Source organism: Falco punctatus, assembly GCF_963210335.1.
Source record: "Falco punctatus genome assembly, chromosome: 1".
In the NCBI taxonomy this organism is placed as follows: Eukaryota; Metazoa; Chordata; class Aves; order Falconiformes; family Falconidae; genus Falco; species Falco punctatus.
The window spans coordinates 79262612-79406790 of record NC_137580.1 but is presented as its reverse complement, the minus strand read 5'-3'; positions in this window follow the sequence as shown (position 1 = coordinate 79406790).

Below are 144179 nucleotides of genomic sequence, written 5' to 3'. Positions count from 1 at the left end.
CCAAGTTGTTAGTTGTTTTCTAATTAAAATAAATATGTCAACACTTACTAATACCTTCAGTGACCTACAGTTTTTCACAGTGTACTCACTTCATTCAGCATGGATTAATTTTTGTAGTGTAAATGGTGGGGTGCGGGTTGGTAGGGTATCTCAGCATTGGTTCTCCCTGTTTGAAGGGGATCCTCTTCAGACATGGGAAACTAAACATATATGAATCTCTACCATTCTCATTCTACCCAACTTCTTATTTTCTACTGCTGATACATAAAGCAGTGCTGTTCTGAAGGAAAAGCAGACTCTTTTTCTGAATCTCATTGCCCTTCTAGCTGCTCACCTGGAACATTTACTTGCATTTTCTGCTATGAGTTTAGAGTAAGAGTTTTTACTCTCCCCAAACTCATCTCATTAGTTGTTATTAGGGCATAGGAAAAGGCTAATAATTGTATTGTTTCTTATTTTCAGATTTTTTTCCTAAATCCTATATATCTCAAGAATAAATCCAGAGATAGAGTGAAGTGTAACGCTGTTCTTAAAAGTCCTTGTTTTGAGAATTCCTTCCCCAGTTTTTCCCTTTCGAGAACTGTAAGGCAAATGAGGAGATAATTTATATATGCTTTATATTCTTCCCAGATGCTTCTATGCAAGAATTTAATGTTAATTATCAAATATAATGGATTTTGAAATGTTTGATCTAAATGAAGATATACAATAAAATTAACTCATTAAAATGTAAATGCCTATCGGAAACCAAGAAAACAGCAATGAAGAGAAGGAAAGTACACAAAGAATCTAAGACTAATATGCATCAACAGAAGATAATGTCACTATGTGAAAAAGAAATAGGCTGATGTATTTATAGAAGTTATAATCTTTAAAGTCAAATATGTGGAAGAAAGAGGAGGTTTGTAAGTTTTTTTATGTCTATGTATAGCAAGAAAAGAATTAAGTTAATGAGAAAGTGAAGAAAAAAGCCTAAATGTGAGAGAGAACACAAAAGTCAAACTGAGTTTGCAGAACACTATGGCTACTACAAAAGAAAGTTGCAAATCTTTTCTGAGGTGCTTATATCAGAATCCCAGCTAATAAAATAAGAAGGGGTTGGTATTTCTCCATGTTAGTCTAATTCCACTGAATTTAAAGAATCACACTGAGTTCAGTGCACTACATTAGGGGGAAGACATAGATAAGTTGGAAAGTTTTCAGTAAAAAGCAGCAAAACTGAGTGGGCGGCTAAAGTGTGAAGTAAAAACAAAGAAAAAAGAAAAGAAAAAGCCCGAAACAGCATTCCTTAGTGAAGCATAGTGAGGACAGGATAGAAACTCTGGGAGGAGGGGAACATATATGCTTGTAAGAATGTAACCAGGAAGACCAAAACGGCACCAATGGTGGTTGTGGGCCAAAAATGAAAAGTACTTGACAGTGAAAGTCGGTGCTTCTCATGTCATGGCACACCTACCGCATCTGCTTGGATGTGGCAGAAACGAGTCCCAGGTCCCAGCTTCTGCCACTGTCTAACCAGAGCTGAGGCAGGAGCCAGTGCTGACCTCCACCACGTGCCAAGGCTGTGGCTGGGAGCTAATTCACAACTTTTCCAGACTCCCTCAGAGCCGGCAGCCGGGCTCTCAGCTCCCATGATGTGCATGTGCGGGTGGAGGCAGGCGGCACCCCTGTGGCACACATGCCCGATGCCACCCCCCTGCCTTCTTCCAGTGCAGGATCCCCAGGCAGAAAACCTGCAAGAATTCTTGCAAGAGCAAGAATTTCAGTAGAGAAAGACATGGGGCAGCAATTCCAATTGGCAGATGTTTATGACTTATGGCAGTATTGGATCTTGCCTCTAGAATGTACAGTAGAGGAGGGAAAAATAGGCACCATTTTTCTTCCTGCACAAGAGTATGGTCAGGCACAGAGTCAGGAGGGACTAGAGACGCTGCTGCAGCTGTGGGCACCATTTCTGCAACTGGTACGGTTGTGTGAGCAAACAGTAAACCCTAAAATCTCATAAACCAGATCAAAATCTGTCACTGAGACAATGAATGAACTACATATATATTTCATCTCTAACTGCCACGATCATATAATAACACAGGATTTTACACATCGGTATTTGCTATTATGTCATGTTTCAGGATTGCTTCAAGGTAGGTAGTAAGACGAGAGCTGGTTGTGATCAGAGACATCCCATAGACGTACAGACCATAGAGTTGGATGTGTTTTGAGCCTTAGGGAAAACAGCAGCACAAGTTATAAAAGCAGTGATTAGGATGAGGAAGATAGGAACACCAGAGTTAGGTGAACTGCAGATATGTGACCAGTCTTCAAACAGCAACATTCCAGCCTGAGCTGAAATAATCATGTGAAATTTTAGCATTGTGTTTTCTCATACTGAAAAGGTGATGCCTTGTGTAAGCAGCTGTGGATGTCTGAAAACCCTGCTAAGCCACAAGAAATAATCTGATCAGTTGACTCAGAAACAACAGTGCTATTATTCACCGACTGGGCTTACTTGTGACACTGCAAAGGTCTAAATTTTTACAGGTTTATGGGCCTGAAAATAAGACTGTCTTACAAGGTGCCACAGCCCTAGAAATGACAAATAATGGGTCGGAGTCTGGTGATAAAATGGAATGGGAGGATTTGGTGATCCAATTCCCTTAGGATTTTGCTTCCTGCACGCTTCTGTCTGGCTTGTGTGCACCTCAGCAGGGAGCCCTAAATCCAGCTGTTTGTGTGTGTATAGCAGCATAACCCTTGCTCCAGTGGCTTTTGGTAGCTCCTCCCTGGCTGCCACACACCACACATGTGCAGGAGGGACACCAGCTGTGAAGTCAAGCTGGCAGAGAGCAAAGACGAAGGGCTGGGACTTCGCGTCACTCCCAGTTCTCACACCAGTGAAGTGTGGTAGACACCAATGGCTCAAGTTTTCAATGCTCTTTTGTAGGGTGGGGTCTTTGGGAAACTGTTGACTGGATGCTGCCTCTCACTCGAGAAGCCCGTAAATCACTGGTAGAAGGGTATTACCAAGATTATTTTAGATATAACTGGTTTCTATACTTCTTCCCTAAGTATCAAGAACAGGCAAGTTGTGGGATGACATTAGGTGGATATATTTTGTGGGCCAGTAAGGCAGTTTCTAGAGAATATATTTTAAAGAACTTTGAAATTATAGTAACTCCCTTTAATTTCATTTGAAAAATGTAGCTGTCTTCTAAGGAAGTTTTAAAGGGATTATCATTTTAGGACTGAGTTTGGCAAATATGCTGTATTTCTGTATACCACCTTAGAGAGCTGTGTTTCATATTTTGCATGTGTGGTCTATGGCTAATGGATATTCTTCCACTTTTTCCAATATGGATTACTGACCTTATATTGGATGAACAGGCTTAAAAGAAACAGGAAAAATTTACTTTATTTCTATAAGTTCATGCTTTAATTTGTTGAACGCATCTCTTAGATCGAAAAAATACCATTGTAGCAACTTCAGATTTATCTAATGAAAGATTTTTTTTGTGATTCATTAAAAGGTCCTCTGAGAAGGTAGAAGATAAACTACTCCTGGCAGTAAAAATGGCCAAAAGAATACTCCTTTGCACAATTCATATAGAAGTATAAATTTCAACTTGTAGATGTAGGTGGTTGCTGATGATACCTGCCTGTCTGCTGATAATTTGTTTTATAACCATGCGATGCAAATGAGAGTTTTTCCCAGAGTCTACTGGGAACTAAAGAACAGAAAATAATGATGTGTCTGTTGTGTACGCCAAAGCAAGCTACAGGAATACTAGTAGCTCCAGGAGGAGGTGAAAGGGGCAGAAGTGACACAAGAGCTAAGTGGTGCCATTGTTATAATTTGCTTCTGATTAAAGAGCTACTTGTCATGACTGATCATTTACTAGAAGTTAAAACAAGTGGCCATCAGAGAATGCTTCACTAGAACTACAGTGGTGAGGATTTGAAGACAAATGTTCATTTTACCTATCCTACTACAGCTGCTGGAAAATTAGTCAGTGCTAATAAAGAAAAAGTCTCTTGGGATAACAGGAAGCTGCAGTTAGAAATGTGTTTTTTGTTTATTCTTTACAGAGGAAAGATATTTCAATGTTTTTTCTGTCACTACAGTTTTTAGAGATATTTGGATTTTAAGTCCCTAGGTTCTGAATAGCACATACCTAAAATAACTCCTACTCATTAAGAGAAAAAAGTACCATGTAAAACAGACCTGGAATCAATTTGCTCATGGTTTATTTTATTACGTGCACAAGTACCTCAGTTTAGTTCAGCCTTCTTGCTAGGTAGGCTCTCATAACATTCTGCGATGGTTCTTCAAGCAGTTTAAAGTCCATTGCCTTGGAAATGCAATGGCTGGTGGAAATGTATTGCAAAAAGTCATTTAAAGCAACAGCAACAAACTTAAAAAGGCAACAAATATTACTTTTCAACACTAAATGCAGGTTAAGAAAAACAAATTAAAATAGAATTTATGTAATGAAATAAATTCTTGCTGTAAGACTAGATGTTTGGGGAGTATCTTGCATGATTATTTTTGATCATGATTGTAAACACAAACTTTTTTTAAAAAAGGAGGAGCCTAAAATAAACTTTAAAAAAAATAGAGGGGCCTAAATTATTCTCCTAAATTCTTCTCAGACACCCAATTATATGGCTTTTCTCTCCTTTTCTCTAAGCACTCTATAGCTCCCACTAACCCTTCTTTCATTTTTTTCCCTTGATCTTAAAAGTTTCTATATATTTCAGTGTTTCAAAAATCTGACCTCTTAAGTTAGAACACTAAATAAATATATGTTACGAGTTCAGCCATAAATTGACGTTCAAAACTAACAAAAGAGCGAAGCAGGCTCAGCTTCATACCCACACGCAGAAGAAAATATTATATACTAATTATTACAGAGAAGCATTTGAGACTATATTAAGAGGGATTTATAATTTTTTGAGAGCAAGTGTTCAAATACTGGTAACACTATACAACAATGAAGACACAGGATTTCTTGATAAATTTTGGAAATGTGCAGGAATCTCAAGGATTCTTCATAACTTCAGAACAGTTTCAAAAATCCCGACATCAAGTGATCTTTTCCACAACTAAAATGTCTTCTGCTCAAACTGTGGACTGGGTGGTTGCATAGAAAACACAAAAGCGTTGTTAGTTGCTACAATTAAATAGCTGGAGTATTACAATAGAAGCATTTGTGTTCAGCAGTGTTTTTTCAAAGCCGTTAGCTAAGAGCTTGCTGTAGTCTTCTGGCATAGAGTAACATGGGACCCTATTAGGTCAGTATGTCTATTTCCCTTCTAATTCTGGATTCTTTCATGGAAAATACTAGTGTTTGCTGAAGTCATCAGCTGACTACAAAGAAGAATTCCCTTTTCTAAATACTTTTGGACAAAGAATACTCTTTTCAAGTAAACCAAGTGTTACCATAAGCTATGAAAGATGTTGAAATTTAACTGCATTGAACTATGAAATTGCATTTGATTGAGAAAGGTTATAAAGTGAGAAGAACTGAAGGATCTGGTGTGGGACTGGATGGTAGATGCTGGAGATGGGGCTCTGCCTGCCAGACAGCCCTGCCTACAGTGGAACAGTCCGAGCAGAGAAGTCCCAGGAGAAAGTGAGAAGAACCACGTGTTAGCACCAAGTCTATACCCTCCTGTAAAGAAAGACTGGAGGCATAGGGGAAAGTAGAGCTAACCAGGGTTATCCAGAATATTAGGGAATTTAGTATCCCTTGCCTGTTTTGTGAGAGGGTGTTTCTCCCCCATTCGGTTCTAAGCAAAGTAGCTACTTCCCTGGCTCTGCTTCTATGAATAGCAAGTTATTTTTGTTACCCTGAGCTGGCCTTTTACAAAAGTGGAAATAGCTTTTAATGTTAGTAAATATTTTTAGAGCAGGGCAAGTGAGGATCCAGTGACTTTATATGCGCTTACTCTTGCCGTATGCTTCCTATTTTTCTTATTTATAAAAACAGCTTAACCATTTTTGTTATCATCTTGATGTAACCTCCAGGCAATCTGCAGGAAGAAAGGCAAAATGATGCCATTTTTGAGGAATAACAAAGAGGTGCCAATTTCAAGCTGAGAACAACCTTTTGTCTTGTAGGTTTTGATCAGAGGACAAAGGATTTAGTGTATGAGATATAAATTTATGATGCTTTCAGAGGGAGATTGGGTGTCACGTTTCATTGGCCTTTATCAGACTAAAATCACAAGAAAAATATGTATATAAGTATCGCACTGGTTGCAGTATGTGAAAAGAGTGATCTGTGCACAAAGCACACTTTGGAGTATCACTTCTAACTATGAGAGAATGAAGATGGAGTAGGGAGGAGTAGGAATTTGCCGAATAGCTGTTAAACCTGTGCTGAATTCAGTAAGGTGCTGTCAGAGTTACATCTGTTTGAGCAAGCCTGGAAGCTAGCATGAACTCCCTGTTCTCATCCTTCTCTCTTTCCATCTTTCAAAGTACAGTACCCAGCTGCAGATAACTGGCTAAATAAACCCTTTTTTTTTCCATTTTAGGTCCTTGTTTGTGCACTTCATTTGCTACATGCGCTACATTGCTTGATTTACTATACCATAACGATTTTAAGATCGCTTTCACTAGACATGGGGGATCTAGACTTCTGTGACAACTAGAACACATACCAGGGTAGGGTTACTTTCATTTTGCTTGGGTTTCCATAAATAAAGATAGATCAAGTCAGGAAAGAAACAGTGAAATCATGACACTGAATTCTTCTCCCTGGCTCATATAAATTATAAATATTTTTGTTGAATTAATTGTAGCTATGTCATTTCATAATGGATCAGTAGGAGTCGATAGTTTGACATAGCATTTGTCAGCAGATATGTGCACTCATGAGGGCTAAAAACTGTCTTTCACAAAGGTAAAGGTAAGGAGTGGACCCTTCTCCCTGATGGTCACAGAAAGGTGTACCACAGAAGGTAGCTAGAACAGACAATTCCAACATAGACTAAATAAATAAACACTTGAAATATGTTGTGCAATTTAATATTAATGTCATTTTCAGACCTGTTGGGTGAAAATGAAAGTTTTCAAGCTTCTATCAAATGTTCACCTTCACAACACAGATCAAAGACAAGCATTATTAATCCACTCTGATCTCACTTCTATGTTTTTCCTGTGAATGTGCCCATCAGATTGTTTCACTGATTTTGATTTTTTTATTAGTTTAATATTTGTTTGAATATGTTCTAAGTTCTCTGAACTATTTTTGTTGCACTCACAAGAAACCTTCAGAACTTCTGTCAAGGCAAGGCAGGGAGAAATGTGTTTCTGCTTTACTTTTTGTTGCCTCCATTTGATTATCAAGGATGCTGCGCCTAGAAAGTAAATGGTATAAGGTAGTATAATAACATGGAAAAATAAAAAGTGGTGGCCAATATTCATGTTCACTGTTAGAATTAGTATAAAATTATTTGGCTGTATACTGAAAAAAACTCTGCCTACTACCTTAACCATACCATTATAGTCCACAGTGCCTCTGTCTTAAAACTGTTTGGATCAGCCACTGCCGTGAAAATTTGAAAAATTACATGCACAGGGAACACTGCCTTTAATTGTCAGTTTATCCTATGGAAAAAGCCTGGAGGTCTCATATACGTTTTTGCTTTCCCAACTTGCCCAAGCAAACCTTGCACAAACTGTGTGGCCCTGAGTTCATTTTACCATCCCTAAAAATGGAGATAACACATCAGTAAGTCAGGTTTCACTCTGGAATTTATGAAAAAGAATAACTCCATGTTCTTCCCTCAAAGTGAACAATAATTTGGGGTCTTGTACCTTCTGGGGGTTATGCCTGTGACTTGTCTCCTGTTGCTTTCTGTCACTACTTCCCCAAACCCTTGCTAATGTAACTTCATAGATCTGCCTATGGATCTCCTGTTCTTGTCACCATGAAACCCGCTGAGCATGGGAGATTCTTTTCTAATTGTCTCTAGATCCATGTCCAATTGCAGGGACTCTGTGACAGCTGGAAGGATTCCTGCCTGTGTAAAATGCCCTGGGGTTCAGGTCTCATGTGGTGCAGGACTCTGGTCTATCAGTCACGTTTTGCCATCCTTACCACAAGTTTAAAGCTTTCGTGACTTCACCTTTGAGATGTACTTATGTTTCAACATTTGTTAAAAACTAGCATCCATTTTTTGCTCTTTCTATGTCTACCTTCAAACAGCTGATTTCAAGAAAACCACAGAAAAATATATACAGTATTTGGAAAGAACTGCTAGCTATGCATGTTGCTAGATATGTTAGCTGAGGTCAGATCTGGGATAAATACTCCATAGAAGGAGGCAAATCAGCTATGCAAGTATGTTAAATAATTCTGAAAAGATGGCATCATATAAAATATGTGCTTTTCTGACCCTGCCACCCTTATTGCAAGTAACGTTTTGGGCCTGAAAAGACATTGCAGCCAATGCTGATTAAACTTGCTAGAGGGCTGCCTTAGGCCATCTCAGTCCTTTCTGATGTGTAAATGCACAGAGCTTTTTATTACTTACACTGACACAGATTATTTGTAAGACTTCTGCATGTACAAACCTACAGTTACAAACCTATCTAAAGGGTTGAGTTAAGCATATGAAATGCAAGGCTCTTCATCTGAGCAAACATAACAGAGAAATCAGAAATGTTTAATTAGTTCCCTGATCTGAGATTTTTGAAGTTCCAGTTACTGAGTAAGTTCAGCTTTGAGTGATGTTCCCCAAGTGTATCATTTACACCAGTGATGGTCTTCTGAAGATGTCCGTTTGGAAGCCTTTTAGATATTTGGCTAGTTTAGCAACCATTTGGTAAATGTCAAAGGTGAAGGCTGCAGGTGGGTTAGCAGGGCAGAGGCCTGGCTAGGCAGAACAGAAAACGGTGTACAACTTGTAACTTCACCCTCAAGTCCCCCCTCCAAACAGACTTTTTTTTTTTTTGAAACATCTCCATCAAATCCAGTAGTTCCTTTGCTGTTCTTGTGTTCTACCAAACCGTATAATGGTTTGTGGTGTTGACAACTCCAGTCAAAACTGCATTTAAAAGAAAAATATGAGCAACTCTTTATACAGAGGCCACATTCTCTATGCAAAAGTATGGAGCATTAAAGAAAGTTCAGGCTACAAATATGTCTCACAAGTCCAACTTTTCCTGTGTGTGGCTGGACACATCTGTTATGAATAAGAAGTTTCATAAATCATTGAAGATGGAAAAAAAAGGGCATTCTCAGATATCTCAAAAAATGCATATAATCTCTTTTCATTCAGTGAAAGATGACAATTTTCAAAATTCAGGGTCGCTACCTCTGCATTGATCCATACAAAGTCTACAGTGATGCCTTGTGTTTGTGGCTTTCATGTCTGTGTTTAACTCCTGGCACTTTTAAGGAGCTCAGTTACTTGATAGAAAAAATTTAAACAAGCGGGAGTGATAGGAATGAGACAGAATACTACAGAATTGACACAGAGGAGTCTTTCTGATGTTGGTAATGTGCTGTCATCTGCTTCTACCTTTTATTTTTACATATGTGGAAACACTTTACATAAGTGGAAAACAAATTTACCAACAACATGAGATATATACCTGAGTTTATAGAAATGATGCAGATTGAAAATGTGGTTTTTACAGTGGATACCTTGTGTGCTACTTCGAGAAGAGTTTTTATGACCATTTTGATGTGAAATACGTCAAGGTAGCTATGCAAAAACTCCCTATTTATTCCAGTTTGCAGGGTACTTATGGGACCTTTTTATCTTAACACAGTTCTTGTGGCTATCCTTCCCAGGAGCTAGCTGTGCATACTGAAGAGAAACAGAAACTGCTCAGCCAGGCAGAGATTTTTAAGGGTAAACACTAGCTCTTCCTGAAATCCAATTCTGTCTTACTATAGTGTATAAGCAGTTTTGCAAACAATATGGGTGACATAGGAAATTTTGCTGTAGCAGCACATTGTCACACTGAGTAGCAGCTATTTCTAAGGCACCAAGACCACTGTTTTTACATTAATATATTACATATTAAATCAAGCAGAAAGGAATTAAATCAGTTCTCTGCAACGCATCCTAGGTGCAAACATGAGTTGTTCCATGAAGATGTGCTTGAAAGCCTGTCGAGGCTGATTGAAAAAGTTGGGCATTCAACAAGCTTTGATGAAGGCCGCTGAGGGTACACAAAATCTTCCCTTCTTGCTTTTGCTTTGAGCCATTCTGGAGAATGTATCCTGGCCTGTGAAAAAAGTCTGGCCCTTCTGCAGGGCATCAGGTGGTATATCTGGTCAGACTACTGGAGCACTACAGGTGCTCCACAAGTGGTGTCCCTAAACAGCATTGCTAATGTTCTCAAATCACTTTGTGACTCCAAGCTCTGCCTAAAAATGAGCATTTTTTTCTCTCTGCTTCTTTCATCAATCCATTTTATAAGCATTGAGGAATCAACCACCTCTTTCTAAAATAACTGTATTTCATTCACTGATCCCATAATTGAGCAGAAGGGTAAAGTAATGCAATTTTTGCTTACAACATGACCTGCTGTAGAATTCACAAACAACAACTCTACCTTGCCACAGTCCATTTATGCTGAGATACTGCTGACTTACTGAGATAGTACTAAAATAAAAATCCTGGATATGACTCCTTGCTTGAAACTGGCTTCTAAAAACACATTGACGTCTCTTCTTTGATCTATAGCTCTCTTAAGCAAATGACAGACAAAGAAGAAAACTTTTGGAAAAGTTGATTTTCACAAATCGTGGCTTAATAGAGATGTTGGTGTGTTTTACTGTAACAATTCTGGGAGTATGGTCTACAAAGTAGGCTTCAAAAGTTGCTAGCAATCCCATTTCTTTCAGGGATGGAAAGTTCAAAGTAGAGCTATTACTGGATGCATTCATCCAGGCTCAGCAGTTCACATGCTGAGCAGAACTCCAGCCAATTGATGAACCCCCATTCCCTGTTCCCTGTGCTGCTCGTGGAGAGGAGGTACAAAAATTGGGAGTGAGGTTAAGCCTGGGAAAAAAGCGAGGGATTGGAGGAAGGTACTTTTAAGTTTTGGTTTTATTTCTCATTATCCTACTCCGATTTCAATAGTAATAAGTTAATTTCCCCAAGTCAAGTCTGCTTTGCCCATGGCAGTATTTGCTGAGTGATCTCCCTGTCCTTTCCTTGACCCATGAGTTTTGCATTATATTTTCTCTCCCCTTTCCAGTTGAGAAGGGGAGTGAGAGAGCAGCTTTGCTGGGCACGAGACATCCAGCTAAGGTCATCCCACCACAGCAGACACAGAGCACACGGAAGGACCGAGCAAGGTACTGGTTTTCCCAGGCACACATCTAAGTGAGTGAATCTGAGCTATTTACTGCAGGCTGTTTTATTTCCCTAAACTATCTTCTTGTTCCAACACTAGTCCTACGTACTTGACCTCTGTAGTGTCCTTGGCTGTTGAAACTTCAGAAGCAAGTAATACTTTGCTTCATCAGATGATTCAAAAATGCTATTAGTCATCACTGAAATTCTTCTTGAGTATCTTCCATTTACATATGAAGTAGGCAGTGAACTTTCTCTTAGTATTTAGTATATTTTGGTATCAAAAGGGGGGGGTCTAAAATTGTATATTGATCCTGAACTAAATATTTTTAGAAGACTTAGTGTCTCAGGATAAGCTCTACTTGGACTGTGAACATGTCATCAACTAGTCCAAGTGCAACCTTTGACTGGAGGACAGGGGTATGTTCCAGAAAAAGAGCAAACTCACTTTTCACGAATGAATAAAAATTGCTACTGATATTTCTTTGATTTATGTGGAAGTTCTGTACTTGCTGACAGTAAACTGTTAACACAAAACACCATACAAAAGGTGTAGATATTGGGAAATATAACTACTTCAAAATTAAAACTTTTTTGGGGCATTCTTTTTAGAGAAATGTGAAAATAGAGACAATGACAAGATAGCCTCTGAAGAAGTAATCAAAGCACACTAGTGTTATCTACAGGTAATTTATCTTGATATGACAATAAAGTACATGTTTTTATTCCCAAGATTCCATAAATGACTTGATACAACTTGGATGAGATTGAGATTTATGTAATGCCAATAATATACCTGCTTATCTCTTAGCTGAAGAAACAAAAATTGGCAGATAAAGATGTTTTGCTCTGTGGCCACTGGTGTCTTTAATCAAAGATTTATCAAAATGTTTCTCAGCTTCCTGACTGCACAACAGAGAAAGGAATTGTCTATTATTCTGAAGTCATCAGTGAAGGTACAGTAGGAACATTTGATAAATGTAGGGAGAGTACTATATCACATTGTTTGAACTCTCAAATGTTAGTGCTTGGATACCATTCTGTTTACAAATAAATGGAAAATGAGAGTGATTACCTGTCCATACTAATGATATGTTCCATTTTGAATTGCCCATGTCGAATAATACAGCAAAAAATATTATAGGCTATGAATATATTTCTCCAATTCAAAGTGTATCAGAATGAAGGGTCTATAATTATACTGATTTTTAATAAAGATGCTGAGTATTTACAGATTTATTTACATTACAGCTTCTTAAAATAGGAATAATTCCAGTGAAAACAGTTAATGCTTAGAGAGAACCAACCTATTTTTAACATTTTGATGATAGAAACAATGGTTTCTGGATCTTGAACATAAGAATACTCAGATGACTTTTAACTTCAATGAAAGAGAAGTCATAAGATTTCCATTATTAGGGTGAAAGAGCAATTAATCTTACATTTATGTTCTGAAATGTTTGTAAAATAGTTAAGAAGGAAGCTTTATCATATATCTTCATAAGAAGCTCATGAGGTTAGATGCTTCAGAAATATGTCAGGGAAACCAGTAGAAATTAGGCAAGTGGCCAATGTCAGGTCTGTGTTTAGTTAGGACTTTGATCAAAGTGTTCTAGACCGGTAGAGCCGCTTGGAAAATTATCAGGAGGATAATGTTATGAAACCTGTAACTCGCTGCATCTTGCAAGGATTTTTCTGAGACCTAACCAATCAGCCAGTAAATGAATTGGGACTGTTACGGTACAGAAACTACTGCCCTAATTATGAGCACTGCTGTTACATTTCCTTCTCGTGTGTGGCTGGCAAGACGCAGTGGAGGTGGGAAGCACGCTCCCATACCAACATCCACGTGAAATTCAGGGCCCAGTACACGTGCACACACACCCCACTGAAACCCTGGCTTTTCTATTTCATTACTACTCTTCCGTTATCACTGTTCCTTTAATAGACAATGGAAAAGTACTCTGAAAGCAGTTCAGGCTATGGAAATAGACCCTTGTGAAAGAAAAGGTAGAAAGGCAATATGAAATTGTACTCATTTCATGCATTCCTTTGTCCCCTTCACTGCCACCCCCAGAACAGAGTTGCTTAAGATTTTACCTGTTTCAGGAAGAAGGAAAAAAAAAAAAAAAAAAAAAAAAGGTCTTTTGCTATAGAATTCTTGTTATTTTAAACGCTCGTGACAGGATTATTTAGAATAATATAAGGTTTTTTTCCCCTTTGGCTAGCACATAAGGTCTTCAAGAAATTTTCTTCACGCAGCATTGGCAGGCTCAGCAGGAGACCGAGTTGCTGAGCAACCATCTTCCTTATTAGATGTAATTCATGTTTTAACGAATAGAAAGAACTCCTCATGGATTGACCAGAGAAGAAAAAGCAAAAGGGCAGGAACTACTAAATACTGAATTGAGCATCTATATTATTAACCACTTTTGACAGATAAGTAATGAAAATTCATAAGCACAAATAACCCTTTCTTATGAATTGTATCTTAGAAGCTCACCTGCCTTTGGGAAGCATTGTGTTGTTCCATCAGTGTGCTTATGAAGCTTTCATAATACATAATACTGCTTTGTCAGGTCAGAACACTGCCTGAGAAACAAATGATAATGGGCTAAATTATGTGGGAGTTTAAATCTGTTGAATTTGCATACAAGTTGTTAGTAAATGTGGGGTAATACTCATACTTATTAATTGTATTAGAATTGCCTTTAGAGGCCTCCTCAAAGCCTGCTCAGGCACCTGTGGGGAGAGGAATGGGGAAACTGTGATGCTGTGAGCACTGCTGTGGATCTACCCGAGGTATCTGCAGGGGCAGGATGAGCATCTGCCTAGGTCAGTTAGTTGTTGCAGCCCGCGGACTGCCCTACTCTCCTGAAGCTATGGGAAGTCACAAGGCGAAAGAATCCTGGATTTTGGAGCGTTTGCATTTTGATGGATAAGCTTCTTGTTCAAGGACTCCACAGAATTAATGACTTTGCGAAAAGGGAAAAACTGTCTGACTAGAGTCCTGCTCTGGGAAAAACTATACCAAGAATGAAATGCTAAAAATAAATGGATCAAGAAAGCATTTTTTTGTATTCAGCATATGTGCCTTGTTGAGCTGAATCCATGATCCCGCTTCCCAGAGACACATAAATTTAGATGGCCATCAACAGCTTGCTATTTTTCTGTCAGCCAGTTCCCAGGGTGTGGCACACCCTCGATATAGGGCATAGCTTATTTTTTTATACATATATAGAAGGCATAGCTTATTTTTATATATATATTTTCACATATAAAATGTAGCTTTTGGATCTCATCTCCGTGGGCTGATGTAGCTCCTTTAGGTGTGCATAGTGAAGAAGAGATTTAGTTTTGCAAGACCCCAAGACCATCTATGTTTAGTTGCTGAATGACGGCTGCTGTCAGACAACTTACTCCTTGACTGTGAGTGGTGGCTGGGAAGATGAATCTGGACATAATAATTTACTTGTGGATATGTAGAATGACCTTCTAAAAAACATATCCTGGTGTGGTGGTGAAAATGCAAACCTTCATGGTACTCAGTAGTGGCCACAATGACAAGTGTCACAATCCCTCACATACTGTAGACAATTTATAAACTGAACGTGGTAATTCTTAGCTTGGTTTAGCGGCTTGATAAATGCTTCTTTTCTTTACTCTCCAGAAGTGTGGAAAATTGTTACACAGAAATTGTTAATAGTCACTGAACAACTATCAGAAGAGATGTTCTGGATCTGTAATAAGGTTGTTATTCTATTCAGATTAATTTAATTTGTATTTCTGTTGATAATTCACCAATTTACATTAACTTCTTTTCCTCTGAGAGCAAGGGAGTTTTCAATCAGTTGCAATTTTTTTCCTAATTGCTTCTCACTAGCACAGATAAGAACTCCAGGTGGGGTTTTGTTTGTTTGTTGTTCATTAAACTAAGCACAAACTATTTTGGACAAAAAAGTGTACACCTTGAAATTTGTGGTTGCTATTGAGTGTATAAATTACCAGCTTAAAAGGCTTATCTCTGTTACAAAAACTTAGTATGCAGGACTGTTCCATGAGCTCTCTTACATAGGCTTTTTTTACTTGAAACAGAAGCTGAAGGAGACTCATGAATCATAATTTTTTTTCTCTGAAAAATGGATTAACTTCTTTGATCATTTTGATATCCATATTTATCAGCTGAATTTCACTATGAGAAGCCAGGCTTTAGTGCTAACATGATTATTGCTAAAAAGGATGAAAAATAGTTTTCTTATGACTGTTGCAAGATATTTTTAGTAATTGTCACTTGGATAACTTGTGCAAAGTCATAACTGCTTTACATATTATCACTGAGGACTTAATCTTGAAACTACTGTATGAAATTAGAGCAGTGTGAATTGAATTACATTTTGTATTAGCCAAGCTACTAAGCAGGAATGGGAATCAGCTTGTCATATATAAAAAAAAAAAAGAAATTGTGGGTAAAACCACTTATCCAACAAACAGTGATTACTAAGAAAGCAAGGACCTGGCTCCTGTGGTGACAATTACAAGGCCATTACTTTCATGGAATTGAAGTCTGTGGGCTGAACAGAAGAAAAATGCTGAACTTCTCTAATTAAAAATATTGTGTCCTTAGCATATACAAAAATACCATGATACTGAAGAGAATCTTAAGCTTAAGGAAAGGAAACATGTTCATCAACCACATCCCTCCTAAGGAAGCTCTGCTATAATTGCAGTTCACTAGAGTTAAGCCCAAAATAGTACTAACAATTGAAGTGTCCCACCAGCGTCACCTTTTTCCCTTGAGCATGCAAAGGCTCTGAATGCCACATAAAGCAGGGCACTGAAAATGTAAACTTTAACCATGGGATTTTTTGAGCTTTCATCTATTCTTGTTTTGCTCTTGGCAAAACTTTAAAGAACTGGCTAGCTTGTATCTACATTTAAATGTGGGTTAATAGGAAAAATGTGCAGGGACGCTGATAGCATAATTATGAAATAAATTAAAAGTGCATCTTATCATTAAAATACTCTGCATATTTCGGAATGGAGAAGGTACAGGGACTTCCTGCTGGTGCTTTAATCTTTTCTAATCGCCAGCATGAAGTCCTGTTTGAAAAGGGTCGAATACTTGCTAAAGCTTTGTACTTGTACATGCACATCTGTATCATCATGCACTGCATTATTGATTGACCATACAGATAAGAAAGTTCAGCTTTAATGGAATGTGTGATGTGAACTTTAGGAATTTAATGGTTAAAAGCACTTCACAGATTAACCTTTCTTGGGGCAGCAAAGATCCAGCTGGCCTCAGAGTTCTCCAGCGTATTGCTGGAAACTTCTTCATTGGATGCATTCTTATAGCTGCCCTGGGAGCAAACTGTAGTGTACAATTCACCAAACTATCCTCTTCATTCTCTGAATAAATATTATTTTGCTATGAATGATTGGTACCAATGAATGACCCTGAAGTATCAAAGGCGCTTGCAAACATAATTTCTTCCTGATGTAGGCTTTAAAGTCTTAGAAAACAGTGATGATGCTGCAGGTGTCAGGAGCAACTGAGTGTTATGGAAGTTACGTATGAGTCAATACAGGTTTTCATTTATCCCTCGACCTTATCTCAAATGTATTTCATGGTCAGCAAAATGGCAGAGAGGATACTTCAGTTAGGCATGTCCCATTTACATGGAAATTTGTTCCTCTCCAAAAAACCAAATAGCAGTAGGCTGAAGAAAGCACAAGAACCAGGTCATTGTTGAGTAGTAATTTGAATTAAGTTAGAAAAAAGAATTTTTAACATCTAAGCTTAAACTGATGTTTTCTGATGCTTGCTGAAAATTAGAAAAAACTATAAAGGAGCTTGCATTGCCCAAGGAAACAATAGATTGTTAAAATGCTCATGTGTATTTAAACCATGTTTATACTAGATAGTACCGAGGAATAAACCAAAGGTCTCCAAGCAGAAATGACACTTTTAATAATAAAAGTAATTTCCTAAGAAAGGTACATTGAAGAACATTAATAACTTAAAAACCACTTCTAATTACAAAAGCACCTCACTAATAAGACAGTTACCTTGAAAGTCAGAAAAGGAAGATGAGCATCAGCTATTAACTTTCTCAAGTGTATAAAACATATAAAAGTATATCTCAAGTATGTAAAAGCTGGTGTAAAAGCAGGGAGAGCTAAAGGAGAAATGTCTTTAAAATTATTGCTAAAGAATAGTATTTTCATAAAAAATTATAGCAAATAGCCTTTGTTTTAAATTTTGAATATATTCCCTGTTCACACTGAACAATTTAACTCTAAGCAGCATGGGAATCACCTACAGAATTGCTTGCTTAAAAATGTTCTTACCAATATTAAAATATTTCAATAGGAACAAATTTTGCATTTATTAACTATGTCAGAATTATGTAAGTTTCAGCTTTTCGTTAAGTTAATAGAGCAGAAAAACACGTAATCCATATGCCTCAGCTTGTGTTCTTTTTTATTGTTGAGTAAGAGCAGACAGTAGCTTTTAAGTAGTAGAAAATAAATATATAACTGGGCAATGCATTTCTGAGCTGTTTCAGGCCTTCTTGCACATTTCCATGACACAATGCCTGAAAGTACAATGGCATAATGCCCACTGGAGAAAAGACTGGAATGCTATTTGTTCCCAAAACTGCATTTCCTTGTAAGGGAACAAGCTTAACTTCGCTAACAGTTTCCAACCTTTCATTACATTTTCAGATGCAACTAAGGTTGTCTTTTTTATTATTATTTTTTCTTAAGATCGGAGGAATAGGGAAGGAGAAGTAAACATCTCCCCGCAGTTGGTGGCACTGAACAAAAAGAAGATTCTCCTTTTCACAGATCCGAAGAAGTTCATTCTTAATGGTTAACAAACAAGCCATGTCAAGAGTTATTTCTTAATTCATATAAATAGTTACATATTTAAACCTAACAATGACCTCAATGCCTCCTAATGAAATGCTTCCTAAAGCTGCATTGGTACAGTGCAACACAGAGCTGCAGTGACAAGAGAAAGCATACAGGCTGCTCGTGGCTTCTGCTCTGTGTTTACAGGATAATAAAAAGCATACTTATTTGCGTGGTCTGACAAAATATTTTTAACTTTGCTGCAGTTGACTAGTACTGCTTCCAGAACAGCAGCAACTCCAGAAATGGCCTTGTAGGAAAGAGCTGAAAAGTTGTATGCTACATTGATTGATACTGCCTCTGAATTTAGAGTGAAAGTAACCATTCGAGCATTTGTTAAATGCTTGACGTTACGCTCCTTGTAGGAGCTATTCCCAAGGCCCAGGATAAAGCTATAACATAACATGAAGCACCATCTAGTTTCTTTGGAGGTTAGCATTTTTAGTAATTTTACTTGAATAATTTAGCTAGACTTCTTTTAAAACACCTTGCCACTTTCCATACATTACTTGTCTTTTTATGGCAAAGGGACAGTTTTGAAGATGAGTAAGATTCCAATGAGGAGGAAAGAAAAATGATGGAAACTGCTTCATGCTTTTAGAGCAACAGCAGGTCAAAAAACTGGAAGCATGGTATGATTAACCCAAAAGGTAGCTGTGCTAAGGAGCAGACTAAAAACCCATGAAAAAACCAATCTGTAACTGGAAGGCTGAAACATAAATCTGGGAAATAAAACTGAAAGGAGAAAAGGCTCTGACCATGAATTGGGCTGAACAATGAAAGGGTGAAATCTCAGCTGTCAGACACATGGATAATATTCCTGTGGAGCAGGAAAGCAAACCATTGGGGTCAGCCCTAACCTCCTGCCTCAAGCGTTACTCTTGCTGTATCACCTCCTTTGTAGGCTTGCACTTTCTTCAGACTTTGTAAGTTAGCTCAAGAGCCTCAGTTTTTGCTTTGAGAGGACACTCAGCATATGACTCGAATAAAATAAGCATCACCCAGACACACAAGCCTGGAAAAAACTGATACTTCCTTGGATTTACCAGTCATCATTGTTGAAAGCTGAGCCTGAGCCCTTTCCTGTGTACACCTTGGGTAGCAGAGCGATGCAGTAGGCTGCAGGCCATCTGTGTTCCATGTTTAAAGTGAGTATGTACAGATTTAAAAGCTTCCTGTGGAGCTGAGGCATTTGCATGAGTGTTCAGTGCTGCTTTAATATCTGCCCATACACTAATGCCCAAAATCCATCCTCATGGAGCAAGCAAGTAAAAAATTTTCAGACACCTCAAGATCTGCAGATGCTCGGTCCTACACTTTGCACGTCCTTAGTTTACAGCTGCATGTATACAAAAATAGCCCTTGAAAAGTTTGACTAATGAATCAATCAGTGAAAGAACACTTTACAAAGGGGCATACAAAACCTATGTTATACATTTTTTCCTAATAAAGGAAAACCAAATCTTTAGGAAACATCTGGCTTCCCAGAATCTGTAGGAAGTCTATGGTTAACTCCCTGTACAGCGCTTAAGAAGTATTTCTTAACTTGAATAGGAGTGTTTTAACAAAGCATTAGGCATCATCTTGTTCAGGGAAATTGCAGTGACAGGTAAAACACTCATGAAAAATTGACACGTTTATTTAGTGTGCCTAAAGCTGCCGCCCATAGCAGAGAAAATAGAGCGCTAAGGAAGTGTGATGGTACTAAGCAGTGTGAGCTGGTACTGCGTACAGCACTGCTGAAGTACAACAGGGCAAGCAGCCCAGGTTATCACATCTATTCACAGCAAGTCCTTTGTAAAGACAACATTTGAACTCAGTCCTACTCAATTCGATATAACTAATACAATATTAAGTATAGTTATGTGGGGGGGAGAAGGGGCGGGATGCTGAAAAAGGAACAATTTCTGATTTTCATCCAGAAAGCAGCACCAGCAAAGCTCCGACTTTAAATTGTATTTCAGAAGCTTGAGAAAACACTGGCTTTTTGGCAAGACAGTCTTAACAGCTGCACCATGGAAAGAGTCCCAAAAGGCATTTCACAGCTGGAAGGCTCCCTAAATCTAGTAGTTTCGGGCCGGCCTGCAGACAGCACTCAGTTCTAAGTCGTTTGCTGCCATCTAGTGTCTTTGTTTCTGTTTCCAGCCCTTTAAAAAGGCCATTTTAGTTGACAAATTGCTTCAGAAGATAAAAGTGGGTATCAGTACACTATTTTGCAGCTGACACTGCAGAGGAGGACAAACTAAATTATGCTTTACATAAATTCAGGGGCTTGCTTGGTGTAGGATCATGATGGAAGGTCCTTTGAAAGCGGTAACTGCAAGGCTCTGCTAATGAATCTTAGTTTATTTCAGCTCAGTAACAAGAAATACCATTTCATGTAAACTGGAAAAGGATATTAGAACTTATGGTTCATTTTTATTTTTTAATATGGTTATTGGAAAAATTTCCTACATGATATGACATTTTTGAGCACCCCAAGATTTGAGGCCGTGCAAATAAACACCTAAAAATACTCCCTTACCAGCTACATTGAAATTAGGCTGTTTTGTCACAGAATATTAAGTTTCAACTTTACCTACTATGATTTTTATTTTGATCATAAAACTTGAGGTACACTGGCATTCAGCCTATAGAGAATACATCACCTAAAGAACATTAATAATCTGACAATTATCCAATAGCAGTACCTTCCTATGTTTTCTGACTATAAGCAGATAGGTTCATTGCTATTAATGGCACATATATTCCTTAGTTTGTCCTCCATTTGCACCATTAAAGAACACATCCCTTTAAAACAATTAATCACCTCCATAAATATTTTCATTTATACTGATGTTGGGGAAATGTAACATTTTATTAAGAGCTAATAAACCATTGTCAAAATATTTATCAGCTTCAGAGTCAAGGATACATCTATACATGGAATGTCATACGGGAGTCTTGTCAGCCAGGGGAAATCGGAAGCATTAAATCTAGATGTAAGCATGTAGCTTTTGTAGCACTCAAGTCAAATGAGGGGAATAGTGATTCTGAACTCAAATGGGTTGCGTGTTCACATGAGTTCTGCTGACTTGGGGACTACTGTTTGCAAAGCCAATGTAACTCGCTACATCCTTTATCTAGTACAGGCACATTCAGCTTCCAGGGCAAAAGGTGTGCTGTCAAATCTTCCCTTTCCGATCACTTTTCCTGATTTCCCTCTGCCGAAGGTTTCCATTTATCCTCACACACTTCTGAATCTCTTCCTTCTATCCCTTGCTGTTCATGTTTCCCATTGTTCATTCTCATCTCGTTTATCACTGTGACTGAAGCAAGAATTTCTAACCAATTGCAGTGTGAGGGAGCACAGAGCCTTCCTCTTCCAACACTGCTGCCCAGCACCATGCTGGACCTGAGAAATGAACTAAGTGGAGTAAACTGTGGGGAAAATTTGGCCTCACCTGCCCTTCTGGACTGCAGGGTGCTGTTTCTGACTGCTGGCTGAACACCAAGGAGCTTCGAGGGGATGGAAGACGCCTGGCAGTTTTCCTTGTGCAGTCAGTTCGGTATCTGACAGCTAACAGGTCTTTTCTGAACAGATATCAACAGCCATTTTTTGAAAGTAAAACCAGCCAAGTACGTGGAAGAGAACACTTTTAACCTCTGAATGAATATTTGTCTTGGATACCTACTTCAAAGGATGCAGTAGAGAAATTTGGGGAAATGATACAAAAAAATGTTTTTGTTACATGAAAGAAACACAGGACCTAATTTTTAGAAGTATTTGATTATCTTTGTACAAATGAGGCCAATGAATATAATTTTACAGTTACTACAGCAGTAACAATTCAGTAACAGCTTTTCTGCTACACTGCAAGACCAGAATCTATGGCCATAAGTTATAATTCTACTTCTGGTTTGTTTTTGTGTTTTTTTTTTTTTTTAATAGATTTCCTAAATCATTCTAGTCACAAGCTTCTTATATAAAACTCTTGCTATAGCAACTGTTAAATCTAATTTGAAAACCATTTTTATAAACGTAGTGGTACACATCATCCATATCAACAATGCAAAACTGTAAAATATTTGGGCTAAGAGTCTTTCTGTAAAGTATTTTTGGTACCTAATAAAATGATTGTTAATATGAGATTATTATGGAAGGAAGGTTTTCTGAAGAGTCACTAAAATACTATCAGTTTAGATTAAATGTTTATGAAGTGAGCACAAGAATCTATCTGTAACGTGGTGCCCAATTATGTGTGTTTATAATACACATCAGAAATTGGAACTGACCCTTCAAGGATCAGTCTGGGCAATAAAGTCATTGAAAACTATGGTACTTGGAAACGATGCTTGGAACAAGAAAATAACTGTCCCAAACTTGACACAGGAGGGGATACATGAACCATGGAGGGCTGTGATGAATGCATGCTACGGCTTCAGCACAGCTGTTCAACAGAGGCCAGTCATCAATGAAGGCTGGTAGAAAACAACTTTTCTGTGGTGGTGTAGTAAGATGTGTATATGAAATACAGTCTGTCAATTCCAAAACCTACCACCACGGATTATCAATACTCAACTTCACTTTTTTGCTTTCAATCTCTGTGGTACAACATAATATTTTACATAGAAGAAACAGGGCCAGAGCCATGAAAACAGTGGGGTGTGCCATATTAGACTGATATAGCTAGGGCAGACTGAACAATAAAAGTAGTCTTGCTGAATAGAAGTGATTTGTCCTAAATCCAATGATCGCTCTTACATTGCATTATTAATGCAATTAATGTCTTTCCTTACTTAGAGCATGTTAATGTAGGCTTAAGATTAGAGAATAATCGTTCGTATTATGGATTTCTATTTTTGTAAGTCAAAGCTGTTCTAGAGTAACGACACATGCAAAAATACAAATCATACTAATTTGCATTCATTTGCAAATGATAAGGGGCTTTTTTAATGGAAAAAAAGGACTGTGTACTTCAAATGATCCGCTAACAATTTATCCATTGCTTTTTATGGTTTGGTTAAGATCATTAACTATTGAAAGCTACATTCACAAATATAGTTGTAACTTAATCTCCATTTAAGAAGCACTTCTAAGGCTTGCACATGTACCTAGAGCTTCATGTGAAGGTTTATTGACCATGAGTTTGGGAAATGCTTTAGCTTGCCAGTTTAATATCAAAATTAATCTCAGATTTGAAGAAACTACCCTTGCAGTTGGTGAGCTCTGGTTGCCCATGGAATTTATCTATAAAATATGCTGCTGACAGAATGAGTATACCCTGTCTTTGTACCTCTGTTCAAGCTCATTTGAAACATTTGGAATAATATTGCATTTTGGGGGCAGCCTTTCCTGCTGAGATCTGTGCAACTTCTATTTGTGCCTCATCAACAACTTTTAACAAGGGCATGGAGTGCTATATATCTAAACATGTCCTTGCAGGTTTGGATTAGAACAAGCTTTGCTTTACATTTGTCAGGAACCTGGATACTTCACAGTGTGCAGGCAAAGTCATGTGAATTATAACAGTTCTTCAAAACTGTAGCCACAGCGTGTTCTGTAAACTTACATCCGTTTTGTCAAAATTAGGCATCTCTGTACACAGACTAGCCAGCCCTGTGCAAGTGTCCAGCACAAATGGGTGAGGACACTCAGGAAAGGGTAAAATTTTGGAGACATTAATTTTATCCATGTGCTCCTGTTAGAGGTCAGATTTTACTGCTTTTCTTGATTTAGAAACAAGAAAAAGATGAAGCACAAGTTTTGAGAGCCTGTCTAGCATAACTACTAGCTGAATACAGTCCATTATAATTCTTGAGCATCTGTTCCTAATCAGCTGCAAACACCAACATGCCCCTTTATGTTAGAATCTCTGCTAGTATATTGAGAAAGTCTGCTGGAAAAAGGGCCTTGAAAGCACAGGTAATTCTTCCTAGGATGAGGTTCACACTTAAATGGTGGGGAAAATATAGTCTGTCAGTTCCAAGACCTACCATCACTGATTATTAATACTCAACTTCACATTTTTGCTTTCAATCTCTGTGGTACAACATTTACAGAACGAAGAGTAATTTTTAGATCTTTCCTGAAAGGCTATGCTATTACATTACTTGATCATAATATTACAAAACGCAATTGTGAATCCAAAAGGTAGAGGGAGATTGAAAATGGCAATTTCAAAATGCAAGGCATTTAATGGGTCCCCTTGCCCTTTCTATATCTCTCCCATGAGTAGAAGTACTTATTTTCATCTCTCACCTCCTCCTTTCTTCTAATTATGTATTTCTCTGCACTGCACGCCAACCACTTTTCCTTTTTTTGACTGATCCTAGTTACCAGAATGCTGCATATTTGATCTGCAAGTGTTTGGATTGACCAGAAGTTTGCCAGCTTTGTGGTGGTCAGTCAGATACTTCATATCTGGAAAAGGATGAAAAATGTGGGAGGGACATTGGTCTTTCTGGACTATTTATATAACTTTTAGTTCACCTGGCAACTTCTTTAAAAAGATGCCTTCTTGACTGAAAAATGTGTAGATGATTCTCCCATTAAACACAATTTAGCAAAATATACTGGTTTTGTGAACAGCTTTTAACTGCAATTTGATGGAAGCCTGAAATTGAATTCCTTTAGAGTGCTGAAAATCCCATCCTAAACTTTTTGAATCTAAACAGATGTTTGTTTTGAGCTGCTCTGGACTTGCAGATTCTCTCACTTGTATTTAGGAAAGTACTTGCGCTGTTTTGGATGGAATTTATTAAACCTTTGCACTAGAGATGTACAATGGCAAAAATATAACTCACAAAAACTTCAGCTTGCTCCATGCCTTTCTCACTCATCCTTAATCAGGATTTTTGCATTACAATAAACTGCAACCTCAAGTGTTTAGGAAAACTTCACTACTCTGAACCTAATCCTTGAACTACAGCCAGTATGCCACTGCTAGCACTTTTGTTAGAGGAGCATTGAAACCACTTTTGGGGTATGACTCGCTGAGGTGATAATCATTCACCTCAGGCAGCTTGTTTATTGTGGAAAGTGTTTCAAGCATCAAAAGTGATGCCCCGGAGAAGAAAATCTATTGCAAGCTGGGGGTCACAGCCCCGCAGCAGGCATATGCCCCAGGTTACAGAGCCAGCCAGCCTCACTCAGCAGGCAGAACAGCACAGCCCTGACGTGTGGCTGTGATGCAGGTGGATTCAGAGATCCCTCACTAGTGTCCTGCAGCTTCTGGGGCAGGTTTCCAACCAGGAGGCAGCTTTCTGAGGGTAGCTCCTCTGGCTGGGTCAGGGTGACAAGAGTGCATTGGGAAAGGGTAGCTAGGTATAGCTACTGTGCTGCCTGTATGCTTTGCAAACCAAATGAAAGAGTAATGTGAAATATTATTACGAGTTCAGTCTTATAAGATATAAAATGGTGTCTTTTGGATTCCTCATAATGGAAGCCAAAGCATTTCCTCTGAGCACTGGAGGGCACTGCAGCACTGAAGAAGAAACCAGCTTCAAAAAGATAGAGAAAATAATGAATGTTTGCAGATATGAGGAGGGGCTGGGGGGAATCGGAAGACAGCAGAGCACCAACCCTTCATTCCTGATGTGGCACACTCAGTCCCCCTTTAGCTGGAAGTGTTACAGCTTTATATAGCCCTGCAAAGGTCTCAGCAAACCTGTGTCTAGGCAGGCTTTGCAGCCTCAGGTATGTGCTTAATGCTTCTTTTTCAAGTACACTCGTTTTTCCTTCAGTACTTGAATTGATTTTTTCATGTATTACAGTATGTTTGAGATTTTAGTGAACAAAATACACAGCTAATTCTGCCCAGCCATCTTATTCTGCCCACCCAAAATACAGAGCCAGATAGATGGGGGAGTGGTCTCAGTTTCGCATTCTGTCCACAATATACACCTCAATTAGGTCATTCTTTATTTAGCTCAATGATGCTTTCCTAAAAACCGGGATCAGATGCCACATTACTTTCTCATTCATTCTCGGGCCAAGTCTTTTAGCAGCTTTATGAGCAGCTTCATCTCTCTGCATTTAAGTTAAGGAGAGAATCTCATTAGAGGTGATGGCTCTCCCCTCCTTAAGAAACCAGCAAAGAAACAGAAAACAAAAAAGCTTCTCTGGTGATAATTGGAAAAGAAGTGATTAAGGGGGTATTTAAGATTATACTAAGATAAATTATCCCTGTAAATCTAAAAAGCAAATCAGAGACAGAGTGTAGGTGTGATGGCTTTTCTACCTTTACACAGTCAGAACATGTATCAAAAATACAGCTCCTTACATTTTTGCTTTTCCTCCCACTCTCAGCATTTACCCTCCTTTTCAACTCCAGTTGTCAATTATCTTCCACTCAGTCATTTTAATATATTGCTATTCTGTGGCTTTTCATGTTGTTGTTCTGTAATCTTGTTACATCTCATTCCTCTCACATTTCAATTCTGTCCCTTCATTCTCCATTTTCTTAGGAAGTCCCCCCATCCTTTCTCTTGCCAGTCTCCCACTCCGTATCTCACCTTCCATTCCTAATCCTCCAGCTACAACGCAAGGCACTTCTTTTGATTTCATCTTTGTGCACCACCCCTCACACACACACTTTTCTCTTTCCTATAGGTTTTCTCAAGGTCAGAACCTTCTTCCTGCATGTTTAGGAGATGCCTGGTTGCAGCTCTCCCCAGTAACTCTGCTGAGCTCTCTCACCAGTTAATAGGGAAGGGAAGGCTGACAGAGAGGAGTGAGACTGTGGTGCAAAACAGGTTGCAACACTAGTAACAGAAACAGGCAGATAAATGTTCTAGGGTTTCTGTGAAATTGCTCCCAAACTCCAATTTCATCCAAAGCAGCAAGATCAGTTTTTACCGCCCAGGCTGCAACAACCTCAGGGCATGCACATCACTGATTCTTAGGTCCCTGTCTCAGGGTGGCAAGCAGTGATCTTACTTTGCCACCTTGTGAGAAAAAAGGATGGCAAATACAATTACTTAGAGCAGACAGTGTTAGCTCCCAGAGTCTGGAACAAGGTATCAGGAAATAAATGTGTTTGCCTTACAAGCCTATGATCTTCAGTCTCATCCATGCTGGCCTGTGTACCAAGTTCAGGAAGACAAGTTAGATGTGCTTTAAGCCTGTGGCAAAGACCAAACCAAGCTCTTGCTGTGGCTGTAAATCCCATTTTGTGCCACACTTTGGCTATATAAGCTAGTTAGGCAGAACTGAACATGAGAAGAAAGTGATTATTTGGATTCAGTAATATATAAATATAAAACTGTGAATTAAAATTTTGTTATTTTAAGCTGCACAAAGTTATTTAGCAGTGTAAGTAAAGCTTTGAAAAACACCAGAATGAATTTTCTACTTGAACTTCATCCTAACAGGTTTTAGTTTCTCTGGCTCTTACACTTGGTTACTTTTTATAATAAATGTAGGTATCTCCCCAGCTAAAAAAAAAGAAAATGTACTCAAGCTTATAAAATATAAGTAAAAACAGATTTCTTGGTGTCTGTCTACTAATGTCAGTGCTAATCAGTGATGGAAGACGAGAAGAGGGAGAAAAAGTCTGAGCTATTTTTGTGCTTGGCATCACCAGCTCTGTCTTGTGATAACATTATGCTGGAACCATTCATTCATTCATTGCCCAGACTTGTTTAGATTAAAAAGGTCAATTAAAAAATGCAGAACAAAGATTTCCTTGTTCTGAAGTGCAGAGATGTAGCAGCTGTAAAATGTAAAGTTCTACTCACACAAAATACAGTTTTCAAGAAGATAGCAAGTCTGTACAGCATGCTACAAATTGAAGAATTTGTTCTGACATAATTTTGATATAAAATTAAGCAGGTTTTCGTGCTCTAACTTGTTTAATTGTGTAGGGGCTAAAGAAGACCTGTGCCACCCTTCTTTGTACTAGGGAAAATAACCTTACAGTACATGGCATGGAAAGACCAGGAGATGCACCCTTCAGAACGGCACTACTCCTCACACATATGTAGGCTAGGGAGAAGGCTACGCCATGCTTCCATCCCTGAAAAACATTGCAGTAAATGCAGTTTGACAGTGCAAGTTTCCCCTTTAGAGCAAGACAGCCCTGAGTATTACAGATGGTGCCATGGACTGGTTTTTTTAGGTGTTTGCTCAATTTTTATGACATGGGCTTATTTTCTGCCTAGGAGAATGTCAGGCCCGTACCACAAAGCACTTACATGTCAGATACCTAAGGTAGCTCCAAACTGTCTGGTTATCTGTGCTGGTGAGCAAAAATGCTCAGACAAGGCGTTTGACTTCTCATTAGTCTCTTTGAAGGGTCAGGTTAATCAGTCAATTCAGTTTGATAATTGTACCTCCTTCTGGAACTGGCTGATTTTGCTACTAAACTGAGCATTTCTACATCACTTTGTGTGTATAGACAGCTTTTGAAGGAGCTGAAAAAAAGTTTTCAATTCAAAATAATGCCAGTGTACATGAAATATTTGTAATTGTCTCCAACTTATAGTGTTAATGCTGCAGATAGCATAACAAACTGATTTGATTATGCCCAGCATTATTCAGCAAGGGAAACTCATTCACTCCGTGTTGCTAGGATACCAGCCTTATTTACAGATAGTTAGAAGCTTCCAGGGCAGAGAGTGCTGAAAAGCTTCAAGAGCAGATGTAAGAAGAAGAAATAATAAATGGCAGTGATGATGCATCGGAATTAGTTTTAATTTGTGCTGTATGGTGGGATCCTGGTGAGAGAACAGGGAAGCAGCAAACACCTCAGGACTTAACCCATTGCAGTCCAAGTGCTGAAGGTTGAGAAAACAGAGAGAGCAAGAGGGAAAGAAATCTCTGGCACTGCACAGTAGTTAAGTCTGTTGTCAAGTTTAACAGATTTTTGAGTCGGGAAATCAGCAGTTGAAAAATAAGTCAAAAAAAGAATGTATATAAGAACAGGAAGATGCACCTATAAAGGAGTCTATAAAGATAAAAATTCACCATTAGATGTTTAGCTGGCCTAGCCTAATTAAACTGGGTTGTCTTATTTGCACTTTGTCATCACCATTTCAGCTGGACAGAGACCTGCCCTGGGACACCCCTTGTTTAGCAATGTGGCTACCCAGAAAGAAAAGTCTTGCCTTGAACAAAGCTTCGCACAGCTAATTTTGGAGTCTTGGCAAGCTTTGGCAGTGCTACAATTATAAAGCAAACTGACATGCAGCACCTCACAGCTCATCCCCAGGGTCCTTCCCCAGCTTTGTCTCTGCTTTCTTAAGGACAGTGACCCAGGAGCTGAGGGCCCTCACCCACAGCACTGACCCACAGGTGGGGATGTGGCAGACAGAGCCTGCAACACGGTCCACCAACAGCCTCAGAAAAGCAGAGGGCATGGACAGCCTTTAGCCAGGAGCAGCAGGGCTAGAGACAGGGACACAGTGTCACCGAAATCGGGAATAAGAAAACTCCTTAACAACAATGTAACTTTAAGAAGCAGGCATTCCTTTATGTGGAGCCAGATGCATGGGGGATCATTCCACCTAACATGCATGCCATATGTTACATTTAGGCCAGATTATAGAGACCATACATATATTTACACATCACATGTCTCTGAACAGTCATACATATTCATTCCTTTCCAAGGATAGGTAGTACTATGTTAATTAACCATCACACATGCTCCTTACAGGTATTTAAGGAAAACTTCTGGGGGTCTCTGACAACAGCTGAGCATCTAGTTACAGTTGACTGAGAACTGAACCTCAATTACCTTTCCCTGTATGGGCTTGTCTTGATCACAGTTCAACTTCTTTTGGCAAGTTTGGTCTCATATCTGGTTTTGCAAGATGATCTTTTAGGTCCGTCTTGGAATTATTAACCTTCCCTTAACAGTATAATGTTGCACAAGTACTGTTTAATGGTAATTATCTCTTATATGGAAATGAACAGCACATGGTGAGAATTCCCCCTTTGAGACTTCCAAAGTAATATCTCTTTGGGAGTCTCACCTAAATTGCCTAATTCTGATCTACAAAGTGCGGACCCCGATCAGAAGACATTCCTATTGGTACCTCAGACCTTGGCTTTATTTCTGTGAGTGACATCTTAGTTACTTCTCTAGCTTTGCTAGTGTGACAGGGGAAAGCTTCCGGCCATCCCGAGAAGGTATCAATTAATACTGAGATACACCTGTACCCATTCTCTCCTGGTAGTTCAGAAAAAAAACTGTCAGTTATCTCCAGGTGAATTTCCCTGCTTAGTCATCCCTGGGGTAGGTCTTTTCTTATTCACAGGATTATTTTTAAACAAATGGGACACTTCGCTATTACAGACTTTATTATATCAGTCATTCCTACGCATATAATCAAATTTTGAAGACTAGAGATCATGACCTCACCACCCCAATGTGTTTCTTCATGTCTGTTTTCTGCATTCTCAGTCATTAGTTGTAACAGAACAATGACTTGTTTTCTGAGGGTTGTTAACCAACCCTCTCTGTTTATGGTTGCTTTTAAAGGTGATGCCAATTGTTGATCTGCCTCACTATAATTTGGCTTAAGAATTGGGAAGCTGTTTTATTGGTATTAATGCAAGGATGCTTTTTTCACCCACCTCCTCAGCGGTTTTATCAGCCAATTGATTACTCAAGTTTACTGCAGTTTGTCCAAAATGACGTGCTTTGCAATGCATTATTAAGAATTTCTTCCTTGTATTTATTAGGTGATCCTTGGGCCGACAACAGTCCTTTCTTTCCGGATAGTCACATGCACATGGACTATCCCAAATGCATATTTGGTGATGTATTGATGGGTAGAGCCTTGGCTTTTATCACCTCTGCAGTTGTAACCACTGCGTATCCAGCTACTTCTCTTCCAACTTATACAAAGCTACTACTATTGGTAAACAATTCAAAATCAGAATCTGTTAATGTTTCAACCCTCAAGTCTTGTCTGCTTGAATGTACATGTTCTATAGTTTGTAGGCGGCCATGATACAGGGGTTCAGAATTATTTGTGTCTGAATTATAAAACAATAATTGTTAACCTCTGTGATGGTTTTAAGTTCCACATCGTCTTGGTCCAACAATATAACTTGATATTTGAGCATGTGGCTTGGAGACAACCAATGTTCCCACTTTTGTTCTAAACAAGAAACTACCATCTGCAGAACATATACTGTAATTCTCTGTTTCATTGTTAATTTTCTTGCTTATTGAATTAGAACAGTTGCAGCCACAGCACGCAAACTTCCTGGCCATCCTTTGTTCAAATTGTCCAATTGTTTGGAAAAATATCCCACAGCTCTCCTCCATGTTCCTAATCTTTAAGTCAGCATGACCAGGGCCAAATGTACTTGTTCATATACAAATAGCTTTAAAGGCTTAGACAAGTCAGGTAGTCCCAATGCAGGTGCTGACACCAGAGCCCTTTTAAAATCCTTATGGCTGCTCAGCTTTTGGGGATCCATAGTAAGTGGCTCTCTTTTGACCCCTTCAGGGTTTCAATAAAGGGATTTTACCACTAGTCCATAGCTGAGGATCCGCAATGTGCACCATCTGACCATGCCCAGGAATGCTGTCAGCTCCCACATGGTTCTTGGTTCTGGAGTTTGGCAGATTGCTTCTGTCCTGTTGGCTTCCAGTTTCCATTATCCTTGGAAAGTCTCAAATCCAGGGTAGAACCCAGGTTTTTCTCCTGCTTGAGCTTTGCCCTTTGACACACTATATCCTCCTTGTCTTCAGAAATTTAACTAGCTTATAGTTACTTGCAGGCATTCTCCCTGAGTTTCTGCAGCCAAAGAATATCATCCACATGCTGTAATATTACTTCTTCTGGATTTTCCTTTTTCCAGAATTCTAATTCCTTTGCCATTTGATTGCCAAATATTGTTGGACTATTTTTGAACCTTTTTGGCAATACTGTCCAAGCAAGTTGAGTTTTGTGTCTGGTGGTGGGGCTTTCCCCTTCAAAAGCAAATATCACCTGGCTACTTTTGTCTAGAGGTATGCAGAGGAAAGAATCCTTAAGATCAAGTACTGTAAAACACTTATATTTTTCCTTTAAGAGTGTCATTGAAGGGATATGGGTTACCTACCACGAGATGAATGTCTTGAACAATCTGATTTATGGCTTTTTAATCTTGAACTAATCTATACTCCCCATATGGTTTCTTTACTGGCAATATTGCAGTGTTATATACTGATTCACATTCTACTAAACAATCCATAATTTAAAAATTCCAATATTAACTTTTCCTATCCCTTCCTATCCTCCTACTTAATAGTATACTTTCTTTTTTAAAAGCAGCTTAATTTTGGACTTTAAAACAATCCTTACTGGTTTGACTAATTTGGATCAACCTGGGATACCATTAGCCCATACCAAAGGGGTTACTGCATCTTCTAACTCTTCAGAGATTTCTTTCTTTGATCTCTGTGTATTCTATAACAAAAATCTTTGTTTCCATAGCTTGAGATTAGAGTATTAACAATCGTGCTTCTCCATTGGTAAAAACTATCTATGCATCTGACTTACTAAATCTCTTCCCATCAAACACATCAGGCATTCAGGCATATCTAAAAATTGATGAGTTACCCATTGCTTTCCTAACTTGGATTTTTAAAGTCACAGGAAGGGTTGATTCTCACTTTTCCCTGTGGCAACATCAACATTTACAATTTCTTGACTGAGACCTCCTTCACAGGTATTGAGTACAGAATAAGTAGTTCCTGTATCTACCAAAATTTCATCTCATCATTCCCCAGCTTCAATATAACCAGGAGTTCAGCTAGGGATGACTTCCCTAGTCCCCTTCAAGGCTCATCATTTAATGTCATCAACTTAATGGTCTGCAAAGCAGGTTCCAGGTTAGGACATTCCCTCTTCCAGTATCCCTTTTCTCAGTTATTAAAGCAGCCCATGCTGCTTCCAGTATTTTTCCCAGACCCCTTGAATCTGCCCCTTCTAATTTTTGAAGTTTCTTTCTTATATTTTGGGACAGCTGCCCCATAAAAATAGATGCCAATTGAACAGCTTCTCCTGGGTTTTCTAGATCTAAATTACTCTATTTTTAGCAGTTATTTTTAACCTTCCCATAAAAGCCAATGGTGATTCGTTCAGCTCTTGTTTCATTTCATACAATTTGGACCAATTTATCACCTTTGACATAGCATGTCAATGAGAGTTCATACCATTTTCCATCTTATCTGCAAAATACCATAATTTGCAATACAGCATTGTAGCTGAAAGTTCCATTCTTTGGCCATCTTTCTTGGTCATCAAGGGTATACATTGGCTACCTATGATTACAATATTCTATGGGTTGTTTCAGAGTGAAAAGACTTCCTCTCTTGTTTTCCAATGCTTAAATAAACATCCCAAGGGGGATTTCTTTAAAATACCTCTTTCAATAGATTGAGCTGTTGCCATGTTAATAAACACAATTACAATAAGTGAAAAAACACCTGAGACAGGACAATACAGAAGTCCAAGACAATCCTCATACACATTCTTACAAAATTTCTCATCTCAAAATATAATCCAGGTCTTGATATCCAATATCATTCCAAGATCAAACCCACAATTGCATACAGAGGAACTCTAATCCACAATTATATACAAAAATCCCAATTCCAGGTGTCCCTGGGCCAATGCCACAATTGTGCCCAAAGTTGTTCCACAGACTTTCATCTAGCAGAACCATAACCTCTCCTTTACCACAATTCCTTAATGTGCAGAACCTCCCCTTGCATCTGACTTAAGGAACTTCCCAAAGAATGCCTTTACCTTTTCCAGGGTTCTTGCTCAGAGCTTTTTGGTCCAAGGATCAGAGGTTCTCCCCAAGAGTCCCTCAGTGCTGGCTGGAAGTCCTGCAATCCCATAGAGCCATCAAGGTTCAGAAGCAGAGTCCCACCCAGGTCACAAAAACTGTCACTGAAGTCAGGAATAAGAAAACTCCTTAACAACAATGTAACTTTAAGAAGCAGGCATTCCTTTATGTAGAGCCAGATGCATGGGGGATCATTCCACCTAACATGCATGCCATATGTTACATTTAGGCCAGATTATAGAGACCATACATACATTTACGTATTATGTTTCTTGGAAGAGTCATACACATTCATTCCTTTCCCAAGAATAGGTAGTACTATGTTAATTAACCATCACACATGCTCCTTACAGGTATTTAAGGAAAACTTCTGAGGGTCTCTGACAACAGCTGAGCATCTAGTTACAGTTGACTGAAAACTGAACCTCAATTACCTTTCCCTGTATGGGCTTGTCTTGATTACAATTCAACTTCTTTTGGCAAGTTTGGTCTCATATCTGGTTTTCCAAGAAGACCTTTTGTTTTAGGTCCTTCTTGCAATTATTGATTAACCCTCCCTTAACAATATAATGTTGCAATTATCCATTACACTGGAAGAAACAGTACACAGTGACAACAACACAGGCCCAAAGTCCAACTGGAGACAAGCTACCAGCACCAGAGGTCTTCAGGTCAGCCAGGATGCAGAGATAGAGACAAGCTCACCTGCACCACAAGTGGGGGAAAGAACAAGGCCCAGGCCTGAGCTTAAATGGTGCCTCAGGCCTATGGGCAGGGGGTGTGGGGGTGGGTTCCCAGGTGAAGCTGTTACAAGGCAATTAAGGCCTCTTGGTGCCCTCTGGGCCTTGACACTTTATATCCATTTTATGAGCTTCCCAACAAATAAAACAAGAATACATGGGCAAGGACGAGTGTGCTCAAGCCTGGGTCTGAGTCACCTAAGTGCACAGATTCTCTGTGCTCCTACTTTAAGCATACCCAATATGTTTTACTAATGAATCAATTTACCGACAGTCTCATTTATGAAATACGGCTCCATCAAAGATGGGACAGAAAATATATTTTCCCCAAGATAACTCAAGTTCTGTCCAGTGAGAAAACAGGTACCTGCATCTCCAAAAGAAATCATTTCCACAAATGTGACAGCTTCAGATCTAATGGATTTAGAAACACATTTCTCTTGAGGTTTCTACTGAAAGGTGTGTAAATGTACGTACGTTTGCACACCAGCAGCCTTAATGAAAAAATCCTACAGATGCACAAGAATGGCTTGTTTCAGCTGAGGGAACAGCAGAAGAAATCTGCCATGGCTGGAATGCTGCAGTCAGGATGCTAGCCATGGCTGTACTGCAGGCCTGATGACTAAACTTGCTGAATACCATGAGTCATATCAGGCTGTACCTCCCCTGCCCTGGCTGGCTGGGCCCATTCATGTCCCTGTGATACAACACCAGGGAGGCAAAAGGATCTTAGCTGGGAGAAAGAGCACACTGAAAAACAAAGAAAGAAACGAGTGAAATGTGTTTACAGCCTGCTCCGTTGGTTTGCAGCTGGCATGCATGAACATCCATCACTTAAATGTTTAAGGCTCTATTACTCAAGCAGAAGAGTGTCAGTAGCTGCAGGCACAGAAGCAAATTTTACTCCATTAACCCTCAAATACCACCTGGAGTAACTCGTCATCTTCTCCAGAGTTCCTCTGGATTATCCTAGTGTAACAAAGGACAGAGCTTGACTCATGCAATTCAGACACAGTGGGTAAGAGTGAAAGAGGCAAAAGGTGTAGGTAGTATCTGATGCAGGAAACCCATGAGTACCGCCCTGCTCACCAGGAAGGAGCTGTGGGGCTGTGCGTCGCTGACAAACATGTCTGCGAGCAGCACACCCGCAGCCTCTGAACCGTGGCTGCTCATTGCCCACCCCCAAGGCTGAGCCCAGCAGCCTGCCTCCTGGTGTATCTCACATGTTGTCCTCCAGTAGCAGCAGGCACAGTGGTAGTCTCAGATCATCCTCTGCAAGGAGGCCACACAGGCATTTGGCACCTGAGCCAGCTGGGAGCTGGAGTGGAGGGCTGCTCTTCCACCAAAGTGTACTCACTCTACATTAAAACCGTGCCCCCTGTCTCTGTAGCTTAGGTGGCTCCTGAGAAGGTCGGTTTGTTCTACGCAATGAGTCATATTCCAATGGACCTCATCCTTTCTGTGTACAGTAGTGGGAAGTAGGTGCCTACTCGGGGTCACAGATATGAGGCACTGCAAGGTGCACTGAGGAGCACTGGCAGGCGCAGGGTCCTTCCAGACTCCACACTGATTAAAGATTCTTTTGTTTTAATGCCACTAATCACTTCAGCACCTTTAATGTCTGAGCCAAAGAGTACGGATTAGTGACTTTTGGAAATGATCTACAGTTTATCTGTGTTAATTTCTCTGGTTGTTTTTACCGTGGTGACTAATAGCACCCACTGGCAAGGAACATGGATGTTTCTATTAGATATGCATTCTCCTTATGCAAGTCTAATGCTTGATATCAGGTGCTTCAGGGGAAAAAGTGGTCTTTTCTGGAAACCTATACGGAATCTTTGCTGTATTGCATTTATTACAGCATTAAAATGTAGTCTGTGATGAAAAATATGGGAAGGGAATTAATGTATCAACAATTAAGTTTTCCATATGCATGAGTTGAATGACCCCAAAGAATCTCATCTTCCATGATGAGACCTTGAGATTTTTTTCCTCTTGCTCTCTAAAAAGCAGCTCTGTATTTTCTCTTACCCAACTATGGTAGAAACATTTAGGCAAAAGTGGAGGATTTCTAAGTTTATTTAGAAGAACTGAGTTGTAAATTTATCTATTGATTTCAGCCAGATATGTGTGATTGGAAATTTATTACTTACTAGACCATTTATTACAGAAAATATAGAAATCTTGCATCATAAAATCTTTTATGTAAATGTAGTTGCTGTTTTTTTATCTCTCTCTCTTTTTTTTTTTTTTTAAGTGACTGCTTTCCTTGAGATAAGATAAATCTCATTTTCTTAAGTGGCAAAATAGAAAAAAACCTAAACCCCCTCCTCTTGTTACTGAAAGTTATATTTTTATCAGATGGAATTGAACTTTTCAGAGGGGAGCTGTTTTCTTAAGAAGATTCAATTAATGAATTTAATCAGGTTTTGATCAAACCTAAACCAATTCATAAATCTTAGTATCCACGAAGGGAAATATCTAGCCTGGCCTTGATCCATTGCTTGAAGAAGAAAAATGCCTTGAATTGTCAGTGGATGTGAGCTGGGAAGTACCTGAAGCCCTGAAAGGCTTAGGTGATGTACTCCTCAGAGCCTATATCCCCCTAGAGCCTCAGGCCCCTTGTGCCATACGATCCATGTTCTTGTTGCGTCCACCGGTCATCTGCAACCAGTTTCTGCCACACACCCTATCTTGGGACCGAAAAAATCAACAGATCACTGTGAAAAAACAATGAGACTTTACAGCACTAAACCCAACATGTGAGTCTTTCCTAGGTGTCCTTTCAGTGATTAGGACACAGTGTTTTCAAGAAGACAAGTCTGGCTATTCCTTTGGCCTTCTTGAAGAAAAACTGGCATGAGGAGATAAATTGTATTTGTTTCAGGTGTTCAGTGCAGTCTGAAAGAATTTCAGCTGTCAGGTTTCAGGCAGTTCCCTTGTGCACTTACAATTTCTGAAGTTTCTGTTTTAACGAAGTTTTACCTGAAATTCCTTGGTTTTGTTTTCCTAGCCTTAGCACAGATAAACTGTTGGAGTGACAGAAGAAATGGAAGACCAAAAGAGATTATAATTATAGACTCCAGGTAAGCTTCCCTAGGTATTTTAGTGAAGGTTTTTATTCTTCTTTTGTGTATTTTTTTGCTGTCTACATCTGGAATAATTTTCCAGGAAAAATTTCCTTTTCCTACTCAGCCCTTTTTCTTTTAAGATTTTTTCCTTTCCTTTTTTTTTTTTTTTTATTTTATTTTTTTTTCTTCTTTGTGCTATTTTGGAAAAGTAATAAGATGCAAGTAGGCTAGCCTTATCTGAAGTGGCTTTATAAGTAGGACAAAGTCTGAATCTCTTAGCACAAACTTGCACAAAAGTACAGATCGTTGCTTTTTTGTGTGCAAAGTTTTACTGGTATTGGTATTATATAATACAAAATACATGGCTAAATTTAAACATAACTTCAAATAAAAAAATAGCATTAATCCTTTTATACCTCACCTGATTTTAAAATAAACAATTGTGAGGCTTGATTTTTTTTTTTTCAGCTGTTTGTTCTGAACCCTTTAGCTTTGCAGTGCACTTGGAAATATCATTGGAACAGACTGTTTTGTTATGAAAATGAAAGTGTCTTACTAAAAGCAGACTGTCTTATGGTGTAATTTCTACTTTGCTTCTGTTCAGGAACAGCAGATGCACAGCTATATGGGTACACAGTAGTGGGGAGGGCAAGGAGTTAATTGAAGTTTTAATTCCAGAGAATGTTCAGACTGTAGTTTCTGTATGCAGTCAGCCTTGTCAGGTTAGTTGCCTTCCCCATCTTCTATACACAGTTTTTCCTGCTCAGTGATGGCTCCCTAGAGATATCAACCCCTTCTGTAAGAGAGAAACCCTCTTATTTTCCCTACGCTTTTGCTGTAGCTCTAGGCTACAACAGAGTAGAGCTCTGAGCTCTAGCTTGTCCCATTTTTTTCCCAAAACTTTGTGCTAGTAATGAACAACATCTTTGTTGTCAAAAAGTCACAGTTTAGTGCAAAAGTGTGTGACGTAACCGGGTTGAAGGGAGGAGAGGCGATTTAAACAAAGCGCTATGACAGATCTCCATCTGTGCAGTTCAGCTGTCACATGTGGCCTCCCCGATGGGAACTATAAGCGTGCTAATAGGCCGCAACATTTCTAAGGTGTATAAACAGCAAATGCTCCTTTTGATGTATGACTTGCAAAATACTGTAACAGCCTTAAAAATGTCACAACATGACAAAGAGAAGTTCTATGTAAATTATGGGGGAGAGTATCAAAGGGAAATGGAGAGAACCTTAAAGGAAAAAAAAGGAGGTGCCCAATTTGTCAGCCATCAAAATTGCAGATGACTGGGAAACATAGGAAATAAAATCAGGTAGTTAATCCTTGTTAAATATCATCTAGAATTTGATTTGATTGTCTCATTTTTCTGTTTTGCAATCTTGTCCTCAGGAACCCTGTACTTTGCTAATGGAAGGCACATTTAAGCTTGTCAGGTTTCAGATAGATTCCGATGAAAATGGATCTCCTAGATGTATGTACTACCTCAGGGCTTCAAAGCCAAGTAAAAGTTTTGTGTTTGCATATTTCTGGGCCCTGATATGTATTTAGGGAACTCTGGAATGGCTGTACATGTCCTGCCTAACACAAATGACTAGGAGAAATATTTGTACTGTTGGATGTTAGGTCATTGTAAACTTTACTTGGTGGGCACGAAACAGAATTTTTTCTGCAGGAACGCAGTAAATGAAAATTGCCTTATGAGTATTTAAAAGCAAGTTAAACATTTCTGTGGCTAACCAAAAGCAGCTTTTGTATGGCAAGTGGTTCAGGCAGAGCAAGCTTGTGTGTGTCCACAGCGTACTGACAATAAGGCTAATGAACGCTCTCATGGCTTCTGCTGGTCATCGAAACAGGCTCCAAGAACTGAAGGAGCTGAAATGTCGTATTTGGCCGTGCCCCTACAAGAGGTTTTCATGAGGATTTCCAAAGCAAACAGGGGTCACTAGAATGTGCTACACACTCTTTTGCTTTTGAGGTACAATGATAAAATAAAATATTTATTAAAGCTTAGGAGACAAAAGTTCTCATTGTTTCAAAAGATAACCTAAACATAGCTTTATTTGTTTAATTTTCAAGACACAGATCATATCATTTAATGTTTGCTCAGCCACAAGAGCACTACTAAGAATTTCTTGAGAAACAGCACACACGGTTCATTCTTAGAAGAAAATTGCAGCTGATTTGGCAAGGTTGGTGTCTGGATCTGAGATATAAAGTTGCTCCTAATGAGGCACACAATCTATCTTGTGCATGCATCACCAACAGTACAGCTGCAGGCAGAATGGGCTTCAAAAGGCAATAGGAAATGGCTCTTGTTTTTCTAGTGTGATTTTTGACAGCTATTAAGGCAGCTAAACTGCATCTTTAGAAGAGATCACTTTTTATTTAGGTTTTATTTAGCTGTTTTCTTATGCAAGTAAACAAGTATTGTATTGCCAGAATTGCTTAAATGTTCCTCTGATGATAGAATGACTTATGAGAATCAATGAGCCAGGCAAGATCTTGCAAAGGCTTGCAACAATTCTTAGCAGTTACATATCTCATACTTACTAACAAGAGGAGACTGTTATATTTTTCAGCACCGCTGAAACTTGTACAAAAATACGTTTTTATGGCCTGCTCCTGAAATGCCCTGTAATGGCCACATAAAAGTTGTTGCAGTGATGTGACCTATGGTATATAACTGTGGACAAGGAAATCACTTATCTGAGGCAACGGATTTTTGCCTCAGCTTAATCCAGACAAAAGAGGAAAAAAAACCCTAAACTTGTGAAACTCACTCTGAAGCAGAAAGTGATACTTCTCAGTAAACAACTACTCATTCTACAAAACCTTTGTACATGGGTATAGGGAATGATAGTAAATTATCCTAATTGGAAATTGGATAGACTACAAATTGTTTAGTGTAACACAAAATGCAGATCCAAAATTTTGGGCAGCTTGGCAACTTCTTTGCACTCCTAATGTTTCATAAATTATTGATTCACATAGCAGTAACTTACTGGGCTGAATTTGTTATGCGTGGTTGAAATGTCTTCCCTCTCTGGTCTGAGGGAATGAAGTAACATTCTAATAATTGCGTAAGCTTTAAAATGGACTAGTCATTTAAAAAAAACCTAGTAGTAATGGGGTCCTCCTTGATGAATATCCATTCCTTTTTCTTTTTAGTAAACTACACTGTAAGGAAGTAAAACTTGTAAATAGCTATAAATTCTTTCTGACAGAAAGAAAAGAGAGCTCAGAGACTGCTATATTTCCAACTATACATATCTGGATAGTCAGAGAAAAATAGAGAAAAGTACACTGAAAGTGGAGCAAAATTCTCTGTATGACAATGCAAACAGTAAAGAATGCAGTAAAGAATGCAAACAATAAACAGCAGAAAAACGGCAGAGGCCTGTGGTTTCTTTCTATGGAATACAGCAACAGCTGCAAGGAGCCCTTCTGGCTGGTCCTGATCTTTGCCTCTCTCTGCCCTTACCCTTTCACTTTGAACTCTGGAAACCAGGAACCTTCTCCCACATTGACTGTGTCATCATGGTAAGCAAGGGGGAGCAGCTGTCTCAGATACAGCCCTGAAGGAATGCAGCTACCACCTGGCGCACAGCAACGCTCAAACTTCTCCAGCCCACAGCACAGAAGGAAATTGTCACTAGCTGCCAGAAAAACATCAGGTTTTGTTTCTCTGCAGCATGACCTGGTTGCAATTCTGAAATTGGACCAATATGAAGAAAGGTGTCAGAAATGCATATTCTGCATGGAAATACGGAGTTTATTTCTTCTCCAATTGAGCAAAGTGTACAAAAATAGACTTGACAGTAGGGTATATATAGAGATGTAGCATTACTTTATTTTGTATCCTTTCATGTTGTATTTTTGACCAGCAATTTGTGTTGCTTCTAGGGTCTTTTCTCCAACTTGCTTTTCTATATTTTGTCTTTAAATGTCTTTATCCCCCTAAAGCTTTAGAAGCTTTTACAAAAGACAGTTGCTCAAATTGCTGGTGCCTGTGCCAGCATGGAAGTCTTGTGCTGCAGTGGGTTGCCTTCCTGGACCATGCAGGATGATGTGCCATTGCCCAAACGTTCTTTGCCATTCTTTCAAGAAGTAGGGCTTTATCAAAAGCAAAAGTGGGCTGGTGGTGGGTAAACAGTTGCTGTTCTGAGTCAGGCTATGTTTGTGTTCTCTTACATTTCATCTTTCATTTAAAATCTTTAGAGGATTGAAAAATGATTGTTGAAGTAAAATTATTGAAACTAGTTTCAGTGAAATACAATGACCTATGAACTACATGTCAAATAAGATGATTATTACTTTTTTTAATGGCCTTCAAAGCTGTGAAACTATGGAGTGAATAGCATATGTAGTCTGACATTGCTGTGCTCATCAATATAATTGTTGGAGCTGTGTTTACCCATGTGGCACCCTTCATACTATAGTCACTAAAAACAGGTACCCCAAATCTAACTTCTTTTAAAAATTAAATCTACAGATTTTCTAGCCTGACACTTACTGGGAAGAGCTTTAAAATAATTTCTCTTTATATTTAAGATAATTGATATTCATCTCATGCCAAAAGATTAACATGGTAAGTACCTAAGCTTCTGATAACTGAAAGCTATCTTATTACAGGATTAACCGGCAAAATGCAAAAGATTTATTGTATTTTGCAATATATATTTATTCTTTGCATCTCAATTGATGGCTCTGCTCAGCAAGAATTTTGACTCATTTGATGGGTACAGAAGATCTCAGGCTAACTTAAGGAAACTGTTTCAGGATTGATTGTGAATCCAAAATGTGCTTGAGTCCAAATACAGAGGCATGAGTTAGGGAGGCTCTGCTAGAAAGGTTACTCAAGCTCTCGCACAGTCAGAGAAGTCACATAGCAGCCTCTGCATCCACTAAAGCTGGCAACCAGAGGCTGCACCCCCAGATTACTTTTTCCAATCTCTTTGCCCCTTGGGTGGGGAAACTTTCCACAGCAACCTTCCAACTAAAGAATACTTCCAAACTGTGTAAAAGTACATAATTCATTATGGCTAAAAAGAAGCATTTCAGTGAGAGACTCTGGAGGACCATTGCAAGCTGAGCATTTTCAAAGAAGTAGAAAATCATTCAGGTAGAGTCTATTCTTTCTTTCAGGCTACCATATATCACTACCACTTTTGTATCAAAATGCAAGTGACCACTCACACCTTAAAACTGTGTTCAATCTCGATGCAAACTCCACTAGAGAGTTTTGCAGACAGCATTTTAAATAATGGAAGCAAAGGGTTTGGATAAAGTCGATAAGTTGCTGTTGCCACATTCTACTTTGTACCATGTTAACAATGCTACTAACCGCAGTCAAGTAGGTCTTTGCATCAGCATAACCTGTATTGCAAAATCTAAAGTTTTCTCAAAAGCTTCACCTCCTGAAACTAAAATTGCACAGGAACATCAGTTTTATAGGTCAGTGTTGCAGAAAGAAAAGAGAAAATATAGTGTGAACATATCCCTGGAGCCAATTTCCCATTACTTTCAAACCAACACAGCATCCTTGCCTTTATTATTTTTTAACAATTCACTTTGTTAACCTTTGTTAGTCACTAAACTGTTTGGAGACCTCACCAACAGAGGAGCATTATATGTGTTAGATTGAAGTGTGAATGGCTTCAAATTGTTAGATCAACCTTCCAGTCTCAATGTATTCAGCTTAAGCCAACTACAGCTGGGACAGAATAAATCATTACTAAAATAGTTGCTTAGTGCACGAAATAATACGAATAGTTTCTGATTTCAGTCAAACTGGAATGGAAATTCAGCCAGTTTTTGAAAAATCTAGCAAATCTACCAGGCCCCTCCAAAAGCACATTCTGCTTGGAAAAATTTCTTCACACAAGCCTACAGGTTAGTGTGGGAGGAAGACACGGAACCAGCCAATATTCCCAACCTATTTAAGCCTTTAGAAACTGAGAACTTCTGCAAGCTTCTACTTTTGAGCAGTTGCAAGCATAGTTTCCAGAATAGTATTACAACGAGGCACTTGACTTGTGGTGATCCTTTTAGTTATGGTCTTGAAACTGATACTATTTGAAAAGAAGAAAATGAATCAGAAGTTTTAAACAAGTATTTCCATGACACCATGTGGCAGCTGCATTTCAAGTACAGTGGTGCAACTTTTTTTTTTTTTTTTTTAATTGTTATCTGTATGTAGACAGAAATGCTTAAATATTACCTTAATTCTAATCATACATGCAAAGTGTTTTGACCTAGGGTAGGTATGGCTTTAAACAAGCAACAGTTTGTAATGCACATAGTCACCAGCACAGACCTGGTGTCTGAATGGAGAGCTAACCATGGGGAAATACAAAAAGACATATCTGTCGTGTCAATCAGGTGCACTTTCTGTAGCTTGAATGTCAGAAACCAGACACCAAGGGAGATGTCTCTGTCCACTTGAGGTCTATATCCCCAAGGCTTCCCCAAAGAGTAGTTGAGATATGAGACACTGAGGTTGTTTGGTCACATAGCTTCTACTGTGATGGGAGCAGCATTTCTCCTCTATCAGCTGAGTTCCTCAGCAATGAAATTATTTGTGTCAGTCTTCACCTTAAGTCCTTTCCTTGTAGTGCAAATGAGTTTTGCAGTCCACTGTATGCAGCAGACCAAATTCCAGAGGATGAAGGTGGGCAACCGAGAACAGGTAATGTATCATAGAATCATCCATATGCTGCCCAGAACACCTCTGTCCTTTTGCTGGATTTCTTCAGAATTAATAATACCAGCTTCAAAGCTAAGTGGATGCTCTTCCTGTAAGTTTTTTAACTAAAAAACCCTAACCCACAACACTCTTTATGTTTAATGTAAAAAATGAGTAAGGGATTCACCTCTGTCTCCAGCTTCCACTATTTAGTGTTGAACTGAGTTGAGTCAGGAACAAAACTGTGGATGTGAACAGGTTTTAAATGCCGAAATTTGAAATTAACATTATATTCACATCCACACTTCATTCAATTTGCATGCCAAACCCCCTAGACTAAGTATGATTTATTTAAAAGCACAAATGCCCTAAACTCTGCAGGACCACGTACTGAAGTGATGACAGCATCAAAGATAGCTTCACACTTGAGCAAGTTAAGAACATGTAAGTCCTGTAGGGGATATAATTTATTTTAATCTTTCTAAGGTTAATACTTTCTAAGAAAGTATCTCTGGATCAAAAATATTATTCACAATAATGATCTAATGGGAAATCAGAACTGTGGTAGGAAAATTATAAATGGAAAATGCTAGGTTTTATCACTCATTCTGGCATGAACAGGAGGCTGGTGAAGCAGCATAGCCCAGGACTGTCAGAAAGTGTTCTACCTTGAGTAGTCTGAAGAGTTATTATAATCTATTTCCTCTAGTACTGTTAAAGCTGTTACAGTTCTGGTTCCCCCCCCCCCCCCCCCCCCCGAAATTACTGTTTTTTTTTTTTTCTCCTTGTCATCAGAGTTCATGTGAGTACATTTGAATGAAAAGTTATTTGAGATTTTTAATGTGTAAACAGCTCTTCCATGTTGGTAATTTTGGGCTGCCCATATAAAGACCTCTTGGCATGGCAAAATAGACAGAAAAATGTCCAAAAATTATGCTGACCCCAGCAGTCAAATATGGTAATCTTGTACTTTCAAAGCTATATTGTTTTGAATTCTGTAGACTAAATACAGTTTTGAGTGCAGTCCTGCCCTTCAGTAAGTGAACAAGAAGAAAGAAAATCTCTTTAGAGTAGATACTGCTTTCAGAATATAATTTTACATATATATATCCTATAGTATCAATAAGCTGTGTATTTGTCTCTTTTCTTTTTAAAAATACCATGCTGAAGAGCCAAAATATGTTGATATTTTAAGTGGAATATTATTTTACTTATAATGATGGACTCAGGTGACTAATCTAATTTAGCAGTTGTTTACAGTGTCATTTCAAGGGAAAGAAATTACACCCTTCACTCTATTTTTCTGTTTCTGAAAATCTTGATTTCTTTGATTTTGTTACCACCCTTGACATTTTGTATTGAATAATGCATTCTACTTTTGAATTTTCCATTCTGGTGTAAATAATGTTGATTAATGCTGAAACATTGCCAGAAAACCTTGCAGTAGAAAGGCTGTGCAATGTTTAAACACTCTGCATAAATATTCCTGACATGGGACCCACTCCTCCTCGGCACATCTTCCACTGAAGTTGCTGAACGAGGGAAGCACTGGCCATCTATGATAATGTCAGAGGTGTATTGCTATGTGTTTTAAGAACTATCCTTTTAAAGAACTGGGCCTGATATAGCTTGGGATTTTTTTATAAGTAACTGCACAACAGTGTGATATTTTTGCAGTGTACAGAACTTATAGTCTTAATTCACCACGACTCTTAAAAGGGTGATAATTGCTAAATGTCTTCTACTTCCTTCCTTTGCTCTTGTTAGCTTGCTTTGATTTAAAGACAGTCCCAGTAATCTCTTGGCTGAAAAGCATGTAAAGTATGATAAATGGGTATTCTGAATCAAATGGGTTTGTTTTCCTCAAGATTGTTAATGTATCTGCTGGCACATTCAAGGATTAGCTAACCCCATTAAAATATCCAACATACTTTTGTAACATTTTAGTTGGAAGTACATTTACTCAGTGCAAAGATCAGGATACAGAGGAAGCTGTGGAAAATATTAAATTAATAAATCCATTTTTTTTTTTTATTTCTGTATGACTACTATTTTACAAGCTAATCTTAGAAATTTTGTTCTTTGGTTCAAGCACAGTTGCTCTGAATCAGGAACACTAGCTGGTGTATCTGTACAAGTCCTTGTAAGGGCAACATGACTCTGAAATGAACATATTTCCATGGCTGTTTCTGCTTTTTCAGCTCATTTCACAAAACTAGGAGTTTTTTCCAGAAAAAAATAGTTAACATTGTAAGAAAGAACCTAATGTGACCGCACAAATACTGTATTTCAAACCTCCAGATTTTCCATTCTTGACATCAGATGTCTGCAGAGTCTTAACCAATTGTCATGATTGGGAAGTGAGAAAGCAACAGTTAAAATACCAACGGCCAGTAATGTTTCTCAGCAATACAGCCCTAGCCTGTGATTTCATTTGTGAAAACAGCATAGCTGACAATAATCATGGGAACTATGGTGAAAAATGGGGCCAGTCCTGTTTAATATCTTTATCGACAATTTGGACAAGGGGATCGAGTGTACCCTCAGTACATTTGCAGAAGACACCAAGTTGAGCGGCAGTGTTGATCTGCTTGTTGTCTGGCATTTGTTGAAGCACAGCAATTTGATCCCAATCTTCAGGGGACTCTCAAATATGTCTTCTCCCTACCAGCTACTCCCAGGGTTGGGTCTCACGTACAGATAACCTGGAAAAAGGAAAGAGAGTATTAGAATTTTGGGGAAGGTCTATGTCTTCTTGCTAAAAAATGTATGTTAACCACAGTCTAGGGATTCAGGAAACCAGAGGTTTGTGTTTATAGCTTTTTTTCATATTTGCAGTGTGAGTATGAGCCCGATTCTCCATAGCCAAATATACTGCCCAAAAGATACGCTGCTGAGTGTTAGATGGAGTGTACCTCTCCTCACCGTGGGCTGCCAGAGGGCTGGGTATCAAAACACCAGTGTCTCTCTGTCATCTTAGCCCAGAGCCATACAAACCTAATCTGATCAGATCCTCAAATTCAGAGCTAAATTCTTAGCTCAAGTAGCTAAACTATAAAACTGCATTAAGAGTGGTCCTGGGAGTCAAGACATAATGACTTTTGGATCTACCTCATACTGTAAATGGTTGAAAGAAGGGTCAGTTAGTGGTTTTGTCTAAAGATCACATCTCTTTGCAGGTTCTTAATTTTTTTAGAATTTTGGCAAAAAATGAAAAGAATTACAACTTCTTTGGAAACTTCTATCCTCCTCTCTATTTTCCTATATCTTTTGTCCACTTAAATAACTATTTGTTAAATTTATGTATTATCTTGATAAATTTGAAATGAAGTTTTCATTACATAAGTTGTCTGAAAAATGTCACTCGGCTCTGCTAACACTAACTTCTTACATTACGATGTTCTTTTTCCTATGTTCTGCCTTCCAGCCATGCCACCCGCCAGTAAAACTGGAGTTCAATCTAAGTACCTAGAGGGAAGTTCTGATGCTACTCTAAGCTTCTGTGGTGTAAACTACTTTGGTGAAAGACTCTTTTTGTTCCTTAGGCACTATGAAGCAACCAAAGAACAACAAGAAAAAACCCCCAAGTCAAAATACTGCATTGTATGTAAGTATCCAGTAGGTAGGTTCTTGAACTATATTTGCATGTATGTCAGTTGGAACAGTTAATGTGGTATGTAACATGAGATAATCTACAGCTAAGATAAATTAGTGGTAGTCCAAGACTGCAAAATTACTGAAGGAACAGCAGCAAATTAACAAAAATTGCTTTACAGCAGCACCTGTTTGGTGCCAGTAAGTTTGGCTTAGGTCCAAAATCAAGAGACTTCAGTGGAAGTTTGCATTCACATTTTGGGGCAGTGTCTTACAAACGTTCCTCTCTAGAAGGTATTTGCACTTGTTTAAAGTACTACTAAATTAAAGCAACATTTACTAGGCCTTAATTTCTACCCATTCCAAATTGCCCTTTCCATGCTAGACATTTTGTAGGAGTAACGTTCTGCCACAGTTTCTACTGTTTGCTGACATGTGTAAGCAAATTTACCAAAGGAGAAAGGAATGGACTACTAATGTGAGCTGGAGAGGCATGAAGTGTCTCTGATATGTGCTGAGCACTCCAAACCAACCTTGAATAGAAAAGCTGCTGAAGCTGAAGTGATTTCAAGTGTCTGCAGTATCAAGCCTTCTTAAGCATGATTTAAACTATTCTCATGAGAAAATATTAATTGTGCTGTTCAGGCAGTTTGCCCCATGACATCTATGAATATTGGCAGAATATATAGTGATGCATGTCTAACACTGAGCATATCCGATCACTCCATGCCACCCCTAGGAACTGGTATCTATAGGTATGTATCCAACAGTGACTTCTGATGCATTCAGTTAGTGGAAAATTTTTTACTGTTACCACATTAATAGAGTCATTGTAATGTTTTGGCTGTAATGATAAGGTAACAAAGTGCTGTTCAAACAATACGGAACAGCTAAGTGCTCAGACTTTGTCTTTATAAGGACAAATGGACAGACTTTAGACATTAATACCAGATAGTGGAGCACCAGGACATTTCAATGTAAGAGATAAAAAAGCAATGATTTAATTGGAAATGCAATAGGAGTCATTAAAGATGTCTAATGACTTCTGAAAAGCATGATTGTTATGTCCCAAGCAGGAATTTGCACAAGCTGCTCTGGAATCAGACTTGGTTTTAGGAGTGCTGCAAGTTGTTGGTTGAAGCAACTATTGCTGAAGTGACAATACTGGATCAATCTCATCTTTAAGCGAGGGTCGGAAACATTAAACAACATAGATTGGCAAACACTTTGTTTTGCTTTGCAGGGAAAAAATAATTTTGAAGTTCTTAAAAGATTTTATTGAGGAAATATCCAAATGAAAATGAATTTGGGAACTCAGCCCTGTGATGCTGGACACCTGCCTGCCTTGCGAGAGAGGAGGGAAAGGAGGAAGAAAGTGCTCCTTGACTCCTTAAAGAGGGAGGAACTATTGTCACTGTGATCTCAGTTCAGGGCTTTTAAACATTATTTATAAAAATTTGGGAAAATACATATTAATACAAGGCCTAAGACAAAACCAGTTAATCTGACCAGAATACAGAAAAAAATAATCTTTCTCTGAAAAGTTGTATTTGCCAGAAAAGTACCTCTTTGAGGGCGTTATTTATATACTCTTAGATTATGTGCTCTGTACATCTAAAAAGGTTTTTATATCTGATCCAAGCTTTTAGAGTATTATCTTCCTGGGTTAATTCAGATGAACTATACTTAACTCTGTTTTTAGGTTATTGAATATAATTCAAAGTTGGGTGACTATGTGCGTGACACATAATCAGCACATAATAAATAGGCAACCTGCGTTTACCGGGGAGATTCTCAGGGTGCAGATCGGTGGCATGCATTTCAATGCCTTTAAAGTCTCTTTAGGATTAAATAAAATTCTTCCTTGCATACAGGTCCTGCATAGATATTTGTGTGAGATCTCTGCTTCTTTAGACCCCAGAGCAGTAATAAATGGTTGGGCAAACTATGTGTTCAACATCCTTCACCTTCTGTTCACCTGCTGTTCCAGGCTGGGTGCTCAGCTTTAACTGGCTGCTTGAAAAAGGATCTCTAGGGTGTGCATTCTTCTGCAAAAGGAAAAAAAATGTCTTACAGAGTCTATGGGTTATAAGAAACAGTAATGCAGACTCTCAAGCAGCTAAAACAATTGGGTCTCCTTGATGAGTTTTCCTCAGAAATTTTCAGAATCTGTACTTCGAGTAAAGCAGCTTTGAGTCACGGTGAATGGTTGCTAATGTAAGAGGGAAAAAAACCATGACAAAAAGAACACACATTTTAAGAGAACGGTTGAGATTTAGCTTTATGGTGCATGCTGTCCATTTATAGAAGCCTTCTCGACTCTTAATCAGTTTTTATGGAATGTTTTCTTTTGAAAACAAAGTTTTAAAAACTTCAAGTCAGTATAAAGGACCTTATCCCTCAAGATTTCAAAGCTCCACTTTTTTCCTACACTTGTAACCGTGATGTACGAATTCCATAGTTTCAAGTATCCCTGTTGTAGCAATGTGTCTTCGCTGCCAGCAATTTAGACATGAGTATCTACTTTGCATATTTGGAAAATGACTTTGAAATGCCTCCAGAAAGCATTCAGAAACACTTGCTTCCTCTGAAATAAAGCCACATGTACTGACATTTTTCTGACTGACATTTTTCATTTTTGCTACAAGGCAAAGTTCCTTTGGGTGTGGTTTTCGTGGTTTTTTTTGTTTTTTTTGTTTTTTTTTTTTTTTAGCTTTAAAATCTCTGTCTCTATAAAGAAGATTGTCACTAAAATAACTGAAGATTTTATTTTAAAAGTTTCAGAAATTACATTACTGGGCATAGTCCTTTAGGAAATATTTTTACTTGGCTAATAAAGATTTAGGATTTTTTCTTCTTGTTTTATCCACTAACAGTGGACTACAATGAATATTTCTAGAATTGAAGGTAAATATTGCATCTTCCATAAAAAAAATCTACCAAAGTATTAAAAAACCCCATTGGCCTCCGTTTTCCAGTGTGGTTGAAAAGAGATGAGATTGGATCAAAGCAGATGTTAGTGTTCTCTTGTCTGTCTCCACCTGAAGCTTCTGGGGTTAACCTGGTCACTTTGTCCTTCCACTTCATATTCCAGACCTCAAATATCCAGTCTATTCTGGATATTATCAGCCCTGCTTGTCTTTGGGAAAGTCACTGGTGAAAAAAATTAAACCAGCTTACTGATGAGCTCTTTCAACTGCTGAAGCCAGCATTTAATATACCTTGTAATGTGGCAAAATTCCTATTATGTAAAAAGTGGGGAAAGCTGCAATTGTGGCTAAGAATGAAGAGGATAACCTGAGTAGCTGTAGGATGCTTAGTTTGATATCAAGGTCAAGCAAAATAATTAGAAATGCTGCTGTGGGATGTAAGGATTATTAGCTGGCGAACGTATGCACAATTAATGTCAGTCAATATGCTTGTTTCTTTTAATTGAAAACCACTTATGTCCAATAAACCAGTCTATCAAATAATCATGAGTCCACTAGGAGACAGAATAACCCCTTTAGTCTAACAAAAGGTCTTGCACTGTGTATTGTAACTACAAATAGGTGAATCTTAGTTTCATGAGGTCATTAAAAAGTATTAGACCTCAGCTTCATGGTGATCTATTACCCCTTGTGGTGATTAGCTTGCAGGTAGCTGGTGTGAGTGTTGCAGCTAACAAATGTCAGTGTCACTTTCTGAATAACTTATTTTCAAATATGAAGTTCTCTCCTTGCCATCTCTTGCCAGCTAGCTTATGAATACAAAGAGATCTACTGTGCCTGTGTGGTCTCTTGTCTTTGCACCTTCTGCAGTTTCTTTGCTTCCACTATCAATACAACTACCCCTAACCATTGCTCCAAAATACTGATGGTGATTTTATTCCCATCTATGAGGCTAAACAGAACTTTTATTCTTCTTGTAACACTGAAATGGAGATTTTCTAATTTTATGTAAAGAACTGAGAGAAACCTGCAAAGTAACTGCAAATCAAGATGCATCTACTTTACTGCACAGAAGGGAGAGAGAAGAGAAAGGAATCTCCTGATCATTCCCATTTATTGATTTTTGGTTCACACTGTAGAATGATTTTGGACTGAATAAAACAGATTACTTCTGGATGAAAAGAAAGTGAAAGGATATACTCTGATGACAAATATTGCATTCAGTCCAGAGCCGTAGTTGCAGTGTGAGTGTCAGATGTCAGCGCAAGCTGCTTTGCTCAGCAGACCTACTGCACTGATGCAGTCACAGCCTCCAAGTTGTCTCAAAATCATGTTTTTTGTTATCAAAAATGAGTTCATACATAGATTGTTGTGGCTGCATTTTTATATCTTATCTCACATTACAGTGTAAGATCTACATGGTTGCTTCAATGCAACAAATTAATTTAGGTGATAAGGGAACTGGGTATGAAGGTATTGGAGTATCTGAAAAGGAAAGTTAAATAATTTTGTTAATAAGAGAGACCATACTGAGGATAACAAATTAATCAAGAATAGTCAGGAAAGCTGGGTGACCTCGTTGGCAGCTAAAGGGTGATGTCAGAAAATTGATCTATGAACAATTTGTAGGATTATTTACATATGTTTGTCTAAGTAGGTGGTCTTTCAATGGACATGAGAAAGAAACAGTTACATATATCCCCTGAAATAATGGTGAGTGCATCTCCCTAACAAGGTGTAAGTGACTCTGGTTGTCAGTCTATTTATTTTTTGTAAGGAAAACTCTGCTTAAGGCAATATGAGCATTCAAAAATAATTGTTGCAACTGGTTTCTAGTTTTGAGCCAGGATCTCATCTTGAATCTCTTAGAAATGAAAAGTCCTTTGGCAATTTCTGGTTTCATGTATATTTTTTCTGAGGAATTTTGATAATCTAATTTGAGTGCTACTGGTAGAGTTTATGAAAAAAAAAATTAGTAATTTTTCTTCTTGTTCTGTACATTTTTGTGCTTATGCCAAGAAAAGTATATTGAGTTGGAGATTTTGAACTGAGGAAGCTGGCACAGAGCCGTCAGTGATGGAGCAACCTGGCTTATTTTATGGAAGCAATATTTGCATCAGCTGTAGGCCTGGCCATTCATCTTTGCCATGAAACCTGTAAATATTTTCAGACTTCTGTAGTGTCCATCTCTGCCTTGTCATGATGCCAGAGTTTTCCTGGTTACTGAGATCCCACTTCTTCCTAAACTTCTATCAGCTCTCAAATCAGCTTGTGTGGTTTGAACAATGATTTACCTTGTAACTTTTTGGGAACTCTGGAAAACAAATATTGCTGTTCCAATAATTTTTTTTTTAGGAATCTCCTTCTTATATAAATAGCTTTGTTCAATTAGATCATGAAGAATTCAAATCTAAACTAGATTTAAATTGAAATGGTGTTTAAACTCATAGATTTGCAGTAATAGAAAAAAAAACCTTCAAAAAAAATAAAATCCAATTCAATTATTGACTTCATACTTACCAAAGAAAGTTTCTTTTAGGTGCCCTAGCATCCCACCTTTTTCTGAGGCTGCCTAATGGCTTCTGTGACTTTATTCCAAATCTGCTGACCAGCTGCTCATCTTGCAGCACACTGAGCTTTGCCGCGCTGCATTCCTGTTTACATTGCCCTGGGATTAGAGCTCTGAGATCTCGCGTTAGAAATGGAAGTCTATGTGATTTTTTTCTTCTCTAGGTGTTGTTTCACCACATTCCCTCCATTACTGGTTAATTTTCCACTTTCAGTTTTCTTCCCTTCTTACTGCCCCTGTACTGTGTTTGGTAGTACAAGTTTTCAGAGGAGTGTTTCTGCTGTAGGGTCCTTTTGAATTTTTCTATGATTTTTGCATAAAGTTTATGAATGACAGCAAAGGACAGTTTTGGGGTTCCAACACGCTCTTGAAGAAACAAGTAACAGTTTTTGCCAGCTCAGTTTTTTTGTTTGCATCTTCTGGCTTATTGTGCAAGTGCTTTTCTGTGGTAGTAGATGGGTCTCCGTGGTTCTTAAATATATCTCCCTTTAGATGTATTTAAGCTGCTAAATAGCATCCTAAAACTCTTTTTGGGTAGAGCTTTCATTTCCAAAACCATTTTGATGGTTTGTTTCTTTATTCAAAATAATAAAAAGAAAGGTTAAAACCCCATCCTGCTTTATTCAAATAAAGCTTAGATGAGCTTTCACCATATCTAAAAATATTAGATTCTTATTTATCTACAATAAGTTTTTTGAAAATCCCAGTGAACCAAAAAATTCTGTTGCTTACACACGCCTTGTGTCCAGTATGCTAGACTGGAAAATTAACTTAATTTGAAATCCTTTGATCCTTAAGATTTTCCAGGACTAGAAGCTGGAGTTTTAGTGGACAGCTACTGCCCCATAGAATTTAATCTCCTTGGGAAGTCCTGGAATCCAGATTTTGCGTGGGTGTGTGTGGCCTTTGTTTATAGCTTTTCTTTTAGGTACTTGCACAGCCCATCAACATGTCTGGATACTGCGTTTTTAAAATCAGTTCCTGCCTGCACCTCCACTGGTATCTAATTTTAATGACAGCAATACTGCTTTATCTAATAGATCTCTTGGCATCTAGTATGCAATTTGCAGTTTTATTCTATGAAAATTCATAGTAATAGGTTCTGAATAGATTAACAGACTACAGAATAAATACCAAAATAATCAAATGTTTTCTGTGAGTTCTACAAAGCATTTTATTATCTCTAAAGATCATGCAATATAATCATTATCAGCAGGTGTTTAAAGGATTTCTGATCTACACAGTAAGCTCTGTAATACAGATGAGTACAGAAAAGAGTAGCAGAGCCATTAAAGCATCTTCTTGCAATCTTCTGTCTTTACATTTGTATTTTTGCTTTTCATTTCTCCTCTCCTCCTTCCCCAATCAGCATATAAAAATTCAAGTATTTTAGCAAAAGCTATATGATCAGAAGAAAAGTGATTTTAAAACTACACTAGCCAATGTACTATATGTCCAAAAGAATAACAAATGAGCTACCTAATTTAAGGATCTTCAGAGAAGAATTTAAGAATGATTTGCAAGAATTCATACATTTAATTCTCCTTTTCCCAGAAGGTTAAGTTTTGCATTCAATGCAAAAGCAGTTTGCATTAAAAGTCTGCGTGTGAGATTCTCAGCACGTTCCCTCTTTAATTGTGTCCTGTAGCATATTTTGTGTCCTTTGGGGTACAACCTCATTTTCAGTTTAGTTAAAAAAAATAAAATCTTCAGCTTAGGGCCTTCTTCAAGGTTGCTTCTGCTCTCCTGGATGTTACACGAAGAGCTGGATTGACCTTATCCATAGCCTCTGGAGATTACGTTTATCAAGGACAATGTTACTATTGCTTATGGCGAAAATCATTCCTTCTTAACTGTCTGTGTGCCAACTGGAGCGGACAGGTATTGTATCATAGCAAGTATTCCGCTCTTAAAATTATTTATTCTTGTTTCACTCTCTGTGCTGTTCTTTACCTGACATCATACATAGAATAAGTAGGTACTCAGTTATGTAAATTGATCATACCTTCATAAAAAGAATGCCCTCCCAAAGCATCAGATGCCCTTGACAAATACAGTACAAGTAAACAACATGGAATTCTGGCATCCACCCTACAGCATTGCTATGGCAGCAAAGGCTTGCAATAAAAATAGAATAATCGTAATAAGTATTGCAAAGGGAAGTCCAACACATGCAGTATGGAAAAACCGTGGTAGTGCTGTATGTATTAGATGTGATCATGGCATGATATTAACTGAGATGAAACATTCCGGTTTAGGGATATGAGTTCCTTACTTGCCTAAAATAGACATGGTAAATATTCTGAGAAGTTGCTGATCCTTTCTTTGCACCAGAGATGGGAAAAAGCAGTTGCAACAGAGGTTTAAAGATTCATTTTTCTTACCAGATGTTGAAAAATTGCTGAGTTTCTGTGCACTAATGGAGAATGTCATTGGTATTGGACCTTGGGAAAGTCCTTAATGACAAATTCAACAGAACACACTGGAACACCAAACAAACAACTTAATAGTCACGTATTATAATTAACCATTTGACTACTGCTGTATAGACTATGTATTTTTAGTAGACATGTATCTTGCGTCCTGCCAGTTCAAACAGATCTGATATGTCACAAATATGAACCACTGATTTCAGGCAACTTTCTACCTCAAAATCAAAGTGAAGGACTTGGGATAAGTTGGAGACAGTTACCAACTCTTCATGAATTTCATTCTCCTGGTGTCAAATCTTACAATTTAAAAAGAATACAGAAACACCTCTTCTGTACCTTAAAGTGGTCAGATCATTAATTCTACATCTGATTTTGAGTTTTGACAGGTTTCACACCAGTTATAGAATCATCTGTTTCACCATAGTGGCACATAGTTCTGGCCAGAGTAAGCGTAGTCAAAACATGACTTTTTTTTGCATGGTGGCATTACATCCCCTGGCGGAAACTTAAGCAAATCAGTCCTGAGGGTTCTGTTCCCACTAAATAATGTTATCAGCTGCTCAGTTGTTGAGTTTCAGGTTTAAAAGCCGTTTCTATATTTATCCTTCAGCTTCATAGATGCAGCTCTTGCAAGCACTTATGCAGAAGCAGAACTTGGCGCAGAAGCAGCACAATTTCAGATTGGCACGTTGCCTTGCATTACTGAGGAAGTCAATGGCCTGCCAATGCAGCAGTTTCTGGGGTCTAGTGAGTCATTAAGGCTCTGGTGTACCCCCCATCCCACTCCTCAGCAAGTCACCTTCAGTCAGGAAGGTTACGTAGCAGGGCAGTGCTCTTTGTCACAGATAAATTCTGGTGACCAGTCCAATGGGGAGCAAAGGGTCACCTTCAGGATCTCCAAGGGACTTAGTTCAAACCTGATTTGGATACAATGAAAGCTGTTGCGTTTGACTTCTAAATTCTGCTCATTAGGAGGCTTTTATTCTTTCTGCACTCACTTTACTTTCTACTCGTGTGGTCAACACATTGAAATCCTCAGTGTGGCCAGCTAAATTTGTAAGTATACATTGCTTTTGTCACATAAAATGATGTTTACAACTGCAGATTCCCCCCCCCTATAAATGCAGTTCAGCAAACTCAGTCTTGGCTATTAAAAACTCTTGGCTTCTTTCCACGTTGCAAATTATCACTTGTCATAATAACACTGCAAGTGAAATTATACCCCTCTGTTAGGTCCATGATGCAATTACCTTAGTGCATTTGGCACTGATATCCTTAAATAGATTAAACATCTCTATTGATATAGGATAGGGAATGGTCCTGCAGCTCATTCAGACTTAATTGGGTTGGTTTTGCCAAGGCTATCGAGTACAAAACTTTTCACCAACACGAACTGACATGATGCACAGCACACAGCAGGACTGGTTTTAGTGTGCTGGCACAGTCAGTCACTTTTCAGAGGAGAGCTGTATAGCAGAATCTGCTTCTTGCATCTGTTAAATCATATTTATGTAGAAATGGATTTTGAAAGAATATACAACTCTGTCCTTATGACATCTGCACAACCTCTTGCTCCTTTATCCTCGCCAAATCTGTCAGTCCATGTAGCTTCCTTCAAAGGGTCAGCAGGACTTTTCTTCTCAGTTGCATAAAGTGAATGTCAAGAACCTCATCACACTCTTAACAACCACTGCATGTAATTTGCAGTGCAGAGCTTAGGTACAAATTGGAAGACTTGTTTTTAAAACCCAAATGTTGGTATACACGAAAATTCATCAAAGTGGATGTAAAGTGCAAGATTTTGCTATTCCCCTCGCAACAAGCAGAGCAGTTCTTCCTTTCTGCTCTCAGGAGGAGAACAGTGTGTTCCTGCTTCTCACAGCCCCAGGCCTCAGACCGTCTGTCTGGGGATTCACAGAAGGAGAGAAAAATGTCAGGCAGGTTTCCTCCTCTGGTTTCTATCTGCCAATCAACACAAGGCTTCTAGTATTTGACCTATGAATATTCTTATCCTTTTATCTCAAAAGAGATGCTAGTTGGCTTAGGATGGGGAATAGAGGTCAAATACAGCCAAGCTCAGATTTTGTGTGGATGTTATTTTGGGTTTTTTTTGTTTTTCTTTTATTCCAGGTTTATTCCACACTATGTTTAAGATGCTGTTACAGTGCCAGCAATTGTTCTCCCACTGTGTATTTTTGACTACTCTTTCCAGTCTGAACTTAAAATGAGTGGTGGGATGGAGCTTTCACTTCAGAGGAAACTGAAATTTTTAGGAGACTCCCCTCTCCACTGAAAAAAAAAAAAAAAAAGCCCTTTGCTCCCCTATCTGCTTGAAATTTGCTTTCTTTGTGATAAAATAATACCCTTTCTGTTCACCTTTGAGGAGGATAAAAAGGAAGTATTTAAACTAATTATATCTACCCAACACTGGGTAGAAAGCTAGAGTAACAAAAATTTATTTTAATGAATGCTAATCATGCTTGCATACAATACAGTGAAACTGTGGCAGTGTAGCCTACAAGACAAAGTTCATAGCTAAAATAACCATTTTTGAGGCATCACATTAATATATCCATTAGGACGAAATATTAATAAAAGTATTGGGGTGTAATCTGAATCTTCAGTTAACTATAATGAAGTCAAAAGACAGTTGTGGCTAAACATACTTTAGATTTTAAAATGTGCCTTTAAGTGAAGGAAGACAGACTTTTCTGTAGTTGGGCAGTTCACATATTCAGTTAATAGAAATGGAGAAGGTAATTTTTTTAAACTAATTTTCTAGGCAATGTCACAACTTTATTAGAATAAAATAGGACATAAAAATTGCTTGCTAGATGAATGGAATATTAGTTTGACCATTAAAAAATTAAAAGGAACAGCGTAGGATCTGTCTATAAATTAACTTATGCCAATGGCTGTGGGGGGCTGCCTTACCCATTTGTGATCCATCTCTGACTGTAATTACAGCCGTGGCTGTGCTCTGCTGAGTTACCTAGAAGCTCTTTGTTGCAAGACTTTCTCTAGCCGGGTTATTGAACTTCTGATGCTACAGCTAGTGACAATTGCCCTTGATTGAGATGGATGCAGCTGAAGACTGCTGCAAGGGATGTTAGTTGCCTGAGGTTCAAACAGAAAGAGAGACCGAAACCACAAAAATCCACAGGAATTTGGATTAACAGATAAATCTTACTGTGGAATAAAAGACGGAATACTCTGTGGACTCTTTTGAAGGTCATATTTTGACAAAAGGACCCCCAAAACAGTCTGAATATGAACCCCCTCACATTTTCTTCCTGTCAGGCATGACACTCATTACAGATTACTGTACTATACTAATCTGGGGTAGGTGATATGATGCACAGTCCAGGCAATGACAGCTATGATCAAATAACGCTGTAACACTGTATTAATTAAATGATGGACTATGGTAGAATTCTTGAAGAATATCTATATTACTATTAAGTGAACTAGCTGCGATTAATACTATACAGGCAGTCTGAGAAAAAAGGCATGCTAATACTCTCTAAAAATATTTGAAGTAGAAAGTTCAGTATACAGTGCAGTTCTTTCCAAGGAGGTGAGGATGAATTCAACCTATCTAAAAAAAAATAAAATAATGCATGACTGACACATTGTATTGATGGACAATAGTGAAAAGATAAAATGGAGTCCATTAGGAGTGGGTTTTGAAAAAAACCAAACTGTTTTAAATAAATTTATCTATGGCTGGAAGAGATCTAAGTAATAAGGCAGTATGGGAGCTGCCATTTGAGACTGTCCCCACAGTCTTTGACAGCTGTGTCTTTCTTATTTTCTCTTTGTTTGGATATCTGAATTCTCCTTTGCTGGAATGCTTTGCTAAAGGTTTATAAGAAAAAGCTCAGTGTTAGCTGTGTTCCTGTGAGTTAAGCTTTCAAGAAATCCAGTTTCAAGAAAAAATGGTAAGATATGAACACATTAGATTAAGACCTTTACTCATTCCAGTTACTTTTTCACACATGCAATTTTAATAAAGCTATTTTCATGATAAATAGATGTCATTTAGTGTGCAGGTGTATTTGAACTCTGAGACCTTATCCAGTCAAAAAATGCCAAAAAATCTTTGGGAAAAATTCTGAAATATATTAGAAAAAACAGCAGAAAAACCACTGCATGGGTTTTGGTTTTTGTTTTGTTTTTTACATAATATAAATGAATATTTTAACCTGAGTTATAAAACACTTTTCATCAAGATACAAGCTTCTGCAATTACTATTTCTTATGGCCACTACCACATAATTCTTTCTCAAACCCTTTAGTTGTCTGAAGTTATATGCAGAATTTATACACACAAGGCTGTGTGAAATAAAGGCAGCAAAGAAACTTAAGTACCTGCAACATTTGTTCTAATATGTTTCATTTAAATTCTGCCTAGGATAAATTACATTTGATGCAGTGACCAAGCTTCCTTATTTTTAACACCAATGCTCTGGTTATGGGAAAAATGTATTTTGAGTTTCAACTGTGATTTTTCTTTTTTTCTTCCAAAAGAACTAATGCAGCTAGGTCAATTTTAAAGAGCTGATATGCATAAATTACCTCACTAAGGATGTTAATAGACAGACAGGAGCCTATACATGTGGTAGCTGTGCTTCCATTGTTTCTGAAAACAATATGAATCAATTTCAATTCATTTGTATTCATATGCCCTAAATACTAAAATGTGGAATACAATGAGATGTCCATCATCCATTCTGACTAATGGTCTGTCCAAGTGCAATTCTCAGGAGCAAAGCATTTGCCTTGCTCTACTCCCACTGGAACAATTATGAATATTGCAAGGGAAAAAACCTGAGGAACAGAAATAAGGCAAAACTTAGAGATATCCATGTTGTGTATTCTTAGCCCGACTTTTGAATAATTTGTTATGTTCAGTTTTACATTTGTTAAAAGAGGTACTTCCATTGCTTGAAACTGATAACCATTTAAGACCATTTTTCCTATATGGTAGTCTTCTAGGTATATCCCAGTTAAACTTGTATCAAGCTTATTTGCTTAAATTTCTTTCATTTGTTCCAAAAAAATGATTGAGACAGCATTGGAAAAAAACCCCAACTATTTTCTGTATTTTTTTATCCTATTAACAATGTTTGTTTCCCTAAGGCTGGGAGACTAATCTGAAGAAACTAAGCATATATCCATATATCAGAGTGCTGTGTCATGGGCAGTATCCTTGGTGGCTTGAGCAACAGAAGCATTATAGCTATATTACCTTAAAATGAAACCCAGAGTAAATTTATCATATATTACTTCTTATATCTCTGCTAACTCATTCTGCAGTAATTTATGTCTTGAGACAGCACTGCACTGTGTAATTCATAGTCCAGGGTTGTGAAAGGGAGAGATCTACCTAAAATTCTATGTTTAATTAGCAAAAGTGAACATGGAAAAAAATATTAAGCACAGTGTAACCGCTGGAATGGAAAGGGTGCTTTTGTTCATGTTTAAGGCAAAATAGGGTCAGTCACTTTATAATGCTGAAAAAAGAAAACACGAAGTAATACAGATAAATGTAAATCTCCTATTTGAATACACTTTCTGAAAACCTTGACATGAGCACATTCAGTCTGCAATGAAAAAAAAAAAACCAACCATGAAAATATATAATTACTTTCTCAAATATGAAATGACATGTCAAACCACCTCCTGACAATACTAACACGGAAACAGAGCTAACCAAAGCCTTCAGAGCTCTGACTGCCATGACAATTTCCCATAACAATCGCGGCAGAGACAGAACAACGGAAGAGTAACATGTCTTTCAATGTTTTCTTTGTGATAGCGCACAAAACCTAATGTCAATACAGCATCAAAGGAGTTATCTTGGAACATACCACCAAATTGCATTTTTTAAAATATAAATGCACTGAAAGATGTAGATGGTAAAGAGTAGCTCAAATATGATGGGAAATATTAGTTTTATACACATTTATCCTTTAGTGAAGTAGTTGCATAATTTTGCTTCTACTAGATTTAGTGAAAATTTTGCTAAGGACTTGACTGCAAATAGAACAAAGACTGTTACTAATCATGTGCAACTGGAGAATAAGAAATTAGGGCACTGGAAGACATATTATAAAGAATCTTCCTAAAATAGCTTCAGTTCCTCCCTCCACACACCCATTTTTACCTTGTATTGCATGTTACTGTCTCCGCAGAAGTGTTAGCAAAATGAAGTGTCCAGATGCTTCACAGCTGCTTCAGTACATGGTCTTGCAGCTTGCCTAAAGTTTGCTTTTTCAGCAATGTAAAACTAAACAACTGATTTGAGAGGTGTGGGTGAGGAGATAAAAGGTATTCTGCTTCATTGCTGGGGGTTTTGGCAGAGAGAGGGGTAGAGAAAGGAAGGGAGGGAAGATAGAAACATCTTTTAAAACACTGAAGATACTAAGTGAATAAATGTCAATGTCCTTAAATGTTTAACACAAAGCTTGTTCTTTGAATGTTAACACATCAAGAGAATTTATCTTTTTTCCTTTCCCCATCTAATTTTATCACAAAAATTATTTTGATTTTCATTTGGTGATGAATGTTGAGGATGACAAAGAGTTTGGAAAGAGAAACTGCTGTTTGGTTTTTTTTTGGTGGGTCCATTTTCCTCTCTAATGTTTTCTATGGAAACTGGAAAGAACGCCAGCACAGCTTCAGATGCCTCTTTCTCTCTCTCACCCACTAGTTTTTCCCTGTACTTCAAGTTCAGTTTGTCAGGCTTTGCTTTATATTTAGTCCACTTAAATTTGGTATTCACGTAACTATTGCTCATATATATTGAATCTTGGATAATGATATACTTTTCAGAGGTGGACAATATTGAGCATATTGTAGTTATGTACATTTAAACATATGCAGGTGACTAAAGCCAGATGTACTTTGAAGTGAAAGGCTACAACTTTGGCTTAGCATGCTAGGCACTGATGTCTTGCCAGTGTGGCTTCACAAACATTCTTGCTCTTGAACAGTTAGAGTAAGTTCTCTCTACTTGCTCAAAGGGCTGAGTTCAATTTTTTTCAGTCGCTTTCCTCTCTCAAGCTTTGTTGCCAAAGAAAGAAGTAAATAGAAGTAAATCTAAGCTGATGCAAGCAAGACATCCATTTCTGAATGCTAATACATTCTAACTTCCTAGCCAATATCTCTGTTAAAATTTTAAATATTCAAAGTTACATCTAACTCTACACCTCTATGGTACTTTGCAGAAGGTCAGTCTCTTTCATCAGCTCTCTCCCATTCTGGCTCGATGTGGGGGAAAAAAAGGAGTCCAAACATAGGCAATGATCAGAGGCAATGCAAGCTAATGAAGAACTTTGGACTGCAGGGAAAAGAGGTCTGACAAAACAAGAGCTTCCCAGCACCCCCCAAAACAAAACTGGTGCGCAGGTTCAGATTAACAAAAACAGAAGGGGGGAGGGGCACAGTCACTGTTGGCCAGTAACAGGTTTGGAACATCCCTTCTATTCTTGAGCTTGTCCTCTGTATATCTTTCCATAGATTGATCATTCAAGTTTCCCACTGCCAACTGACTTTTGTGGTGCTTTGGCCTCCCTTTGTTTCTATATGCACACAGAACCCTATGTGCTTGCAGCTCTGCAACCATTCTACCACATCCTGCAGCCAATTCTGGAGCAGGAAGGCAACTGAGAATGCCCAGGTAAAGCTGTGAGTATCCTGTGGAGGGTACTAGGATGCTGTGCTAAGAGATGCTGGGAAGGAGGTGAGTAGAAAGCATTGAGAAGAAACAGTTAGTACCAGAAACACAGAGGTCAAGGGGCCCTCAGAGAATTATTCTGTTCTAAGTATGGGGATGGATGAAGCTGCAGGCACGCTGCACTGTTGTTCCAAAGATTTCTGCACCGTGGACAGCTGATCTTGCAGGTTTCTAGTGTAGTTAAAAGCTGTTTCTGCTTACTTCACTAGTTCTGGCCCACATACAGATTGCAAGCTGCACCACCTCTAATCTCCTGCTATTAAAAAAATAGTCTGCTCAATAAACAGCTAAAGCTATCACTGGAAATGGTTGTCTAGGCTGACCCAAGTCTCACTGCTATTATTGGTGGCTCAGAGTGGAGCAGTAATAGTAATGATGGCCTACTGTCCTTCTTGAAACAGAAACCCGACAGTCTGATGGTTTTGTCAATTTTGCTTTTCCATGCCCATATAATAAACTGCAAAAGTGAGATCTGAGACCAGATTCCTATGGTGTCCACCTTTAGTTTGCATAGGATAGGTTTTTTTCCCCACCTTATGGAAATGATTCTTCATAAAGTGACTGCAAACTGCTGCCAGCTCCATGTGATAATGTGCACAGCAGCAAACCATCAAATACTTACATCAAAGCAGGTAATGAGAACAAGCTGAGTAATTGGACTGGCCTGAGTAGAAAGGATCTAGCAAAATTTTGAAATGCCATTTCAAGTTGCTGTAACTCTATATCATGCTCACCAGCATTCCTTCTGCAATTGGATTTTATTCAGTGTAATTGCTGGAGGCATCCAGACTTACTAGTGAGGTAAGCATTTGTGACAGTGTTAGAGAATGTGATAATGGTAATGATCGTCTATAAATGGAAATTTGAACATCAGTTGTAGTGATCTAAAGCTGTGGGCATAAGTAAGATTCAGACCCAAAGGATTCAAAGGATTTGTTTTTTGTCTTTTTTTTTTTTTTTTTTTAATGGAGGAAAGCTTCTACATTTTTATTTTCTTACCTAGAGCAAATAGCATAGCTACTATTTGACTGTGTGGCTGCCTTGTAAAAGCTAAATTAGAAGAATTTTTAAGATACAAATTAAAATCTACTGATTTCATCATACAAATAATGGTTGTATAGAGAAATCATTCATGGGCTTGATGGAGATTATTCTTGAAATTAACTGTTTATTGAACCAATAAGTAAAATGTGTTTCATCTTTGTTATCTCCCATTATTATCTTACTAAGTGGCATTTTAATAACCTTATCTGTGAAATGCTGAATTTCCCAATTTGTTGCTGAAAAATGGAAAGCAAAGAAATACAGGAAAGAAAGGATATGACAAGAGAAAAGGACAGGACTAAAAGAACGGAAATCAAAAAGAAAGTAGAAAGACAGTGATAAAAATCGAGACATAAATAATAGGCAAATCTAATTTCAGAAAGAATAGTCATATTGCTGAAATCTTCCAGTTAGGAGTGCATGAAGCTGACATCCAAGTAACTTAAAGAAATAATCTGAAATGTAGGAGCTGTTGTTTAATATCTCTAACAATAAGATGAATTTCTCAGATGTCCAATATAAACTGCATTTTCCAGTCTCCTTTTGTAGCAATTGGAAGGTGCTGCATGTCTGTAATTCAAACCAGGTTTTTAATGCTCAATTTACACTGACAGAAAAGGTCGGAGAGTGGGAGTGACACTGAAAACTTCAGCTCTTGAAGAGTTGTCACCTGGGGGCTTGCTGGTGGGTAAAGCCCAGGCAGCTCTAATACTTGTCCCACCTTTTGCTACTGCTTCTCTGCATGGCCCTGGGCAACTCACTTAGACCAGAGACTCAAAGGCATCTCTGGAGGTGCCTCACCCTGCAGTCTGGGTTTTTTCTGTCTACCTGAACACAGAGGTAAACAGTAATCCTCTGCTTTATAGGCCTGTAAGAAGAACTAAGAGCTAATACTGGTAGAGTGCTTAAAAATACCAAATACTTAAAGCTGATATCTTGCATGAGCTGATCACTGTTTTATTCTTTCATGAACGAGTTCGCTGCCAGCTCATAGATTTGTGTAGCTCTAGGCAAAATGGAAAACATCTGCCCCTCATACATCTGCAGTCACCCATAAAATGACAGTCAAAAGACATTTAGCTGTCTCTGCTACCTTTGTCATGGCCAGCCGTATATATTTTATCTCGTAAGCTACATCCAGTCTGTTTCACTTTGATTCCCCCCCCAGCTCCCCTTCTTTCTCTGGATATATGAAGTACAGGAAAAGGCTCCTGCACAGTCTTTTCAAATTTGTGTTCTCCACAATAAAAGCAGCAGCTGGATTTTCTTAAAGGAAGAAAAAGTAACATCTGAAACCACATCTGTCCTCATGTATCATGAGTAAGATTGGAAAAAACTGAGAAACAGAAATAAGGAGGCAGAATGCTGGGGGGAATGAAGCTTTCAAAGATACAAGCTCAGAAAGAAATTAAATTCACAGGCACCACCGGAAAGTTGACAAGACTGGGACTAATAGTTGTTAAGCTTCTTGATATATATCAGAGGAGAAAATAAAAAAGGCATAGAAGAGAGGAAAGAAGACATATTACAGCAAGACAATAACAGTATTTTAAAGAAACTAATTGGAAAACTCAAAGCAACTTTGATGTTATTGTAAAGAAGAGAAAGGCCAGAGGCACAACATTAAGATTTGATCTGAAATCCCTTTTTTCATGCTTTCTTCCCAAAACAGCTATTCAGAAAGTGAATCCATCATATGCATCATTTCTACCTATATTTTTATCTAGAATATTGTTTGTAAATCTTTGGAGACATCACACCTATGAAGGTTTGCTTGCTAATTTACAAACAAAACTATAAATAAAAGAGGAATTTCAAAGCTAAGTTGATAAATCTCATATCCTTTTTCATAGTAAAGACTGAAATAGTGATAGGAACGTTGAGAAACATCAACAACTCTCCTGGAACAACTATTCTAAATACTGGAAAAATCATACACAGTATAATTTAAAACAGACTACTAAAAAAACCCCAGAAACAAACAAACAAAAAACCCCCAACAAACGTTCATATTTCAGGCAAAGTTCTTCAAACCTACTAAAACCTAAACTTATAAAAGGAGATGAACTTAGACAACATTTACCTTAAAAATGTGCAATTTCCTTATAACATATGTAGGGAGAACTAAGCACTTTAGAAGGAGGCATATGTAAACTAGCTCAAAATCTCCAATAGAAAATGCTGAGAAGAAAGATGTCCTTATGTGTGTTGGACCTAAACTGAATATAGAGGTTGTAACTACTGCACTGAATCATGTATTTTCTTGCAGAAAAAGAATGTTTTCCTAATATCAAATTCCAAATCTGTGTTTTACAGCATAACTTAAACCCTTAACTTGTAGGGAAATTAAAATCATTGCAGGTTATTCCAGATGCAGTCTGTTATGGTGGGAAATTTTGTACCTAGAGTAAATACTTTATTGATGCAAAGGATAGCTGAATGCTATCAATAAATTTGGCAGAGAAGAAAGGATAAAATTCCTTCTGAAGAAAAGTCTTGCAACATCTCTTTGTTGTATATGGGCCAAGGTATGTGCATATGGACACAGGTGTAGAAACGCTGTGGATGGCAGAAGATGATGTGAATTTATTTGGTTGGAGGAAAGGTCTGTGGCATGTTATTAAACAGATAAATTAGAACAGGCCAGAGAAATCCACTAAAGTGAAAACAAACAAATGATGGATGAGCATTAGGTCATCTTTCCCTGACCATGGTCTCCATTAAGCATTTCCTTATGGTTGTTTGTGGGGATGGAAAACTGAATTAGATGAACCATTCAGCTAAACCAATAAAGCTATTGTGGTTTTGAAAGAGATCTGAAAAAGAACAATATAACTATGTTGCACATATTTATAGGAATCAAAAGAATGGCACCCTTGCAGATAAAATTCAGTAGCAGATGGTAGGAAGGGATTTGTCCTGCCTAGGCTCTGCGAAGAATCTTCTGCTAACTCCTTTTTCTTTTCTACAAGAAATTAAGTAGAAACAAGACTAATATATTGAGTTTATCTGCTTCAGAACTTGAGTAATTTATAAACAAAATCTCTTAAAAAATGTATGGCTATTTCATCAGAAAATTACTTTAGCTCCAGCAGATGGACCCTAACTAAGCTTACTTACTCAATTCAAAGCCCTCTTCTGCTACTTTTTTAGGGACTGGATAATTGAATTAAAGTTTATTCCTATTTTTCTTTTATTTCCAGGTTCTGAATGGTTGGATTTCCATCAGATCTCGCCTCTACTCCAGGACCATTCCAGCTGTTACTTAAACATGAACTGAGTTTTTGTGAAGGCCAAAGTTTAGGGACTCATTCTATGCCTGTAGAAAAAGGCAGATAGATTTCATTCTTATTTAAAATATGCAGGCATGTGCATGATTACATTAGCATGTAATGTGAAGTGTATGTATCCAGAGGGAGAAGTATGTACATCTAGGTTCTTTAAAAATGTTTCATCTTTTTGAAACAGGTTTAAGGCAGAACTCTGATCATTTACTGTTTATGAAATTTCAGTTAGAATATTCATCATGCTTGTAATGCCAAGAGCTTTGGGGCATAATTTGCACTGGTCCTTCTATATCTGTTTATTTAGATCTCGCTCCTGAGGAAATCTGCAAGACAGGAAGTAATGTGTTTCTTCATGAAGGCAGAAAGCAGTGGATTAACAAGTGACATTTCATCTGTTACAAAATCCCTCTACAACCTACCTTTGCCTTTCAGTGGTATGAAATATTATCCTTTATCCTTATTGCTTCATGAACTTTAGTTCTTTCTTTCTCTGTTCCAGTCAAGTTTCATTTGTTAAATTTGAGAAACTGTAGCTTTCTACAAGATATTAAATCAGGTTTAGATTTTTAATCATTGAACTCATTTTAACTAGTGTTGTATTATCTGTGTGGGGGAAAAAATAGTGGTGTTCCAAATTGCCATAACAACAGGCTACACTTCTTAAAACAAGATAAGCTGTGTGTCAAAGTAAAACTGTTACCATGGTAACCAGTTGCATATTTAAAACCAGCAGCCTGGTTTAATCAGTCAAATTGCCCCTTTTTTAAAAAAAATAATCAACTGTACAGGCATTCTTCCAGCAGAAACAGTGAAAAGAGGAAAATGTAAAAGTTAATTAAAAAATAAGACCTCCCCTTTATGTTCTTTTCCTGAGTGATAGCTTTTGATTCATAAAGGTCACTCACTCTGCTTCTTTCTTACAAGAGTGCAAACACTGGATCTTGTCTTTTATCTTAGGATTCTCAGAAATTCCTCTCAGCTGTTCATGATATGCTTCCCCTAAACAGGTTAATAAGATATTAGCATCTAAGCATGGAGTTCCAAGTTTATAAAACTGCCTAGAGTCAATAATACATATTTATAACCTCTCTGTTTGGGAAGACTTAAAAAATAGCTGGTGAACTTAAGCCAATCCAGTATTTGCCATTTTTATGAACTTCATGATTAGATGGTCAAAGCTAAAAGCTGTTTCATCCCTTTGTTAATGTTTTTTTTTTTTTAATTTAAAGAAAATGTTTATGCACTGAAAATTAGATTGTTTCTCTTTGGGACTTTAAAAAAAATAATTTCAATTATTAAACTGTTTTCATCTCAAAAATAATAATAAAAAAGATTTCCAGCATAAATGTCTGTTGTACCATACTCTAAATGTATTGTGTCATGTCAGATTCCTGTCCTTTTGGTCCTGAAAGTCAATGAACCATCAGGAAAGTGACATTTAAGCTTCAAAAGAATGCAGAAAAGCAAATAATGTAGCATTTTAGAGGCTACACATACCTAGTATCTCAAAAGAGCCATATAGTGGTTGTGGGTTGTGATATGGCAGAAGGTGAATAATGTGCATTACCCATGCACCACCTTTGCACAGATCCTAGCTAATCTCCCAATGTTTCTAGGAATTGCTATTAGCCTACCTTCCCTAATACAGATCTTGAGCCAGAGAGCCTGACTCACTCTCAGTAGTATAGTTGCTTGTCCTATCTCTTTTTTAGCCTAGAGAACATAGTGACTACATAGGGAAAAAGACTGATTCTGCATATTTGGAATAGTTTCCCTCTTCTCATGAGCTGCCAGTCAGTGCTACATTAGGAATTGCAGCAAAACTCTTAGCATGAAAATGGTATCTTTTAAGAAAAATATTCATAATTTTATTAGACTAAGTAGAATATCACAGATGTCTTCTTGCTTTTTCAACAAAAGTAAAAAACCCCAACATCTGGACTTTAAAGTACTGCTTTCTTTCTGCATTCCCAAAAGAGAAAATGTGTACTGTTTCTATTATCTTATTGTTCTTTCTACCAGTTCTATTGAGCCTTACTGAAGAAGAAAAATCAGGATTTCAGAGAAGCTTTGCCATTTCCTAATGCAGTATCTTTGTGTAAGATGGTACATATCCTGATGAAAAATGAGGAAGTCTTCCTAAAAAAGCACTGAAAATTAATTACTAACACAACAAAAATGCAGAAAATAATGAATAGGATTCAATTGTACTTTACACTCACATATCTTATTGTTACTGTTATGATTATTTGAGGATGACATCACAGCTGAGGCTTTCAGAAATTAAATATAGCTATCTGCTCTATTTTTTTAAGTAGCTGTCAAAACATTTTTTTCTTGCTCATGGCGATAAGCCTCCTTTTCTGCAGGTTTTGTAGTGCTACTGAGAAATTTTGTTGTTGATATATGAGGGAAACTGCTAATGCTAGCTGGCCAAAGATAAATTCAAAATACCAGAATTTTGAATCATCACTTGAAGATCAGCCCTAAGGTCATTGATTTGGGCTTTGGAACTGTTGCGGTGACATAGTCTGGAATCCTTTTTCCCCAGCTGCAAAGAGCATTCTTCTATTCACTCGCTTGATTGACCATCAACTTTAGAGTTTGAATTAATCGCATCACCCTCTGCCACACCACAGCAGATGTCAAGGCCTGCAGGCTGGCCTTCTTGTTGAAGGAGAAATTGGGCAAAAAGTCAAAGTTTTTTGGTAAGTGGAACATAGCTACAGCAGTCCGTAAATCGAAGTAGGCACTGCAACATGAAAACAGCTGCTCTCAAGAATCCTGGTCCTGAGGACTACTTCTCTACTGCAGGAAGCAGATGGTTTCTGAAAGCTGACTTGGAGTATATTTTTATACTGCAGCCAAGATACAAGTAGAGCTTATGAAGATGACAAGTGAATCTGCATTAATAGGGATCTCAGTGCAGCTGCCATCTGTGGGAGGGTTCTTTGGTGAAGATGCACACAGGTATTTTATCTGAAGATCTGCACCACAGATATTTTTTCTGAAATTGAACAGCAGCCCATGCTGTCCTTGCATTACTCCTGAAGCATAAATTTGAAGCTAGTTTGGAAGTATCAAGATGAGCAGACACATCCCTTAGCTGTGGTGTAAATACCATCTCAAGATGGAAAACAAGCTTGCCCGCTGATTGCTGTAGTGCTCCCAAACAGAGAGAGACCAAGACCAACACTGCAGCATTTCTTCAGACTGAATGCTGCTTGAGAGGAACCATTTTAAAACTACAAACAGAAGACAAGACTTCCCAGCATACTGCCTGTAAACAGGCGTGGAAGGTAATCTGGGAATAAGGTCCAGCCACTGCAGCCAGGCACCTCATTCAAGCTGCAGAGGCTTGCTCTGTGGTAAGCAGCTAAGAGGTGCCCCCAGATTCAGGGGAAGATATTTGTTCTCAGGAGGGATGTTCTCTAGAGGCACCCACTGCTACAGTGAGTGCATAAAGGGTTAGTTTGGTCCAGACATCTAGGGTAGATTGTGTCACTCAAGGTACGACATCTCCCTGGAGATGCCTAGGTGACCACAGCACTCGCATTTGTATCACGCCACGTGTCTCTTCCCTCTGGGGCTCTGGCCTAGAGTCCACGCAGGCAGCCCTGTCCTGCTGGTGGCCATGAGGACTGGGCCCAGGGCTGACCCTGAGGCCTACAATGGCCCCTGCCACCTTGTTGTGGGCCTTGGGCCACCCGTGTCTCAGCTGCCCTGCCTGGCACAGGACCCAGCTACTCTGCAGGGGCTGCCCCCACACCAGGCTGCCCCCTGCGTACAACAAAGCCCTGCCTGGGTGGCTGCAGGGACCATCACCACCGGCAAAGGCTCCCCTAGTGTTACAGCACTCTCAAAACTAGCCAGCTGCAACAAGGCTTTTACCATCCCATCCCAGGTTAACTTCCATAAGCAGCTCCCACACCTTGCCCCAGCACAGCCACCAACCTCCCACAAGGTTTCAACAGTTCATCTGCTGTCCAGGAAGTTTCTTCAGCCTCTTTAGGCCAGCCGGCCGGCCGGCCAGCCCACTCTGCTCTGCTCTGCTCTGCTCTGCTCTGCTCCGCTCCGCTCCCCTCCCCTCCTTCCAGGCCCCTCTTCACCCCAGACTCCCCTTCCCTCCCCCTCAGAGCTATTTAACTACTCAGCAGAACCAGCCACAGCTGCACCTTGTCCACATCAGCCAGCCCACCGCCCCTGAAGCCAGCCCACAGCTGTATGTCATCAATATTCATTAACCTGCCTTCATTCCTCTATAGCTCCTCCATTTTTTTTTGCTTATATTTTTTTCTTTTCCTTCTTAACGTTTCATACCTTATGTTTCTAACAATCATCACAACCTTTTTACAAATAAACTTTTCATACAGTCCTCTATAATTCCTCTACACCTAGGATCCAAGCTGTCAGCATGGGGCCCAGCCTGTGGCTGCCCAGGGCCAGGGACTTGCTGCTGTCTGGCTTTGCAGATCGGAAGACAAAGATAACAATAAAAATTTAGGTGGGAAGGGGCCTGGGGGAGACGGGGAGGCTTCTGCCCCAGGGAGGCCAGCTGCAGGACCCCACGGTGTGCCTGGTATCATGGCCAAGGTGCTGAGCAGAGCAGGAGGTTCCTGGGCATCATGGTGCCCTGGGCCAGGACCCCTTGGCTCGCGATCATTGCCCACATCATTTTGTCCCTGGCATTTCCCCGTCTGCAAGTATTTCTGGTTTACATTGTTCACAGTTAAATGGTAAAGACTCAGTAACATAGCACTTCAGTCTGACATTTAGCATGTCCTACTCTTCTTTTTGTATTTGTGTATTGAAATAATATTGCTGTACTGACAGTATGGAAATTCTTACTGATGTGATCAGAAATACATATTTGGACTTGAACTTTTTATATTTTCACAGATGTATATTTCAACAAAATAAGCTTTCACTCACCAAAAAGGATCTTTGTTATTAGTGTTCTGTTCAAATCTCGATTAGCAGCTGAGCTTTGAAAAAATAACAAGCAAAGCAGCCCAACCTTCATAGCAGCTACTTCTGCGTTAAGGGCAGAAGTGGCTGTAAGCAACACTGATTCCTGATCTCTTGGGTTTCTTTTACTGACACCAGTCTGCTCTGCTTCCCTAATGCATCTGCTGCATGAGGAATGGCTTACAACTAAGCCTGCTAATTTTAGCTGGGGCTTCTTCTCTGCTGGTTTACCAAAGAGCAACCACAGCTGGGCACGTAGCACCTAACCCTGTTCTTGTCCTGGTTGTCTTGTGTTTCTCCAGCTGCAACTTCCAGTCCAAACAGAGCCAGGCCTGGGACTACTGCAGTGGATAATCTTTCTGGGATGTGTACAAAGGTGCTTTCCGCTGTAGAAATACACCGTTGCATGGTATAGTAACATTTTGATGGTTTTTCTTTCTTTATTTTTTTAAACTCTTCAACCTCTGTAGTGATGTTCAGATCTCTCCCTATAATACTAAGCCATTTGTTTGTAACAAGCATGAGATTTCAACCTTTCACTTTAATCTGCTGCAGTATTTTCTCTTCCTAAATGTAGCTGTTGCACATACCCTCTTCACACCACACTTACTTTTATTTTCTCACACATACTAGTAGCAGCTATGAATAAAAAGGGAAGTGTCAGCCTCAACGTAAATGACTGGTATAACTTGTGCATGATGCTGTTGCATGGCACCCTTCTCATCACAAACCTAAAAACATTACTACATATATAGAAGAATTCTGTGTAGCGCATGCACAAAGTTGATCTGCATACAAGGAGGTTTTGTATCGGGAGTTCATGGTGGCAGGCCTAGCATAAGTCAATAGAGAAAATAGAACAGAAATCTATTGTGCACTCACAAATTCACTTCAAAATCCTGGTCTGAAGGCAGACAGCATGATTTGTTCCAAGTAAGACACTGCTAGCTAGATGAAAAATGCTATTAAACCTGGCATGCAAGGTTTAACATCACTACAATTTCAGAATAAGTTCAGCTGCAGTACTTTTCCTCCTTCTCTTTTTCTCTTTCCCCTGGGCATTAATTAAATACAGCATTCACAAGCATGGTCCCTTTAGGAATGATTGTTCTTTATAAATTACAAATCTCAAGCTGTGAATGCATGGGATAGTTATATTAATTTCTAATCACCATTTTCAACAGGGAGCAGCTGGGCTGCATCTAGCTAGCAATAGATATCTGTAGGAATTTAAATACTTTTGTCCATTAGCATGCAAATGCAGAATCAAATAGAATCTTATTGCTAGAATAGTGAATTTTATTTTTTAGAAAATATATGAGTAATCATAAAGAACTCAAAATTAGGTCATACTCCTCCTGGAGACAATCGTTTATCATTTATACTTGAAAATGAATGCCTCAGATGTTCAGGAAAATGCATGTGAGAAGTTCATATGATATAAAAATATACCTCCAAATGTGCCTGAAAAGCATATAAATGGTGGGAAACCCATCAGAAATATATTACATCTCTGTCAGAATGTGACTAGATTACAAATCCCGAAGGAGGAAAACATTTTACTCTGAAAAATAAACTATATATGCAATACAGTTTGCATTTTATATTGTATATTTTTATTCTCAAACTGAATCACCTTAGTTGTGCTTTCTTCATTATTTTGCCTTCATCGGTGCTTGAAAGCACATTATTTATTTAGGAAAAAGCATACTCCTTTATGTGAGTAAATTCTGCTACAATCAGTCCTTGACCTAGATTCTCACAGTTCTCAGAAATTATGTTTCTGAAGTTGTTCAGAGACTCCATTTTATAAGACAGTGAGTCCTTGGATTGTGGTATTTAGTCAAAGCTCAGTGTGTGAATCAAAATTGAACAAAACTCATATTGTTCTACTCTCAAAAGCAATTTTTAGCATGTTCAATAATTACTTCACAGCTGGCTTTGATAAATGTGTGTTGGAAGGGAGCCAGGTTCATGAAATATTTAAATACATGTTTAGCTGGAAAATAAAATGCATTATTGCAATCTGATTTTTAAACTGGTAGTTGTGAGACAGACAAACCATGATTTTTAGTGCAGCAGTAGAGAGCTCAATGAAATATATGTTCCTTACTGTAAGCACTGACATAACATGATGCAGTTTGAGTATTGAGAAAAATCCAATAGCTGGAACTGAAATCTCAGAGCTAATTTATAGTCATGTTTCTTGCCGAGTTCTCCAGAAAAAAATTGCATGATATTATTAAAAAAAAAAAAAGAGGAAAACAGGAGCATTGTTTAACTACATCCAGTCTCAGTAATTAAGGGGAAAGATTACTTAGATAATGTTCTAGTGCAAGGTAATAACTTGTGTTCTTTTTCCAGTCTTATGACCAACTTAGGAATGAGAGAGGTGCATGATCAGGCTTAAAGATCAGGTGTGTCTGAAGTTCCAGGTCACAACAGAAACTGTACTTGCAGTCTAAATGAGCTAAGATCTAAAACTAGGCAGAGTAGGAACTATAACAGTCCAAAGGAAGGCCAGGTGGCAACCAAAACTTGGAGCAAGGGTCAGCATTTCAATGTGTGCATCTGTACCTACCGTGTCTAGAGGTAAGATTTTAGGCTAAAGACAGAAAGATGATTGAGGAAAAGAGTGTCTCAAGTGGGAAACAAATTCAGGTCTACAAATCAGGAGCTACTTTCAATATGGAAATGGCAGAAGACAAGCTGTGGATTCATAGAAAGGAGAAATAGGAAAGCAGAAGTCTGGCACTCAGTGTTGAGAGGCTGACATGAGTTGAATTAGTTCTTGTAGTCTACAGACATCTATTCTTTTTTCAGCACCATGCCTAACAGGAGCAAGTGAAAGTGTAAAACACCCATATGTATCTGTGTCATATGGTTCAAGAACAACACCTAAATTCTATCACATTTTTAGCTAATGTAAAAGTTTAAATACACGGGTTTCATTTTGTGTATAAGATGCAAGAAGCTGTATTGGCTAAAGGAAAACAGTATGAATGTCCTTGGTTGTGATACTGGGATTTCTTAACTGATAGAATAGTGTTAGTAACATTCCCCATCTGAAGATCATGTTAGATTGTTAGTAGTGTTTTGAAAGTTCAGAAAGTATCTACTGCCAAATATCACTTGATTTTTATTTGCACTTGGCCTGACATCCATAGAGGAGGACCCAACTGTAGAGAGTTTACTACCATGTGCAGCATCTACTGATGTATTGAGAACATCTGCTTGCATAAACACAGATGGTATTTTGCAAAATAGTTTCTAGTGAGTAAGATGCTGGATATGGAGTTAGACATTTTTTTTCACTTAAGGGCTGCGCAAGGTTCTATCTACAGTATTGTGAAAGGCACTAGAGCAATCACATAAAAATGGAGAACTCTTTACTCTCAAATTTCTGCCCCTCCCCTGCCCCAGGTTTTGCTATAATGCTCTCTGCAATAAGCCATAATGTTCTTCTGTGCAATGGCATGCATAGTAATAAAAAGGGATAACTGACATACTTTTATTTAAATGTTGTTTAAATGAAATTTCTTTGAAACACAGGTTTATTGAATGTGATTATGCCACAGAGATACAGTGGCTTCAGTGAAATTTTCATTAAGAAGGATTTTTTTAAAATCTTGAGCCTTCTGGTAGCTTTTAGTGTTTAAGAAAATGCAAAAAGTGTGAGAGCAAAGAAACAAAGAAAAAAAAAAAGACAAATTTGATAACAATTCTTCCTAGATATTTCAGCATACCTCTGATATTGTATTAAAAAGTATTGCCTAGCATTTTAATACAGATCAAAAGCAAAAAGAAAAACCTCAAAACTTGCCATGAAACTGAATATTTATCTTCCACAGAGCTTTAGTGTTAAGCATACTTTAAATAGCTGGCTTATTCATCTTTCTGTGGAGGGTAAGAAGACCAGATTGCTATCAGGAAATTTAAGGGAATTATCATATTTGGGATCAAATCATATGTATGACTACTAAAGAAATACAGAATATGGTCTCTGAAATCAGAATCAATTCATGAACTGGAAAATGAGGCTGAGCATGAAGTTTATTGCTCACAAACATACAACTTTTTATTTTTAATGATTGACTAGATATTTTCAAGACGAGCTGTAGAATATGTATTAAAAAGTTTAACTTTGTTGATACTGTGAAGACAGTATGATGGACATGAAGGGTTTCAAAGGGAAATCTGGCGGTGGGAACATATGGTGATCAAAAGCTTACACTAAATGATGTCTATGAACTATAGTTGAATTTTTAAAACTTCAAAATGTTATAATTTATTGACACAATGGTTATGAACTGTTTTCTTTTGTGTGACAATTTGTTAACAGCATTTAGTTTACAGCAGCTTAGGACCCAGTTCTGCCAATAAGAAAAAGCAAATAAGATGTTTACTGATCTGTAATAGGAATTGCATAATTTTGCTGGCACTAGAGATGCACTGAATCTAGAAGAGTTAGGCCATTACAGAGAGAGATTCCTTTTGTAGTGGTTAAGAAAGGAATTTAAAAACGAAGTAATTTCATCTGAAAACACACAGACAAAGATATATAGCAGCTTGAAATTCTTGATTGATACTTCCTTGAGTTTTTCAATAATTATTTATTTTCAAATGCACTATACTTGTATCACAAGATAAACATTTGTTAGCTTTGGGAAAATTATTATGTGTCTCCCAGAGCGATGGCAGGACATTTATGTGTCGCGTATCCACATTTTCTTGCTTACACAACTCATTAAATTTAAATATATAAGCATCTTAACAGTAGTTAATAATGTATTTGGTTACAGGTTTCTGTAGATTTTGGTTCTAAAAGAACATGTGAGTTCTTGAGTATGGGCCACTAAAATTTTTCAGCCTTTTTCACAGAATCACAGAATGGTCAGGGTTGGAAGGAACCTCTGGAGATCATCTAGTCTAACCTGCTGCTAAAGCAGGGTCACCCAGCGCAGGTTGCACAGAATTGCATCCGAGCGGGTTTTAAATTTCTCCAGAGAAGGAGACTCCACAGCCTCTCTGGGCAGCCTGTCCCAGTGCTCTGTCACCCTCAAGTTTAAAAAGTTCTTCGTCGTGTTCAGACGGAACTGCCTGTGCTGCAGCTTGTGCCCGTTGCCCCTTGTCCTGTCCTTGGCTGCTACTGAAAAGAGCCTGGCCCCATCCTCCTGACACTTGCCCTTAAGATATTTGTAAGCATTGATAAGATCCCCTCTTATCTCCTCCAGGCTGAGCAGGCCCAGATCTCTCAGCCTTTCCCCATAAGGGGGATGCTCCAGTCCCCTCATCATCCTCGCAGTCCTCTGCTGGAAGAGGCTCCAGTGTTTCCTGTCTCTTGAACTGGGGAGCCCAGCACTGCACACAGCACTCCAGGTGTGGCCTCACCAGGGCAGAGCAGAGGGGCAGGACAACCTCCCTCGACTCCTCCTAATGCACCCCAGGATGCCACTGACCCCTTGGCCACCAGGGCACACTGCTGGCCCATGGGCAACATGCTGTCCTCCAGAACTCCCAGGTCCTTCTCCACAGAGCTGCCTTCCAGCAGGTCAGCCCCAGCCTGTACGGGTGCGTGGGGTTGTTCCTCCCTAGGTGCAGGACCTTGCACTTGTCTTTGTTGAACTTCATTGGATTCCTCTCCACCCAGCTCTCCAGCCTGTCCAGGTCTTGCTGAGTGGCAGCGCAGCCTCCTGGTGTGTCAGCCGCTCCTCCCAGCTGTGTCCCATCAGCAACCTTGCTGAGGGTACCCTCTGTCCCTTCAGCCAGCTCGTGATGGATACGTTGAGCAGGACCGGAGCCAGTCCCGACCCCTGGGGATACACGGCCAGCTCTGGGCCTCCAGCCAGACTCTGCGCCACTTATCACAACCCTCCGAGCTCTGCCATTCAGCCAGTTCTCGATCCACCTCACTGTCCACTCATCTAACCCACACCTCCTGAGCTTACCTGTGAGGGTGTTATGAGAGAGTGTGTCAAAAGCCTTGCTGTGGTCACGGCAGACAGCATCCACCGTTTTAGATTACTGGTTTTGCCAGCACTGTTTACCTTTCAGTATTACTTATTTATCTATGTGTAAACATCTTTTCTTAATTATGTTGATGATTTTATACAGTATTTTGAAGAGATCTGCATGGGGTTTTTTTAAGTATTTCACATGCTTTCCAATGCTTTTAATCTCAGCCCATTTCAGCTGGCTGATAATATTTTACTGACCCAGACAAATAAAACATAATAGAATAGTCTTATCCATGGTTTAGTGAGATTAACTTTTCAGTGCTCTGAACCAGGGTATGGTAAATAGCACTTTGTAGTCTTTTTGGTTCAGTTGGATTTAGCATGATCTTTTCTCCATTGATGTGCAGAAAAAATATTATTCCATGTGTATGAACACAGCACCTCTGCATATAGATGCCAGCTGCACTAATTTAGAAGGGGTAATTAGTAGTAGATCTAGGATGCAAAAAAGCTTATTGTAATTGTTTCAGAAAGGGATACATGAACTTAGTAATGATTAGTCTCCTTGACAATGTAATTAACTCTAGTATTGCTGTTCAGTTTTCCAAAGCAACTAGTATATTCCAATTTGTCCAGTGTATATTCTTGTAGATGACAGTTTAAACTGCAATTGAATCATTTGAGTTCTGAAGTCAGAAGCTGATAATAAATCATTCTAATGAGGCTCCTTCTATTTGTCATAGAACAAGGCTATAAATGGAAAAAGAAAATTACCTCACGTTTATATTTTTTTAAGTGGATATTGGGTTTTTAAATATTCATCTGACATCATGGGTATGGTTTCTGTATACAAGGATTAGGTGTTTTGCTCCCCGTTTTTATCTGCCTCTCTGGCATTCCTTAGAATGTCACACACATTATGGGAAGATTAAAAAGCTTTTCAGTGGCCAGATGTACTGCAATGTTTTGCAAATGCTCAACCATTAGTTAGGGCACTCGAGGACCTTGTATACTAATGGCAACAGTTTGACCAATTACTAGTCAAATAAATACAGGTCATCTGGTGTTGAATAAAGCTCTTTTGAAGGCTTTTGAAGCACTGTTCTGGGTAAGAACAGACATTCTTTTCAAGGTACCAGCAACTTAAACTTTTGTGATCACTTTCACCTTGTAGCTATATTCTCTAGCTATATTTTAGTAAATTATCATGGCCTTGTGTGATTAGATCACTAAACAATCTTGTAATCAATACGTGGAAGCTGAAGAAGATAAAGGAAATTTTAACTGGAGATGTATAATGATGACACAGTTATTTGGTTTATAATCACATTAGAAAATTATTAATTGATCAAAATCTAATACTTCTGCTACGCAAAATCGTCCCAACTAGAGACTAATAATATCATGGTCTTCAGTACTGCCAAGGGTTTTTTGGAAGGGAAATTGGTTCTTTTTTCTCCTACGTAAGATTAAATATTTAGCACAAGTTGTATGTGTGAAGTGTAAGGGTCTTATGTCCTGTCTTCTCCTGTGTACTACCTCTTAGTACCAACCAAATTAGAATCCTACCTTCACAGAATTCAAAATGCCAGTCTACTTCACCCATTTGCTAGGCTCCCAAAAATATGTGGGTTTGCCATCTTATTTCAGAAGGAACTCTGCACAAAAATGCTCAGAGGTATCTTGATATCTCAATATTAATTGTCATCATATTCACGCTTTTACAGGCTATACACTTTTGAAAAACAAACCCTTTGACTAAGTCTTACATCAATATAAAAGGCAATTGATACAGTTTTGCAGAGGAGATTTTGAAAAACAAATGAAATAAGGAATACTGGATACCATGTTCTCCAACGGGAATCTTATGGTTTTGGATAAAGGACACAGGCATTATATATTTCAGATTAAACACCTAAAGCATTGTATAGTAAAGAGGATGATTTTAGCAAATATCATGCCAAAATGATAACTTTTTGTGTGTTTTATCTTAAATTGCTGTAATTTAAATACACATTGCCCAAGATGCAAAGCTTATCTGTCATTCAAGTTTGGCAGCTTACACACTTTTTGGACATAAGCAGAAACACAGCTAGAATTCTAATGACTGCTTTGCTACTGTGTGTCACGAGAACTGTAAACTGCCCTACATTTTAAATCTGCTCTTTGGCATTGCTTAACACACACGCTTGAGACCCTGTATTGTACTTATTTATACTAATTTCCTTGAATTAATATATAAGACTGTCATTTGCACTCAGGCTTTTCTGAACGAACAGGTTCCAGGAAACGCAACAGAAACTAGTCAACAAAAGCAGACGGGCATCCTGGGAATCCGGTGTGATAAAAGTAACAGAACACATTAGCAGCACATATATCTGGTTTATGCAGCTTTGTGATCTTATTACTATTACTTTCATCTTTTCTCTGCTTTTCCCTCTTCCCTTTAAAATCACATTTGGTATGGAATTGGCATATTACACTACCCTTCCCTGCAGGCCATGGAAAATAAAGGAACATCGAGTGCGTAAAGAGCAAAGTGGTTTAAAACATTGGAGCTAAATCTAAGCAGAAAGTCAGTGGCTGCAAAACCCAGCAAGCATATCCCTTCCAGCATCTGAAGAACAGATTTAACCCCTCAAGATTTCTACATAAGGAGAAATATAGAGATTTGAGATTGAAAGTGATACAATCACACCTGTGCTCAAGGGAGCGTGAACATGCATATTGCAGGGTGTAGCAAAGAGCGAATTCCAGCCAGGTTTGGCACAGGGCTCTCTTTGTACCTCCTGCTCAGCTTTGAACAGAATCCTCCCCCCATTCACTGGTCCAGGGAGAATCTATACTTGAGCGGTTAGGACACCCCTCCGATGTTAGACCTCATTTCCAGCATTCGCTTCTGTCAATATTGAAGTTGTTATGTTACCTGTTCCTTGTGGCAGAGACTGAAAGGGGGCTTAACCCCCAGCCCAAGCTCTCCAGCCACAAGACCACATAATTCCAGCTCGCTGACTGGTGTCAGCCAGAGCCTGGATGCTCCTCTGGGGAGCATCCCACATGACTGTGCTAATCATCCAGTAAAGGGAGACTCCTCTGCACAGTATGTTGAAACACCCCACCAAACAGGTGCACTGGGGATGTACTTAGTGAATCAGGTCTTACAGGCCAAAAAAAAAGACACAGAACTGAGTTGCAGCATCCAGCTAAAGGAAGCTGAAAAGCTTATCTGTTTAAATGACTGGTCATGCTCTGAAGCAGAATTTTAGGTACAAACCAAGCATTTCTGGTGAAAATATAGCTAGCTGGTGCTTTCTGCTTAAAGTCCTAAAGTCTATAAACAAAAGGAGAGAAGTAAATTTCAGGTTTTGTGATTTCAGGTTGGATGCCTACTTTCCATTTTAAGCCTTAGAATCCAAGCAAGTAAATAAATAAATAAATAAACAAACAAACAAAATTAAGTATTTACCCTAGGAAAAAAATGACACAGATTTCTGCATACTCAGCAGAGTTGATCAGGAAGTCATGTAATGAAATGTTAGGTATATTAAGTAAATATTAAACATTAAATGTTTAATATATGAAATTTAGTGTATTGCAAATGTTTACATTTTAATTAAAACATTATTTAAAATATATGATTCAGGAAGCAATGATTGGGGTTTTTTGATGAAAATGTTTTTGAGCAATTTGAAGTCCTGCTGTTATTAATTTTTCCTATAGTAGGTTAGGACAATATTTTGTATGCATCTGTAATATATAATATCTCTCTAGATACAGCACATAACCATCTTATGATAATGAAGAATCCATAGTTTATTAAAAACAGGGTAAATCCAGTAATATTTATCTTCATTTGTATCAAGGAAGGATAATGAAGAAATACATAGTGGAAAGCAAGTTAGCACTATGCCATCAAATTATTGGAACATATAAATCTTACCTCCTCTTTATCAAATGAGATCAGCTTTTGTTCATTTTCATCATAACAAAACAGTAAATATGTATAAATTAGTATTGGTATTTAGGGATTTGTTTTAGCAGAAAATTATTGTGGAACTGAAGGTAGAAAATGTTTAAAAACTAAAGGGCCACATAATCATATCTGTTACAAAAAGTAGCAAGTGCATTCAAAAGTGTTTTATTTCCATATTTGTATTCAATTTAAACAGTCAGAATTCGAAGTACTAACGTCTCTTCAATTTTTCTTCCCATGTCTGTGTGTATATGCATTTTTATATCAGAAAACCTGATAAAGATAATAAGAAAATTAAATTTTCTTAGGATACTCTATTAGGAGTAGTGTTCAAGGCAAATCTGGACACAAATTCCTGTCCAGATAACTACTCATCTGATTTTAATGTTGACTCCCTGGCAGTGCTAACATACCTAAAAATCCCCTTCGGATTGCTATGCAGTCCAAATGCACAAAAAAGCACTCTGACTAAAATCAGATCCAAATGTTGCAATTTCACTTCCTGAAATAATTTGGTGGATTTCTTTTTGTAGTTTGTTAATCAAGCTTACCACTATGCCAGAGGTGTTTGAATTAAAACAGGGGATGAGAAATTAATTGGCATGCTCAAAAGAGCGTATATGTGTTAATGTTTATCTTCCTATCTCTTTGGGGCCTCCTTTCTGCGTAATGTTGAAATAAAAAGGAAACAAAGGGAGGAGGGGGAATTGTACACCATATCGCACTTTTTCATCATAGTCAATAATCCATAGATTTTTTCTCCTGTTGTTATTTATTGTACTGTTGGATCCCTGCTGGTGAACTCCTCTTGCAAATGCAAGTGATGATATTAATCTATTAATTATCTACATGTTTACCCAAATGAAATTACCCCTTTACCCTTCTGATTTGTTTATCCCCAGTACAATTCCTGAGTGGTGGTCATACAGGTAGCAATTTAGTATTGAATACTCTTCACTGTTAAAGAGTAACTGTATTTTCGCTCCATCATTGCAGCCAGATCCAGTTTTCACTCAGATATTCAGGTTTAAATTAGTCCAAGAAAGCAAAAGACAAAGGATCAGGGAATTTCTATTCTCATGTCAGTCACTTTTGTGGAGCCCAAGCCACTGAGCAGAGTAGAATTCAAGATACATTGAACCAGTGAGGCAGAGCAAGAGGAGCCTCTATGGTCTGATATTTTAAAACCATCAGCCTAGCAAAGAAATCCTACCTTCCAGGCCTGTTATGAGAACTGTTCCTATGTATTATTCTGCATCTCTCACAGCAAAATATATCAATTGCCTTCATGATAATGGCTAGAACTGATGAAGGCAGCAGAGAAACCTAATTTCAGGATTCTGATTAAATTTAGACAGCAGGCAGATGTTAACCTAGTCAGTTTGGTCAATGCTAAGATGCTGTAGCATATACTGAAAAGCAAAACCATAGATTTGCTTTAGTTAAAAAATATAGAATTTAGGTATTTCCAGACTTGGGAAATATCTTGCATAAACATTTTGAAGGTGCAGCTTTTTCTACCTATATATCTATGTTTTCCTTGCATTGCAGCTTTAGCCTCTTAAACCCTTGTGGATATGACCACTGAAATTAATTTTCTTTTTAAATGGGAGAGAAGCATATGATTCTTTTAGTAAGGGTAGCAATAAGGGAAGAGTTTCTTGTTCGTTGTCTGTTAAATCTTTATGCCTTTGTGTGTTACTCTCCATGTTGAACGGAGAAATAGTGGAAATAAAAAAATACAGATTTGATGCTGTAGTCACTGAAGTCAATGATACAGATCTCCAATTTGAAGCATTCAAAATGAAATCCTGTAAGACTCTGGGGTATCATAAATAAAGGTATAATTTCCCATTGATTGAAGAGGATCAGGAAATCTGGTGAAAAAATTGTATATAGCACACAAATACTTCTCAGGCTCAGATAAAGCCTTTAAAAATAAAAAAAAAGAAAAGGAGAAAAAAAATCTAGTTCCTCAACAATGTATGAATAGATATACTGTATTCTTTAAGAAGGCAGTGTTATATGAGAAGACCACTTGAAAGTTTGATTTAGAAAGCGTTATACATACTGAGGGCACCTTAAAGGTGCAAAGTGGGATCGTGACTTTGCAGAGGAATGTTACAGAAGAGGTACCTGCACAATTAAAATGGAAAATTATATAACTGAAATGTAATTAGCCAACATCAGAAACTTGGTTTTCACTAGAAATAGCTTTATCTGGAGTAGCAAATTTATGTATACAAGTATTAATATTAATAACTTTGTCATAATTTAAAAGTTGGGGGGGTTTTGGACACAAGTCTGTGTATGAATTTTGCTTTTGCAAGAAGAGTGCACAACATTCACTAGGTAGATTTCTTAATGCTAATTAATATATAGTATAGGAAAGAATGCTAGAAATAAAATGCATATTCTGTAATAGTAGTTCCTTCTTTAACTCTTTTAATCCCTCTGTATTTCCCTGTCTGCTACTCACTGCTAAGCCCATTTCTCTCAGCTCTTGTTTCTCACTTTAAATCTATTTTTATCTTATTGATGAGTCACTCGTTAGTCTGTAGTTTAACACATCCTGTGTTTCTCCGGATGGTCTCATATGCTTTTTATATAAAAGGGAGAGGAGGACTGTGTAATTGCATCGTGACTCTATTCTGTTTCACTTTAAAAGGAAATTAAGGTGGTATTTATTTATAGGCTGAAATATTCTTTATTTTTTTCCTATCAAAATTTCCATCAGGTTCCTGTAAGTGTATTACCCAGGTCTGCTACTATGTTTTTCCTCACTCATAGCCTGTGTAAATGCTGGTGTTTATTTGGTTGTGCTGCTTGTCAGTTCAGCCGCAGCTGAAATCATTACATTCTCATATAATTATAGTGGTGCCATTCAAACAGCTAGAGTTAAGGTTGTGTCAGCCATTCCATTATAAATCCTTAATTTAGATGGTCTGCAATAAGTCAACCATAAAATATGTTTTCAGCTGAACCTTGGCTTGTAAGGTTTCAGGCCAGAAGCAACTTCCTTTTCAAACAAAACCCAAAACCCAACCAAACAACAAAAAAAAATAGTGCTCTCTAATAATTTAAAGAATGAATTTAGAGCTTGTGAAAAGGCTAAGTTTACTGCCCTAGGAAAAGAGCTATGGTAACAGTCTGCAGTGACACAAGAGGCGCATTACAGGTCTTATCTCTCTTGCTTCGGTTTGACTTAAAAGATTCTGATCCTGTAAATTAAGAGAATTATTTGGACCCTGTGTAAACCAACCTCAGCTTTAAGATTGATAACAAGAGAGTCATTTTACAACAATTTTGATAGTATATTAAGGGACCAATTAAAGGCATCCATAACAGCCAGCACAGGGGACTGGTACCACCAAATTGCACTTCACATACTTTCAGTCACAGAGGGACCATTCGGGATAACACGGGCTGAATCTGAACCATGACCTGAAGATGAAAGGCCCTCATTATTTCATTCTTCAATAATCTGGCTCCCCAGTTGCTTGATGCCTAACAGGGAGGCAATAAAAAGGTACACACATAGACAGAGCAGAGGTGACTCAACCGTACAAGTGTGTTAGTTCAGATGCCTTTCACATTCTTCTTCCTACCACTTTTTAATGGCATCATTTCTTCTGGATTTCTCAATTGCACCAAAGCGCACAACTGAAGCAGAGCCTGTCTCTGTATTTTGAGATAATCAGCTGAGAACATCTTCCTATAAATGTAGCCAACATTCTTGATCACAGGAGGACAGGCTCACTCACATAAAAAAAATAAAATCCAAATTTAGTTTGACACGAACTATAGCTGGCACCGTTCAAAATCCATCTAGAAAATAGATTAATGACAAGTTTTAAAAATGAATTGAGGATTTTCCTGGTGAAGTGCTCTTGTCTATGTATTTCAGCAAGTCTCAGCTAATTGTCTTGGAGCTTTAAACAGAAACTTTTGACCTTAAAGTACTGACCCTATTACAGTTACGAACAAAACTGCTGTTATCAGTGGGTCAGGATCTTCATGTATGTATCTAAGGATGAAACGAGAGATATTTAGTCTTTATTATTTGTGGCAATATTGACTAGAGACAGTATAAAGGTAAATACTCTGCTATGCTTAGACCTAATTATCAGATTATAGCTGTTTCATACAAATCTGTTCTTATATAAAATCTGATGAAGATGTGATTTTTTTCTTTCTTTGTTTTTTTCCCCCCCTTTCCCCATCTAATGCAATTAAGCAACCTCCAAAGTTAGTCTTATCTCATTTAAGTTTGTTGCACTATATTTTTCTTTTCTTCTTCATTGGTTTTACATAGTGCATTTGGATATTAGCAGTGTAAGAAGAGTCCCTCACTCTATAGGAAAAAAATCAGCTCCTAAAGTTAATAGCATTAATTAAAAATATTTTAAAAGTCTCTTAAAGAAGATATTGCATAAAACACCTACCTTCTGAAACATGACTGATTAAGGTCTATTTCTTCCTGGAAGAACGTTGTGCCATGAAAGAATACTTGCAACAGTAATTGTAATAAAATATAGAACTAGACCTCATTACAATCTAAACCAGAAACTCAGAATTTTCCTTTAACGTATGTATACTCTGCTACCTGAAAAGACATCCAGAACTGTTATATTTCATTAATGGCTTTTGATCAGCCATCTTCTACACACTTTCATATTGGTTAGCCTAATTGTGTTTTCAGTGGGTGCTTTATCTCCATCTATATTATCTGGAAAGTAATACAACCGTATTAAGGATGCCATAGGAAATGGGGACCATTACAGTGATGCTATCTACTAAATGTACAGGAGGGAGATAGATAAGCTAGTAGCTCAGTTATCAATTTCTTCCTTACAGGGATCTGGTACTATAAAAGGTTTTGACATCCCTACCTGGGGTGGACAAGCCACCACAGTCAAACAGGTGACAAGAAGTGTCACTATGGGACCAAAGACAGCTTGGTTATGACTGCCAAGTACACTGGCTGGGTACAGCACTGCTGTAGTAAGGCTTTCGTTTTAGGGCTCAAGACAGCATTTCATCTCGGCATCGAACTGTGCTGTGTCTTCTGAAGAAAGTTCGTGGGTCACTAAAATTCAACTGCCTTGTACACAGACATATCCAAAGGAAAGCACGGGCGGCTGTAAGCCAGGAAAAGTAGTGAAGCCTTCTAGCTTTAAAACTGCTATCATTTTACAGTAACTTGGCCAAGTAAATTACAAGATCTGTATAAAAAACCCAAACCTCTGCTGAAGTTCTAATTCATATTTTCCCAGTTTAAAAATTTGTCTTTTGAGTGTTTCCCTATGTCATCAGCTGTGATAGTAAAAGATGGGCAACACTGAAATCACAACATGCTTCCATCTTGCAGAAACTCTTCCATTCTTAACAGTTTTGCAGTGAGGTAATTAGTCACTTGGGTAGGCCAGCTGGTTGATTGCACTGACTGAGCAGTTTTGGTGCTCCTCTTAATGAAGGTAATGAATGGCAGCTTATTGGTGTGGACAGTGCCAGTTGTATTTGTTCTGTGGGTCCTGGGATCATTGATTTTGATGAGTGATTCTATAATCATAAGAGAGTTTCTCCTTTCTTTCATAAGGGGTGAGGAGTATCATCATATTATGGCACGGTGCATGAATAAGCAGCAGCTTGTGCTTTAACGTATTAACTGTTGTGACTACTTCAGGGAACAGTTGTCTTTAAAATCACAATGAAAATCCAAGTATAATGAAGCTTCTATTTTTCTCTGCTGGCAAGCAAAAATGAGAAAAAAGTGACAGTACCTGAAAAAAACTAAATAAAACATTCAGCTCAGATGACCTTCATACTTAGCAGCAAATCAGCTGTTTATCATGGGCTACCTGCAAATATTTGCAGGTCTTCCTGCTAGACATTGTTCCCAAACACAATCAGCTTGAAGACTTCTGCCATGCCTCACTAGAAGAGATGCTCTTCAGCTTCTACCACACAGAACTCTTAAGGTTATTTCTGATAGAGTGATAACCTTGATTTCAGTATAAATAAATAAGTGCAAAAAAACCTAGTTCTGTGTATAATCACAACTATCTAGCCACTTGTATGGTTTCTTCAGTTCCACTTTTGCTCTTTGGTACTTGATCAGGCTTTGAGACATTGGCATATACAAGATGGTTTTAGGATTTCTTCCCTACCCATATATAGAATATAAAATTATCCTGGCTAAGTTGAGCTAATTTGTGTAATATTCAGAATGCTCTTTAAAACAACAAAACAAAACCTTACAGTCTCATCCAATCCACGTATTCTTCCCAACAACTGCCTTACTCCTTGTGAGAAGTTTTGTTTGAATCCAAAATTGCTTTTCTCCCTCAGATTATTATTTCCTACTTTCTGCAAAAAGAATCACTAGGGAACCTCTTTTACTGCCGATTTGATGTGATAAGAGGAAGCTGTAAGTTATCGTGGCCTAGACGTGTGCCTATGTCTTAGAGACAGAGTCTTTATCATTAGCATCTGAGTCATTGTCAGTAATTACCCATTTCACCAACACAGGTCTGTTTTGTTACCTTATGGAATTTTTTTAACCTTGTTGATATCAAGAGCTTTATTTGTTTCCTAACAGATGTCCTTCTATTATTGACAAGATGTTACTTAAAACTTCTTACTTTTCCGTTAGTTATTCACCTCACACAGGAACATTTATTTATTGCATGTTAGTTTTGTATGAGCTTTTGATCATTAGGAAGGTTACTATAAACAGTTTCAAGTTAAGTCTTTTCCTCTACAGTCAATGGAAGTAGGCTTGACATTATTTGCATGGTAGGTTATGACTATTGTAAAATCTGACTTTGAAACCATTATATACTCTTGCACGCAGAAATGCTTGAATATAATTAGAGATAACCTGCATTCATTTTGGCCATTCCCCCCCTCCTTAATCCTACAATGTTCATTTTTAAATTTAGATTATTGATCCTTCCTAGAACCCTCAAAAGGATCAATAACCACAGAACTAGGTTTATCAGAACAACTGGAGATATCCTAGTTGTGAAAAAAAATGAGAAAAACAGTCAGTAATGAGAGGATACTTGTCTCAACACACCATTGAACTTACCTAGTGAAACAGTGTGTGCACACAAACCCAGCCATGGCAGCTGCTACTTGTTTAAGTTGTTTTTGCCAATTTGGGAAAAAAACACTGTTGATAATATTACTTGAGGCATTACTACTCAGGTCCTCAGTGATACCTTGCTCCATAATTTATGTGCTTCTAATAGTTTTGAAACAGTTGTTCATCTCACACTTGTCTCCATATTTGCCCTAGAGCTTTCCATGTGTTTTTGTAAAAAAACCCAAAACATTAAATTCTAGTATGAGACCACAAGCAATAAGTTAGTCTGCCAAAAAACCTGTAGTCAAAATAAGGATTACATGCCTAAACTAAAATAACTCTATGGCAAAGACACTTACCTCAGGAGTGAACAGCTTTGACAGCAGAAAAGGTTCCTTTTACCCCACTGGCTCCCAGGGACCAGGTCCTTCTGTATGGAAGCAGATCCTAAGCCCACATCTCCCACTACCTGAGAGCATCCTCACTAAACTCTGTCTACCTGCATTCAAACTATTTCTCTGTATGTTAGCTGTGCTCTGAGAAATCACTCAAAAAACCCCAGGAAAACAACTCAAAGAGAGTCCTGTTCATTGACTGCAAGAGGACTTAAATATGACAGGTGAGGGCAGTTCCAGGTCTAAGGCTGAGGCAAAGCTAAACTCCTACAGCTGGGGGAAGCTCGGTGCTGGGAAAAGCAGCTGGCAAGATATCAACAAGGAATAGTGGATTTTTTGGGGTTGCATAATACATACAGAATTTTCCTTTAGGGAGTACTGTGAGGTATCTGAAATAATATGTGGCTGGAGATTAAATGATCATCATTGTTATCGGGAAGTTTGGATTATTACCTGAAGAGCAAGTTTCTTCCAAAGATACTGCTTCTAGGAATCAGAGCAGATTGTACGCTGAAGAGGATATAAACAGTCATAACACAACCAATCCTCTGGGCAATTTTTTTTACAAAATATATTTTCTTTTCTGCAGTATAATTTATATTGTTTCATATAGCTTATGTGTTCTGTCTGTCCAAGGAGTTTAAGTACGCTGTACTGCTTAGGGTTCTTATTCATCAGAAAGTTTCACAAGGAATCTCAAAATGGGGAAAAATGAATGCTCTTCTGTCAAATGGTTTTAACCAACCGATATTTATGCTTTTATAGATCCTTCTTACCTAGAGGAATTGACAAGTTGAAACAGTCTATTAAATATAGATATTCCTTAAATGGTAAGGTTAATAGATATGCAGTAGCAGATTTCAGAGATTTTGAGAGTTGTGAAATGACAGTCTTGTCTTGAAGAGGCTGTACAACTGACTTTATGACTCACTGCAGTAGGCTGTTCTGATACTTGCTTACATATACCTCAGGTATATTTCCAGGATGGGTTTCTCTGTGTTTTTCTGTAACCATTGAGCCTTGTTAAGTCTTTCCTGTAATGTCTTCTTCATGGGCAAATAGCTACATCCTGTGATTGAGTCACGTTTCAGCCCCTTAAATAAATAGAATAGTTAAGCTTGATCAGATTTGGTTTATAACCACTTAATAATGAGAGGCTTCTCTTTTGTGCTTTCTCAGTGTTTACTTGTTTTCTGGGGCCATTCCAGAAATGCATTCTAGCACCGATTTTTACTAGTGCTGATTATACAGAGGCACACTTTCCTAGACACCGCTCCTTTTCATAACACTCTAAAGAATTTACTTGCCCATTTAGCAAGACATTTCAGGAAGAGATCACACTAAGGTAGGCAACTATACAATGGCCTGTAAGTCATTTGCGAGGGACTGGTTTTTGAGACATTCATTCTATAAAATTAGTTGAATCGTTCATTTTTTAGATATGTTGTATTCATTTGTACTGGGTTATCTCTGACTGGATCATGGCATTCAAACAGCCCCTTATCCTTCCTTTATTTTCCACGAGTCACCTACAAAACCTATAATCAATGTATTAATATATATTTTTAAATGACTGTTTACAGAAAAGAATATCACTACAGAAGAACCAATAGCCAATGAACCCGCTAATAATTTGTTGGCACCTGCCTGCTAGAAAACAGTTATTTTGCAGCAGTTTTTAAAATCCAAATACTTATTGAAGAAAACCATGAAATTTAGACTAGTATTACTTTCTAATAGATTCTGAAGGAGGCTTGTTTATGAAACTGAAAATACCCAAGGAGATAACTTTATTTTACATCCCTTGAAATTTACTACAAATCCTCATTTTACTAGTATTTCTCTTCACATTACATGATGTTTCAAATAAACTTCTTTCATAAAATGCCTTTCAATGTCCAAATGACCTTTATTCTTGCTGGAAGCCAGCTCCCTCTCCAGTATTTTATACATGCACGACAAAGAAAGAGAAATACTGCAGCACTGTGTGGGATCGAAGCAGTACCAAGAGGTTATCACACATATTACATTGAAAATAGGATCAAAGTTATAAATGCTGATTCAGTTATCAGGGCACTGTGGGTTTGTTCTTATTTATAAAATGACAGAACAAATCACAAAGGCCCATAGCAATTATTAAGGATGATGTGGTGAATTTATATGTTCTGAAAATGGGCTATGCGCTGCTGTAATACCCAGGGAGCAGGTCAGGAAGGGAATTATGACTGAGTTACAACTCTGCCTGGTTCCACTTACTCCAAGCAGGGAGCAATCTGGTTTGATCCCTGTCTGTAGAAGAGTACCTTTAGCTCTATGGGGACTTGATTGCGCAGGCTTGTTTTTCAGTTGTCAGTAGTAATGGAAAAGGACCAAACACAAAATGGGGCTTTTGCTTGGCTTTAGTTTTTGCTTCACTTTAATCTAAACAAGTGACAAAAAGTTTAACTGAAAATTTTCTCCTTACAACCATGTCCCAGATAAAGGATGGCTCTTCTGTAAAATAAGGGAAGAATGGACTGGAAAGGAGACTTCACAGAGAAGTAAATAGCTCCTAGTGCTTTCTAGCATGCTGAGGCTTTAGTCTGGGACTCTGTCTCTTTCAGAGCAAAAAGAACCCAATCTTCCACTTAGGCTAGTGCTTCAACATCCAGCCTGTGTCCTATTCCGGATAACTTCATTACTTTTGTCTTTATGAGTATTTTGCATTCTGTTTTGGTGGGTTTTTTTTTTAAGGAAATGGCAGATGAAAATTCAATTCACATGCAAGAAAAAAACTTCTTCTATTTATTGCTGAAATGGAGAGAAACTATTCAGCCTTGAAATCATGCAAACAAGAAAATCTCATGTTCTGTCCAAAACTAGCAGTGACATATGAGCTGAGGAAATGTGTTTTTATACTTCATTTAAGAACAGTATTAAAATAGGCTTTATTCTTACAAAGGTTACTCTTGAAATATAGTGGTATAAGCAATCTAATTTAATCTGCACAACATAACTAATTTACTGATTTACTGAATGCTGAAACATTTATTAACTCTTTTCCATTATCTTTGGCTAATGCTTCATCATATCTGAGAAGGTTTTTATAACTTAAATGTACAGTAAGTAATATGGGGGATAACGGGCCCTGTCCAGGGTTTCTGATCCTCTCAGATCATAGTGATGTTGCACAATGTAAACACAGAACAGAAAAGAAACTGAATACTCTGGAGTCCAACCAAATGGATTCATATGAAAGAGGATTTGAGTACAGTCTGGAAAAGTCTGAGCATGATTGTGCAGGTTTAGGGAAAAAAGAAACTTCAGAGAATGACAGCAATCAATGCAATGGCCTGCCAGCTGGTGGAATGAAGAAATTAGTTACTCTCTAAAGTTATTTCCCTAATTATTCCATTCATCTTACATGACTGCATGTATGTGTTCAATTTTTTTAGGAAGAAAACACACAGACTAGAGATTCAAAACTAACTTTTGAATGTAATAACCTTAGCACTTCACCCTTTTGCTGTTGTCAGCTCAGTGTTCTAATAAGGCTGTGCTGTGTTGCTGCAAGCCACTGAGACTCTGATGGTTCAGATACTTGCTTTACCTGAGGTGCCTGTTTGCTGACATGAAGAAGGATGTTGTCGACTTGTATGACCCCCACATTCACTGCCTTTCCTCCACATGACCTTTCCAACTTGTCCTCTGTATTCTACTGCTGCCAGCATCAGCCAAGTGCTCCTCACTGTCCTAGAAAGTGCCACTCACTCTGTCCCACTCCGCTTGCATTTACTCCTTCAAAGATATCCAACAAACCAACAAACTGAACCAAATTTCATATGCCCTTGTAAGAGCTTTGCTGCACAAAGGCTTTGAAAACCTCAGAAGTCTGTAAGAGTGAACTAAACATTGTAAATCTTGTCTGTCCTATGCTTTGACTCAATTGGATACATTCATGTCAGAGCACTCCATGTGCTTCCATAATTCCATTACTGATGTCCAGTAACTCCTGTTATGAAAGAACCAAATTTCTGATGCATTGCCAAAAGTTGAGAGACTTTGAGGGACATTCTGCTTTGCAGTTATTCTAACTCCTAATAAACAGATCTTGTTGTATTATAGTTAAGCTGGTAATTGTAAAACTTGAATATTTGGCTACTGACCTAGAATCTATGGGCACACTATCAAAAAGAAAATAATGTTTGTTTGTTTGTTTGTTTATTTTTTTGATTCCTGTCCCCATTTCTCTCCACCATCTATCTGATTCTTCTTTCCATTCAGGCCTGAGTGCTGTTTTTTCCTGTACTGCATTATTAGAAGGCACTCGCCCTATTTTCCTTGACCACATACAGACTTTCAACAATGTTGTCTTTCAGAGAAGGGGATTTCTAAAGGGTCACTTCAGCTGGAATATAAATAAATAAATCCTAAAAATGTAATTAAAATCTTAACTAGCTTAAGCTCTGGCAAGCAGGCAGAGTGCAGTTAACATTCTCCATTAAATCTGAAGTACTTGACATAAAGTGGAGAGTTTTAGAACTACAGGGTAGGCACATGTTTTATTCAGAAACCAATGAGAGTTTACTGCTGTGCCAAGTGACTGTCAGAAAGCTGGCATAAGATGTCCCCTGTGATCCATTCTGTGATACCCAAAAGAATTAAAATACAAGAACAGATATTTTCGGATTTTTTAATGCTGCTCCAACAAGTACTAGAGAATCCTGAAAAAGTAGAGGCCTGCTAAGGGTAGAGCCTTCCTTCCATGCTATCCTAAGATCAGAGCTTATTTTTAGTGCTATGATTTTTTGATTTTAAAAACAACCTTCACTTACGATTTCAGTTCACTTTCTAGTGGCTAGGCCTCGTGCTAGGGTCAGTAAAGTGTGTAACACAAGACTTTCTATAGGGAAATGATGCAAAATATGGAAACCTCAAGATTTTTGCCAATCTGTTCAGTCTACTCATTCCACTTTTTTTTCTTGTCCTGTTTATGTTCACCATTTATTTCCACAGAAATAAAATGTCACCTTCCAGATCTTCTGCTTATTACCTAATATTTTACATTTTTCATGACTCCAAACCACAGGGGTGCTCTTAGTGTGTAAACTGAAGTGTAGTCTGTGTGTAAATTGAAGTCACATGAAATAAACTCTGCTAGTGTTCAAGTGAACTGTGGAGGCCAGTAAAGCAAATATCTCTTGTCCTAATGTATTCCAGTAAGAAAAAAGTTGTGATTTAGGTGACTTTGATTCTGAAAATGGAAAACAATTTTGAATATTCAGTGTGGCTTGCAGAGCAGTCTAGGGAACACAGACCACAGCTTGGCCATTGCCCTTCAGATCTATGCAGGGGAGAATATGAACTGAACCTGGGAACTCCAGTGCACTTATTCCATCCGAGGCTGGAGACCTTAGCTCTTGTCTGTGCTTTGCACTCAATCTTTATTTCCGTGGAAATGAGGGGTGAAAAATGGTGATATTTTGTACCCAACACAAAGTCAGAGTATGCCCAGGATTTGTACCTTCTGGTCTACAAGCAGTCTTCAATGCATCAGACCTCTGCTTCTGGTTTCACTAGTACTACTGTCTTCATAGACTCTACTTACAACCCTTCATTCTCTGCCACTATGGCTCCTTCTGCAAGAACTAACTTTGACATTTATAAGATACTGTAAGAATACAGATCTGTGAAACTGATGAAGTATTTCTGCTAAGTTTCAAGTGAGAAAACCAGTCTTTCCACAAGAACTGTGTTATCTGGTACAGTCCTATTATGACACTGTTGGCTGAGTTATTGCAAAAGACAGCCCTAAAAAGATGTCTTTAATTAGAAAAAAAGCCATCTTAGCACATAAAGTAAAATATTTCATTTTCTGATTTCAGAACAGGCTTATGGTGTAGGGCAGAGGGAATGAATTGTTGCATGCCAAACAAACACCCAAACAAGGAGCATACAGTAATCATTCATCTCAGTCTGGATGGACCCTTGGACCCTTGGGGGGATGACAAGGGAAGGCAGCGGTGGTAGGACTGGGATATGGAAAGCCTTGTTACAGTTATTCTGTATTTTGCTGCTCTACAAATGTTTCAAGCACTCCTTTACAACGAAAATATTTGTGACCTCTGTTTTGATAGTGGCTGTGCAGAAAGGAAGGCAGATATGGTACAGGCAAATTTAAAATTCAGTAAGAGATATTGTGAATCGTCTCTGTAGTCTGCCTTTCCTTCTGCAGTAGCTTTTGCAATATAGATTACAATTTCTTAGGATTTTACTGTAGTTATAAAGAACTTTACCTATGCACTGCCTGAAAGTTTACTGTAGATGTTAGTTATTTGGAAGGTTTTGCAAGTTGTTGGTGGTCTTGAGTAAACAAGTACTTTTTACATTGCATGACTGGATTATGTTTCCTAATCTGGAATCCCTTTCCTATCATGGGAAAGCACACATGTATAAGGAAAAAGAATGGCAGCAACAGAGACAGAGCTAAAAGGCAAAAATCACCTGTTTTAAGAAATAATTTTACAAAGTTAATTTTTTGTGGATTTTCTCTGAGATGAAAAACTGATTTTATGGAATATGGCCCATAGGGAATTTTAAAATTAAATCACAAATAAGCATCCTCTGCTTCAAATTAATATTCTTCATGATTTATTTATAATGACCATAATTACATTCAGAACCTGACCTTCAATCTGCTTATTCTCAGATTTGCATTACAAAAGTGATATTCAAAAAACTGGGTTCAGAAATGAGCATTTTTCTCTGAATAGGTCTCCTTGATTTATATGCTTGAATTCCATGAATTGAGGATACAGATGATTCATATTATATTATCCAGCTACATACTAAATCAATCTGCAGCAAATTAACACATGAACATTGGACCATATAAAGGCAGATCCTTCTGTTTTTAAGGCTGGTGAAAGCTGGATTCCTATGAACATGCTATACACCTAAAAATGAGGGTAGACGTCTACAGAGTTTTGAAAAGACCACCTTGTATGAAACTTCCATTAATAAACAAACCAACTGGTTTAAAGCAAAGCACATAGACACATACTTTTCCTGAGTTTAAGCAGCAGGGAAGTGGCTGGAGGCTTTTTTTTTTGTTCTCAAAATATTGAGACCCATCACCTTCCATTGACGTCCACTTGAAGTTCCACTTAAACATAAGTCAAGCTTTTTTACTGTGAGCACTAGCACAGGTTGCCCAGAGAGAGGAGTTTCCTGCCTTGGAGATATTTGAAATCTGAGTGCGTTTTAGCTGATGCTGATCTGAGTAGGTGGTTGAACCAGGTGATATCCAGAGGTCCCTTAAAAACTCAGTCATTCCATGATACTTATTGGAAAAGGTCATCAAAGAGGCTAGACTTAATCTCTCTGAATAAGGTAAAGGCGATCCAAAAGAGCCTGACATTCAAATAACCGTCTGAAAAGAATTTGTCTCAGCTGGTTTTAAGAGAGATGTCTGCAGATGCTTTGACTTGTAATAACTCGCCTCAGCTTGAGTGAATAGGCAACTGGAAGCCTAGGAGTACTATTGCTGTGGTGCAGTACTTAAAGAAGCATTTCTAACAAAAAAGGCATCTCTATTGCTCTTTTTAGGCCAACTTCAGTCAAACTATCTGCTTCAGTAAATACAGAAGCATTAACAAATAACTGCTGTACTGACTAGGCAATGACAATAAATGGGAAGTTGCAGTTGAGTTTACGAGTTGAAATTTAGCTTAATAAAACAACACAACATATATGCATAGGAAATAATTCTGAGTAATTTGTGTTGGAAAAGGTGACAGAGGTATTTACAAGGGGGTGAGATATCATGGAGTTTAATCAGTTTATAATCACAGAGTATGCTGTCGATTAGAAGTGTTATTTGATAGGTTTTTAAGCACTGCTAATTAACAGAAGGGTAAATTAAGTGCAGCTGTTGATGAACCAGCCAGAATCCTTGAAAGTTATTACTTTTGCTCTATCTTAATGCTATTGCAAGAAATGCCAAAGCTGTTTCATCCCTTCATTTTTATTGTAAGCATGATCTTTGCAGTCATCGCTCTATTGAGACAGGACTAACTACAAGGAAAATTTTCTACTACAGCTGTGTGTAAATATTTTAAATCTTGTTCTCACTGAAATCATTTAATGCACTATGAGAGTCACAGAAAATACATATACTCATATTTGAGCCTAATGCAAATAAGAGAACATCCTAAGGGTGCTACGATAAATGAATTAGTTATAACACCTCTGTAAAACAGAAGACATGAGCTTATTTCTAAGATCTGAGAGTGATATTATTAACATTCTTTTCTTTCCCAATCTGTATTCATAGATGTTTCCATGAAGACTTAATGTTATTGTATGGGAGGATGGAGTTTCTTCTTTAGTTTAAGATACTCTAAGAGAGCTATGTATAGTGCACTTGAAAAAACAATTAGCTAGCTGCATCAAAAATCCCAATATTTTTTTTGACTTTGACATTGACAAAATAATACAATGTTAATATATAGGTGGGTACTTGGATTGCATTTTAATAAAAGCATTGTCCTGAGAAATGATATTAAAAAAAAATTAAGGTTGCAGATGCAAAAATTTACAATGTAGGAAATGTCAGAATAAACGTCGCCCTTCCAACAGTAATTTGTTATTTTGTGCATGTTGCACCACGTGCAGTGCCATGCCTTGTTACCTACACACTGTTCAAACACTCTCTGAAGGGAGAGCTAGAAGTTTATTCACATGTTTTTCTGTATTACCATAGTACTGGAGTGCTTCTCATGAGAAAGTGGCTAATTCACCGTGGCACCTTGTGTATGACGACAAGGATTATATTAATTCCATTATACAGACGCAGGCCCTAAGGCATGGAGATTGCATCTTTCTGTATATGTAGCGCAGAAGGTGCCTGAAGCTTGTCTGGAAGACAAATCTGCTAACCCCAGATCTGCTAACCTGCTGGAATCTCCCAGGGGCTGACCTGTACGAGAGACTGAATACTCAGAGGAAACATTTCAAGTCTGTCTTGTGCTTTAGCTTTAAAGGGCAAATGTTCTGCAGTATTTACCAGAAGACTGGACTAGAAATGGTACTTTATGCCTGGTCTGGTTACTCAGATGTGTTTTGTTTACCCTGGAGGTGATGTCATGCAACCTTTATCGAAGGATCCTGTCACTTGCTACAAGGGTAAAAGGACTTTCTGCAGAGGGGGCGTAAGAGCAAAATATGGTGCTATGCAGCTGGGTAGCAATGAGAGTTATGAGCATGCATAAACGTAATGCTTGAACTTCTCCTTGTTTCAGTCTTGTTGAACCTTACAACACTACATAATATAATGGTTTACTTTTGAAAAGATAACCTGCCAAACTGCTGTTATGCAGGAATACTGTGGTAGGAGCAAAGGTAGGATCCAGTTCCTCAGAGCAAGTTTTTTGTCTTAAGTATGAGATCATCTTTTGTACTCCTGCACCTGCTTTATTACTTTCTAAAATTTGCATCAAGTAAAAGTCCTGTAAGCAGGCTCCTTCAGCACACATCTTTGATTCCTCCTTGGAGCAGGTCTACTTTCTGCCCTGATTAAGATGTCTCATGGATAAAAATAGTCTGTGATCTTGCAGTTAATGACTTTTGCATTGCTTAAATGGCTAAATTAAGGTTGCATGAACCATCCCACTTCTGATTTTTCAAACTCAAGAATATTCTTTTAGAACAAAAAGCACATGTGTTATTTTCTAGGAACAGGGGCTGCGGTGTCCACCGTCTTACCAACTTTTCTCCTGCACAACCCTAAATGTCCTCTGGTGATATTTGGTCCATGAACAGAAAGCAAGAAGTGTTGTGTGGAATTCTGCTACTTGAACTGATAGATCACTGCTGGTGAACAAGTGTTTTGCCCATAGCTTTGATGAGGTTTTAATGATGCTAAATGAATGGTGAGGCTCAGGAATCTTGGATCCAGTTCTAAATTCTGGAGGAAAACCTGAACAGTAACAGTTGCCAACTCTTCTGTCACTTCTCCTTGTAAGCTGGTCTCTTGGCTCAGTCTCCTACACCAGCCCACAATTCCATCAAACACTTTTTTCCACATCTCTTTGCTCCAGTCTTCTTAATGCTTTCTCCGCTGCATACCATAGTATGTGGGCCCTACCATCCTTTTGGTAGCCCTTTGCTATTTTTGTCATGGAACATCCTTGGAGTAAATTTTTCCCTTTTATCAAAATCACATCAAAGAGAAGACTGGGGTTTTGGTAATGAAAAAAATCGTAAGTTTACTTAATTTTCCCCCTTGTACCTGTCTCATGAACAGCTTGACTATTTTTGCTAACAGCAGGCAAAGCTGTTCAGAATTGTCTGGGTTTATCAAAGAAACCCAAATTTTCAAATATTTGTACTTTAGGAGAGGTATTGTGGGGGAATTCACAGTAAATGACAGTGACAGAAATATCTTGGAAATTACTCAACAGAAAGGTAATTTACTTTTTAATTTCATGTCTTTTTTTAAGGTTTCTGGCAACAGTTTTCTAACGACTTCTGAAGTTACAACAGCAATTAACTTGCTTTATATAGCAGTAATTATACAGAAAGAGCTGTTCTAAATAAACAGGATTACCAGCTATCATTTATACAAATTATATGTGGTATATTATCTTTTTATTATTTTAAAACTGTTGCCTTACACTCCCTCAACTTTCTTTTTTGCTTATCGGCTACAGACTTCTATATGCTCATAGCACCGAAGTACTAAAAGGGACAACTGATACACAAGATAAAGAGCGAGAGGGTGCAGGGCACCACCATTTTATGGCAGTGATTTTTTTATTATCTATTATTTATTTATATTTTGTTTATTATCGATAATATATTAGATATTATATATCTAACATAAATATAAATATAATATAAAGATAATTAAAAAATAAAAAATATATCTATTATTTATTATTATTTTGTTAAATATCATATCCTACGTGTTTTCATACCTCTCTGTGATGGTTTGACAGCCATTTCTTTGCACCGTCGTACCCACATGTTCTCGGGTAGACCCGTGAATGGCTGCCTGCTTCCTTTGGCCCAGGAAGTGTTTGGATATAAAATTACACACCTTTATATGCAATTTATATGCAATATATAGATATGTAGAAATATATATATATATATGAAAGAGTCTACAAATATTTATAAATATATACTTTATTTAGTCATAGTTACACTATCATACATACACACACTTCTACATATGTGTATTTTTATACATATATATATTAAGATATAGTAATTAAATGTATATATCAAAAAATATGTAGGTATAAAATAGATAAAACATTCTTTAATAAGAGCTAATGGAAGCAACAGGTAAAGTTTAAATCTGAATAGAAACTAATTAAACAAAAGTAAAGGGCATGTTCAAGACCCCACTTTACCAGACTGCAGAACAAGCCCTGACTCACTGGGGCGGGGAGAGGACCTTCAAGAGGGCAAAGGTGTGTCAAAAAGTGGGAGCAGGAGGGCCTGGACCGCTCCAAGGAGGTGACCAAGAGGTGCCTGGGCTGATCCTGTGAGAGGGACCAAGAGACACCTGCGTCCAGCCCAACAGGGAGCTGGGTCAGGCCCGGGCCTTGGCGCGGGCCTGGAGACACAGGCAGCGCTGCCTGCCAGAATGGAAGCCAGAGTGACGTGCTGGTCATGCCACCCAACTATGGCCAGGAAACGGGCATGGCTTCCAGGGCCAGTGGTGGCCCCTGGGGCTACTGGGAGGGGAGATGGGGCAGCTGCCATCTTGTGCCTCTGTTGCTGCTGGCTACTCGCGGTGGATGGGGCGCCAGCCGCTGGAGGGCAGGGCCAGGGCGCCATGGGGCTGAGGGGCACTCAGCTGGGCTGCTGCAGAACAGAGGCAGCTCTGCAGCAGGACACTGCTGTCTCTCGCTTTTCTCTATAGTGTTTCTGACTTCTCTGTCGGGGCAAATGTCAAGCGGGATTGAGCTTTGGGAAGAGCTGGCATCTTGGGTGGGGATGATCCCGGTAATCTGCCTGTCTTTTTGACATGGCTTTTGTTTCCTGGGGTGTGGGTCCAGTGCTTTGAAACCAAAATTAGCTTCTTGCATTCAAGACAGTGGGGTATTTTCTTAAAAAAGAACTATTCCTAATTATTAAAGGAAGCAAACACTATTTCAGTCTACTCCCTTGAGTGGCTGTCTGACTTCTTAGCACTTAGTAATACCAAAATGTTTCCAACAGTGACGCATACTTCCTGCATTTTGTGCATTTAAGACAATAGGTTAACATATTTCATTAAAAAGGTCTAGTAAACCATAATTAAAAGAGCATAATATTTGGCAGTATACTTAAATTCTGAATTACATAGACTGCATTTCAGTTGATAGAAAGTCTTGATGTTAAATGGTGGGTTCAAATCCTTGTGTACAGCAGAACACTTTATAAGGAGTCAATTCTATCTACAAGTCAGGGCATGCAAGAGTTTTCTGCTGGAGATGTGATCAGCATGACAGGTGAGGCTAAATTCATTTTGCTCACAAAATTGGCTTGAAATCAGATATGTTTTACCATTTTACAAAAGCTAAAAACTGTAACTGAAACCAGGCAATAAAGAATATTCATCACGCTCAGGGTGCTGAATTTAGTTGAACAAACCAATCAAACTTATTGTTACCGCTGATGCATATCACTCTACATATAAAAGAAATCATGTGAATGGCTAATTTCAGGTGAGATATTATCTCTAGTAAGAAGATAAAATTCAAAGTAGTATATAGCTCAGTGGAAATACATTTCAAAGAGAGACTTTTATGTGCCCTAATGCTTCTCATAGTCCCCTAAGATCATGCCCTAATCAGTGGACGATGGAAGGGCAGTTATTTATTGTTTTCATTTACTGCAATTATTCTAGTTTGCATAAGTTAATATTTAATTAGGCAAGAGAGGAGGAAGGGCAATTGACATTATAACTGCAACTTAGTTATTGGGATACTCATGTGGGTGAATGTCATGCAAGTTCCTGCTGTAATTCAGATGTATGTATGTAAATGAGAACATTTTCAATAGGAAAGATGAAGCATAATGAAGCTTAGTCTATCTGTGCCCAATATTTTAACATTCTTGTTCCAAATGAAGCAGGAAAATGATTGACTCCTGCTTGTATATCTAGGGGAAGTTTGTTTGGCTTAACCTATGTTGATGGCGGTGACCCATCTCATATCACAACTGAAGGATAGGACCCTTGCCCAGAAGGTATAGAACTAGTGTTTGATTGATTTCTTCATGATGAGACTCAAATGTATACCTCACACATTAAGAAAATGCCTTCATCACCAGGCTACAGTTAAACCAGAGAGAGCATATAGGACATGTGTCATTGTCCAGGAGAGATCCATGGTCTGCATTTAACAGTTGGTTCTGGTTGGGGAAACACCCGCATTGTGATTCCTGCTCAGGTAACTTCTTTGTCAAACTCCCGGTTGTTATTTTTTTCCCCCAGTTCAGTTAACAAATTTATATATAGGATTTTCATGGCATTATGGAACATATTTACCAATGTAATATCCTCTCCTTGCTATCATAGGTGTTTAGGAAAATTTTCTACCTGATTTCACTGAAATAAATCTGCTTATTTGACTCACATGACATCCACATAACACAGCATATAATTTGCCACAGTATCTTTAACTATGGGTCCTGTTTGAACCTGGTCTTGATTTCCTTGAGCCAGTAGCTTTTATCAGTTCAAAAAATAATTATTGTTTCCTCTGTCATTTGACATGTTTAGGGTCAGGGAATGTATTTCCTGAATCTTCTGATCTTTATCCTGTTCAAGAACAGATACTGCCTACATATTGCAGTTCAGATTCATAGCCAAAAGTATTGAAGTTATTCTGAGTTAGAAGGAGCCTGGGAAGCAATGGGAAAGTGAAGTTTTTTTTCAGTAGGAAAGGTCTTGCTAAAAATAAGAAGCAATGGGCTACTCTACTGTCAATCAAAAGGTACTAAGAACAAAAAAAATAATTAAGCATAAACAACATGATAACATACTGAGAGTGATAAGAATAAGCTGAAAGCTGTAAATGAGTCCTTGCTTTAGGTGTATCTAAAAAACCCCATCTGTTCAGTGTCATAGCAGGTGTTTTACTGTCCAGCAGGAGTATTAGTGTAATTCTCTCATATTGCTCAGAAATACAGAGATAGTCACATGCAGGATTGAAAATTATATGGAAATTAAATAATTCAGATACTGTAATTCAAAGACTGCCCCTTAAAAAAAGACAGAGAGCACTGGCTGGAGTGTTCTGCACATGCATCAGGGTACCTGTCTACATGTGTGCATACACAATATCAATTTTAATAACAAATATGCTAGTCTTCTTTGGATTCTCTGAACATCACCCAGTTCTGCTTTATAAGCAATAAAATAAAATGAAGTGTATAATTCATGGTCATTGTTACTTTCAAGTTCACCTCGAAACAGGTGAATTACCTTAGTGTGCATGTTACTGCTTTACAACTTAATTCATATCGAGAAGCATCTCAGCAAAAACTTTGGATTTCTCTGGAAACCAAAGAAATAGAACTATCTGTAGGAAAAGAAAACTTCCCAGAGTGGTGCTGTAGCTATCCACCCAAACACGTACTGTCACTGTCAGAAGCGGTTTTTCCCCACAACAGACATTAGCATAATGTTTATAGCCAATGAGATTGTTTAAGAGCACTAAAATCATGAAGTACTGTATGTGCTCTTTAATTAGGAATGTAATATACTCCATCTGGAGTGACTCATTTTTGCAGTCTTCTGTAGAGCTTGATTTTCCCACTTCCTCCTGCAATAAAGAGAACTGAAGCTTTTTTAGTGACTTCACTTTTAGTTAGGTCCTAGTTAGCAAAGTACTTTGTAGGATTTGATCATAGACTGTAAGCTGATTTTCTTGAAGGAACAACCTATGATTCTGATTTCCAAAGACATAATGAAAAGTATATCAGTGTAGTAAAAAATTGTAGGTTTGATTCTCTCTGTATTGGATTGGCATGGAGGCATTTGAACACTTACAATGTAAATCAGCTCATGTTGTAGTATATACATTCATCTCAGTTGTATTTTAGAAGATAAACAAGGATGTCTGAGACTTTAGTTCTGAATAGAAGATGTCTTCATTTAAGTTCTGGGGAAAAAAGTTAAATCTACAAATTTCTTTTTTTGAGGCAGTGTGTAAGTATGAGAACTAACTGAAAATGGAGGACCATGTTCATCAGAGAAAAAACCTTTTTGATTCTGGGTTTTACAAGGAATGAAGATTGAATTCATTTACTGCTTTATCCTCTATTCTAAATCACCATTGAAATCCCGTTTCTCTTCATGTAATGAAATGCCTACTTGACATGCAGTCCAGAAGCACATACCAAAAAGCAGAATCTGTCAGAAAAATGGCTGGTTGATTTTTGTGGAAAGAATAGATTTTTAATAAGAGAGAGTCACAAGATGATGCTGGGGGTATAAGTAATGAAACCTCCTCAGACTTACCAATATTTCTTATTGCCTTTAAGGGTAAGCATGAAATAAATTGGTGATCTTGCTGTTCCTGGACTGCTGTGCAGAACACAGCACGTTTGGACCCTGGCTGGCAACCTAGTTATATACACGTATAACTGGTATATACACATACGTAACTAGTATATACACATACGTAACTAGTGTAAGTATATACTTATACTATATAACACTATATAAGACTATTTTCTTTGTCCGTGTATTTGACAAGTATTATCTTTTCAGCAGCTCCATTTACTCAAAATTAATAAACAGATTTTCTGAGTTTGTTGCTTTTGTTACTGTTCTTCAAACAATGCAAATAACCATGTTTCCTTAAGTAGACCTTTTTTCCCCCAAACATATTTATCTAGAGCCTAATCCCATCTCATTGAAATCAGTGTGACTTTTAGATTGGCTAATGTATAGTTTCTTTAAATCCTGACTTTTTTCTGTTAGTAAGTATTTAGAGGAAGGCATATTCACATCACCCATCTTAAAGCACTTCAGTAAGAAACTGCCTGGGGACCCCAGCCTACAGGTATAGCACTAATGAGAAAGAGATGCCTCTTCAAAGGCAGATTCAGAGAGGGATGTATTTCTGCCATTATCACTACTGATGCCTAGGGAAAACTTCCTGGTTACAACACTGTAAGCTAGACAACTGGAAAGAAACATATTTTATACTAACTCTAATGCCATCTGGTAAGTTTTGTTCACTAAGTAATCCAAAATGGGCTTTCCTTTTTTCTTCTTTTCCCTCTTTTTTAAATTATTCCTTTTACTGATAACTCAAATCTATTCTGATACAAGCTGGAACAGGGAGTTAAGGCCTTGAAAACACCTCAATAGAAGAGAAACAGGTGACGTGCCCTTGCTTTATGACTCCCTATCCTAGAGTGCATGGACTCAGACTGGTACACAAGCAGTTCTGTCCTGGATGTTCAGCTTAACAACAATGATCAATTCACACAGATCTACCACTTTTCTTGAATTAGCTCCAAATGGAAATGGAGTACAGAGAGAAAGTCACGTTGTTCATGCTGCCTCACTTCTACTAGCTATTTTAGTAATCCTCCTTTCTTCAAAAGTAATAGCAGACTACTTCTATTTTGTGCTACAATCGGTAAGATTGTACTTTCTGGTACCATCTGATGACTTTAACTGCTGATTAAAAGTCTTGAATGGTCCCTGTTGACAATCACATCTGCTTTGATATTCTTCACTTAGTGCAAAACCTTAACGCATATGTAATGACAGAGAGTAGAGATAGAGAAACAAGTCAATGTCTTGTATAACTTATTCTGTCTGTATGTCGTGGTATAAATTTATGGAACTAAGCTGATTTTCATCCTAAGAATCTATCTCAAAATTTCTTTTTTTTTTCTTTTCAATTTGCCTGCTTTGAATCCAACATGATTCTTCCTTCCAGTAACAGCTCTCCACATTTGAATATTTTAAGCAGAAGAAGAAAATGGCCAGGGGAATAGCATAAGAAAGTATTTGAAGCCTGTAATTCTGCTAGTGCTGGATTACAGTTTAGAAATCAGGGAATCTGGAAGTTCACTGGAGAATTTACCAAGACTAGAGTTCACTGGCATGAATTGTGGGTTACATTGGCATTTTCAGTTCAAAAGACTTTGAGAGTGCTTCAGGAATGAGAAAGCTTTCCATCAGCTTCAGGTAACAGTCAAAAACAGTTGCTCATTTCTCAGGTAGGGATGAAGTGAGGTGTCAGAGGTTGGTAGTGTTCTTCCCAGTTTGCTAGTTGGTGATCACAAGGAGGCACAGCCTTACCCTCCCTTTTCAAGAGAGAAATTATATGAGACATTTCACTGGAGAGGCAGGGAGAGCAAGAGGAAAGAAAAGGAGTAAATGAACAGGTCAAATACTCCTCTACAAGTCAAACTAACAGCCCGGACAGAAAAACCTTTCAGAACTATAAGAGAAGTAACAAAACATGTAAGCTAGCATTATCAGCATAAAGCTAGACCTAGTTATCATTTTTAAGTCTTGGTGTCGAAGTACTCTTCCACAGGTGCATAGGATGTCATTGCACTGGCCCTGAAGTGAAACACCCTTACAGAGAAGGTCAGGAAGACAGGTCTTGTCACCCCTTATGTCCTTTTGCTGACCTTTTGCACAGCAAGGCTTTAAAAGAAATGGCTTTTGCTGCGTTTCTAGGTCAGTTTATGTAATGTATAAAGCTTCTGTTGAAGAATATTCATGCATTTCTGCAGCTTTTTTTTTTTTTAATGTTGTTTCGTTTGTAGGTTTTTGTGTTGTTTTTCTTTTTTTTTTTTTTTTTGTGATCTGCAGATTCTGAGATCTTTAAAACAGGATTTTTGGTCACAGATTAAAGACAGTAATAGCAAGACACACATGATAAAGATGGGGCAATGATTATTCAATTAACAGATCAGTAAGTCTTCATTCACACAAATGGTTGTCAATGATAAATGCCCAAAGGTTGAACTGCAGTTCTGAATGCTTCAATGTAAAAATCAATGTCCGGAACACACAGTGCTAAGCAGATAAAACAGCCTCTCAAATCTGTACCGTGGCAATGATATGAGCCCAGCAATCATAAAAAATATATCTTGATCCTATTTGTAGCTCTATTATGTTGCTGTGGGCCATTCCTGTTTATCCATCCACATGAACTGCAGAACATTTGACTGTGCTGAATAAATAGCAACATTCTGGATAAAGAAACAAAACGGTCTTTCAAATTTCTGATTTTCTTTTATGCTGCCAGTGCAGTGACTGCTGAAAAGGCAAAGGAAATCAGGTTGAGTGTTCAGTCGGGAGTGAGTGAGACCCACAGTTGTGTTATTTAAATGCAAAGGATGTTAGTGGGCGCCTGGCATGAATTCAGTGAGGAAGGAGAAGGCTGCAGAGCACCTCCTGTCACTGCAGTCTATCTAAAAATGGGCTCATAAAAGGGATGGAAAAGCTTTGGTTGCCAGCCTGGCTTGCTTCTGTTAACACTACACAGCGAAGAGACCATGTCTGATTACTGTTGCAGAATTTGCTATACATTTAATAAATATGCATATAAGTAGACTGTGGAAGATTTGCCTTTATATTGTATTGTTAGCTGAATGTATCTATGACAATCATCTTTAAAAATTTACATTGCAATACAAGTAAACACCTTCTTCCACTACCCCTATAAATTTGAGGAGAGGCGAGCTTATTTTAATTAAATGTACACTTCTATATTTCTGTTCTTTTATTACTTTGGAATCACATTTTACAACCTATGATTTACTGTAAGAGTCTGGGGTTGTTTTACAGTCCTAAGCAAATGCTGAGTATACTTAAAAGCTACACATATACATATAATTTTCAAAAACTTATTTTGGTAGTAAAAACAGTCTCTGGCAGCTGCATGCTAGTGCCACAACAAATGCATCACATAGGAAGCTTTCTGATGACAGCTCCTACAGGCATCACTTTTTTCCCCATTCAAGAAAGCTTTTGAAAGGGTGAGAAAATTCCTGCATTTGAAGTGTCATTTTAATCAGATAATTCCTTCAAGAAGAGAAGTGCATGGATTTTCATACCCTTATTAAGGAGAGAAGCCATCCTTTCTTCAAGAGCACACTGACTGGATCTGGCCTATGACTCGTCTGTCCAGATGCTGCAATGAAGGGGTACAAACAGAAGGACAGGAGCCATCCAGTCCCGTCTGCCTCTCTTAAAAATACAGGTTATACTGTCATTTCTATTGTTGGCAGGTATTTTTGGCTAAAATTAGCCTTGACTTTCTTCTCCAGTGTTGAAATGTTCCAAAATGGTCTGGGGCACTGCAGTATTGTTTTCTATAGGTGAATAATTAATTTGCAGATGATTCAGAAGTACTTAGATGGACTAAGACCTAGAAAGCCTCTGAGAGCTGAAACAGACAGGAAAAATACAGTATTGCAGAAAAACAAACACAGTTTATATTTAAGATTTTCTTCAATAAATAAATAAGCAAGTTTTCAATAAGCAAACAATGTTTACCAAGATATAATCAGGATTGTGAATAATAGGTATTAGGTCGTGTCATATTGTGATTATCACTGTCTTTTACATGAATAATTTAATAAGATTGCAGCTTGTATACTTTGCAGTTAGGGTAAAACTCCAAGTTCACTTCATTCCTTCACCAATCTCTTTTGATGTAATACAACATGAATTTCTTTTTGATCTTCAGAAAAAGGGGAAAAAGGCTTTATGTAACAGACTTAAGAAACAGGGCATTTAAATTAACATACTGAGGCCATTTACCATTCTAATATGTGGAGCAGTCTCTCATGACTGTTATACTGCAATTAGAGAAAGCAAAAGAGACAAACATGAAACCCAAACGATTTAAAAAAGGTGTATGTATTGATTTATTCAGCCTGAAGCTGCAAAAGACATTAGTCTACCCGTCCTATTGTAGCCCAACCCACTGATATAGACATATATTTATCTTTTCACGGAACTCATGATTTTACTCATGCCTATCAAAAATGCACCTCTCCTTGCAGTGGCAGTATGCCAAACTGCTCTATGAAAATGTTGCTACCAGAGATTTTTCATCCTAACAGCAAATTCATGTGGTTAATCCAGTGGAAGGACCTTTTCACAGATTGCCAGTTTTTCCTTCTATGGGAAACTAGGAAAAATTACCATTTTTGGGAAGCCTAAACTTATCACAAAGTTCAAATCAAAGCTTAAGATGTGAACTTAAGATTTCATTTATTAAGAACATACCTTTAGTAGCTGAACTATATTCAATTAAGCTGTAAAGTACATACGTATATTTGCCTATACTTTGAAAGGTTATTATAATAAAATTAGCAAAAACAGAGAAATGTTACTGTTATAACAAACTATGGTTATAGTTGTTCATCTCCTTACATACACAAACCAAATTTGGAATAAAATATACTTATTTACTTGTGATGCCATTTATGCTTAAGGAATTTTGTTGAGCATTTCTAGAAAAATGTTGAGCATGAAGATTCACATACTCAACTAGACTAAAAGATCCTGTTAAAACCACTGGACCCATTTAAAGTTGATTCTTTACCTTTTTTAAATACGCTGTTCTAGAGCCATGGGTGAAACTAAAAACAAAGTAGAAGGTGGGGGAAAACCTTAAAGAAGCAAAGAAATTGACTGAATGTGTATTCCTAAATGCTCCTGATGGAGAACAATATCCTTCTGGAAAAGACTCTTAGGAGTCTACTTAAAGTAAGGCAAGTTCTCGTAGAAATCTAGTATTGGTAATAATCCATTGATTCCAGTAGTAGCCTTAGTACTACACTGGTTGCAAAAGGAATTGAGACTATAGTAGAAATATATTCTTGAATTTGCTTAAAGTAGAAGCATAACAAATATTCTGGGGTGTCTTATTTACTGCAATTTTTCTCAGCTGTCCCAATAAATGTACATGCCTTCCAACCAGCTCCTACCAATGCTCAGTTATTTTGGATCTAGATGGAGGCAGGCAGCTGAAATGAAGGCAGGAGAGTGAGTGGAGCTGATCATACTCTTTAGACTTATTACATAGCTTTTCAATATTGCAAATTATATTGATTCTTTTAACATGTGTAGTAAGTTTTTTCTTCTGTGCATTTGAAATGCATTTCTTAAAACTTATATATGTCACCTGGACATGAAAAAAATATCAGAATGAGATAATGGCAATTTTACTTTAATAAACTGAGGTCCCTGGTTATAAGAGAACTGCTTTCTGAGCTCTGTTGCTTGGAAAATTGTGAGTTATAACGACGTGATTCTTTCCAATAGAACGACCTATTGAAATCAGCTTAGTCAGCTTTTCTTACGTATCTTATTCCTTAGAACAAATTAAAAAGTAGTGTTAAGATCTTCTTTTTTAGTATAGCTTGAGAACTATAATGGTTTCAACTGTCATTTCAGCTGCGGTTTTAAAGAATTAATCAACATTTCTCATACAGTTTCTCTCTGACACTTTTATTTGGCAAAGCCCCACATTATGTCCAAACAATTTATTTTCTTTCTCCACCAGAAAAGTTCTATTTCAGTACATTTATGCTGGCATCACTGCTGAGCTGAAACAATATGTCTACATTAGAAACAGAGTTGGCATTTGTAAGAGGGGAGATTACATCTTGAAAGACATTGAGGTTTGGGTATTGTACAATGGTCCTTAGTCCTAGAGTAAATTGCTAAGAAACTTTGGGAGTAGTCAGTTTCTGATTTGAATAACGAACAAAACCAGCATTCACATGTTCTTCTGCTAATGATTATGTTCCTTATGGTTAATGTTCCTTACAATTAATGACAGTATGCCACTATAATTCATAGAAAAAGACTGTAAGAATGCCTGCCGATAGGATGTTTTTCCTCCGATGTTAATTTGACCATTTAAAATATTTGTTGAATCATATAGACTCACTTGCAGTAGCTTAAGTACTTTCTAGTCGTAATGGAGGGAGTCAGCAAATTTTTTTTCTCACTGATTACATCTTTTGACTTTTCCTGAAAACTATTTAAATAAACAGAAACTCTAAAATATTATACTTTAATTGAAATAAAGTTGTACAAGGAGCAACTGGGTCATGCTAGAAAACAGAAGAGATTGGCTGAACTGTGCAAAAAGTGACATCCCAGATCTCAGACTATTGAAGGGAATGCTCTTAAATTACTACAGTTTTGTCCTATCTACTACAAGACTGCTTTGAAACGAGGGCAGCCAAATTTAAGAGAACTCTGCTTACCCTACACCTCCAACACAAAGCTCTCAGCACTTCTGCAGTACTGTGGAGCTCCAGACCCAGGCAGCAGGGCTCACTAGACATAGCACAAGAAGGAGGTTTCTGTGGTTAACAAGCAAATACTTCATACATAGTATTAGGACATCGCACAGACTATTAACTAACTAAACTAGAGATAAAGTGATGCTGGACCATCTTCCTGAGTCCCATGATTCCATCCCACTTGTCCATCCCATCTCATGCAAAGCGTATTGAGAAGGAAAATAAACACTCAACTAGGTGATTAGTCTATGGTCTTCTTAGCTAATTACATAAGAAATTAAAAATGCTTAACTGGAATACACCACCTATAGATATCAGTGTCCTTTGTAGCTTTCAGCATGGATTTATTTCTGCTCCATTATATGTATCCACATTATCTCTTAAAGCCTGGGAAGTGCCTTGATTACTTCATTAAATTTCAAATATTCTTGCTGACGTCACTTGGCTGTTTGGTATACCATGGTAAATGCATACGGAAAACAGTTGTCAGCAAGGTGCTATAACCATAGTCAGCATCTTGGCAGTGCTCACCTTTCCCTCCTGGTTGGTCCTGAAGAATATTTGCATTTCTTATATAATGGCTGTGAAAAGAAATAATCCAGCAGTGGAAGGAGAAAATGTTTTAAATGCAAGCCAGCATTTGATTGATGGTAAATTGGCATCACTTGCAGGCAAAAGTTTACAATATAATTAAGTGCTTTTTTTTCCCTAACCTTATCATTTTTAGATTCCTAAAATAAGATGAGTGGTTTGTTAGATTCCTAAAATAAGATGCGTGGTTTGAAAACCAAAATTGCAAATGAGTTGTTAGGGTAACATTTGGGAAACCATGTACTAGTTTCTGCACTGAATTAAAAAAAGTCAACTTGAAGTAGACCTGTCTGAAGGGCTGCACTTTTTTGATGCTCTTAGATAGAAGAAATGTAACTGCAGCTGATTTTTCAAAGCTGGTGTATGGTCCATGAGATAATTCCAAGCAAATAGTCAATTGGATTCATCAGCAGTTTAACTGCTTTCCATTTTCTGTAAGTGCTTTTATTTTTAAATGTTGTTATACAGAAAATGGATAACCTCTGTGTGGTTTTTTCCCCTCAGATTGATGTATCAAACATGCAAAGTTACAAGGCAGAGAAGTTCTGCATATGTTTAATGTTAACCATGAAGCTAAACTCTTCATTGGATCAAAGCTGCTATAAATAATTTTTGTCTGACAATGTTTTGCCTTAGTGACCCAGTGTGAGCTCTAGGAGTCAAGCTGAGTCCTTTCCACCTTATTCATCCTCTACCATTACCAGAAGCCAAATTAGAGCATCAGTGACAGCTGTGCAACAAACTCTTTCTTATCCAGCCACACTCTGTCAGCAGATGTAAGTGATTAGGTATAGGAAAAAAAACCTTCAAGATGTGCAGGAAAGAATAAAATCTAGTTCATTCTTCTAGCTGTGATGATGTTGCAGGGCAAATGGGAACACAAAGCATCAAAGAGCTATTTTTATTTCCAGACTCAGCATATTCAGAATATGCATAGAGACTTTCTTGGTTGTTTTTATTTTTGTTTTTTTCCAAGGAGATCCAATTTTTACCAAAGCATTTTTTCAGAACAAGATATTTCTTTAAAATTTCTTCTAATATTGCTTTGAGGAATTTCTGCCCTTTTTGCTTGCATTCAGAGTTACTGACAAACATGTCCAAGTTGCTGCATTGTCAAACAGAGCCATTTCAGAGCTGTCAGCCCTAGACTCTATCTTTGGCTACATGGCCCATCTGATCTGCCTGACTGTCAATCAGGCTGGGAAAAAACCAACCCTACCGGGATGGAGACTCAGAAGATGAGCATTACAGTGACTACAGGGCCAATGCACGATTGTTATAGACGTCAATCAAGCTGGGCAGTGTAAGCCTCTTCATCTGAGGAGGAGGAGGAGGTATCTGAAGGCTATAGAGGTGTCCTGGTGCAGCAGGGTGCAGCAGGGGCTCTCTGGGGAGGCAGGCAGCACAGGACGCAGCCGGGTCAGTCCCAGCCTGGGGCATCAGGCAATTCTATAGTGAAAGGCAGATCCAAGGTCAAGTTGGGAAGTCAATCCACTGGTCAGGATCAGGCCCAGTGAGGATAACCAGGGTCAGACAGAGCCCTCTGATCAACAGACAGGTTCTCAGGGATAAGGTCAAGCTAGGACATCAGCTGGCAGAGCTGGAAACTGTCATCCTATGGTATCATTTGGGTCAACTGTATTAAGTAGACTGGGCATGTATAAATAGGTATCATTTATGTCACTGAAATGATTGCAGAAAAGATGTTAGTGACTGCAATGTAGTCTCTTTACAGTACCCATGAGAAGTTTCTTTGGATACTGGCTAAAAATCATAATCGATCTGTATATTTAATTTTCTGCCTTCCTATATGCTTCAGCTACCTAATTTTTTTCTATTAATAGCAACCACATGATACACAAAACCTAATCCATTTATGTTAGATCATATCTGTTAAGTAAAATTATTTAGAAATCAATATGAATGATAATAACACTTATGTTTTGAGTTAATGCAATGATTATACTAGATTCATAAGGAAAACAAGCAGAAACAAAATAAAAGGACATTTTGCAAATGCAGCCATCTATAAAATTAAGACTTTATGCAAAGAGACTTGTATTTTGCTAAACTCTTTTCATGTAATAAAATACATTTATTCTGCAATTCTTTTCTATGTGTTTGCTTTTGTGGTCCTATTTACTTCTGAGGTGCTGTTCACATCCATACACCTAAATGTACATGAATGCATTTTAATGGAGATGGAATCATACGATACTTTGTGTGTTTTGTGCATCCTTAGTCTAAGGAGATGAAGGTCAAGTTCTGGTAGACAATTAAAAATCGCGGTGGAGCCACGTGGATTTTTTTAAAAAAGGAAATATAATGCTACACACATTTGAAATTATGTTTATAGGACTTGCATGTCTTTAGTTTTCCAGTTTCTGAAATTCAAACCATTTTTATTTCTGGAGCTTTAAATACCCTTGAATATGTCTTTAGTTTCTTTTGCTCTTTATTTTTGCAATTTTTTTAAGAATTTTTACAATAAATGTTTATGTTCTTTTCATCACGAATTAATATGCAGCCAACAGCATGATTGCACTGAATATTCCTGTTAAGAAGTTGAACTTGTATTTTGAAAACATCTATTTTTTAATGTATTTAGAGAAGTCAAATCTATGCCACATATACTACTCTAACTGTGAGGATGAAGAGGGAACTAACAGATGACTGTGCTGTACCACAATGAGGAGCGGAGGCACGATGTGTAAGAGCAGTATCAAGTAGAACACATTCAGTCCCTCAGCATTTTCTGCAGTCTCAGCAATGTTCTTAGCTATTCCTACATTCAAAGGGTCAGAAATAGTTACGCTTCTTGAGTTGTATCGAAAAAGCTGTCAGGTCAAAGTTTTTGTCTGATTAGAAACCATGCCCTTCTCACGTGTAAAAACTGCAGAGTTCTGTGATTGAGCCTTAAAAGTGCAAAACAGACCCTGAAAGCACTAATTTGATAGACTAACACTTCAACAACATTAATTTTTTATGTTTTCAAAGAGTTAATATGTGTTAGGCTGTCACTGTGATAGATTATCACAAACACATTTTCGTGCAGGTGACAGAAAGAAATCTTCTGACAGTGGTCTAGACACAAAATGTGCTTTACAGGACTCTTCATCCATCCATGAGTTGGATAAAAGAAGAAATAAGAAGTGGGTGGGAGACAGCAAGACTAAGGACATATGACAGGCACTCTTGATGCATAATTGCTAGATAGTTATTTTCTCTGTCCTACAGCAACAACTTCTGAAAGAAAAATAGTTCTCCCAGCTACACAGGCAGACCACTTCTTGCAGATCCACATTGCAGCACATCTGCCCTGGATCATCAAACTTATGCTGGGAAATGAAAGAGCTAAAATAAATTAGAGATTAAAGGTATTTTATTAATGGTACCTGACAATTTGGTGTGACTGCTAAAGCTGTGGTGTATCCTTCCTCGAGTGTTTTCTGAGGAATGACAGCAAGGTATCCAGTAATTGGAGCTTCCCAACAGATCAAGGAAAGAGGCTGATGTAAATTCTGAAATATGGTGCTTTCAGACTTGAAATTAAGAATATATAACCAAAGTGTACTGAGGTTGTTTACTTGCTGCTTTTAGCAGTGAGCATGATTAACTTCTAGTAAGCACTGAAATGCATTCTCTATAGTTGGTAACTTTAAAATCAAGAATATAACATGTGCTTTCAAAAAATACCTGAACAGGATGGTGCCGTTATTATTTTTTTCTTATTCTAAGTTAAATCCTAAAATAATTTTTATAGCTGAAAAGCTGAGAAAAACAGAGAGGGTTAGGTTCACTTTGTGTGTGTATGTTACTTTGAAATCAATACTACTTTTCAGAATGAAAATGTCTTATGCCATATTTTGTTTGTGATAGCATATGTTGCTGGTTGTGTTCACTCTTAATTTCCATATGTTTGGAATGTTAAGCCTCTAGTGGGAAAATCTGTGAGGCTGGAAAGGAATTTCCATGATACATTCCTGTTTTCAAATATTCATAACTTGGTATGGGATTCTTTGAGATGAAATTTCAGATTTGGTCCCAGGGAAATTCATGAAGGTTAGTAACAGGACTGACATAAACCAGCATATTTTCAATGAGGCAACAACAGAGGTGTTCGCTGCCCCTGGTTGTTATTCAGTTCATTGGAAAACTGCTAAACTCTGTTTTACACAGTCATTTTTAGTATAGTCTGATTTTTTTGTTTCCATGGCTGTTTATACTTGTTTTGTAACATTCACAACCTTCTATTTCTTTGCAGAGACATAGTGTGTTTAAAGATGTTTCCTATTTAAAGCATAAATGTGACTACGTGTTGATTGTCTCTCTCAGTTATGTATACGAGAATCCACGTCCTTTTTGGCACGCAACGTAATGACAGTCCTGCCCAGGGCAGTATAACATGAAATACCGGCTAAACCCCTTCCCCTCCCTTTTGCTGAAAGGGAAGGGAAAAGGCTGTTTCCTACTGAAAAAGGAAGGTAACTTTTTTAAACAGGTTAGGTTTGAGCTCATTTGGGAATGCCCATTTTTCACGAGTAACATTTTTGGTGAGGAATAATGCAAAGTGTATTCTGATAGAAATGATTGATGATTTGACTAAGAGCTTGAATTCCTCCTGCTACCAAGGGGCCATGGAGTACCTCTGTGCACAGCAAATTTCTCCCGAGTTTTTAAGTGTTTTGCTTATGAACTGTGCACTGTCTGCATGTGCTGGTTGTGTACTGTGCTTCATGTAGAACCACTGTGATTGTCTTCCACTTAGACGCGATGGCTTTATGGTTGAGCTAGGAAAGTGATCTTGTTTGATGGTTAGAAGAGAGCTATAAAAAGATCATCCTGTTCTTCTGGGAGGCTACCAACATTTTTGGATCAGAAACGTGCTGGAGTCTGAGGAATAAGTTATCCTGAGATCTACTCTGACTGGTACTGATAATTATTACTTACCTGAGGTGGTGACTATAGCAGTACCAGATCCCTTAGGAGGCCTCAGATGTTGACAGGGAAATACAATGAATGATCTTATCAATTAAAACATCAGAGTCATGGAGAGGTGATGTGGTTTATACAGGAAATTTTGTAGCTAAAGGTGGAAGAAAAATCCACCAACACTCTAAATCCCAGGCTACTTCCTCTTAATGTATTTCCACTTATAAAAATTCATTTGCCAAATTTGTAAGTAACTTTTTGAGGGAAGAAGGAGCGCGGTGTAACTCATTCTGGCAGGCTTTGCAGCTTGATGGATGCCCCAGAAGTTCAGACTTTTATAGAGGTGGATTGTGGTCTTCTTGTTGATGCTTCTTTGTTGTGCAGCTTTGATCTTGTTATATCCTGGTAGCTACTTTACAGCAGTACGTCCAGGAGGCACAATAATGCCTGCATTATAAAGAACACTGACATGAGGATAGAGCTTTCAGTTTCTCTTTCTCCATTTTCAAATGGTTCCTCAGGTAGGTTTATGTTGTGTTATCATATGGTATTTTTGTTTCATTTAATATATCTTTTCCTCACATTCTATGTGGTGAGGAGGTATTTGCTTCCCTTTAATGCAGTACTTTCATTTTCAAGTGAAGTAAAAATAAGCACTCACGTATGGAGTCCTGCAAAATGCACAAATACTTCAGGGTGCACTTTAATCAGATGTTTGTACCACACAACTGAGCATGCATGAGCAAACCGCTGAGAGCAGACACTTCCATTTCCTCATAAATTGGCAATTTCATATGCGAATTTAAAACTCAGAATTAGACCCTGTAGTGGGAAAGCAATGGGATCCAGTTAGTATATCCATTCATCTCTCCTGTGGTCTTATTGGAAGACTGCACTGTGGAGCCAGTCAGAAAGAAACAGGTACATTATTCACCTAGATTTTCCCATGGGAAATTTACCCTTGAACGTACTGCACTTGCTCATAGTGGTGTGCTTTTTGCACCAACATGATTCTCCATTGTAGTGTCTCTCAACTTCAACTTTGTTTCACTCCTGTCCTTTTAACCTTTGCTTCTGTTCCTTTATCCCACTTTCTTCCTTTCCTGCTTTTTAGTTCTTTTCCCCTAATAACCTCCTAGTCCCAAAGAAAGCAGCTGGGCCTGGATGTTCTTCCATTCCTTCTTTTCAAGTGAGATTCAGTTTGAGAATAAGATGCCTGCCCTTCAGCATCTGTGAATGAAGTAGGTGGTTGCATCCCTTACACAATGTCATGCTTATTTTGTACTCAGTGGATGATCACAAACATAACATTTGCATATTAGAATAGATAAGCAGTAGGATTTGATAAACTCTGAAGAATCAGACACTGTTCCCTTCTGAAAAATTGGGATGTTTGCGCTGGGATTTCACCCATACTGTCATATAGCAAGTGTAGCAGAAAAATACTGAATTGGGCAAAAATTCCCAAAATTGCTTCAGTCTGCCAGGCATCCAACAAGTGTCTGTCTGGTCTCATAGTCACATCTTTTTCAAAACACCTTTAATTTTAACTGCTGTTAAAGACTCACCATTTTCTCCTGTTAAATTCTATGAACAGTTATCTAGATTGTACCATTTTTTATTCAGCACCCTAAAAGTATCTACTACTGAGCTCTTACTAACTTCCTAGTTATAAAACTAACAAGCAATTAAAATTAAGATGTTGTGATATATATATATATTTTAGGAGTACATTTCTACCATTAGTTTGACCAAGATTTTAACATATTTTCACTTAAATGTAGCAAATTATTATAAAAAATACTCCAATGTTGTGAACGGCTGAAACTGCATATAGAACAGGCTAATTAGCGGGAGAGCAAAACCCTGTGAAATCAGAGCTGTATTTCTTCTTTTAAAACCCCTACCATCATATCACATTATACTGATAAGCAATTCATAAAACAAAGAATTTTGAATGTCACCTCTTAGAACAATATTCTGACCTCTCATTCAATTAAGTACAGTAGTAACATAAAGAGGGTAACAAAGGTGACACTTCACAGTCACTACATCAGCCTGACACAAACCTGAGAAAGTGGCTCTTTTGGAGCACCACAGCTCCTGAACTATTTTATTTATATTTAACTCTCTGTCAAGTAGCGATATTTCTTAGTTCAATTTCACTACACTAGTTTTATCTTTAAATAATGCACATTTGGAACAGCCATATGCATTTTTTATTTTTTTTTTTCCCTGTGGAATTAAAAGGGTGATTTTCTCCCCTTGATCTCTTTAAATAAAGAATTTTAAAATTATAGGAAAATAGAATGGTAAATAGATTTCAGGTAATAAAATAGTAAAACGTCATAAGCAATAATTAGGCCGTTAATCATACAGTTGGAAACAGCGCAGGTAAAAGAGTCTGTTGATACATATTTACTATTAAATATTAATTGGTGATAGGTAAATAGATGAAATATCTTGCCATCATGAACAGCTATAACTGTTAGCAATATGCTCAGATGTCATCAGTTGGGTAATGATGATGTCCTGGTTATATGGTAAAAAAGAGAATTGCTGGAGCATTGTAATTTTTATTTTAGTGTAACAGAAAGACAAAATGCAAATGGAGAAGAATTATCATCCTGTGAGCTTTCTTACTTTAAATTAAACATTGATCTCTGAATGTCAGCCAGAGCTGGATTAATGCAAGGGGAATCATTTTGGTGGCAGGAAGCTAACAGTGCTGTCCTGTACTATACATCTATTCGCTATTTCTCTCACCCTGCTATCACCAAAAAATATGAGAAAAATGGAAAAAAATTGTGAAGGTACAGTGATCCCTGTTGATGGTTTTTGCTTCTTGATGTGGTTAGTAGCCGACATATATGGGAGAACCAAATAATTAGGTTTGCCGGACATTCAGAATTGACCAATACCTTCAACTGATCTTTGATGCTATATGCTTTAGAACTGAAAGAATAACTCTTTGCCTCTGAATTCTGAAAAGATAATTTTCTTTCTTTGGAATTGTGCAATTGCCCATAAATTTTGTCACAGAAAGAATAAAGGCAAAAGTTCCCCGGAGCCAAACTGTATCCCACAATCCATAGTAAGATGCTATATTTCTACTACCAAGTCTTACCCTTATTTTGTGTTATCTCTAGTAGGTTCACATGGCTGTGCCTTTAATTAATTTAATTTAATATTATCAGCACTTAGACTTTCCATTCTGTTACTGTAATTGATTCTGAACTTTGCAAATAGATTGCAAGGCAGGTTTTCTTAACATGTGCCTAGTCTTATAATCAACTCTTTTATTCACTTTTATAGTTTTTTCTAGTGAAAGAAGTAAGTCATGGCCATAAGGTCATGATTTATACTAGTATGGGTATAGTTTTGGATGCCTAATCCATCTGATTGTTGGAATCAGTTTAGCTGGCAGCCTAGTTTTCATTGAAGGAGATGGAAACAACTGATGCTTCTCAAACTTTTAACTCTGTTATCAGATGTATTGTTCCTTTCAGTAATTTGTTGTTTCCTCCTCTCTCTGGATAGGTTTCAAAATGCAATTATTTTCTTGTTAAAATGCAGTGACCATCTAAATTCTGGGAATTTCTATTCGTAGTTACAATGTAGTTACAATTTGTTGTTACAATGATAAAAAGCTCTATACAACCTGGGTGGGAGAGGACGTGTTGAAACGCAGACAATCTTGTAAGCATGGGGTAGAACGCTGACTGCAGTTTTCTCAGTCAAAGGTCTTGTTAATGTTTAGAAACACAGAATCTCCAAGAAGCGCAGGCATGGGATACCTGGCAAACCTGTGTATGCTGCCGAAAGCTGCGCTTCATAAGAAGGTTCACATTCAGCTTTTGGTCAATGAGACTCTCTCAATTTTTTTCTTCCTTTTCTCAGTATTCTTTACATCACCCTCTGGAGAACAACCTTGCAATACGAAGAACAGACAACATGTACTGAAGAGGGAAGAAGAAAACGAAAACTGTCAACTGCAGATATAAATTTGTTGAATGATCATATCAGAAACGACAAGAAATGACAGCATTTCTTCAGAGATACGCAACTTTCTTTTCAAGGCTGTACTGATGTGCAAATTTAATTCTTCTTCCTTATGTAACACTTGGAAAAATGGCCTATAAGTAGTTCTTGGAGCAGAGAATAAATTTAGATCTCCCTGTATCAGGTGCCCTCAGTGCTGAACTACGGAATCACAGACCCATCTTTATTCCTTCTTTTGGTCTAGAGGAAGAAGATCATAACAGATTTTATTTTGTTTAGGTAGTGCTATTCCTGTCTGCAAAGAAGCAGTACATAATGCTCATTTATAGCTAAGTAGGGGTTTAGGACCTTAAAATTACAGATAATATGGATTTGAACCCATTCATTTAAAGCACCTGGTTCAGCCATATGCTCGAAAAGGTTTTCTAACCTGCAGCTCCTATGGAGAAGGGGATGATGATCCTGGGTAGGGGGGAGGGTTATGTGGGTGTGATGTAAAAACAACCATATATTGACAAGTTTCTTAGTGGTATTTATTAAAAGTGACCTGGCAGGCCTCCAAAGACTTTGGAAATACAGTACTCAGTTGCAGTCCTTCATATTAGTCCTAAATATTAAATGTTAAATAAGCATTGAACTATTCCTTCCTGAAAAGATAGAATCAGCTTGGGAAATGCACAGAAGCATGCCTGTGCACAAGGGGAAGTTGTCTGATGGAAATATAGCATTTCTTCTGAAGTTCCACTTAATTCCTCTGCTACATGCCTGATTTCTTAGGCTGATCAAGGCTTGAAAGTCTAGTGATTTATTTCAACCAAAACCTTAGCAGTTTGGATCAGGAATGCAATTGTTAAAGAAAGAATACTATCAGAAAGAACACCATTTCCATTCCCATCTATTCATCAAGCTTCATCTGTACCAGCTTTCAAACTGATTACCTGGTAACATCCAGGTAAATCATGTATGTGGAAATAGGAGAAAAAAGGTATTTCAGCCTAAATTGTTTCACTTTATGTGTTGAATATTATGTATAGCATTATATGATATGGGTTCATAGTGGCCCACAGAGTCTTATCAATGAGATGCTTTCTATTTCTTGACTGTTCTTCACTGTCATGCCAATCTAACAGGCAAATGGCCTTGCAGAAGAAAATCTGACTGTTCTGGTAGTAAAAGAAATGATCTACTTCCTCTCTAAACTGCTTTGGTGTAGACTATTTCTGTGTTTAAATTAGATGTTTAATCTAGGTAAATATCACCTCTGGCAATGTGTGGGACCAGAATGGCTGTATAAGAAGATAACGATCCTTCTGGCTCTGAAACAGCTCAGCTCTTGACAGACAGTGTTACCCAGCGCTGTGTTGCCACCACGTCCGCGCATGGATGGACCAAGGATCACACAGACCTGTAGCTGCAGAACGAGATGAGGCAGCAGGGGCCAACTGGGACAAATACTGTATTCCAAAGGGGGCAGATCCTTCCAGTTCAAGTCTGTAGGACCCTTCCCTTTCCTCAGCTGTCCAACATGTGGCCTGTGCTGAGACTCTTAAGCTATACACAGGTTTTACTGGCTGCAGAAAGGATGAATCGTTATGAGGTGGCCAATTTTAAGATTCCTGTTCCAATACAGGATAGATAGGAATAATGGCAGCTGTAGTCTAACTGCTTTCCTGAAGTAATTAAATTTGCTCATTGTATTGGCTCTCTCTGTGTTACAGTGTCTCCATATGGCAGACTGCAATCTGGAGTTGATGACAGATTCTTGTTAGCTTTGGTCCAGGCAAAACAGACAAGCAAAATACAGCTCAAGATCACTTTACCTGATTCTTGGAAGTTTAAAATTTACTTAGGTAACTATACCACTTTGGGAGCTATACTGTAGACCTACCCTAAAAGAAGCCTAAGAAAAGGTATTGTTTGTGTATAGTGTGCAGTGGAGAGATTTTCTATCCCACAAAACTAGCTTCAGACCACTAGGGTGTCAAAAGGGTTGAATAATTCTGTTGCATGTGTCTTGAGGAGATGGGACTTACAACAGATTGACTGAAGGTCCATGGAAGGATAGGCAGTCAAACAAAACAGTGCAGAATAACAGCTGCATTTTCTAACTGAGGTGTTTAGTCTCATTTGCACTGATTTTACTTGTAAAAAGAGATTGCAGGACCTCAGGTTCTTGACGGGTAATCAATTGTTTGTTTCATGTTTGTAGCTAATAAGTATAACATAATCCTTGTTGAGGATGAGATTCTTCATTTTGCGTGCTTAACTAAGATTGATTTGATGATGACGCAGGAAAATGTCAGCATATGTGGTTCCATCTGCGTGTTTCACTCCAATTATTGTGTGTGGGTATGTGGCAACTATATTTACTTTTGAAGTGATGCAAGTGGTAAATTGTACTCTTGAAAAGATCGCATTCATAGACAGAATGTTTATTGTCTCCTGTGATCTTTGCAGGTCAGAAAAAATCATTCTGTTCCTATCTTCATTTGAAAAAGAGGGATACTGCAGGTAACTTACAAAATAAGTAAAACAGTGCATGGTTTAGGGCACTAGAGGTGGCAGAGAGATAAGACCTGGAGAAAAGAATGAAAAGTAGACTCCTGTCACTGGTTGTTGCCTTGGTCAGAAAAATGGGATACCTTTCAGCTCTAGGTCTACTTAACTGCTTAATAAATTATTTCAGTGGGCACAGAAATTACAGGAAAACTAGTCAGTTCTGCTAAGTTCTCCATCATTTGAAAGGGGAATAAGAGTGGTTTTGTCTGCAAGTATCTGCGTCCTAGGAGCCTCAGAGGTTTTTATGACTGTGTAAAACTCTGATAAAGGGCTCATCTTTACTGGTTTTTCTCACTTACCTGACAGAGTGGAGAAGACTTTGGATGGCAGGATGTTATCTTCAGTGCATGTAATCAGAAGCTGGTGATGTTAGATCATCAGTAGAGGCATCAGGGAAGTCATTGCTGGTCAGTGCAGTGTTACTGCCACAACACTAAACACGAGTGGATGTGCTCGAGTGCCCTTTCACTACTATGGGATTCAGTTTTGTTGCTTAAGTGCCTTCATCCATTCTGGTCCTTTCTTCCCTCTCCTGATGATGTTACTTAGCCAGCAAAAGATGGGGAAAATTGTACTAATCGTTGCAACACTTACGGGGATCTAGACCTTTTCAGAGTACAAAACCACATCTAATCCTGTATATGCTGGCTGAGAGAACAGCACTGCATCAGAATTGGGTACATTGATAATATTTTCAGCTCTAAGACTTACTAATGCTCTAGAGCAGAGGTCCTCAAACTACGGACCACGGGTTGGATACAGCCCCCCAGGGTCCTCAATCCAGCCCCTGGTATTTACAGACCCCCCTGCCCCCCACCCCCCTGCTGGGGGTTGGGGGGGGAAACCGAGCAGCCGCAGATGACTGCCTGCCACTGCATCCGCGCGCTGGCCCCCTGGTTAAAATGTTTGAGGACCCCTGGTCTAGAGTCTGCATTCAAACAATGATATAGCTGGGTCTTGACTGAGAAGGGCATTGTCAATATGACATCTCCACCTGACCTTTAATCTAGCTATTCTGTTAGGTGATTAGATTTATGATATTTGCATATCATTCTTATGGTACAGACCTTTGTTCACAGGAGAAAACCAGAAGATCACACTGCTTGTTTTCAGAAGTGATTCTTCCTGATTGATGCTGGAAGGTGACTCTTTTGACATTCATGAATGGTAGCATAAGGAGCATAGGCGTATTTTACTGTGCTTTGGCAGGAGACAGATGGAGGCAGGATTTTGAGTCTCAAGTTGCTAGACATATCCCCCAGGCAGCTTCCAAACTACTGTAATGTTCTTGAATGCTGATGCTCGCGTTCTGACCTTTGTTGGCAAACACGAGTGGCAGATATGTCCATCCTGTGACTCTTCATCTGAAGAGGCTGATACGTTCCTCATGAAGAAGTAATAGCCTTTAGCCTGAACCAGTATTGACTGAATCTGTGTTAGAATCACAGAATCTGCAATAAGGTACTGTAGGTCTAAAAGAGGTATTACTTGTCACTTGTTATAATGAAATAACTAGGTTAGTAATACAGCTATTGAACAGCAACTTAGACTGCAAGGGACATCAGTAAAAAATATAAAAATCACCATGTCTTCCCAAATACATGATAACTATCGTAGCTGACCTGATCAATCCTGAATGTTGCCTTCTTATTCAGATCAATACTTCGGTTATCTTCTAAATGTAATTTAACGACATTAAAACAGAGAACACCCTTTGGGCATGAACCTCTGCAGAGCACTAATAGCTTAGAAAAAAAGCCTGCAAAATATCTATCTAACGTAATAGCTAAGGAACAGTCTCTATGACTCTCTTAAAGGCAAGACAATACATAACCACAAAACTGAACTGCATGTCTTACATCTTTTCACACTGAGTACCAGTGAAGATAAGGTAAACTTAAAAAAAAAAAAAAAGACAAAACACAGTGGTTACATTTTCCAGAATTGTTGCAGTTCTTTAACAAGAACAATAATTGCACAGTTTAATCTGTTATATTAGAAAGATGCCCCCTGTATACCTCAAATGTGAGAGAATGGATTCAATGAAAGACATTTCCTCTATCTGCAGTGATACAATTAATGATGCATCTACAGTGCAGGTGACAAGGAGTTACCTTTCATCTCTTAAGTAGTTAAAGTTGGTTTATGAAACCAAATCAATGTTCAGACTGCATAGATGCAATTTTGCTTGTCCTTACAGCATGATCGCTTGATTTAATAAAGAAATTAATTAATTAATTAATTAATTAAATGAATGAATGAATGAATGAATGAATGAATAAATAAATCTGAGGATTTCAAAGATATCTTTACTTTTTGTCATTGGTATTATTACTAACTGGTACAATTTTTAGAGGCTGGTTTACATCTTGCCATAACTGTTTTGCTTAAGAATATGATTTTTACTGATATAATTGCAATAACTATGAAGAGCTGCTAATTCGTATGAGAAACAAACTTAGACACTAATGTAGCTTATTCCCTGTGCATTAACTATAGGTATAAGTACTGGTTTCAGTATTATGGAGGACTATTGGAATATGCATGTTTGTGTACATTGTTCAACCAAAGTGTAGCTGCACACCTGAACTTTTCTTTTTCCTTTTTTACCAAGCAATATTTAATCCAACATTTTGCCTTTGAGTATGAAGATTCTTCCTTTCTTTGACTGGAGGCATAAGTGTTTGTGACTACTGGAGTCAGTCAGTTCATTATTTCACTTTTTTAAACAATTCTTTAAGCACTAAATATGTATTGGAAAGTGCATGAAAAGCACAATTATGTACAGCATTCCCACTGTAAAGATAGTACCACGTAAGAAGACCAGTGAAGGCAGTCTTGGAAAATAAAAGGAATAGTTAGAACCTCTGAAAATCGACCCATCAGAAATATATCTTGGAAGTTCGATAACTGGTTCATACAACGTGCACCAGGAAAGCGAGGCAGAGAAAAAACAGGGCATGGAACTGGGCTCAGTAGGGTAGGAGGGTTTGGAGGGCTGTGAAACAGTTTTGCTTTGGAAAGTTAAAATAGGTAATGCAATATGCATCAGAGGTCTGGGCATGTAAAGGGCTGGGAAGGCAAGAATAATAATTCAAATGGCAAAGTATGATGAAGTAGCTAAGGCACTAAGTGGCAATGAATGACATTTTGGCAGCTAAGTTCATGATCAGATTGCTTGGTGCATTGTTCAAGAATGTCAGTGTTCAGTGTTTGGGGTTTTTTTTCAGTCCAAAACATACTTATGGCCTTTCCACTTGATTATTTCAGCCCGTGCCCTTTCTTGCTTTCATTTCTTTCAAAGAATGATAAAGGAAGCGTGGAACTGAATAATAGAGGACTTCAGCTCTGAATTCAGTAGTCAGGGAATTACGTGGTCTTTTTCGAGGAAATTCACATGAAAAGGCTGACAGGAGAAAGCAAAGGTCCTTATACTAGATTGTTTCCTGACTACTTATTATTGACAACAGCAACATCCTTGGGGTGGGGACATGGCATTCTTCCAGAAGCCCTTAAGCCCTGACTTCTTAGGAGGAGAGCTCAGGCGTTTGCAGAAAGACTCTAGGTCTTTCTTCCCTTTGCATTGTGCCCCAGGATTTCAAAGCTTTCCTTTCCTTGTAACTGATTCATCAAAGTTTTTTGTAAACAAAATACACGGAAATTATAAAATGAGGGAAAAGCATCCCCCACCCACCCCCACCCCCACCCCCAGCCTTACTTTCCTAGGAAAAACCTAGAGAAACCTAGGATGAAGAAATCTGATGTGAAACTCAAAAAGCCTTGGGAGCAGATTTATTTATTAGAAGTAAACTTAATTACGTCATAAGTTAGAAAAATGTTTAAGGCCTATGCAGTTCTTCATTATGAAAAATTAGACAATGCTGGGTAAAACACATAAAGGCTTACCTATATTTATGAAATAAATACAGATCCTTTGCTTTTCAGAAAAAAACCCCAACATAGATAATATTAGAGATGAAGATATTCTGCATACGAAATATGTATTTATATTGGTTAACCAAAGGCATTTCTTCATTTTAAAGAGAAAATATCAGAATTGTTGACTTGAAAACAAAAAGACTTCTTTTTGTAGGTCTCAGAATTAAAATGTAAATAGGCATCTAACAATTCAGGTTTGGAATTTAAAATGCTATCTGGAAAATGAACAAGATATGTATTAGCATAGTGAATTTAAGAACTGAACTTTAATTTGGGGAAATGAACACAGAGACTAACTTGTTGCGAGTGCAAGTTTATGAAATGAAGCAACTTTGTTTCCTGTCCTCATTATTTACAGAAAAGATGTTGAATGACTGAATAGCAGCACTTGTAATGATGTTAATATACTCCATCTATTTTCAGTTTTCATTTTGAAGAATTCTTATGATTTAAAGGAGAAATTGTTCAAAAGAATAAATTTGCACCTTTCTTAATGGTCATATTGGCTAATAGCAGAAAACTACTGGAAAAGCAGCTGGAGGTACTTTAGGCATAGCCTGTTGAAGATTGAGCAGGGAGGCCTTAAAAGGAACTTGGCAGCTGATGGTCAGCAGGGTGCACATGCAGAGTTGATGGGGTCCCTTCTGCTCCCCTCGTCGGTGGGAAGGGGGTGCCTGCTGCAATAGATCTTGGAGATGACAAACTGTGAACTACGGCACCTTGATCCACAGCCAGAAGGACCGGACTGCAGCATATGTCTCAGTCAGATCGAAATAACAACCTTTCAGTTTCACGGAATTGCCTGTTTCCCCAATGTTTATTAACATACCGCTTATCTAATATGTTAAGCCAAAAATTACAAAAGGTAAAGCATAGAGACTCCAGCCGATTCAGCAAAGCAGAGGGTTTGACACGGGGTTGGCCGCACCCTGGAGGGATGGCTTCTGCAGGTGCCAGGAGCAGGCAAGTGGGCTGCAGCAGTTCTACGGGGGCCACTGCGCTAGAAACCCCAGCCGCTGCCTAGATGTGCATGCTGTCTGCAGTGACGGGCTTTGTATCTCGTTGGTAGAGGAGTCTGTCAGTCTGAAACAGGAAGAACATGCTCAAATGTTCAGTGAAGGATAGAGGGTGGGCTTTGGCGGGGAAGCGGTGGTTCCTCCCCAGTTTCTGCCCTTGGTGTGCTGTCCTCCCCCTCAATCCACACTTACTGAGGATTTAGTGATGTTAGAGCCGTAGCTGGAAGAACACTCTCAAGACCTCCAGTGCAGGAGGGCCAAGAGCTACAGTACCAGTATCCTTTTGTGCTTCCATGGCAAAGGCCGTACAACTATTGCTGGTTTTCACCTGGGAAAGACCTTTCTGTTTTTCCTCTACCCTCTCTGCCTCTACTTCAACATCTCACTAAATAAGGATTTGATTTTTAACCCAATTCTTATCAGAAGGTAGCTCAGGGCTGCCTATAGCTTCTGTCTGTTGTCCATCAAAAACTATTTTAAGATTTGGGGCATGAATTTTTAAAATCATAGACACTGTGTGTATGTGTGGCTGTGCACTCTTGTTCACTGAAAAATGTGTGAAAAATTAATTCACGAATAAAGCTCTCTCTTGTGTTCAGACAACCACACTTCAGCATTGTCAGGAAAATGCTGAGAGAAAATGTGGGTTTTAACACCTCTGTCAGTGATTGCATTGTAATAGAATTCACTTTCATCCTTATAAACAAACTTTAAATATATGCTTATGACACAATGAAATGACAGGATGAAGTCAGCCTCTACAAATGAGGAACGTGTTTCAGCTACAGTCAAAACTGAAAGAAAATTTTAATCAATATAATCACAGGGAATTTGACAGTGGACAATTTTAAAGAAGCAGAAAGTTATCAGGGCTCATCCTTATATTTTCGTTGCTTCAGATTAGGCACGAAGCAGAACACTGCACAATAAAGTACAGCAGTATCTCAGGGGCTGTTCCAAATACAGTATATCTATATTGTAGCATTAGATAGCATTTAGCTTCTCATGCTTATGAATGCCAAAGAACCCCCTACTTCTCTAACAGGATTTAGATGTATTCGCCATAGCTGGGCATCTGAGTAAAGAATAACCTGCTTTTGAGACATAGTAAATGCCACTAAAATTCCTTTTATTTTAAAAAGAATGAAGTTTACTTAAGAAATATGAAATCAGTCATTTATATTTAGTGTTTAAGCATGGGTTGTACTGTACCAAGTCACCTACAGCTAATTTCATTACCCCTTTCTGCCCTCATTGATGTAAAATTTTGTTAAATCAATAGGGTCATACTAGGGTAAGTGATGTCTGTATTAGGATTGATTCAGACTTTGGTGCTATAGGAAAAATTACTGTGGTGCTTAATAATCAATTTGCGACAGGGTTGAAGTTACGTTTTGCTTGGTGTCAAGTTTTACTGCATCTGCTTTACATAGCCTATAGCTCTGCATTGCATAACGGGACCTTCTGCATTATTGCTTCCCTGAAGCAGCAGCAACATGGACACAGACAGAAGGCTTGGCTACAGCTGCCCTACAGCCACGTCCACCTTTCCTTCCGTAATGGGTTTCCTTGGTGTTCGTCACTGCAGTGTCCGAACACAGTACCTTCGCATGCGTGGTAAGAAAATAGTAACTCAGCTTGGGGAAGCAAGGTGCTGGAGGAGTGCCAGAGAGGCTGCCTCCTGCACTGGGCTGCGCACAGCCGCATAACACATCCCGCCTCGCAGCTCAGTCAGTGGGCTGGGAGGAGAGAAGGACTATTGGCAGAACTTCTCAGATGTAATTGCTGTTGGCGTCAAGTATGTTGCTGAAAGGCGCTGTGATTCTGTAGTTCAGGAGAGGTCTGAGAAGGGGAAGTGCTCAAAATTAATGCGACTTTGCAGAGCGAGGCATCACTAACCTGAGCGAGAGCAATAGGATTAGATCCTTGGAGATAGCCCAAGAGTAATGCAAACCACTTTTATGAAAAATGTGTGTAGGAGTTGTGTGGGAGAATATAAAATATTTCAATGAAGTGTGATCATCTGTAGCTTGGGATCTAGCCAATCTTAGGATAAAGATGTTTAAAGGTTAAATGAATGTTAATAATTTTGGGTGAGTACTTCAATACTGTTCTAGTGAACTCCAGTTTAGATATTACTCAACAAAGCTTTTTAAAAATAATTTGAATTAAAAAATGTCCTCTAAATTATGTCATGTCTATTTACAAGGTCTCTTACCTTCTCTAAAAGTCATTTTAAAAGCACAGCTAGGTTACAATTCAGTCACGGGAAACATACAGATCCAAAACAGGGCTTAAGAACCTTATATGAGATTTGGTCACACATTAAAAATCCTCCCAGTCTACTACCAACTACCCCTGCAGCACACAGGCTCTACAGATACCTCTGCTCCTGATGTGCTCTTGAAGCCTCCTTCCCTGGACACCCAAAGGCATTTCAGTTTTGATGTGGTTGCAAATCTTTCCTTCGTCCTCCCTGTAGTGCTGGAAAGAAGCCAGTGTTCGTGGAGCAGGAGACACCCAGCAGGATGGCAGGGTTTAAACGGGTGAGGAAAGCAGTATCCCTCAGGCTCAGATCAGCCTTCGTCCAGGGGTAAGACTGCATGCCAAGAAAAGAGATGTGCACTTAAACCCTCTTAAGGCAACTGAATCTGGATGTCCTAGTTCTGGGTGTAGAGCTGTGCCCTAGCTACTGAATTATTTTATGTTGCTTCTCCATTGTGTATTACAAGGACAGAATTACCTCTTACTCTTCTGTTTTCTTTAAATGAGAAGTGGGATGCTGTGCTTATGACACTGAGCTGTGACTTTCTTGTCTTGGGAGTAACACGTAGAGGGTTACACTCAGCAAATTGCTTATGTCCAAAAATGAGTTTGGGTTTACCAAACACATGTTTATTGTTTCCCATGTTAATGGAGCACTGGCATCAGTGGATTCTTTTTTAACTTACCCAATTTGCAATGTATCCAGAGTTAATATTCTTTCTGTGACAGCTCAGAGCTGCAGAAAAAAAACCCCTGTATGGAATGGACTCAACCTTGGTGCATTTCCACAAATTATAAATATCATGATCCATATTTAAACCAGACATTTAATCACCAATTAATTCGGGAATTCATTATGAAAAAAAAAAATCATTGTCAAATAAAAAGGAGTAAAACTAAAGTTTCCAGAGAGCAGGAATTTTCTCTTTCAAATATTAAAGAAACTAAGTGATGTCTCAGATAATTCCAATGAATCCTTTTATGTCTCCATCTGTCAATGCTGAACATTTTCCTCCTGCACCTTTACAAGTGATTCCTCTATTTAATTGAAAAAAATTCCAGGAAAGGGCTGAAGTCACTACTTTTACAGCTATTTATCTTGAATTTTCTCTTTGCTCATTTCATTTGGTGCTTTTATGCCCTCCATTAATAAGCTAAATCATGCATTTCCTTCCAGAAGCAGAACTTCAGTGTTTCTTCTCGAAACCTATCTCTTCCTTTCTCAGAGGAACTTCTGAGCTGTAATAATTATTCCAAGCCTCTCTTCTCTATATTTTTGGTATAACTTACTTGAGCAAAAAGCCACAGTCCTTTATATCATTTTTACTGACAGAAGAATTACAAGCTGAATCTCTTTTAGATAGATTCTGGTCCATGTAACATGGTCCTGGTTAGCTATACCATATAACTGTGCAAACCACTTTGTCCTGATTGTTTGCAGTTTACGGAGGGATTGTTTCAATGCAGACACCATATTCTTCTGCTGAGTAGACAACTGAAAACCTTACCCTCCTAGGTCTGCCTACACAATTGTGCAAAAGCAGGTGGAGCAGCTTCCAGTGTAGCTGTGCTGTGCATACAGTGCTGAGAGAAACTCGCATCAATCCATTATTGACCCACTAGGGAGCAGAAAAAAAAAAAAAAATAGTGATGCTAGCTTCTATTGGATGTTCACTTTATATGGGGTTGGAGATCAAAAATATTTGTGTCTACTCTGGAACCTGAGGTTATAGCCTCCCTCAGTGTTAGAATGAGGAATTCTCAGAAGCACTTGATTTGGCAGAATTCTTCTTCCCATGGTAGAACACCAGGGAGAGCAAAGCTCAGTAAATATCAAAGCCCAAATCATCAAACACTGGTTTCCTAATAACATTACAGAAACATAATTTGCCATGATGGACTTAATTTTAAAATTTCAGTCTCTGGAAAAGTTGAGAAATTCCCTTTCCCTTGAAAAATAATGATGAAAAGCAACATAATCAAAAGCATCAGAAGTTGAATTATTAATAAGTATCATGATGTGGTATTTTTGAAACTTTTTCATTCAGATTATATGCTTTTAAAATAAGTCTCAACAGCTTATTATCTGAGGGAGAGTGATCATGCCGCAAGCACAGGAAGCAGAATGCTTGAGGACAGTCTTCATAGAATCATAGAATGGTTTGGGTTGGAAGAAACTTTAAAGACCACTCACCTCCAGCCCCCCTGCCATGGGCAAGGACACCTTCCACTAGACCACCTTGTTCGAAGCCCCATCCAGCCTGGCCTTCAGCACTTCCAATCATGAGGAATGATGAGAACTTGTTCCAGTGCCTCACCATACTCACAGGAAAGAATCACTTCTAAGCAGCCAATCTAAATCTACCATTTTTCAGCTTAAAGCCATTCCCCCTTGTCCTGTCACTACATGCCCTTGTAAAAAGGCATTTTTCAGCTTTCTTTAGGTACTAGCAGGCTGCTATAAGGTCTCCCCGGAGCCTTCTCTTCTCCAGGCTGAACATCCCCAACTCTCTCAGATTGTCTTCACCGGAGAGCTGCTCCAGCCCTCTGAGCATCTTTGTGCCCCTCCTCTAGGCTCGTCTCAACAGGTCCACTTATAACTGATCTTCATCCATAACTGAAATTTTGACTTGAACAAAGAATTTGTATCCTGTTTGGACTGGAATTTCTGTGGTGCTTTTGTAATCAGTTTTACTAGCACTACATTAGTAATCTGGAAACAGGTGCATAAGTACCAGGTACAAGAAAGAAAAAATATCTCAATTACAAGAAAATGTATGCAAAGAATAAAAGATGATGACATACTTGTAAAAGCATGATGACAGAATATCTTAAAAAGAGGCAGAGTGGAACATAGTAATAACACAACTAGCTCAAGAGAGATTGGCACAAATTCATTTTAATTTGTAGCACCTTCTGGCTCATCAGCTTGCATAGGTTCATTGGCTCTGCACCAAATCCAGGCTCTATATGATCCATTTTAATTCAGGACACCGCAGGCAAGATCACATATATGTCAAAGGATTGTCACAGCTGGCAGACAGTCATAAATATTAAATTTAAAAAGCTTACTAATTTTGCAGACAGTCTTGCATTGCACTTATTTGGCTTGCGTTACTGTGCTGCCATACAACAAGTGGCAGCACAATTAATCAAGAGCATCACAGAGTAATTCATTATGACAGAGAGCCATGTATGCTCATTAAAGACAGCTTCCCTTTTATCCCTTTATATTATGTTCCTCCCTTTGTGATTCTTGTCAAGGAACTGGATCATACACACTGAAGTATTTCAGGACCTTGAAGATGAGGGCTTATGGGTTCAAGGACTTTTAGACCACCTACCCTGCTTAGCTTGCAGGCAATGGGTTGTACACTGTCATGCAAAATGAGGATTAAAAAGCCTCCAACAGTTGTGGTATCAAGTCAGCGCTATTTGTTAGTGCAGGTTCTGCTACTACCGAGCAGGCAGCCTGTGGTGACTCCTTCAAGTTCAAGAAAGAACAGCCCACACTCATTTCCCTGCCTACCTCACCTGCCAGAAAGGAGGTCATTTCAGCAGATGTGTGGGGTATGTGCAATGAATATGTAATTTCCCACATCATTACTCTATTGATCAGCCAGTGCAGTATCAAAGCCATTGATCTGGTGGCTTTTCTGTCCTCTGTAAGTTTTGTGGTAGTCTTTTCTTGCTGGTATTATATTTCTGCAATTTAAGGCTAACGTAAAGATTTTATCCTGTGCTTTTTTCCTTTTAACTTTTAAGGCCTAGCTGGGCTCATGCACTCATCCCCTTCAGCTATCTAATTGCTGACCTCATTTGCTAATTAGGCTAAATATATGTTAGGCATAAACTGCAGCAATATAACCACTAGCCTCAAGCATCACGCTACTAACAGACAAAAGAAAACACGTACGCCACTTCACCCTTCTACTAAATGTAATTTTTGCAAGCTTTTTCGACACTGAAGTCTAATGCCTAAGAACTGAATGCTTATGCCAATAATAAAGACTAGATATGTGATGCAGTTGCATTATATAGGTAGGCAACAGCACGGAGTATTTCTAGAATTTATTTTCTGGGTTCAACAAAATGCAAAGGTCTCTAAAAGGGTGCACTGTTTATTTAATTTACTTGTATTCAGTAGCCTCTTCTTAAAAGATCAGCCTAAAAGCTTGAATGGGCCAGTAATAAATTACTTTTTTTTTTTTTTTTTTAGTGTTTTGAGGGACTGAACTGCGGCAGAGACAATAAATAACACTGCCCAATGTCCAATTTATGTCAAGGCGTTATAGAGAACTTAGGGGTTTAACTTCTGAATCCATACTTTAATTTCTGGGAAACACTATTATATTGTTAAAAATTCTCATAATTTGTATGCACTTTCTAAGAAATTCCTATATTTCTTACATTTGAATAAACATGTTTAATGGAAAGCTTGAAAAGAAAAAAGTACTTACAGTGGAGCCACTTAAAATATGTACAGTTCTGTAAGAATTCATTTTTTAGACAATATTCTTGCTATTAGCAAAATCAACCAGAAGGAGGATACTTTAAAATAGCAGACTTTTCAAAACCATTTTCATACCTTATTTTCTTGTGCTTTGTGTGGTGACAGAGATCTCCATTTGCCTTTCCCCTGCACAGCTCCTTACTATTTGTTCTTTCACCACCGGCCTGCCTCCTCAGCGCTTATTTTAGCATTCAAAATGCCTGACAGAGGAGCTTCAAGCAGACACGATAAACATAAAAAAAAACCCCTCACATCAAGCTGACAGGCCCAAAAAAAGAACCCCCCAAAAAAACCAAACAAACAAAAAAAACCCCAACCCTAAACTCTTCTGATCACTAATCTGCCCTTTGAGAAATATAGCTTCCACTAGTCTGGGGCCTGCAATGAGTAATACCTAACAGTCCTCCAGGAGCAGGGTCAGGGGTGCAGGGAAGATACATCACGTTCTGCTGGGCTGCCTGGGAAGCCTGCTTCTACCAGACCACCCTCTTCTTGCCTGCCTAGCCTTTGGATGTTGAAATTCTTGAGATGATTTTGACAGGCTCCTCAGCAAAATGCATTTGCAGGCAATTTGGAGAGCTCAAAGCATTATTAGTTGTAATTTTCCTTAGCTAAATGGTTTCACTGTTTTACCCCTTCTGCATGACTACTGATGGTGAGCAGGGGGGGAAAAAAAAAGAAGGAAAAAAGAAAAAGACTTTATGTTTCAATACCAATGAGAATGGGTTCAGCCTTGTGTGCTACAGCAAATGCTTTATAAAGGCTTGGTCAGACATTATTCCGGCGCTGGTAATTATCAAGATAGGAAATATTAAATTGCCATTACATAGCGATTTTTTTCTCATAGTGATAGTGCAACATGGAAGTGTGTGCTGCTTTTCTCTGGCTAGCCTTTGACACCAATGCTGCTTACATTGTAGGAAAAGACAGAGAAACAGGAAAATACTCTTGAACTTCTCAAAGGAGATTTATGTATATTTACATTGGAATGAACAGGTAGATCCCTGAAGTCCGAGCCAGCTCCTACACTGGGAACACTGACATGATCCCCCCTGAGCTGTTTCAGATGACTAAAATCTTTGTCTGTCACAACCTTCCTGGGTGGTTGTACACAACAGAGGTAAAACCAAACTTTGTACAAATTTGTTACAGTGTGCAACGAGTTGCCACACCTAACAATTTCTTACAGAAAACAAAGCAAGTTGTCTTCTTCTCAGTCTCCCTAGTGCTAAAACATTGCAGCCATCAGATATTCCTGTGTGCCACCTTTGGGGATTTCACTGGCACGACCAGAGGCATTACTACCATTGCTGGCCTTGGCCAGTGCTGGGTCCATCTTGGAGCTCCCCGGCATTGCCTCCATCGGACCTGGGGGAAGCTTCTAGCAGCTTCTCACAGACACTACCCCTGTCACCCCTCCTTGCTACCAAAACCTTGCCATGCAAACTTAATACAAGGTTCTACATGCTATTGCATCAGAAAATCTGTTGTTTAAAAGGAGAAATTAGAATATTAATATTTTTAGTGTTTTGATATCAATGTGGCATATATTTTGTTTCTTTCTTTTCTAGTTAACCTTCTTATATGAAATAGGTTGGCTTTCATTAACTGTCAAATCTTCATATTCCTGCCATAAATTACATCTGCTTGCACCATAATATTTTTGTGAAAAAATCTAATAGTTCAAAACAGTCTTCTAATTTTGACTACCAACACCAGTGTATTAATGTATTTTAGCATAGAAATACCAGAAATATACAAATGTAGAAGCACACGGAAACCACATAACTCTTCCATTTCTCATACCAAATTGGAACGAACACTGTCACAAGAGTAATAAGTGATCCAATCACTTGGAAGAAAATATAATTGGAAAATAGGTATAGGTCTAAAATAACCTTCATGTATGTGCTTTCCTGCTGAACTTTGTGCTGCATGAGAGATGAGTATGTTTGCTGGTACAGGGTCATGGAATAAAAGTTTTAACTTACACTGGGCAGCTGAAAAAAAACTGATTAATATCTGATTATTTAAAACAGCAAAGTGTGCTTTGGCAATGAGTAGCACATCTATATTTGCAGATGTGTGAGTGGAAGGGAAAGAGAGAGAGTTTCACTAGCATCTTTCCTTTCGCTTGTAGTGCAGCTCCCCAGCGTGTCATTGACTGATGACAGAAGAGTTGAGCAATGGGATGAGAAGGAGGTGTTTGGCTCTGGCAGTGGTAAAAAGATGGAAACACCAGCAAATGCTGAGACAAAGCAATAGACTTTGATCTGTGCTGGCTAGAAAAGAAAGTTGATTTTTAAAAGAAAATTAGGGATCTGGGCCAAAACCCTCACAGGGGTATCCCTATGTTCCTTTTTTTTTTTTGTTGTTTTTTTTTTGTTTGTTTAATTTTTAACAGCTAGCCACATTGCACTTTAAAAACTTCCCTATTAAAACTATACACCTTTACAAAATAGGTGCTTGGTGCAGGAGGAGTAGGTGAAAGAATATATTTCACATTTTTAGACAGTGTTTTAATGAAAGTCAGTGTCAAGCAGCCACTGACTGGCAAGTAAGAAAAACCACCAGTGATAGGAGAATTATCAATATGTAAGTGCTGCCTGGTATCATACACCACAGATGGTTTTAGTTTCTATATGTTGTGGGGTTTTTTTTTTCTATATAGTTTCTCTATGTTTTTTGGTTTCTATACTTCACTTTCTAAAGGCATGGAAGTGAAGAGACACAAAGAGGTGCTGGCAGCACCTACCCTGATACTCTGGAGAATGTGATTGTTAACAAGGAATTACTGACCAGAAGTTATCACTCCTTTTCTTCTTCCTGCTTTTACAGCAGCTTTTCTGCCAAACACATTCTCTAAGTTATTATATTACAAGCTATTGTCCACAGTATCAAGAAGAAAAAGCCTGTTAGCACACTACCTTCATCATCAGGACTTCTTTGCCCCTGGGAATTTAAACCTGGTACAACTAGGGAAAGATAAAGTTTTGGCTTGGGAAAATAGTTTTAGCCTTTGTGATAATCTAAGTGTGCTCCTGAAAATACATTTTGAACATCCACATAGGACTTGGTATTCTTGACTTTTTAATGCATGTCTTTGAAATTAATGATAAAGGCCCTTATCCTGCAAGATGCTCTGTGAAACCTCTACTGGTAATTAATGACATGAGGAAACAAGCTTTACCACTGATAGTAAAAGAGAGGTTCCTTTTACTTGATTATAGCATTTGAGTTTTAAAAGGGTAATAAATGGTGTTGGCTGAAAAAACCAGTCTCAGCTGAGACGCTGAGAAAATGTCAGCAAAATTAGTATGCCCCACAGTTTCACTAGCAGCACCTGACAAGGATTATTGGTGCGATAGCCTGATATGTTAGGTTTGTTAAACTTCACTTTCTGGGATGAGGACTTTTTTTTTTTTTCCCTTCAAATGAGAACACAGGGTTCTTCGTCACCCAAAAGCGTGTTCACATTGTGGAGGTCCCTGCTGCCTTTAGAGGACAGAATGATTGGAATTCAGCCTATAAGGGAGGTATGCTTTTGAGGAACGGAGCAAAGAAAGCTCTGCTCTCTTAGAAACACCGCTTCTCTGGCCTACAATTTAGTTTTTTTCCATATGAAAGCCATAAAAAGAATAATCAGGTCTAAAGGATCAAGCTGCCAAATACTTAGACCCATCCTGCTACTCCCCCCTACTGCCAGTGAGTGACTCTGGGTATGCAGCCACTGTCAGAGCTGCTGAGGTAGGGCAATGGCTGGAAAACGCTGCCTGGACTAATATCAAGGATCTTGTTCCTTCCTCTTTGTTTTTTTTATGGAGTCAATCAGTTAATATGGCATTTGTGCAGCAAGTGCAACCCTCTCCCCCTCAGACTTAACAAAGAATTAAAAAAAATAAAAATCTTTCCCAGGGTGTAATATATTTTGAAATAAAATTGACCTCAGAATTTAATACTGAGGATTTTGTTGTGGGGGAAAAGCCTAAAAGCTCATGGCTGTCAGCCTGCTGTTACGCTGCACACTCGCTGCTATCTCAGCTTCCTACCTCCAGCCAGGGGATTACTACATATTGAAGTTTAAATCACATATAAAGATATATGATTAATGAAGTTCTACATTAGTTCTTCAGGACTGATGATGTTATTCAGCTGTGTAGTATTCTGTCCTTAATTGCTCACCAGGCTTTCTTTCATGGCTATAGGTAACAAAACATAAAAGAGGAAATTTGCGTTCATTTGTTCTGAGTAACTGCTCAGTACATAGTTTTTCTGCATTAATATCCTGTGCTTCAGCTCTTAGTTCAATCTCTATTTAAATGAAAGCTTAAACAGGAAACTTACATGAGTTATTAACATGAATTGTTTACAGCAATTTTAGATTTAACTTGGTAGGCTGCTTTACAAACCCTTAACTTGATTGAAAGACCTATATAGCAGTTAAGATTTCCTAACAGGTTCTTTGTAATGCATAACCTGCCTCAATTACTTTAGCCATTAAAGACTTTCATTTTTATGAGGTAAGATTAAAGATTACTTGTGAAAAAGAAATAGGCATTTAAAGAAATCTGTTTATACAGTGACTTTACTTCATACCAATATACCTGAATATTTCACCTCCTTGCCTATATATTTAATAAGAAACTTCCCTTCAGTGTTTTAAAGGTCTCCAGAAAAGTATTCACCAATGCTTTTGTACATTCATCAAATGCTTTGGAAAGCATTAATTTCTGCTGCTACAACAACAACATGGTGGCCACAGCAGGAGAATTTAGGCACAGAGAGATGATCATGCAGTTTAATGACTTTCTGGAGGCTTAACATGCCAGTGACCTGGACCTGCCTGGACAGTAAAAGCTCCTATAGGGCTTTCTGTAAAAGAATAAGAATGTGTCCTGGCTATTTTTTTTTTTGTGTGTGTGTGTCTGTGAATAGACTATTGTGCATAAGCTGTCTTTTCTTCAGCTTAGATACAGATGTAACTATAGTGTTATAAATTATTTGCAAATGGGTAGTGCATACAGTTAGACATACAAACACAATGATGATTTTTGCCATGAAGCATATGAAGGTACATAGCTTGAAAAGCATCAGAAATTCTTTAGAATGAATGGAAACAGCTACTTTTTCTAAGTACGCAGATACAACCTGCTCAAGTTTTCTGTAAATTACAGCTTTTTGCTACTGACTTTTGCTAGGACAAGATATACAAGATAAAGCTAACAGGAGTTGTTGAACTGCCATATTTTTTTAGGTCTATGGTATATTTCAACACTTCAACTCAAAAAAAGCATGGATAATTACATTTCAAAATTTATCATTTCAGTTTTAATCCTTTGAATGCTTGAAACTTTCTCTTTATACACAGACAGAACTTCACTGAAGCAGTCCTTGACTTCCAGTCTTGCATCGAGATCTGCTAACTGTGAGGTACACCCTACCGAGTTCTACATTAGTACTGGAAACACTGACAGCTTAAATATGAAGTAGGATTTATTATTGATCTGAATAGAATTGGAGTTATTAATAGTACTATAATATTGAGCAGTGATTTTTACAGATACTATTCATATACCCAGGGAGCCATCTGTTTTACAGGCCATCCAAGCATCTGAAAAGTGAATGCCCCATTTCCCTGGTAACCATACGCCCTACTTGGGGTCACTGAATCTTCCAAAGGAACCGTATTACACTGTTGCATCAGCCAAATATAATATAAAAGCACTTGAGAGCACATGAGGCTCATTGGTTAAAACAGAACAGAAAGCTATCATTTGGGGCTGTTTAAAAATACAGAACTTAAACTTAAGAATGTCTTGAAGCCACAAGTGAATCTAATAGTTATAGATAATGGATCTCAGCATTTCCAGGCAGTATTACCTCATTCTGAATGATCATTCATTCAAATAAATGACTTGCTCATTTATACCAGTAAGACTTACACAGTCATATTTGAGGATAGTTCAGGGCTGAGTTTTTAACAAAAATTAAAGCAGTTGTGAAAAATGGTCATAACAGTTGTCTAAACTAGATTCGTAGACTAAGGACATAAGTTTGGATCTGCCTCCAAGCCTATTAACTGGGGCTTCTAATTACAACACAACCTGATCTTCCTTTGGTTTTTCTATGCACATCCCTAGACAGGTTAATGGCACAAATGAGTAAAACCAGTGTTAAAATGGGCTATAAAACCAAAAAGCTGAACAAGATGCACAAATGCTTTGGTTAGAAAATGGCAATCAGACAGAAAAGCTAGTTTTACTTCTAGTTGTTCTTGTCAGTGACATGAGTGAGTTGTAAGAACAGCTGGAAGCAATCACATGCAGAGAAAGACACTTTCAGTTCATACTTCAAGATCTGGATTAACTTGCATTTAAACTAGAGGAAAAAAATAATTTTGGTGAAGCTAGGGCTGAGTCTTAAATTGTCTAAGTTAATGGAATTCAATGGATTTTTACCTCCTTGAGAGAGGCATGAATTTCTTTTTAGGAAAACACTGAAGTTACTCATCCACTGCCTATTAGGTCAGTTATACCTCTCTGTCCTCTTTTGCCAATGCTAGAAGGGGACACAAAGGCAAGGAATGGAGTCCAGTGACCTGAGGAAGTAGGTTAGTTTCCAAAACTGGGTAAACACAACTCAATCATTATTAAAGTTTGATAACAAAGTCATTAATTCCAGTGGAAGTTGGGCCAAGACTTATTCCTTGAAGCATTGGCCATTACAACTGTAATCAATGAGGTTTATTTTCTATAACCATCCATGTTGTAATTGTCTTTTTTTTGTATAGTTTTTAATACTTCAATCACTTGGCATTAAAACAATACTATAATACATTTTTCACTGGGAGTTGTACGCTGAATTCCCTTAAGTTGCCCTGAATAATCACTCAGGCCCTTTGTTGTTCAAAAAACTGAAGGTAACTTCTATTGGTGTGGTACCTCTCTAATCACTAAAGCAGAATGAAAACTTTGATTAAAAAGTGATTTTCTTTTTCTTTTTTCCCATTTTAAACACACCGCTAGATAGGTATGTTTTTGATTGCTTGTTATTTAAAAAAATAAAGTAAAAATCAGCTGTTGTTAAGAAATTGGGGATTACTCTTGCAGAATGCTTTTGCCTTCACTATTCCTCAAGGACAAGACTAGGTATTGAGTTATAGTCACATTGTTATAAATATCTGTGAATATGCATATGTTGAAATCTGTCTACAGTGCTCAAAAGTACAGTTTTTATAATTTGGATGAAACAGCTTGCTCATTTTAGAATGAAAAGAGGAGAACAGTTAAGAAAGGTCAGTCATCTAAGTGGGAAAAAAGATATTTCATATTGTAATCTGCATAAATTAGTAATTCAAATACTTAAAGAGAATATTTGTCAGTAGATTATTTTTACTGGCATGGTCAATGTAATCAAATATTTATTTAATAGCGTAGTGAATTATCCTGAAATCAGAAGCAGGTGGTCCTAGTCTCTGGGCTGCAGTGATCAGAAGCACCAGCATTAGCAAAAACTAACATTAGGAGCCTGAACCACTTAAAAAAGTGAGTCACAAACTTATTCCTCACTTTCCC